The 109,959-nt window shown below is 35.9% G+C and overlaps 5 protein-coding genes and 4 long non-coding RNA genes across 23 annotated transcripts; 3 read left to right on the top strand and 6 right to left on the bottom strand.

The window, feature by feature from the left end:
* The first annotated feature begins 18,067 nt into the window (after window positions 1–18,067).
* Window positions 18,068–21,949, top strand: LOC108994667 (zinc finger CCCH domain-containing protein 46-like). Of its 5 annotated transcripts, XM_018969972.2 has the most exons (9): window positions 18,069–19,352; window positions 19,657–19,845; window positions 19,951–20,130; window positions 20,224–20,321; window positions 20,413–20,676; window positions 20,766–20,931; window positions 21,187–21,386; window positions 21,472–21,544; window positions 21,661–21,949. In XM_018969972.2, exons 1-8 carry the CDS (start codon window positions 18,424–18,426, stop codon window positions 21,498–21,500), a joined length of 2,055 nt encoding a protein of 684 aa, XP_018825517.1. In that variant the 5' UTR covers window positions 18,069–18,423; the 3' UTR covers window positions 21,501–21,544; window positions 21,661–21,949. The 5 variants fall into 5 exon arrangements, with proteins under 5 accessions (XP_018825521.1, XP_018825517.1, XP_018825520.1 ...); XM_018969975.2 differs by having other exon boundaries at window positions 20,413–20,652; window positions 21,472–21,949; XM_018969971.2 differs by having other exon boundaries at window positions 21,472–21,949.
* A 7,203-nt stretch (window positions 21,950–29,152) lies between these two features.
* LOC108994620 (zinc finger CCCH domain-containing protein 55-like) lies at window positions 29,153–35,486 on the top strand. Of its 2 annotated transcripts, XR_001996728.2 has the most exons (9): window positions 29,153–30,477; window positions 30,706–30,894; window positions 33,266–33,445; window positions 33,530–33,621; window positions 33,803–34,060; window positions 34,157–34,292; window positions 34,483–34,681; window positions 34,804–34,847; window positions 34,958–35,486. XR_001996728.2 is itself a non-coding variant. In XM_018969899.2 (8 exons), the coding sequence occupies exons 1-7, from the start codon at window positions 29,477–29,479 to the stop codon at window positions 34,664–34,666; spliced, it is 2,040 nt and encodes a 679-aa protein (XP_018825444.1). In that variant the 5' UTR covers window positions 29,192–29,476; the 3' UTR covers window positions 34,667–34,681; window positions 34,906–35,391. The 2 variants fall into 2 exon arrangements, 1 of the variants encoding a protein (XP_018825444.1); XM_018969899.2 differs by lacking the exon at window positions 34,804–34,847 and having other exon boundaries at window positions 29,192–30,477; window positions 34,906–35,391.
* A 4,619-nt stretch (window positions 35,487–40,105) lies between these two features.
* LOC118344487 (putative disease resistance protein RGA4) lies at window positions 40,106–42,015 on the bottom strand. The gene is made up of 2 exons (XM_035685163.1): window positions 41,017–42,015; window positions 40,106–40,762 (listed from the first exon to the last, which is right to left on the bottom strand). Exon 1 carries the CDS (start codon window positions 41,808–41,810, stop codon window positions 41,022–41,024), a length of 789 nt encoding a protein of 262 aa, XP_035541056.1. The 5' UTR covers window positions 41,811–42,015; the 3' UTR covers window positions 40,106–40,762; window positions 41,017–41,021.
* A 1,135-nt stretch (window positions 42,016–43,150) lies between these two features.
* LOC118344488 lies at window positions 43,151–44,753 on the bottom strand. Of its 2 annotated transcripts, XR_004798293.1 has the most exons (4): window positions 44,454–44,753; window positions 44,227–44,314; window positions 44,063–44,103; window positions 43,151–43,433 (listed from the first exon to the last, which is right to left on the bottom strand). It is a non-coding gene; the product is annotated as an uncharacterized LOC118344488 (long non-coding RNA). The 2 variants fall into 2 exon arrangements; XR_004798292.1 differs by having other exon boundaries at window positions 44,227–44,753.
* A 6-nt stretch (window positions 44,754–44,759) lies between these two features.
* Window positions 44,760–46,978, bottom strand: LOC108994627. The gene is made up of 3 exons (XR_001996737.2): window positions 46,803–46,978; window positions 45,286–45,431; window positions 44,760–44,838 (listed from the first exon to the last, which is right to left on the bottom strand). It is a non-coding gene; the product is annotated as an uncharacterized LOC108994627 (long non-coding RNA).
* A 14,517-nt stretch (window positions 46,979–61,495) lies between these two features.
* On the bottom strand, window positions 61,496–77,617 carry LOC108994617 (putative disease resistance protein RGA3). 7 transcript variants are annotated; one of them, XR_004798289.1, is made up of 4 exons: window positions 74,587–77,617; window positions 62,136–63,023; window positions 61,981–62,060; window positions 61,497–61,882 (listed from the first exon to the last, which is right to left on the bottom strand). XR_004798289.1 is itself a non-coding variant. In XM_035685159.1 (3 exons), the coding sequence occupies exons 1-2, from the start codon at window positions 77,151–77,153 to the stop codon at window positions 62,162–62,164; spliced, it is 3,429 nt and encodes a 1,142-aa protein (XP_035541052.1). In that variant the 5' UTR covers window positions 77,154–77,617; the 3' UTR covers window positions 61,496–62,060; window positions 62,136–62,161. The 7 variants fall into 7 exon arrangements, 4 of the variants coding, with proteins under 4 accessions (XP_035541052.1, XP_035541053.1, XP_035541054.1 ...); XM_035685159.1 differs by having other exon boundaries at window positions 61,496–62,060; XM_035685160.1 differs by having other exon boundaries at window positions 61,496–62,056.
* On the bottom strand, window positions 64,216–65,943 carry LOC108994623 (putative disease resistance protein RGA3). The gene has a single exon (XM_018969905.2). The coding sequence runs from the start codon at window positions 65,588–65,590 to the stop codon at window positions 64,436–64,438; it is 1,155 nt and encodes a 384-aa protein (XP_018825450.1). The 5' UTR covers window positions 65,591–65,943; the 3' UTR covers window positions 64,216–64,435.
* On the top strand, window positions 68,465–70,875 carry LOC108994629. Of its 2 annotated transcripts, none has more exons than XR_004798294.1 (3): window positions 68,465–68,579; window positions 68,804–69,881; window positions 70,656–70,871. It is a non-coding gene; the product is annotated as an uncharacterized LOC108994629 (long non-coding RNA). The 2 variants fall into 2 exon arrangements; XR_001996739.2 differs by having other exon boundaries at window positions 68,496–68,579; window positions 68,702–69,881; window positions 70,656–70,875.
* Window positions 77,618–80,941: 3,324 nt separating the features above from the next.
* LOC108994630 lies at window positions 80,942–83,158 on the bottom strand. 2 transcript variants are annotated; one of them, XR_004798295.1, is made up of 4 exons: window positions 82,989–83,158; window positions 82,798–82,892; window positions 82,631–82,681; window positions 80,942–82,163 (listed from the first exon to the last, which is right to left on the bottom strand). It is a non-coding gene; the product is annotated as an uncharacterized LOC108994630 (long non-coding RNA). The 2 variants fall into 2 exon arrangements; XR_001996740.2 differs by lacking the exon at window positions 80,942–82,163 and having other exon boundaries at window positions 82,337–82,681; window positions 82,989–83,149.
* Window positions 83,159–109,959: the final 26,801 nt, after the last annotated feature.

Here is a 109,959-nt window from a genome sequence, read left to right as displayed (position 1 = left end):
CGCTTTTCTTCTTTTGGGATTCTTAAATTTCCTTTTCCATGCTTTTCGACACCGTATGGTAAGTTTAATGCTATCAGATCTGTCCGGTGCCTTTCTCGTCTGTACAAACTGACTAGTTGCCGAGAAAACTCAAGTAAAGAAAAAGTAATAATACTTGAGATTTCTCGTTCTGTTGCAACGAAGTTTGATGGTGGAACAATGCTTTTAATTAGTAAAGGTGTTTGTTAACTTCAGTGTGGAACAAAAATAAGTTTGAGATTCGATTTCCGTTATTTTCTTTCTTTCTTCTATTTCTCCCATTTTTCTCGACAATCACTCGGGATAATATTAGATAGTTGGGAGTGATATTTTCTCTAAATATCTGATTACTACCATGAGATCATCAGGAAAAACGAAGAAGCTAAGTTAGGAGCGAAGTATAAATCAAAGGGGATGAATATGAGATGGGAGTGTGAAGTATAAATCAAGTTTTATGGGCAACAATCTGAGTTTCTTCCAGACCAGACGCGATACTTATTCTGAAAGTAAAGGATAGGAGTTCTGAAATCTGACCCAACATCACAGACCCAACATTTCAAAATCACGACTTTCTTGTTCTAAAATCTGACTTTCTTAAAGCCACGTCAGCTGATTCCTCCACGGTTTCGCACGCCGGTTGTCCCTAGCATTGTTGTTCTTTCTTTTCCTTTTTTTTTCCTAAGCGACCTTATTTCATTATTGAAGGTTGCGTTATTTCCATGGTTAACTTGTACTAAAATTAAAACTAAGGATAGGTTTGGAGTAAAATGAGAATTTTATATTTTATTTTAAAGTTTAAAATATTATATTTTAATATTATTATTGTTTTAGAATTTGAAAAATGTGTATTGGGATTTGAAAAAATTGAATTATTTATTATATTTTGTATGAGAATTTGAAAAACATGTAATGATGAGATGAGATGAAATGAAAATTTTATATTTTGTCTTGAGTACCAAACATGCCCTAAGTAAAAATATTGCTCTAAAATATGTTAGAATTATTTTTTTTCGTTAAGTGTGTATAGTAAGATTTATATGCTAGCGTGATTAAATGTAATATATTATATCTATTTTATAATAAAAATAATCTTACAATTTGATGGATCACATAAAATAACGTAAACTGTTTTATATAAGATTTATGTATAGACCGAACATTTATGTTGTTTAAACCCATTTGAATCTATTTAATTTTTGGAAAATATTCTATAATAAATATCATGTTAATATACTTATCGGTTTTAGAAAGTATCCAACAGCTGCAGAAGTTTTATCTGTCAGTGATACGTTAAAAATCATAAAATTTAAATTATAATTTTTTTAAAAAAATTGATAAAAATGTTGTAAATAAAGTTATAAGTATATGTAACGCTACTCTTCATTCATATCATTCATTTATATAAATCTAATTATGTGTTTCTCCCTCTGCTTTCTATTATAGTATAATTATGCAGTGGTGATTGGTTTTCTGCACAAATCTTAGATTTCTGTAACAGTGCTAATTCTCAAATTCGAGTTTCGATTGATAACTCAGCTCTTGCTTCAATAGCCTTCATAGAAATTTGAAAATTGTTCAGCATCTTCACTCCACCCCTTCAGGTAATAAAAGTGTTCCGTTTGATCTTATTTTATCTCATTTTATCTTATTATTATAATTTTTTAAATTTTCATATAAAATATAATAAACAATTCAATTTTTTCAAATCTCTAAATAATAATAATATTAAAAAATAATATTTTATTCAATTTTTAATTTTCATTTCAACTCATCTCATCTCAACTCAATATCCAAACAGCATCCAATTGATTTTGTGTCTTAACGCGCTTGGCCATGACTCTCAAACATAACGTCCGTCTCGAGTTGTAGATAAGGCCTGGTTTGAACAGTGATATAAAATGAGATAAGATATTCTATAAATTGTAATGAAATAATTTGTGAAATGTAGTAAAAAGTTTGAATCTTAATGTTCTATGGAGTTTTGAAAAATGAGAGAAAAAAAAAAGTTGAATAAAAATATTATAAAATTAAAATATTGTTAGAATATAATTTTTATTTTAAAATTTAAAAATTTTGAGTTATTTTTAGATTTTGTTTATAAATTTTAAAAAATTATAATGATTAGGTAATAATTAAATAAAAATATTAAAAATTAAAAAATATTTATATTTAAAATAGTTAAATATTAAGACAAGATAAAAGAGCCCGAGTCTCCCCATGCATGTAGACCCGTGTATGGGCCAGACTATTCTCTAAACTATTGACAGAAGATAATTTGATTTGAAAAGAATGTTTAACTTTCATCCTATGAAAAAGAAATATTCTACTTATTATTTTTCTTATTTTTTATATCACACGTTACTATATGATTTATTATTTTTATTTAAATATATATATATTAATGTGTAAATACGTGTATTTAAATAAAATGATAAATTATATATTAATATATGATGTGGGAATGATAAACAGTAAAATTTTTTTTTATAAAAAATAGCTATAATGTGGACTGTATGGGCCAGACTGCTTGGTTGAATATGAGGCAAGGTGCTCAATGCCGTATACTACAGTGACAGTATAGATATTGCTATACCTATGTGTTGTTGTTGGGGTGTAAGTATGGTCTAATCCATTGAGGTAGGTGGAGGAGACAAGCAATTGAGCAGCAGCATTTTAATTTTTTAATGTTTCCACATGTGCTGTTCTCTAGATATGGACATGTTTCTTTCACCATATAAAATCCAGTATTGTATATTATATATATATACAAATCTTAAATGTAAAAGTCTCATATTTTATAAAATAAAAATCCACGTCATTATGAAAAATATGTAAATTTTAATTTTTCTGGATCCAATTTTTTTGAAAAAGAAAACACTACTTTATCTCTTATTTTAATGCTCAAAGTGACCACCTGACTTTTTTTTATTATTATTTAATGATTATGGAATAGATTTTAAGTGTATTAGTATATTTTATATTTTTTAAAAATATTTAAATATATTAAAAAAAATAACTAAACAATATGCTAACAGTAAAGACGGGCGGCAGAGTAGCCCACCCTTTTGAAAAAGGCCTGTGCATGACCTGTATATTTAAGAATTGTCTATGGCATTTATCTATTCTTATTATTATATGGAAGTACCACGTAAGTGGATTGGATAAAAGTTGTCTCTGTTCCATGGTACAAGAAGGAAGATTTTGTGTGGTTTTGTCAATGTTTTAAATATCGTATCGGAAGTCGTATCGATCAAGATATTGAAATGAAATATTTCGATATCGATATCATTTCGTGTACCGTTTCAGAATAGTCGATATATGAATAAATTATATATATAAATTATATTTCAAAATAATAGTCTATATATGAATAAATTATATATAAATACATATATATAAATTATAAATAGCCTAGTCTGAATTAGAGATAAAAAAATAAGCTTGCAGTTTGAAAAAAATAAAAAATAAAATTGAAAACCAAAATATCGATCGGTACCGACCGAAATATAGGCCGGTACATGCCAAAATTGAGGTCGGTACGGCTGGTATTTGGGCCACTACGAAACGTATACGGTACATGTACCGGCCCAATCGTCAGTACGGTACGAAATTGAAAATAGTGAGTTTTGTACGTGTTTAATATGTTGTAATTGTAGCAGCAACATTTTACCACTCTATTGCTTCAAGCATGCTTAAAATTAAGAGTTAACAATTTTGAGCTAGTTTACCCTTTTTGTGGTACCTCGTATTTGTGATCTATCTAGTCCATTACGGCAGAACCCATCTTCATAATTTATGTATGGATTTTAAGAAATCTTGAATAACCAGTTTGGATTGAGACTCAACTCAACTCATCTCACTATTATTCATTATTATTCACAAATCATCTCAATTCATCTTATCTCATATATCAATCCAAACGGACCTGAAGAATATAGGCATATCAAGTAGTGCTCATAATATTTATACTTATAAGGATAAATCTATTAAATAATTAAAAATTCAGTTTATAAATTCATATATTTTTATTTTAAATATTTAAATTTTAGAAATACTACTATGCCGCCTGTGAGGAGGTTACCCCCCCTAGCGGACCGAGACACAAGGGCCTGGCTCACAGCAGGACCTCAAGACTCTCGATCACCCATAGGGTAGAGATGGGCCTTAGGGCAGCCCAGCAATAGGAGAATCGGGATAAAGGACAGAATTAGTCGGGCTCGAGAGATGGGCCTGGCTCGAGAGGCCCAGGGGCAAACCACAAATTTATAAACACAAAGCGTGGGAGCTTTGAGCAAGAGGGCTTGGCTCATTTAATGGTCGGCAAACCTTGCACGCAATGTTAGAAACGACTATTACCACCTCTAGATGATTGATGGTAGGAGGGATACAGGAGGGCGCGTCAGGACAGGGGCACATCACATTCAATGATCAGTAAAGTTAACATGTCACGACAAGAATGGGTACAAGTTAGTCTGAATGACCACGATTGGGCATGACCCGCCTGTCGTCTGGCAGAAATCGGGAGGACAACAGTGCAATCCGAGTACAAAGTAGCACGATTGTAATCAACAAGATAGAAGATTACTCGCTGCCAGGGCCATGTCCAGTACGCTACAACTGACAGGTACCTAAGATCACACCACCAAGTATATATATTCTTTCCCAATGGTAGAAAACTCTTGTCACGAACATTCAGATTCATCTCCATCAAAAACAAAGAATCTGACTTGGGCATCGAATGTATCTCATACCATCCAGGCCTCATTTCTGTTGAACATTGCAGGTGTAGCTTAGTCGCGGCGTGCAGTTGCTTGGGATACGAAACACAACATCAACATCACCCCAGTTATACCGTTCACTTTGCTCCCATAGACCTGACACTACTATGTGGTGCCATGTGGTTTATTAAAAAAATTAAAAACACAAACATAAAAGATAGTAGAAGAAGCCTCATTTGGTTACACATTTCAGACGAGATGAGATGCGATATTTTATTGAAAATGAATAAAATATTGTTATAATATTATTTTTTAATATTATTTTTATTTTTTGAAAGAGTTGAATTATTTATTATATTTTGTATGTGAGTTTGAAAAAGTTGTAATGATTATATGAGATGAGATGAGATAACTTGGTTTTGTGTAACCAAACCAGCCATAAGATTTTAATTTTTATCTTTTTGTATTTTCATATATCATTTCATTTTAAATATATTTTTTTAATAAGTGACGTTATACCACATCAATTAAACTAACTTGCAACATAATTGGATGCATAGTAGCAATACTTTTTAAATTTGTGTCATGCGGTTAAATTTTTTAGTCAAAGCCCAGTCCACTTGCTTGAGAAGATTATTGAAATTTCAACCTAATTACAGAACTATGATCAGGGGCTGCTTTCAAGCCTCAGTGGTTCTGATCCACATGGCCCCATAGGTGAAAAGTACAAGCCAGATTAAATATTTTATTTTAATAAGAAAAGTCATTTCTTTAATTAATTAGAACAAGAATGGAAGCTTCTCCCACCCACCCTCCCTCCCACTGAGGGCCCACACTCCTTTTCCCAAAACTTCTATTTCCCTGCAAGTCTCTTCTCCTCCCAACTTTCTCTGCAAATCTTCTCTCCCACTTTTATCAGTCAACTCCTCATACAACCTTTGCATCTTCACTAAAGATCACTTTCTGTCCCCTCCAATGGACCCCTCACTTGACGTTGGAACCCTTATCTCACTCACAAAAGCTTTATCATGGGAGAATATTCAGCTGGACCCAGCATCAGAAGCAGCGAGACACACTTCACAACACACGTGGTTGGACGCCTGGTCTCCTCTCGCCCACTTGACAGGTATTCCTTTCATCCTATAATCAAGGTCATTTGGAACTTTGCAAAGAGTTTATCTATAGAGGACATTGATAGTAATACTTTCTTCTTCACCTTTCCCATCTCCTCCAATAAAGACCGAATCCTCTCCCAAAGCCCTTGGAGCTTTCATAGCCTTCATATGGTTTTGCAACAATGGAATCCAGACCTTAGTCTAGCTGAAATTGATTTGGACCATACTAATTTTTGGCTTCAAGTTCATGGTCTATCCCTTGAGCTAATGACTTCTCTGAATGTTGAAAAAATAGGTAGGATCCTTGGGTCCTTGATGGAAATCAACTACTCCACCTGTGTGGATTATACATCTTCTATAGGAGCCCTCCCAAAAACATTTCTTAGGCTGAAGATTAAGGTCAATATCTTCGACCCCTTGCAAGAAGGTTTTTTATTCCCCTATAAAAATCTCCTTCCAGGGAAAATCTCATTCCAATACGAGAGACTTTCGGACTTCTGCTATCTGTGTGGTTGTCTAGGTCATACGCATCAACAGTGTTCCCTTTCCCTCTAATCAATCCACCATCTACCCCTTTGGCCTTTGCGAGCTGATTTTCAATCCTCTCAAAAAATTGACCCTCATTCTCAGAGAACCCCACCATACTCAGAGTCAACCATAGCTCCTCAAAACTCTTCAATTTAAGGTAACCCTCATTGCACCCTGCTGTCTCGACCCCCTTCTCTCCCCTTGCTAGACCCTTGGACTCACATCTAGGAAAGAAAAAGAGATCGTGGATCATCTCTTCAATCCTCAAACCTCCATGTGCCTGGCAACCCACATGAAGGCTCTTCCTTTGAAGATAACCTCCCCTTAGACATTGTAGCTTCCCCCCACCCCCCATGCATGCACAAACAATCTCTAGCCAACACCTTCGCTCCACGTGGTCAACTAACGTCATAATCCTCAAATCAAACACAAGCATTTAACATAAGTCAGCTTGTCCCTCGATATCCCAACTCACCTTCCCTATGACCCACATATAGGAACATCTTGTCTCTTTCAAATGAGGTCTGTCCAAATACCCTCATACACCCTGACCAAAAAAATCCTCTTAAGTCACCTTGTAGGATCCACAAATCCTCTCTGACCCTGCCCATAGATCTCCTAAATAGTCCAGTATAAACTAACGAAACAAACACCCCTTATCACCTCATAGATCAAACTCAATCAGGGTCTTCCATCTTCCAATCCATTATCTCCCAATTCGATCATCTTCTCAACCCATCTGACCTCACAAACTCCAACCACAAGGTCTCAATCCTTCTAAGCCCAACTGGAAAGGTCATTCTCTCCCTTAGCCCACTATCTGATTCCCCATCCCTTCACTCAGGCCCACCCTCACCCCAACACTCGTCCACTGGCCCAAACCCCCTTGGCATCTTGTCCTCTCCAACTTCTCAGAATAAATCAGGCCCACTATTGGTCTCACCCGAGTTGTATATGTCCATCTCTAGCAAATCCCCAAACCTGAAGAAGAGATCCTTCCACATCACCAGAGAGGCACCAGTTCATTGTAATTCCCTCTCTGAGCTCATCACCATCAAAGAACCTGAAGGCAACCTCCAGAAATCTCAACCTCTCCTAACCACAGACAAGGTTGAACTCCTTGAAAAGGAAGTCACTTTATATGTTTTTCTCTCCACACAAAAGAACAAGCAGAATCTCAAGTTGCGCACCTCATCAAAGAGAACCAGGTTCAATCCATGTCCTAACATGGAAAAATCTTAGCTAAAATTGGCTCATCCTGCTCAACACTCTAGTTCTTCCCTACCAGTCCAGAAGTCAAAGTGGCAGGCCAGAAGTTGCCAGCGCCACAGTCATGAAGCTCTTGTCCTGGAATTGCAAGGGTATTGCCCAACCCCGTGCAATGAGAAGCTTGAGGGCTACCATTAGAGCTCATTATTCTGATGGTGTGTTTCTTGCTGAAACTCTTTTGAAAGCTGCAAAGAACCTTGATGTTGTTCATAGACGAGGCTATCCTTAGTATGTGTATATTCCCCTCGTAGATAGATGGGATGGTCTTTTTTTCATGTGGAAAGAAGAACTAGATGTGGAAGATGTAAAAATTACTAGTAATGTTATTGCTCTTCTTGTGTATTCAGACCCCGTGCATCACCCTTGGTTACTGACTTTTATATACTGCCTTGCCCAACACAAGCATAAACAAGTCTTTTGGGACTTGCTAAACTCGATAATCACTTCATTTATTGGTCCTTGGCTAGGCTTAGGGGATTTTAACTCCATTATCGACCAATCTAAAAAATGTAGTGGCTTACCCTTCACCTGCTCTTCTAACCCTCGGGTTTGTCCTCATTGATAAACTCGAATGGCCTCATTGATCTGGATGCCTCTGGCCCACCCTTTACATGGTCTAATAGGAGGCATGGTTGTGCTAATATAAGGGAGAGAATTGATAGAGGCCTAGTTAACAGTAAATGGAGAACTTTGTTCCTTGATAACTGTATTCTAAATCTCCAAATGACCTCTTCAGATCATGCCCCTTTAATCTTGTCCACCACTAGTAACAACAATATGAAAAAGCCTTTTAAATTTGAAGAGTTTTGGACAAGAGACCCCTCTAGTCTAGGAGTTGTGAGTAGGGCTTGGACTCAAATCTTCTCGGGTACCCTTCTCTTTCATAGTTTGCAAAAAATTGAGACCGCAAAACAAGTTTTAAGGGTATGGAACAAAGAGTCCTTTGGTCATATTCATTCGGGTATTTCCACCCTCAATGAATTCCTCCCAAGCCTGCAATCATCCACATCAGGCCATTTTGATAGAACCTTTGAAGAACAACTTCAAGAAAACCTGAATGGGCTTCTGAAAAGGGAGGAACAACTATGGAAACAAAAATCTAGATTGATTGGGCTCACTACCAATGACCTCAATACAAAATTCTTCCACCTCTCAAAAATCATCAGAAGGAGAAGCAACTCCATTGACAGCATCAAAATAGACCAAGGTACGTGGACTTCTGACCCAAATATTATTCAAGACACTTTCATAGATCATTTCAAGTCTATATTCACCACTTCCAGCCTTATTTTATGTTGAACTTGACTCTTTATTTCCAAATAGACTAACTCAATCTCAAAATGACATCCTAGTCTCCATCCTAAATAATTTAGAAATCACAAAGGCCACCCAAAACACCCCTGCTTCTAAAGCTCTTGGGCCAGATGGTTTCATTGGCCTGTTCTTTAAGTTTTATTTGGAAGTGGTCCATCTCGATATGACAAAAGCCATTAGGGATTTCTTTCTAAAAAGCAAGTTGCTCAAAGAAAAGAACTACATTCATATTGCCTTAATCCCTAAAACCAAATCCCTAAGCTTTGTCCATCACTTTAGACACATTAGTTTAGCTAATTATTGTTACAAAATAATCTCCAAAATCCTTGTAAACAGGCTCAAACTAATCCTTCCCTCCTTTATCTTTCCATTCCAATCAGTTTTTGTCCCTGGGCACATAATTCAAGAAAACACTGTGATAGCCCAGGAAATATTTTCCATTATGAAAAAAAGAAAGGTAGGACTGGCCTCATGACCATCAAATTGACATTGAGAAAGCATTTGATTCAATGGAATGGCCTTTCATTTTATATGTACTCAAAAGCATGGGTTTTACTCAACAATGGATCAATTGGATCTCATAGTACATCTCCTTGGTTTTTTACTCAATCCTCATAAATGGATCTCCTCATGGCCTCATCAAACCCACGATAGGACTTAGACAAGGTGACCTCCTCTCTCATTCCTTTTCATTCTTGGAAGTGAAGTTCTCTCCAAAATGATTACTAGAAGTATCAACTCACAACTCATTGAAGGAATCAGAGTCAATAGAGAGGGTCCCATTATCTCCCACTTGATTTTAGCTGATGATCTCATCATCTTTAGTAAAGCTACCCCTCAATCAACTCAGGCCATCCTCCATTGCCTCAATTCCTATTCAAATTGGTCAGGTCAGAAAATCCACAACAGAAAATCTACCATTCACTTCAGTGGAAATACTATTCATTCTCTTAAGGCTGAAATAAAAGCTTTGCTCCCATTCAGAGCCTCTTCAAATACCTTGAAACACCTGGACCTCCCTCTCAAAACAGGGAGATCAAAGGTCCCTTTGGCTGCATATATTATGGAAATGACCTAATCTAGATCGTTTGTTTTCAGAGATAAGATGAGATAAGTTGAGATTAAAGTTAAAATTTTGAATAAAATATTGTTAGAATATATTTTTTAATATTATTTTTATTTTAAAATTTGAAAAATTTGAATTGTTTATTTTATTTTGTGTGAGAATTTGATAAAGTTATAATGATGAGACGAGAGGTTTTCAAAATTTTGGGTTTTAGTTTTGAAAGCAAACTAGACAGTTCAAAGCTCTTTTCCCAAGTTGGTCGCACAACTTTGATAAAATCCATAGTTGGTTCAATTCCTTCCTACTACATGTCCTCTGCCATTATTCCCTCATCTGTCTGCAGAAAGATTGACTCTCGGGTTAAAAATTCTGGTGGAGTTTCAACCCAAACAAAAGGTACAACTATACACCAAAAGGTTGGAAGGATATCTTCCAACCAAAGTACTCAGGAGGTTTGGGAATCAGAATAACCTCGGATTTTAATCTTGCTCTCATTTCTAAAATTGGTTAGAACCTGGCCACAAAAAATCCAAGCCTCTGCAACCAATTTCTTTCATCAAAGTATTTGAAATATTCAAGCTTCCTAGAAGTCCCTCCTAAACCCACTAATTCTTGGTTTTGGAAATGTGTCTTAAAGTCGAAACCTCTCATTGCTGCAAACTTGTGCTATCGAATTGTGAATGGTGCTAATACAAGAGTTTGGTATGATCCTTGGATCCCCACCTTATCATCCTTCAAGCCTATCCCAAAGGACCACAGCACACCAATTGAGTCAGACCTCTCAGTCTCGGCCCTTATGCTTGAACAACCCAAGGAATGGAATGACATCCTCCTTCAAGCCCTCTTTGTTCTAAACATAGTGAAAGAAATCCAAAAAATCCACCTCCCTCAATTAGTCTCGGTTAGAGCAAAGGATAAACCAATCTGGTTCAATCACAGCTCAAGGAAATTCTCTATGAAGTCCTCTTATGCTTTCATCCTCTTACAACAACAACAACAACAATCCCCCTATTCCCCCTATTCCCCCTATCCTTTTTCTAAATCAGATTAGAAGAAATTGTGATGCATTAAAATTCAAGAAAATTCAAGATAGATTGAAGTTTTTTCTTTGAAAGGTCTTTTCTAATATCCTCCCAACCAAATCAAAACTTCAATCCCCTCTATCCCTCTCTAGTGAGGATATCTTGTGCCCACTTTGTAAATCTGAAGAAGAATCCATTGACCATCTCTTCTTAAAGTGTCCCCACACCCAAATTCTATGGCGACTTTCCCCATAGCCTTTGAATATTACCAGTTTTGGTGATAAACCTCTCAAAGAATGGCTAAAAGTGATCTTGGAACTTTCATGGCTAAAAGTGATCTTGGAACTTTCAAAATTTCTAAATATAGACCCAGATGAATCCCATAGCTTTCAACTCTTCTCTGTTATAGCCATGGATTCAGTTTGGTTCCTTCGGAACCAAGTATTGCACCATGCCCAAAGTCAACATCCTCTCACTTTCTCAAAATCAGTTCTCAAGATTTTCAATGAACACAAGCTGCTGGGGCACACTAAGAGACAGGAAAAAGTCATCCTTCTCGAATGGATTCCCCCACCAGTTGATCATTTCTCCACATCATATGATATAGCAGTTAGGAATCTGTCCTCCATTGATGTTGCAATCTGCAAGTCCTTCTCTAGGAAATTGATCTTCACAACCACTAGACTTATAAACTCCACCAATCTAGTGTTTGGGGAGGCCATGGCTGCCAAACTGACCATAGAGGAGGCTCTTCACAGAAGATTTCATAATATAGTTATAGAAGGAGATTGCCAAGTGGTGGCCAAAGCTCTCAGCAACCCCTCCTTTCCCCTAAATGGTCCATCTTCAGCATAATTTCATATTGCTCATCCCTTCTAAAGGCTTTTTAGAATTGGACATCTCAGAAAATTCATCGACATCAAAATCGATGGGCACATAACTTAGCACAATGGGCCGCATCAAATTAACAATGTGTTTGGTAGCATACCCCTTATTAAATTACATCCTTGTCTCCTAGATTTTCACAGTGGAAAAGATCCACCTCGGCACTGATCTGCTTAGTGTAGTTAGTGTAGTGCACTGTTTATTGGTTTTGTAAGCTCATAACTATGCTTTTGTTTAATTTGATTTCTTCAATGATTAAGCTTGCTTAGAAAAAAAAATTAGAACAAGAATGAAATTACGAAATATCTCTCTATAAATATAGAATTATATTATATACAATTATAAGTTATATAAATGGTGCACATTCACTTTTAAAAGAGTGAATTTTATTATTAAGAAATTAATTTTTTTAATAGATCTCATATTTATTTATTTTTTTTAAAATAAATGCACAGCGTTTGCACATGCCATAATTGCTAATATCATTTCTCATAAATATAGCAATGCTTTCCTGCTTCCTTAATAAAAAGTAGGGTTTTGCTACACAGTTTCTAGGGGTGTAAACTCAAACCAGAAAATCGGAAAACTGGACCGAACCGGATTGGTTTTACCGGTTTTTAAAATGTAAAAACCGGCCGGTTCCAGTCCAGTTCCGGTTCTGGAATTTTTTGGCCCGGACCGGACCGGTTGATTAAAAAAAATAAAAAATAATATTTTTATATATAAGTTTTATACAAAATATTTTATATATATTAAATATTAATATCTATAAGTTTTATATATAATGTATAATTATAAATTTTTATGTGAAATTTTATATATAATATATATTCATATATGAAATAACTTCTTATTATAATTTATAAATTATTACATAAAATGTTAATACTAAATCACTAAAAATTTATAACTAATACTAATATATAACTTATAAATATACCAATAGTCTAATATTAATACTATTATATAGTCCAATATATTAATAAAAGTATAAAACAGTTTTTTTTTAAATCAAAATTTTTTTTTATAAACAAATTTTTAATGACAAATTGTGAAACTTACATTTTAAAAAAACTGAAAAACCGGACCGGACCGAACCGGAAGTACCGGTTTAGTAGAGTAACCGGTGCGTAATCGGTTTTGAAAAATACAAAACCGGTACATACCGGTTCGGTTCTAGATTTTATCCAAAACCGGACCGGACCGGTTACACCCCTAACAGTTTCTTACACCACACATCACATATGTTTTATTTTTTAATATTTTAAATCTTTTTTTATTAAATTAATTAAATTATTCTACTTATTATTTATATACCATACATTTGATTAAAAAAATAAAATAAATCATATATAATGTGAATAACGAATAGAATTTTTCTAAAAAGGCAAGGACAAAAAAAAAATAAAAATTTGGGACACTAACCCAAAAGGTTGAGATTTGAAATTTCTCTGGGAAAACATGAACCTATTCTATTGATCTACATTTTTTTTTTAATCTTTTGTTGATTCTATTTAAAATTTAATCTCATCATAAAATATTAATATTTTTTACATTTTTATTATTTCTTATCTAATTTCTTTTCACCATATTTTACGGACCTATTAGTTATAATATATTTTTTAATCAAATAAAATAGATTTTATCTTAATTATCATAATTTATAACACACACTTTTTAATAGTTTCATATTTAATAACATAATGGTTAATTCATTTATTATGTATATCCTCAATTATATTCTTTTTAAATCTAAGTAATATCTAAGATTCTATGATTGTACTCATTTAAAATTTGGTCTAAATGCTTTAACTTGCCCGACCTTCTTGCATCCAACAGAATATCTATGTTTTTCATCTATCTTTTTATGTCAGAATTTTTTCAATCCAACAATCATATTAGAATAAGAATGAAATATTAAAATGACTTCACTAAATCAAATAAAAAGTAAAAAAGAAAAATAAATTGACGGAAATGGTTTTGTTGTGCTATTCGAATTTCGGTTCGGTCGGTGTTAAATAAGAATAAGAGAATATGATGACTTTGCGAGCTCACATTTGTTGTATCATTTTGAGTCTATGTAGCTAAACATGGGTGATGGGTTTCTGAAAAAAAATAAATAACAGAAACAAAGATATGGCTAAATTATTGCATGAATAGTAATGAAAAGTAGTAAAAAATAATAATAAAATAATAAATAATAGTGAGGTAACTTTAGTACCCAAACTAGGCCTTAATAAAATAATAAAACACTATAACTCATAACTAAATCTAGACTATAATGCCTAATAAAACTTGTTAAATTTTACCTAGTACTAGCTTGTGTTCTTAGGGCATGTTTAGATATTTGGAGTATTTTAGAATTTTGTAAATAGTCGTGAAATGTTTGAGTGAATATATTTTATTGGATTTTGATAAGACAGAGAGAAAAAATTGAATAAAAATGTTATAAAATTGAAAAAAAATTAATATAATTTTATTTTGAAATTTATAAAAGTTGTATTAATTTTTGTATTTTATTTGAAAATTTATAAAATTTATATCATTTTTTATATTTAAATAATGACTGGAAGAAAAAGTTTAAAATCTAAACTTAAAAATATTTTATATTTTATATTTTTATATTGACATTACTTGCAAAGCAGAGTTTGAGATTTGTACAAAATCCACAGGCACTGGTTGCTAGAGTCTTTATAGCAAAATACTTCAGAAATTCTCGAGGCAAATCTAGAGAAACATTCTGCTTTGATTTGGAGGAGTATATGGATGGCTATAGATTTGATGAAAGAATGATTGATTTGGAGAATAGGAAATGGTAAAGAAGAAGAAAGATTTTAAACTCTGAAGCACATGTGAGTGAGTTGATTGAAGAATAAACAAAGGCTTGGAATGAGAAATTGATTGCAGAAGTTTTTGAGAGAGAAGAAGCTCAAATTATCATATCTTTGCCAATCAGTAAAAGAGAATGGGAGTATAGAATGATATGGATTCACAGCAAAGATGGAAAATTTAGGCACCATTTGGATGTTGAACTGAGTTGAAATTGGTTGAATTTTTTTATGAATAATAGTGAGTTGAGCTGGTAGAGTGAATTTTGTGAGACCCACTTAAGATAAGTTTAGATGTGTTGGATGTTAAGATGAGTCTAGATATATTTATGAGAAGTTGGAAAAGGTTGTGGGTCCCACATATAAAGAAGTGTTGAATTGAAAAAAGTTTTGGGTCTCAAGTGTAAAGAGATTTTGAATTGATATGAGTTTAGTGATATAAGAGTTGAGTGTTTGGATGTCGTCAGACTCAGTTTAAAATTAGATTGATCTAAGTTCTAAATGGGGCCTTAGTGTCAAAACTGCTTACCATTTGGCTAAGAGTCATGGGAGATTTCAAACAGGCTCAAGATTGTCAGATGGAGCAACAATAGAGAGTAAATACAACTAATGCAGTTCATTAGTGAAAAGCTCCACCAGAGTGTTGTAATACAGAGGATGGGTAACACAACTTGTGGTGGATTGAAGGGGATGGATGCATTATCAGTAATTAAAGCAGTACAAAGTGTGGAGATTCAAATTTGACATGGCATGGGCAGACTCTGGAAGATGTCAAACCGAGTGGTCTCTGCATTTTGTCCATAATATAGTAAGTAGCTCACCACTAAATTTACATCCTCAATTCATGGTCTTGTATGTTTCGTATTAATGAAAAGCTTTGAGTTTCCTTTGCCCCGTTTGGATTAAGAGTTAGATATCAACTCATTTTATCTTATCTCATTTAATCATTATAATTTTCTTAAATTTTTAAATAAAATATAATAAACAATTCAACTTTTTCAAATTTCAAAACAATAATAATATTAAAAATAAATATTCTAACAATATTTTATTAAACTTTCAGATTGCATTTGGATGTTGAGTTGAGTTCAGCTGAATTAATTTCTTTATGAATAGTAGTGAGTTGAGCAGTGGATGGAGTTATGTGGGACCTATCTAAACTGAATTTAAAATATATTTAAATGTTAAGATGAATTTAATATTTTTTATAAAAAATTGAAAAAGGTTGTGGATATCACGTAAAAAAATATTTTAAGTTGAAAAATATTGTAGATCCCACGTGTAAGATGATTTTGAATTGGGATAAATTTAATAATTTGAAAGTTGAGTATTTAGATGTTAGACTTAACTTAAAGTTAGACTGAACTCAGTGGAGACTAAGCTTAGTCTCAGCTGAGTTTGAAAATCAAATACAACCTCAACTTTTATCTCAATTTATTTTATCTCAACTCAATTCAATTCACTGTTTAAACCACAGCTAAAATAAATATATAAATTACAAACTTTGGAAGCACCAAAAATATTGGGTGCGGCTACTATGCCGCCCCAACTTGACCTCTGGGCATACTGCTTAGCGTAAAAAAATTTTTTTATTTATATTTTTTTAATATATTTAAATATATTTAAAAAATAAAAAAAATATATCAATATATTTAAAATTATTTCCTTAATTACTAAATAAAAAAAAATTAATTTTGACAGTGCCAAATTAGAGAGGCAAATTAGACTTTCTCAAAAATATTACTGCATGTAAATCAAACTGTAAATTAACTTCACTGATTAGAGACGGTACGAAGGAAGAAGTCTGTCAGAATGATGGCTAGTGAACCTGCACTATTTAAGCCCCCTCCATCTTACTAACACGCGCCCCCATTGCTCGTGCTAACCAGATTCTCAAATTTATTTCATTCTTAATTTCTTTCTTATAATATCCCTTACTTACCAACTCCACACATATTTTTTTAATTTTATTTTTTTAAATTAATTAAAAATTTTCTACTCATCATCCATATATTATATATTTAATTAAAAAAAATCTATATATAATATATAGTGTGATGATAATGGATAAAATTTTACTTATTAAATATTTATATTATTTTAAAAAATCATAATATTATAATAAATATTATTTCTCTTACACAAAAATATTTTTGATCTTATATTTTGAATAAGATATAATTTAAGTAGATGTCTATTTAAGTGCTAGATTTAAAGAAATTCTTTAAAATATATCAATGTGACAAAAATCTAAAATAACGAGTATAAATACTTATTTTATTATAGACATTAAAGCAAACAAGAATTTTAGAGTTATTACAAGAGAAACAGTATAGTTATAAAGGAATTTTATAAAAATAAACTTATAAATTAATGTAATTTCATATGATTAAAATATTATAATTTAAAGTAAAATAATTCAAAAATTCCGTCACTTCAAATATATTTAAATGCGATATACTGGATCAAATAAAATTATAAAAATTATAAAACATATAAATAATGAATAATAAGTTGTAACTAAGGTTTTTAAAAATATCAATTAAAATTTTATTCAATATATCCAAATACAAATACTAATATGATATGAGTAGCATGTGCTAAATATTTCTAAAAGTCCGTGAGCCTCACCTTCCCCTGTCTTACTGTGTTTTCTTTTTGGTCATCACCGAACACCGTACTGCAGCAGGAGCTGCTCTTTTATGAGGGTAGGGCCTGGACTGTAGTTAGAAAATCATATTGAATCAATGAAACCCCACCAAATATTAAAAAGCAGTGACTGGATGGGTGCTTAAACATTAGGGTGATTGATGATACTATTTCTTAGGACAAAATCCTAAAAAAATAAGATCCCGTATAGATTTATAGGTTATTTTAATAAAATATTATTTTTAATATTATAATTATTTTAGTATTTAAAAAAATTAAATTATTTATTATATTTTATATAAAAATATAATAATAAAATCAGATGAATACAAGCATGATCATTTCTTTCTTTTCTTGTTTTTTTGTAATTTTGAAAAGAGTAATGCTACGTACAATTGTGAAATGTACAAACATCGTATAGTCACTTTAAAAAAAGGTGGTATCTATTATTAAAAAATTAATTTTTTTATATAAATTTCTTATTTATTTACTTTTTTTAAAATAATATTACAAATATCATTTCTTTTCTAGAATACAAGCATCAGCATAGCACGGATGAGAGTTTACTCTCCCTAGGCTGCCGCTGTAGTAGCTATGTACTGACACCAAAAGTTGTGGGCCTGTGGCTGTAAGTTTTGAGTGAGAGAGAGAGAGAGAGAGAACTAAAGAAGTAGTAGCAGCAGCAAAACACCTAAGTACTTTCGAATCCATACTCTCTCAGTTCTCACTTCCCTCTTGTCTTCCGCCATCTTCACTTCAACCTCAAAGTTCTATCCCTACTAGTCTACTTACTACTCTTCGGTTTCATGGTCGTCACGACAGAGAAAGACCCACCCATTCTTCCTTGTACATTTTGCTTCTCACTTTCATACACCACCATCGTTATAATACTAAGATAACAATCCACCCATTATTGCTCTCTTTCAAGAAAAGACCATTAATAAATTTATTGTTCTTACTGTTTCTCCAGCGCCTCTAAGGTAGTTTTCAAGGAGTTGTGTTTTTGCTGCCATGGATACTTATGAAGCTACTAAGGTAGTTTTCTCCAGAATCCAAACCTTGGACCATGAAAATGCCTCGAAAATCATGGGCTACCTTCTCTTGCAAGATTACGGTGAGAAAGAGATGATACGCTTGGCCTTTGGACCAGACATCAATCTTAAGAATCTTATCCTTAAAGCCAAAACCCATTTGGGACTGCCCTCAAACTCCATAGCCTCTTCACCCTCTACACTTTCCTCACCTTCTACCTTCAAACACATCTCAAGGCCCAACCCTTTGTCCCTCTCCACCACCTCCGCGTCCAGAAACACAGCTAATGGCATTGACGTCTCAAAACCATCTTCCCCTTCTCCAAACCCTTGGCCTCGTACTGGCTTTTCCAGTACTACTCCTTCTCTCTCTTACGCCAGTGTTGTTAAAGAAACCAGTGATATTGGTCCCGGCTCATTTTTATCTTCTGCATTGCCCTATAACTCTAGTGACCTCATTGATGACTACCCACTTCAAGATCATCTTGCTTTTCTCAATGACTCTAAGATCGATGACTTGCTCGACCCGCGGCTGGATTTGACCGTGAAGCCGAGATCTTATGCTGAATCCCCGTTCCACACCCGAAGCTATTTGGCTCCTGCAGGTGTGTCTTCGGGGTTGGAAGACGCAAGCTCTGGGCTTGGATGGAAACCATGCCTGTATTTCGCCAGAGGGTTTTGTAAAAATGGCAGCAGTTGCCGTTTTCTTCACACTGATTCCTTGGATACTGCTGCTATTGTTGGTTCGCCTAGCAAACTCAACGAATTAGAACAGTGCCAAGAGTTTCTTAGATCAAAGGCTGCCCACCAGCAAAAGCTAACCACGGCGTCGCAGTTCATGGTCGGAGCTTCTTACCCTTACGACAAGTGCCTGAGTCTTCTGTTGCAACAACAAAATGATACCCAGAGGTAAGTACTATTCAGATATGACTTGAATTGCCATTTAGTTGAAGTTGTTGATTTCGGATGAGGTTTAATTGGGGTATTTTGATCATGAAGTTCATGCCCGTTAACTGTTTACCATATGCTATTACCTTACGCACAGCGCAAGTACGCATTTTGAAGGATCTCATGGAATTTATTTTAACTCAACATACTGTAATGCCATAAAGTGTAAATTGCTGACTCTGATCAGTGGATCTTGCTTATGGGTTTTTTGCTTTTGGATTAATGATGATTTCTTTTACTTTGTGGTGGGATTGTGACGATGCAGCAGATCGGCAGCAGGAGCAGCGTTGATGATAGGGGATGAACTTCACAAGTTTGCGCGCTACCGGTCTGAAAGGAATGATTTTTCGTCCATGGGTTTGGGAGGAATGGTGAATCCAGGCTCCAGACAGATTTACTTGACATTCCCAGCTGACAGCACTTTCAGAGAAGAAGATGTTTCCAACTACTTCAGGTAATTCATTTTAGTTAATTTGTTCGGATTTTGGCAACTCGAATTTCGAATGGAGGAATTGTAGTTATAAACAGGCTTTATTGGTTTGATCTCATGGTTTTAAAGCATTTACGGACCTGTGCAAGATGTGAGGATTCCATACCAGCAAAAGCGAATGTTTGGATTTGTTACGTTCGTTTACCCGGAGACAGTGAAGATTATTTTAGCGAAAGGGAACCCTCATTTTGTTTGTGATTCCCGTGTGCTTGTTAAGCCTTACAAGGAGAAGGGAAAGATACCTGACAAGTATGAGCATATTCTCTATATTGGGACTTTGTTTTGTATGCTGCTTGCTTCCTATCATTGATGTTTTGTTGTCAATCTATACTCTAATTTTAGGAAGCAACAACAGCAGCATCAGTTGGAGAGGGGAGAGTATTCACTGTGTTCAAGTCCATCGGGGCTTGATTCTAGAGAGCCACTTGACCTCCACTTTGGCAAGCAAATCAACAACCAATAATGTTTCTTTTTTAATTTTCAGTATAAAATTCTATTGCTCTTTCTTAAGGTGTGTTGGTCTGAACACAGGAGCAAGAATGTTTTATGATACTCAAGAAATGTTGGGAAGGAAACTGGAGGAACAGGCTGATCTGCAGCAAGCCATTGAACTACAAGGGAGAAGGCTGAAGAATCTGCAACTTTTGGACTTGAAGAATCATTGTTATCATCCTCATCAATATCATCACAATTTATCTCTTGGGTCCCCCATTCCCTCGCCAACTCTAACTCAGGCTCCTAACAGTCAAGCCCTCGTTCTTCCAACTGTTGGTATAGATCAAATAGTCCCAACAGGTTATAATTCATCAATCGATGTTGTTGAAATGGCATTCATACTGGAGAAATGATGCAAGCTTTATTATTTATTTCCACTTTTGATGCAGAGAAAAACGATGATCTAGGCGCAGGCACTTCTCAAACTGTTGCCGTTGATGCTCGTCGGCAGCTGCAGCAGGAAGTGAATCCGGCTAGTAGTAATGGCAATGCTGATAGCAATAGCATGAGCAAGGAGGAGAAATCGTATCCTAAAGAAAGTGACCTCCCTGAAAGGTATGAAATTAAAATTTTGGGTGTCAAGAAAGTTTGCCAACAATGGCGATGAATCAGAATTTTTCTCAGAATACATCAATTCCTGCCTTTACTGCTTTGGATCATCTAGGGTGCTTTTCTTTTCTTTACTTTTTTCAATCAATTTTGACTTTAGTACACTTCTTGTCAGTCCGTTCACATAATTGTTTCAGGCCCTTTTTATGACATTTATTTTTTAAAATATCTATTTGTTTTCTCCTTTTGTGTTGTGAGCAGCCTAGAGCACAGCCTCCCTGATAGCCTCTTTGTTTGTCCTAAAAAATCAGCTGGTGACCAATTCACTGCCCTTTCCTTTGCTTCCGCTAAAGCCGATGAGACCACAATTGCTTCGTCTTCTTCTAATAACAACTCAATGCTGCCCACCACTTCCCCACTCGCCATGGCTTCTCTGAAAACTGTTTTCTCCAAATGCCCAGGTACTGCCACACACTGCAATTTATTGTTTTGATCCTGAATAAGAAACTTCATTGTTTAAGTTTTATTGTTATTATTATGTTTCAGGTTTCCTTTTGGGCATGGAATGTAGTTGACAGGGCCTGAGCATGGCCTGCAAGGTTGTGTTTTGACTATGCTAGTAAGAGATCATCCGCCTTTTGGACCTTGGATCCTAGGAATCCAAGCATATAATTTACTGAATTTATAGTCAGATGGGTCTTTTATTCTGTTTGGCTCATATGTTTGTATATGCAGAAAGGTTTTAGGAGCCCAAACTAAGGAAGAAAAATCCTCTAGCAGCCAAAAGTCATTACCTACGTCAAAGAAACTTGTAGACAAAGATCTCAGGATATCACCATCCTCGTTTCATTATCATCATCAAGCAATATTAGTCATACTACTTACAATTAATACATAAGGCATACGCAGAAGGACAGATGCGAACTGATTTATGGGAGTGGGGTCTTTCTCTTTCCTTACTTTATACACTCTCTACAGGTGCTTGCTGGACCACAGCATTAATAGAAGAAAGGATAGTTTGTAACTTGCAAGAATTAGTATTATATTGCTTTATTTACTCGTGTGTTTTCTTTCTTTAACCGCCCTTGAATTTCTGTGTTACAAAACGAAAACCTGGAGAGAAATGGAGTCTGTAATTTGCAGAAGCTTAACAACTATACTGATTTGGAGCCTGGAAACGGAAAAGAAGTGGCATGAAAGCTGTGCCTCTGTCACTTTTTTCAATTTTTATTGCCCTCTGTTACTGCAGCATCTGTCATCCACTAGATTATGAAACAGGCACAGGAGAAAACTTCAAGGAAATATTAGTGGGAAAAAAAAAAAATGCAAAGAAAAGTTTGTTCTTTCATGTGATTAAAGGTCACATTAGGGGACTCTTTTTGTCTCATTTTTTGTTTTCTTTAGGTGGACATGAAGGGGTAAGGGCCACATTGTCACATGGGTTCTGACACTAAATATGAATGGTATTTGGGTACCACGCACTCCTATCCCTTTCAGTAGTTAAATCTCATTCAAATAACAAGACTTGGTTTTTTTTTGTTTTTTGTTTTTTGTTTTTTTATGGGTGTTGGTGCCTGTCTCATGGTATGGTAGTAAGGGTTATGCTACTTCTATATCTTTTGTAAAAGAAAAAAAAAACATGTAGTGTGGTTGTGGAGATAATTTCTATAACCATTTATGGGCAGAAAATCTTCTTTCTTATTGGTTTTTGTAATCATCATAGCTTTATTTTAGCAGAAAAGTTTTGCAGATCGTTGAGTAATGGGTCGTTTAGTGGTAGGAGCTTCATTCGATTATCATTAGAGGATTCGATCAAGAAGCATTGGACTAGAATCAGCAAGAAAATCTCAGTGGTGGAAAACTTGATAGATACAGATTGAGATAGATTTTTATTTGAAATAACACTACCCTCTGATGAGGTTAAGATGTCTGCATCCACTCCTATTTTCTGTGATATAGTTGGCCACCTCAATGCAATTAGGATGACCTTTTTGCTCCAGGTTTGATTTGTTTGAGGATTAAACTACTTAGATTGTAATATGTCAAAAGTGGTGTGACGTCCAGATCAGCCTAATGGGAGGAAGCTTAAGAATCTTTTGAAGCTGTTAGTGACATATCTATCTACCTTTGTTTGAGATACTGAACAATCTAAAAAATGGTCATGACATCATCTTGTCATTACCTTAAAGAAATTGCCTTTCATCTGAACCAATATTATCTTTAGATGTAAGTTGAGTCTTGCATCAATTTCTTCTTGTGGTTTATCTGGTTTACTATTGATTGCTGACTTACTAATTGCTGGACTTAAACTGCCGCACTGATTCGGCAGCTTGATTTGGCCATTCCTACCACCACGGTCTGCCATTCGAAAGTCGGTGACGGTGACGAGCAAGAAAATAAGAGAAGAATTTGAAAGATCAGATCCGGTTTTGGTTTTCTTATTATCAAGAGTGATTTGGTTTCACATACCTAATGAAATTGAAAAACTTAATGGAGGCATGTCATTAATTAATTAAGGTATGAAATGAGTTCTAATATAATTTGAGCAATTTGATTCCCCCACCCAACCTTGCTTTGGTGTAAAGAGGGAAACAAATGTCTCAGAATAAAGCTACCATGATGATTGTTGCACTAAACTTTATAATTAACAAAGTTTAGATCTAAATTAACTTCTTTAGTTTAATATAGCACAAGAAAAAGGTGCAAAAGTTACAATAAAAGAAAACAGTTGTTGTACAATAATGGCTTGGATTCTTAATTAAGCCATGATCTCTTCTTTATAGAAGAGGCCCATTCCATTATCATGGCAAGTTCAATACTAAAACAAATCAAACATTATGATTAAAGAAGAAAAAAAGTTAAGGGAAGTGGTTGATGAAAGCAAAGAGGCATATAAAGACTTGGAGGTAGCATTTGCTAGTTGAATAAGCACAAAGGTTAACACATATATATAGTTTTGGTAGGAGCAATATTCTTTATGTGGTAATCTCTTAGGTTTGCATAGTGACTAGAGATTAAAGTTAAAGTTAATATTATTATTGTTTTGAGATTTGAAATTTTGAATTGTTTATTATATTTTATGTAAAAATTTATAAAAATTATAAGGATTAGATTAAATGGATTGAGATTAACTCTCAATCCAAACGGAGAAGTTTGGGTGTGTTTGGATGTTGAAGTGAGTTGAGTTGAGTTGAGCTTAGATGATAAAATATTGTTAAAATATTATTTTTTAATATTATTATTATTTTGAAATTTGAAAAAATTGAATTGTTTATTATATTTTGTATTGAGATTTGAAAAAATTGTAATGATGAGTTGAGATGAGTTTAAGATCTAAACTCATCCTAGCCTTTCAGATCTTTTCACTATTGGGATTTGTCATATGTGATATGTTGGGATTTATATTTCAAAATACTTTAAGATTTTTTATCAGTTATATATCATTTATAATAAGATGTTGAGTTGAAGAACAAAATCGAGTTTAGTACCTCTAAAGTTTTTTTGTTCCAACTCTTGTCTCTTGGTTTAAATTGAAAAAAAGAAAAGCAATACTTAATTGGTGGCTGCCCATTTGACTACGTTATGCACACGAAATTGGTACGATCATATGGGCTCCGTTGAAAGTAGTGTCGCTTAATGTTAAGACTATATATTACAAATAATTAAATCAATATCCTTTTATTAGTTTAAATTTGTTAGATAAATGATGATTTCACATAATACAAGAGTAGAAGTCTTGAGTTACAATTCTAACTCTAGACTATATTTTATTTAATTAAATATTTCACATATTAAACTTACTAATTGAGGAAGAATTGCCCCACTCAATATATGACAACCCTTACTTCCATCACACTTGACTCATTTGGGCATCAATGAGCAATCCACATACACAGAAATGTGTGGATGTTTATATTTTACAGTTCTTTTATATACAGTCGGTAGATAGAAGTAGCGTGCAGTCGTCCATGACACGTCAGATTAAAAATGAATTTTTCCTCTCACATCAGTTCGGTCTTTCTCTCTCATTAGCTCGAGCAGCTCGTCTCTCCCTCTCCTCAGTTCTCTCTCATCAGCTCGGTCTCTCTCTCATCAAGTGTCTCAACGTCAGCCACATTTACACACCATCTACACTAGGCACTTGCAATAAACGTTTTCCTTATACTTGGCCACTATCATTCTCTCCAAAGTGCTTATGCTCAAGCTACCTAACTAGACAGGAGATATTTGGATTCAAAACCCACCTCAACCCATTTTAACTCATCTCATATCATCATTACAATTTTTTCAAATTCTCACATAAAATATAATAAACAATTCAACTTTTTCAAATCTCAAAACAAATTTCTCAAATTCCCACATCAAATATAATAAATAATTTATTTTTTATTCTACTATTCATAAACCATCTCAACTCATCTCTAAATCCAAACATCTCCTAATTACTTCGCTTGTTTAAAAAAAAAAAAAAACCATACAAAAGATGGAAAAATACAGAAATTCTTTGGGGTTCAAACTTGTCAGAAACAGTGCAGGCTGCAGTACTCTCTGAATGGGAAACAGATATTACATCACATGGTGGGTGGGGGGCGGGGGAAGAACTTTCTCAATAGGAAAATGCTATAGAGTGAGGAGAACGTGCAGTATTGAAAGCTGAAAAGGAGCTTCAAAGGTCACTGATTCATCACACGCTCTGTTTCCCAAAGTTACAATATTTACTGATTCTGACACCATTACAGCTTCTCTTCCCATCTCTCTCTTTTTTTAACATAAAGGTGAGTTCCTGAATTTTATTTTGCCTAAATTCTGGTAAAAGATGGGGAGGGAGGCTTGCACTTGCATATTCACTTCAAACTCTCTGCTCTTTCTCTCTTCTTTTCTCTCTTTTCTATGCCAATATGTCTGAATTCGAATCCGAACATAGATTCAGTCTTTAGTCTTTTAGAGTAAAATATGCATCGAAACTTTGCGTTGGTGACAAAAAGAGAATCAAGCACTTTTGTTTTTTGTTTTATATAGATATCTTCATCTTGTATGCTTTGCTGCGTGTATTATAAATGATGGAAATGATTTTCAATTACAATCAACTATCATCCACCTTTGAATTTATCCCTTTTCTTAATGGGTAGATGCTGTCACATCAATTTAATAAAATAAAAGTATAGTATATAATATAAGTTATAGAGAAATTCTTCTCATAAGTTATTATTTATTATCTCACACTTTACGCTTTATAAAAAATACTCATACATCCTATGAAAACACTACACACCTTATAAAAAAAATACAAGTGTGTAATGTGAAAGTGAATAAGAACATATACATAGCATTGCTCTAAGTTATATATATGTTCGAGACAAACAACACATGTATACGAAAATTGTAGACCATAACATTGATGCGAAAGGCAAAGACCACAATCCAAAGCATTGGGGCAGTCTGATTGTTGGTTGTTGTAGGGAACGACAATAATCGGCTTGTAGCAAGCAATCTCCCGTAGAGTTGGCAGAGAAGAGATGGAACAAAGGTAGACTTGACCATGGTAGTATAATCGGATGAGTTCAAGGTAGGCTTGGCCCTTGGCTATCATAAAGCTACAATATGAAACAGATCTATGGGGCCACATGCTGCTACCTTGCTTACGAAAAGGTTGTATACTGGGTGATGATGAGCTGAAATGAATTGCTTCAAAAGGGTTGAAATGATGATAAGTGACTGATTGGAAAAATAACATTTTTTAGGTATTTTAGTACAATTTTGTTAAAATATAAAATAAATGATAAAATTTATATTTTTTCATCGGTTTAACTTTTTAGAATAAGTGATAATTTCACATGGTATTTTACATCAAACTCAATCTCTATACTTTATTTCATTTAATTAAATATTTCACGTGTTGAGCCACATATTAAGAATGAGTCTAACCCACACGTGATAAAGAGTGTTAATATTTAAAATAAATAATAAAATATATCTCTTCTTATTAGTTTAAATTTTTAAGATAAATGATAATTTTACATATTTTATTATTATTTATAAATTATTCATTATTATTCATTTATATTTTGAGATACTCTTGATATCTAAACGAGCTCTAATCTCGTAAAAGGAAGATCCCATTAGGGTGCTATCGAATGGGTAGCACATAACTCTCATGTGTAGATGTTATGGCTTGTGGGCCACATAATTTGGCCGAAGATCTTCTTTGGTGCCAAGGAAGGGTTGGTCGATTGATTGGCTCAACAAAAAGAATCCATCATCATGATTGTAAACGAGAAATAATGACAAATGGAGGGTTAAAAAGAGAGAAAATGGGTAAAAAAACAAATAAAGATTTAGCTTTTTATTGATTATCATGTGATCAAGCATTGCATTAAGACTTCCTTTATTTTTAAAGTTGAATTGAGATTAAAATTAAAAATTAAATAAAATATTATTAAAATTTATTTTTTAATATTATTTTTATTTTAAAATTTGAAAAAGTTAAGTTATTTATTTTATTTTATGTAAAAATTTAAAAAAATTATAATGATTAAATGAGATGAGATGAATTGAATTAAGATGAGTTATTAGAGCTCAACGAGGCTTTTTTTATTTTAATCAGTTCAAACCTTTAATATTTACAAATTATATACATTTTTAAGGTTTGGGTTTTGTCTACTAATTATGACTAGTCTATTGTTAAATCTGTAAAGCCACATTTTACAAATAGCATTGACTGAGAATCTTTGATTCTAGTCAAAGTAAGAATCAATTTCATCAAATGACAATGCCATGTAAGACTCGTATGATAACAAAATTTATAATAATTATATTTGAAAGTTTTTACACAATAAATTATTTACGTGACATAATTTAATTTAAAAAATAAATTTTAAAATTTAAATTTTACAAATCAAATTATGATACGTGGATATGTGTGGTATAAAAGTCTTCAAAATAATATTATTTAATTTCAAAAATAAATTATTATGATATGAAACAACCAAAACAGAGATTATATATCCATCATTACGTCAATAATAAAGATGTATGCCCTCCTAATTGTGAAATTAAGGGTTTAGAAATTTAAAAAAGGAAAAAAAATTATAAATTGCAAGATTTTATTTGGCAAAGAGGTGGAAAAAGCGAAATAAAACAATGGATAATACTAACTAAAAATAGTCAAATTAAGAACATGAACATCTTAATCATTCTTAATGATATGAACTTTTGCAATCTTTTCTCTTTTGGACGTTTGTTGTTCTGAATCTCACTGTCCTTTTCACCAACTTTGAATTTTTAATGTTGTGCATTTTATTTTTTTTAAGATGAATGCTATGCATCAGTCACTATTCAATCATACATTTCATATTTATAAATTTTTTTTCATAAGATATGTATGTATTTTTTATAGAATATGGGATAATAAATAATAGCTGATGAGAAGAATTTTTATTTCTTTGGATACAGCTGTTATCATAAATAGACAAATTAAGAATGTTTTAGTTATATGTCTTTCTCTTAATTGTGAGTTATGATTTCAACCAATTTGTTTACTCGTTGCATCAATATAAATCATTTTTGAAGGTTTTTTGGTTAATTATTATTTTATTGTTATTAAAATAAATAAATAAAGTATTTGAAAAATTATAAGAAATCTTATTTTATAATACCTTCAATATGTTAGTGATATTATTTAAGATCTCTGATCTTCTAAAGTTTTATTCAAATTTTAAAGTTAAGAGTAAAATAGTGATAAATACATAAAACTCATAATCATTAAATATTTAAAATTGAGAAATAATACTTGTAATCGTGAGTGTGCAAGTGTCGTGTAGTCACTTTGAAAAAAGTGAATAAATATGAGATCCACATGAAAAGAAATTAATTTTTTAATAGTGGACCCTACTCTTTTTACAAAACGAGTGCTCAGTATTTACGCATTTTACGACTGTATGTAGTATTGCTGTTTAAAATTACCCAAATGCATCTTCATTTAAAATCTTTTTAAGTTAAAAAAAAAAAAGAAAAACAAAGTGACCTTACACAACCCAATGAAAAATTATCAAATAAATGGAGGGAAAAGTGCAAAAAAAAAAAAAAAAAAAAAGGAGGGGCCCACGTTTAGCTAGGGTTTCATGTTCTTGTGGAAAACAATTTAAAAAAAAAAAATCTATATGGTACAGAATGATAAATTGATAATATTATATACTGTGTAATTCATATGGCTTATACAAAATAACAAAAACACATGAATATGTATTGTATGTATTATGTGCTGCTCGTGCTTACAGATCTGAACTCTTACCACTCTCTGCCTCCTCAAGAGAGATTGCAGATACAGAAACCAAGAGAGGGAGAGGGGGAGAGGCAGTCTGTGAGAGTAAAGAGTGAATAGTGAGAGAGTGCTGTTAGCAGTACTCAGTACCGCCTTTGCAAGCCCGCTTGTTATATTTCAAACCCAACTGATTCCAAGCGAGAGAGAGAAGGGGTACCTCAAACCTTCACAATCCTTTGTTTCTTGCTTGCTTCTGTTTTTTCTCTCCTAGAAGTAAAAACCCAAGAAGCAATGGATCCTTTTGAAGCCACAAACGTAGTATTCTCAAAGATAAAATTTTTGGAGCCAGAGAATGCGTCAAAGATCATGGGGTACCTTCTGATACAGGACCTTGGAGAGAACGATTTGATACGCTTGGCACTTGGGTCAGAGACATATCTGCAGGCACTCATCTTCAAAGCCAAAACCCAGTTGGGTCTTCCCTCGAATATTATTTCTACACCCCTTACACCTTCCTCCCCTTCGCCTCTCAATCCCATAGCCAGACCAACCAACGCCAACCCTTTTTCACGCTCCTCACCTAGACTCCCCAATGGCTTTGACTTTCATAAAAACCCATCTACTGCCTCCTCAAATTCTTGGCTACTCTCTGGGTTCCCAAACAAGCCCATTAGCCCAAAGTCAAGTCCTTTGCTAACCTACGATAATATCCGCGCCGGGTCGCTTGCTTCACGTTCATTCCCATATAGCAAGAATGGCTTTGAGAACGGTAGTGGCACTAACACTGACCTCATTGACGAGCACCACCTCAACGAGTACCTCTCCTTCCTCAACGACTCTTCATCTTCATCCAGGACCGAAGATTTGCTCGATCCAGGATTCGAATTTGGTCATGAAGTACACAATTGGGCACATTCTGCCAATCATGGAGAAACCCATCTTCACAGAAGGAGCTATTCGGCTAGCGAAGCGTGTTTTGCGTCAGAAGAACCTGGCTTGGAATCTGGGTACAAACCCTGCCTTTACTTTGCCAGAGGGTTTTGCAAAAATGGCAGCAATTGCAAGTTTGTGCACGGCGGGTTTGTTGATTCGGTTGATATTCCTTCGGGTCCCATTGTGGGTTGCCCGAGTAAGTTCGAGGAGTTGGAACTGCAGGAGGAGATGATGAGATTGAAGGCTGCGCAGCAGCAAAGATTGGCTGCGCAGCAGTTCATGGCTGGAGTATCACCGTCACAGTCAGCGTACAACAAGTACATGAATTTTCTCTTGCAGCAGCAGACCGAACCCCAGAGGTATACTGGAGATGACCCATTTTTCGCTTTAACCTACTCTCATGTTTATCACATGTAAAGGTTACTGATTTCGAGTTTTTTCTGTTTTTGATGACACATTGCAGATTGCCCATTTTGTTTTCAACTTTGTCTGTGTGTTTGACTAAAAGGGTTATTGATCTTTAGTTTATTTTGGCTTTGGGTTCGTTCATGATATTTTCTTTGGGCTGCATTGCTGATGCATTGTAGAGCGGTGGCAGCTCCGACAGCATTTATGATGGGGGAAGATTTTTTCAAGTTTGGCCGCTGCCGGCCAGAGAGGAATGACTTTTTGGCAATGGCATCTACAGAAAAGTTGAATTCGGCTTCGAGGCAGATCTACTTGACCTTTCCAGCGGACAGCACTTTTAAAGACGAAGATGTTTCCGAGTACTTCAGGTAATATACCAACCTTTCGCTTTTCGATTATTCCATTGTCTTAAGGACTAAATCGCCTCTACTTCAGAATCACCCATTAGGTTGCCATGTACGGTATTCGTTGTTATGCATTGTGTAACAATGTTTTCTGCACCAAATTATGAATATGGAGCATTAGCATTAGTTTCTCTACATGCATCTTCAAAATCACATTTTTTAAAGATTGATTTTGCATATCAACAAAAATTCTCACATTGGATTATGTATCTTTGAACCAAATAATAAGGAAATATTATTATTTTTAATTTTTTTCTTAAAATTATTATTTTTATATATTTTACAATTAGCACCATGTTCTCAAAAATACAAATTTCATATATCTAAATATTACCAATTTCATATATCAAAATGACAAATTTTATGAATAAATATTAATATGTGCTAAAAAACACTTTGTATCATCAACTTAATACACATTTCATATATCAAAATCATCTTAATACAAATTCCACAAAATTGATTTTAATGGGTAGGAGAGAGAAAAAACATTAAAAATAATGTTTGGAGAGTGAATAGTGCTTCTTCAAGTTTGAAGAAGCACCATTCATAGCTATGTAAAAATTTAGAGATGCAGAAGTCAGTGTAGATGAATTTAAAGACATATTATGCAAATATGAAGATGAAGATAAAGATGAATAAGCCATTGCTAGAGCAGCCGTTATGGTAGCAATATTCATCGTTGGACTTTTGAGGCTTTGTTTGTTTTCACAACACATCTCATCATTACAACTTTTCTAAATCTCCACACAAAATAAAATAAACAATTTAACTTTTTCAAATCCCAAAATAATAATAATATTAAAAAAATATATTCTAACAATGTTTTATTCAATTTTCAATTTTTATCTCAACTCTTCTCATCTTATATGTGAAAACAAACCAGGCCTAAGCAAGCATGTCTTTTAAGTTCTGTTCATTATGTCCTATGCATTCGTGCTCTTTTATTTTTTGGTGAATTGTTTTTGGTGTTCAGGGATGAAATTTGTATCCCATCTTGTGATTTCTCTTTCATAATGGAATTATGATGTTGTGGCTTGCACCTGCCTGGAAAAGACTACCTGCTTTAGCTTCTCTTTACTGTTTATGAATAAAATTTTATCATACCTATAAAAAAGGACCGCATGCTTTACAGCATTGTATCCACTTCTAGTTTGTTTGCGGAGTTCATTGCTTTAGCCTTAAATGTCTTCTCAATAAACTTTTGTACCCGTGTACTTGGCTTCGCCTATTTTAATAAAATTCTTATTTACTGATATAAAAAAAATAAAACTTTTGTACCCATTTTGCTCCTTTATACCTTCCACAATGTTATGGAAGAACTTCTGTGGCTTGGGTAGCCATTGTGCAGCATCCTTGGGATTCCTATTTTTCAAGAGCCATTCGGTCTGTTATTGATAGAAGTTCACGTGGAGTTAGGGAGGGAGGGAGGCCTATAGTATCTTGCTCAAAAGCTGCAATACCTGATACATTCAATCCAATGTTCATCTTATCAAAAAAAAAAAAAAAAAACATTCAATCCAATGTTCATATCTGATATATTAAATGTTTCTTTAAATTTGTATATTTGATATCTGCACTGTTCCTTGGGATTAGCTAAAGCGGTATTGCTAGATATAATGTGTAGATGGAGGATCCAAGTGGACAGTTTCTAGGAAGTTGCATTCTTGTCATATTATTTACAAGAGATTGATCACTTGGTTTGTTTGACTCCTCAATCAAGTGCAAGTGCAAGTGCTTGAAGAACCTACTGCAAAATTGAGCTTGATATTGTTATTTGAAATGTTTTACGATTGAATTTAACTTGTTTTCGAGCAATATGTGGTCAATGAAGATGTAGAAATCCATCTTTTGGGGAGGAAAATTTGATAGGTATGCAAATTTTACCCGTGATTTTAGATTACAGAATGCAGCTATGATTGCAGGTTCTGTCCTAGATCATGGAGGCCATAGTTTGTTGGTTGAGATGCTGGAGTGTTTAAATGTTTTTCTCTTAGTGGTGGGCTTGTGTTTGAGTAGAATTACTTCTTTAGATGACCGTACATGTTGGTCAGCCCTTTTTCACTTGAAGGTGTCCTCTGTGTTTATGCTGTTCTTGGAGAATGATAGGAATGCAAATTATTTACTATCTTTACTTAAAAAAAATTCTGAAGTATTTTTTCCAGCCTCCTTATGAACGGGATCCATTCTTGAGTAGCAGAAAGCATGATCTTGAGTGGCTAACAAAACAAGTTTTGTATATCATGTTATTAAGTTATATTCATCAGTGTGTGCATTTGTTAGTGTTTAAAAGTCAAACTCTGGAATATAATTAAAATTTATTATCTCTCTGAAGCAATTTTGGACCAGTCCAAGATGTGAGGATTCCATACCAGCAGAAGCGAATGTTTGGGTTTGTTACATTTATCTACTCAGAAACTGTGAAACTCATTTTGGCCAAAGGGAATCCTCATTTTATATGTGATTCACGTGTGCTTGTCAAGCCCTACAAGGAGAAGGGAAAATTTCCGGACAAGTATGGAAATCTTTACTCTTGTGCCATCTAGATTTTGTCTCGTCCACTTGCTGTTTTTATACTTTTGTTTTTGATTGATTGCAGAAGGCAACAACAGCAACTGGAGAGGGGAGAGTTTTCACCTTGTTCAAGTCCCTCTGGGCTCGACTCTAGAGAATCCTATGATCTACCCCATGGTAAGCTTACAAGCATGCATGCTTCTTCCTGCTTCTTTCCTTCGAATTTTCCCTTTCATTCTTGGTGAGCATGCTACAAAGCCAATAAAAAACTTTTAAGCTGATTCTTTTCAGTTCGTTATGCATTCTAAACTTTTGTGTTTAAATCATTTACCTCACTGAATCTCAAATCTCCTTACAGCACCTAGAATGTTTTATAATACGCAAGAAATGATATTGAGTAGAAAATTAGAGGAGCAGACTGAACTACAGCAAGCAATTGAACTTCAAGGAAGAAGACTGATAAATTTGCAGCTTCCGGACTTGGATGAACGTATACACCACCACCAGCGCAGTCTGTCTGTTGGTTCTCCTGTTCTCTTAACTGCTCAGCTTCATGCTAATGTCAATCAAAGTGTCATCCTCCCATCTGTTGGAACCAAACAAGATGTTGCACAAGGTCAGCCATATGATGGCAGCCATCAGATATGGCTTTGGTTTTATATCTCTGGAAGATGTAGGCTGGTAGCGATTAATATGTATTCTGTTGGTGCAGGTCACAGTGACAATTCTGCTGCAGCTGCTGAACATCTGCTTTTGCAGGAAGCGAATCCAGCTTGTATTCACAATAATCACAATGCCAACAGCAAGGAGGACATCTTCCATGCTGAAGAGTTTGATCTCCAGAAAAGGTATGGAGCTTGATAATCATATAAGAATGAAGGCCAGCCATGATAGCAAGCATCACTCTCTACTTTATTTGAGTTGTATGCTCCGCCCTCACTCCTCTGTGTTCGTGTGTCTATCTGTAATTTCTAATTCTTCTCAATTGCTGATTATGTTCTCTTGCTCATTTCCCCTCTATGTTGACCATGAGGGCAGTGTAGAGCAGGTACTTCCCGATAGCCTTTTGCCTTCTCCTACCAAATCAGTAGGGGATAATCTCTGTGTCATTTCTGCTGCTGTGTTGGAGGTTAATGAGAGCTCCGCATTCTCCACTACTCTGTATTCTTCTGGAAAAGATTTATCACTCAGCAATTCAACTAATGACAAAGCTTCCAAATAATATCGAAATGCCAAGGTGCATCCCTCAAGAAACTCTCTTGCTATACTGATAAGAGAATAGATAGTGGATTCAACTTTAGATATATTTATTTTTTAATTCCTTGAGTTTTCTATTGGCATGAAACTTTTGCAATGCAGCCTTTGTAATAAACGTGAGCATGGCTAAACGGACTGACTTTCGGGTAACAGATATTCTTTTGTTTCTTGAATTATGCTAAAAATTAAAACTACAATTTGCAGATATTTGGTCAAGGCTTCTTGGTGATTAGAGTACTCATGTTTATATTGGCAGAAATCATAGAGAAGCTTATAAAAGGGCGAAAAATCCTTCAAAAAATATAGGAGATTATACCTACATCAAAGAGTAGATCCATAGAGAAGATATGAACGAGTACATCACCATCATCGGCAATACATACTACTACTAACAGCAAATACATATTCCATACATCAGGACAGATGATTCTGAGTAGAGAAGGGTGTTTCTCTTCTACCGCCGTAACGACGCTGTATGTGTTTCTGGACCACACTGACTGGAGCAGTACAAAGGATTGTAACTTCTATCACACTGTCAGCTACACATTTTCTTTCTTTTTACCCTATTTATGTTGGGAGATGTGGTTCAGTAGAATTGGACTTTATGCCAGAGGATTAGACAAGACAAATATGTACAGGCTACTGTGTTAGCAAACAAAGGAAGTTTAGAGGAAAATGACTTCCCATCCACGCTTATATTTTTTTAATTTTCCCTTTCTGAGCAGTAGATAATCAAACTAGTAGAACACGACAAATAAGAGTAAAAATTCCCTTCATTGTTATCACCACTCGAGTGCAGGTTCATTTTATAATGTTAGTTTGGTTTGGACTTGTTCACTCTAGGGAACTCTTGTCTTCTCTCTTACTTTAGGCCCACATGTTGGGGAAAGGTCGCTTTTGGCACATGGGTGCTGACACTATACGGGTTGGGGTATATAGGTATTACTCTCCTTTCCCTTTCAGCTTATTGAAATGTTTTTATTTGGATCTATAAGTTTTGTGGAAGCCAGATCCTTTGTGTGCTGACAGATTTAGCTTTTGCTCTTCTGCATGGCGCCCAATTGCTGCTTTCCTAAACAGGAATTGTCTAAAACTGACCCTCTTAACATGTTGTGTTAATGCTTATAAATATTGAAGAAACATAACTTGGATATGATATGATTGCAACAATCCTGACAATCAGCCTAAAGATTGATGGAGTCTCTCCTATGCAAGTTGCTTTTGTTGCTTACATAAAGGCCCTCGCTCATAAAGGTTTCCATGCAATCTGGGGTGGGTGGAAGGGAGGGAAAGTCTGGAGATGTAAAAGTGGAATGATTTTTCTCACTCCGAAGTCCTAAAGCGTATCGGTTTTGCTAATCAGTTTATGAGACATCCTTAATTATTTCCTTAAACATGAAAGGGGATCAAGATATAGCTGGAATTACTCATGGTGTTAAAAATTAGCTACTGAGCACCCCCCCCAAATCCCACGTCCTTTGGTGCTAAAAATCAGTCTTGAACCAGTCTTAAATCATTGTCTTTTTTTTTTTTTAAGGGATGATTTCAGATTGCCTTTGTGTTCATATCTGAGAATTGATTTACCTGGGAAGACACATTAGACTCCAAAGTGTCATTCCAAAGGCCAAAAGAAGAGTGTTCAAACGGCAAGTTGGAAGAATAGTATTCATCAAAACAGTTTTTATGGCTGACTATCTGATTATAAAGACTGCATCGGCTGTTAATAGGATGATGTAAACCTTTTGGTAGGGTTTTACAATTGAAAAGAACCTTAATTTCATCCTCAAGGCCTGTCTTCCCTTTGCTTGCCTAAAGTAGATGACTCTTGACTTTCGCCCAATGACCCTTTTAATGCTGCATTAGATGGCCCCAAAAGCTACGTGGGCCATCCACTCAAAAAATGTAACATTATGGATTGAGCTTTGTTAGGTATAAGCGGTTAGGTACACCAAACCGCGTACCGACGTTGGCATAGCTTTTTTTTATTGAAAATAAAAATAAAAGAAGGTTCCCTATCTCACGAAAATCATTTCACTTTCAATTCGTACCGTTTTATTAAACAGATACCTTACATGTCAGCATCGGTGCATGGTTTAGTATGCAAACTTGTTTGCAAGAAGACTTTTCCTTATTGGATTACAGTCATTTGAGGCAGCTACGACCAAAGCTACCGACGCTAGGGGATTGAAGTGTGCTAAAAGTGAATGACCTAATTAGATGGGTAAATGCATCCGATTAGTGTTAGATTTATACACACAATTAAAAAGAACTATTTTTAACAACGGACAAGTTTGATATGATAACGTCATATTTGCTATAGAGTTTGATGAATTTTACAATATAGTATTAATTCATCAAGCGATAGTTTGTAAGGTAGGTTTTTTGTAACTCTTCTTGTGGATCTAGTAGTATATTCCCCAAGGGAAATGCTTTTTGTACCCATTTTTTTAAAAATTTCTTTTCTTAATAGTTAAATAAGTGAATATTATTAAATTTATGTATTTTTTAAATGCTCAAAGATATTAAATTTCTGTTTTGATTCAACCCATTTCCTGTGAATGCGACCAACACCCACATACTCTTATAATTTCAGTGAATCATGAAAACTGAAATGGGAAAAGTGGCATCTGAAACAATTTTCAGATGATGTCTCAATTCCAGTAAGTGGGTTCAGTCTAAAATGATCAAAGGGCTATGGTAAATCCCCATAGAAAGAAAAGGAAAAAGTTGGGGTCTCTGATAATTCATGGCATGGTCCGTGGCAATCCAAGCTATATTGCATTACATATTTGGTTTTGTGACAAAAAATATTACACTCTAGCCTTCATAGACTTAATTCTATCTTTCTCACTAGAAGTTCTCAACTTTGTTTCCATGAACCGATGATTTGGATTATTGGATTCTATTATGTATTTAATTGGATTGCGTTTCTAAGTCCACGAATTTCTAATTCCAAAGGCTCAGTAAGTACATGGCCTAGCAAGGTCTACTACCTCTTCAGTTTTGGCACTTTCTTTGCCCATATGAAACAAATGTCTCTAGAAAACATGCATATATATTTTGATTCCCAGGTTGTGTGCGTGTGTGCGTGTGTGTGTGAGAGAGAGAGAGAGAGAGAGAGAGAATTCACAAGAGAGGCCAGCAAATCAATGTACCCAAATTTACAATGGATATCTATATTTCCAGAGAGAGAGAGAGAGAGATGCTCTACATCATGGCATTTTTGTCTTGGGCTAGCTTAGCTAGTAGGTACATCATGTACATGCAATTGCCACCAGGCATTATTCAGCTCATTTCATGTATTGAATCCTGAAATACAGACATGAATACAGACATGAATCATGACCATACTTAACAGTGCAGGGCCCCCCAGAGAGGGTATGGAAGGGAGTGGTGTGCTTGGAGAGCAAAGTAATTGAAAGAACGCCTGATGAATAATAATTTTCTATTTAGAATGTGAAACAACAATATCTGGGACCAGAAAAGAAAGAAAACAAAATGAAAGCCTAGAATATAGATGATGGACATAAGCAGTAACACTAAGTGCAGCAACAGCGTATTGAATTGTCAACCCCACTTAGCTAACTCAAGTTTTGGATGATTCACTCAAGCTCCGTTTGCCACTAATTAAGTAAGGCAGGTTAAAAGCATGGCTCCCTATGCTAGGACTACTCGACGATTTTACTGAAAAATGAGACAGAAATTGAAGACAATACAGAGAATTTCTTAAATTGTTTCCTATATTAATGTTGGTTGTCTCAGAAAATTTCCAATTAATAAACGGAAATGTGCAGTTTTCTTCTGTTTGAAGGCCAATCGAGTGTGTAGTTCAGTTATTTCCTGTCCTGTCTTATCTGGCTTCAGTCTATACAATGAGGAATAAACTTTTGATTGCATCTATTTTTCTGCCACTTCTGCTGTCATGTAGCCTACAACATATGGGCGCAGATGGTAATGTAGAGATATCTGTGCTGAGCAATAGAGCTGGTTTCCTGGGTTTCTCATTTGCTTTTCCCATGGTTGGTTTACTCAAACCAAAAGATAGCAATGCTCTTATGGCTCCCATACTCCTTAAGTTTTCTGATATCGAGCCTAGAATTAATTAATAGGTCTACTCTCTCTCTCTGAATTTATAGTGCATGCACATTTCATAGTCTTTTCTTTGGAAACACTGTCTTGGTTTTGAGATGTGATGATCGAAAAAATCTTTAAACTCTATGGTATTTTCCAGTGAGTTCGGCCATTCACATTAAGTCCCCAATGACTCATTTGATAAGTAATTCTAGGCCTGTTGAACTCAAAATTTGAGATCAAGACAAATTTAATTATGTATACATGTAAGTCTCTTACCAAGCATAGCGCGCCACCCCAGTAGTCATGAATTTGGCTTACAATTTGCAGCAAAATTAATGGAGTATAAAATCCTCATTACTCAGAATTATTAGGAAAGGAAACATAGGGGAAGGATATCACTGATGGCACTGAAAAATGCCCTGTATGGAAACTATCACACGTAAGCCCTCTTTTATACTATTTCATACATGATGCAGATGCAGTAGAAGGCAACTTGACCTTAAACCACTCTTATTTATAATAGTGGTAGTGGCTTTGCATGTGGATGTTTATATCTAAAGATTTCCACACAAAACAACATAAAAACTATGAATTGGGAAGATCAGCAAAATTTGCATATGTCAAGGATTATCTTTCAATAAATTTGCTCAATCTGGGATTGGAATTATACAATCTCTCCATCAAGTTCACAGTACAGCTCCTCCATCTTGGCCTGTTTTGTGTGAAGTAAAAAGCATAAATCATATGACATTTGCAGGTTATTTGAAACTGGCTCAACTAATTTTGGACTATTTTTATATCGGAAATAACCAATAATTCTTCAAATGATGTGATCAAATCTCATTCCAACTCATCTCATCTCATCTAATCATTACGACTTTTCCAAACTTCTATACAAAATACAATAAATAATTCAATTTTTTTAAAATTTTAAAACAAAAATAATATTTTAACAATATTTTATTCAACTTTCAAATTTTATCTCATCTCAACTTCTTATTCCAAACCTCCCATAAAGCTTGCAAATTTTAGCTAAAGGTTTAGCAGTCGAACACAAGTGAACCATGCATTTAGAGCTTTACGGGCTTGCCCTTTTGTTTTGCATTTCTCCAATTGAAATAAACTTTTCCAAGCAGGTTTTGGATGTGTGATTTTGTACGCTTCACAAATATTTGGTGTCAATGTAACTGCTGGCCAAGTTAACATGTATCATGTATGTATGGCATGAAAAATGCAATTGGAAAGGAGATTCTAGAAGAATTGGAAGGACGTTGCCATTAGAAGAATTGGAAGGACGTTGCTGTGCTTGGAAAATTCTGAAACAGAGTGGTTGTCTTTCAAGAACAATAAAATCTCAAAAATAAAACAAATGATCTACTTCCCTCACATTTGAAGCAATGCTTTGCTTATTGTAATTGATTTTCAAAACATTACATGATTAATAAATCCCTTCTCTTTAATCTTTGGATAGCATCAACAAAATTCTCAATTTATCCCATTTCTCACTATCCTCATTCCACACATCATCCAACACTAGTAACTACTTCTTTCCTTCAAATTTTTTCCGAATACGAGAGGCCAATGCCTCCATTGCAGCAACTTCTTGTTTCTCGTTTGTTACAGATTCTAAGATTTTTTCTACAATTTTTTGAACATCAAAGATATGTTTGGATCGTCTGGTCATTGAAAATGAATTGAGCTAGTGTGGTATATAATCGGAAGGATTCCTACATTCTCTTTAACATTGGAATCAGAAAGAAGTATATCTATGATCTTCATCTTGTCATCCTTCCTACCAATAACTTCTGCCTCAGGTACGAAAGAATGATCAGTATCATCCCAAGTTCAGCAAAAATAAAATTACTATCACTTTCGATGCTAAGAAACATGCAGGCCCTGTTCAAATTGTTGTCGTGAAATTACACAGCCTCAACCTTGCGGCCTCCTATATTTCTTCCCTTTGCTCTTCTTCCTCCTTACTATTCTCCTGGATGTGAAGAATCATGCATATGGTGATATTTCTTATTTGAATAGAGAAGAAAAAAGCAATAAAGAAAGCGAGGTAATCATAACTAACTTATTTACTTGTAGAAGATGCAGTGCATTAGATTTGTTTTACAAACTCTCAATCCCTCTGCCCTGTTTCTTCTTTACTCAAAGTCGGTTTTGCAAATAGAATTTTATAAGTTGAAGGTGAAGAAGGTGGATGCGGCGATAAAGATAAAATTGGAAGAAAAATACCTAGATCAGTTGTATTCCAGTTGAGGATCAAAGTACTCCAGCTTTGGGATGTGAGCAATCTTGGGCCAATCCTCACCTCCGTCTTGTTCGCATCTTTGTAATAAGATGGGGCAATCATGAATTGTCAACACTTTCAAAGAGGTTAGCCTACTCATTGCTTCAGGCAGTGATGTTAAACCAGAGCATCTAGAAATCGTGAACCGCTCAAGTGATGCCCAATTGCATATCCACTCTGGCATAGTCATCAAGCTTGAACAATCTGAGATTCGGAGCTCTTGTAGAGTGGTAACATGTTGAAGCCCCAATGGTAGAGACACCAATTTCGGAATACTTTGAAAGTTCAAAGAGATGAGGCTTTTAAGCCCTTTCCATTGCATAACGTGCTCATCGTTGCCTAGATCAAGCATAGGACAATCAAAAAGCTCCAGGTTTTGAAGTGCAGTGAGATATTGTACACCTTGGGGGATAGACTTAAATTTAGGGCAGCGCTTTATCTTCAAATACTGGAGAGATACGAGGTTTTGCAACCCATCCTCTGGCAGTGTTTCTAGATCCTTAATTTCTCGTAAGAATATATACCTCAATTTGGAGAGAGGAGGAGATGAAAAGGCAATGGGTGTAGAGGAAGCGGAGGAGGAGGCATTCGTTATTGTTTGTTGCACTACCTTCCACCTGGCATTCAATAGGAGTAACTCTTCTTTCAGATGTGGAAACATTGGAAATGAAGTCAACAGAGGGCAATACCATATTTCTAATTTTGAAAGACGAGGGAATAGTAAAGCATTCCTCATCATTGATGAAGGTGTTTCAAAGGAATTTTGATGATCAGTCGTTGTATTGACATCCACATTATAAGAATCACTCCTCCTCCTCCACCAACCCTTCAGATTAGGATAGTAAAAGAGGAAAATACTCTCAAGAGATGGAAAGAATTCTGATGAAGAAAAAGAAGATAAAGATAACTCATTGTTGTCACTACAATCTGATAAGTACTCTATTTCTTCAAGGAACTCCATAGAAATACTCTTTAGAAAGGGTAGTCCACTCAATGGTGGCAAATATTTCAATTTACTACGAAACCATAATCTCAAATCAATCTTTAGGGTGCATTTGGTAAATACACTTGGTAGTCTCCCTTGTAGAGATATGCAGAGGCACTCAAGTGGCTGCGGGATCAGTAAGATATAAGAATCTATCTTTCGAACTTATTCAGTTTTATTGCGAGAGTAGATTAATTTTTGGTCTTTCTGGCTTGCTTGCAGTAGATTGCAAAGACTTCTCTGCTTATTCTACGTACAGCAAGTTGTCTTTAATTCTCAGTTTCTAACTTTCTGTAATTTTTTTCTAAGGAAGTTTTTGCATTTCCCTCTTATTTTTCCCTCGCATCATGCTGTCACAAGTAATATTGCTGAACCTTGGCCTAAATTTCTATTTGTGCCTGATTTACACCCATACCAGTTTTAAAAGTTGCTTTGTGGATCTTAAAACTGGCGTGATATAATGAATTTATTGGCTGTACTTACATATCTCTTGGCTGTTATTATATGTTGATTCGTCCGTTAATGTGGGGGTGGGTAATTATCCAGTATCCTAACAATTATATTGTTTTCCAGGTCTTAAAACAGTGAAATTGTATTCAAATAAGGAGAACATGGGCTTTGGGTATAGTTTGGGTCGCTAGGAAATATGTCTTGTAACGCAGAGTGGAGACAACAGACCTTGAAGAAGATTGAAGATCACTGACCCTGAAAAGAGAAGATAATACAAGTGGATGCATAGATGCATTTGGGTCGCTAGGAAGCATGTTTAGGCTTCTCATTCTTTTTCCTTTTGCAAAATTTTTTGATTAAATTTACAACATAGAACTGCATCAAGAATGAGAACTTTTATGATTATCTGTGTCAACTCGTCTCGACTTCTGGCATACCCTTTGTCTGTGTGGTTGTGGCAATTTGATGGATTCTTGCATTTGAGAAAATAAAATAGCTCTGTAGAAAATATTTTTGCAAAAGCCATAGCAGTAACAATTCATTCAAACAGTGCCAAAATTAATTAAAATCTTCAAAATGGAAGAATACATTATCATTGCATAACAACATGCACTAAAAATTAGAATAGATTCATGAACATTAAGTTGGAAACTTTGAATTGATGACAAAAACCAAGACGAAAGCTCTTCAAAGATACATTCTAAACAACACCAAATTAAACACATTCTTTACATAAATTGAACAATATACAAAATCACTATTCCATTGGCACGCTCTTATCGTGAGAATTGCACATCCAAAATCACCAAATTTATAAACATCATTCTTTACATAAATATTACAATGTCTCACATCTAGGTAAGCAATTCCTCTTTCATGTATAAACTGCAACGATTTTTTAGTGTTGTCCCGTGCAATCTTCATGACCTATACATATGAAGAGCATCACACAAAAAACTCATAAAGAGCAAAAAGAATCCATCTTGATATGAAAATGAAAAAATGTCATATAAAAAATAAAAAACTTACTAAAAAACCGAAAAAAAAAATTGCAATCTCAGGTCTACAACCTACCCACCAAAAGTTGCATTAATGATATCATACCAATGTTTCATTAAGTTATAAATTCATAATATTCGGCAGTTTGGTGGAAATATATATTTAGAGTTTATGTTGGTGTTTCATTGACAGGGGTGATGGACAAAATGTTGAATCTCTTATATCGTTGCTGTTGAAATAGATATGGTAAATGATCCTACATGACGAGGATGCATCCTTCTGATACCATTAAGTGCCTCGGAGAAGAAAAAACCATGTGTAATCTAGTAACATATGAGTTATCCAATCATTTTGTCAGCCCCCTAGGCATATCCTATAATCATGAGATCTTTTGAAATTGAAAATATTTACAATAGAACACTTGTAGCAAAATGCAAACAAAGGGCATCAGATTACTCTTTATATACATGCATGCAATTGTTATGCATGTGGTGCAATGTGTTAGGGGGGGTGAGAGAGAGAGACAGCAGCAAGAAGGAGATTATCATGTAAAGTACCTTTCTTCTACAAACTCCATACCGTTATCAGAAGGTGATCCCTAAGTGTTTCAACAAAAAGCCCAGAGAGGGAGAGGGTGAGTCAGAAAATGTACCATTAACAAGGGATTATTTTCTTTCAGGAACATGTATCCATTAAACCTATGTCTAAAAAGGTTACTTACTATGATCATGTCCCCACATGGCCATAGGAAACAGAAATCATGTTGCAGAAGCAATAGTTATGACATGGAGCCGTCTTTTAAGTTGATTCTGAAGTCAGAAAATGGTTAGAATCTGATATTGTCGTGGATATCAGGGAGCTTACATCAATTATGAAAGGGGGAAAATGTATTTGAAATAAATGGGTGAATAGAGAATGCACAATATGCATTTAGCTGAAGATCAGCACCTCGAGAGACACGCTGTGCAGTCACCCTTCTGAGTGCTGATAAGATTCCAGCAAAAAGGGGAACTATCATTTCTTTCATACCCAACACTTGCTCTGTCAGAACCTCAGTTTCAGGGCCATCTTTTGATGGTAATTCCAGGTTAAGCTCACAATAAAACAGAGTGGCAAATAAAGTTGCAAATATGCTTAGTTTCACAATGAAAAAGTACAGCATTGAAAGACATGGGGAAACTATAAAGAAAATAGACAAAAAAATTAGCTAGAAACAATTTAAGATTAAGAGAAGTTTGATGTGAAAGAGGATATAGAATGGAGAATATGTTGCCATGGCCCACCCCTGAGATAGTAAGTAGAAGGATGCCAACATTGCAATAAGACCACCTACCTGGTAAAAGATGAGGAAGCATCTGAGTATTGAGAGAAAAGAATAGATTTGTTAACAAACTCTCAATCCCTCTCCCCTTTTTCTTCTTTACTCAAAGTCGTTTCTGCAATATGTACAGCTTTTTAAGATATGGGTGAGGTTCAAAGCCTTCCAATGCCATTTCATCACCTGCATTAATAACATTTTCTTCCCTCCATGGTTGACACTAAGAATGGTTGACACTCTAATCATGCAAGACATGTTTTTTCACAGGATAGACTAGAAAGGTCTGATTGTAAGTGCTTGAAAAGTGAAGATGGTTTTAAGAGACAAGAATATAAGCGGCAGAACACCTAACTAGGATAGGAAAAGAGACAAGAATATTATGAAGTTCTGCCCATTTAAATCCATAGAGGCTGTCCAAGAGCCAATTCACTTAAACATTGGTACTAGTTAATGGAAACCTACATATACCGGAGATTGCTAAATACTGCCATATAGACACCATAAGCAGCGCTTGTGGATAGTATGGGCACTGTTTCCACTTCAACCGGAGAAGACTTATCAACAGCTTTCCTTGCATTGATCAATGCATTCATAACTGCTGTCCCAACCTTAATTAAGCAAAACACATTAAATTCCAGCATTTTGCATTAAACTTGCATAACATTTTCTGAAGAAAAATAATGATAAAAAACCTTTGCAACAAAAGTAAGAGAGAGTGATCCATATTAGTCAAATCTGAAAAGGAAGTGCATGCTTTAGTAATCCATATACATTATTTCCCCCGCTATTTTATTGAGATCATGTAGAATCCTATCAAAAACTTCTAGAACTAGAGTTAATCCTTTCTTTTAGTGTACCTCAATCGGTCAAGTTTTCAGTCAAGGATTGGGGGCAGCTTTGGGTTATATCTCAGATGGAAAACCATTTTATTTTAGCAAACTATAGACAACATAAAGAGCAAAACTACAATGGGGAAACATGACTAAGCACACTGAAAACTATGAAGATAACCACTCCGCGAGTCATAATAAATGAATTATCTTGCCATAGCTTGAGGTTAGGTCCAACACTTAGAAATCAAGATAGGAATGGTCAGGCAATCCTTTCATGGGTAATCATTCATTCCTTGTTAACATTTTCGTTTCAATTCACTCTTTAATAGTTTAGTTCTTGAATACGAAACAATCTGAAACAAATGAAACCACTCAACCAATCTAGGTTGTGAAAGGCCAAAAAAAAACTTTTATAAGCAAGAAACCTTTATTAAAAAGCGTAAAAGGTGAACCCAAATATAGAATGTATACAAGAGAGAACTCCACTAGAAGGATAAACAGATACAAGAAAACTATGGAAGTTAAGCCCATTAAAGTCTTTTGAAGCTGTCTAAAGGAGGAGAATACTGAAAAATAATGGTTTGAGCTCAACTTCACAGTCTTCAAACATTCTATCATTCATTTATTTGAAAATACATCATATGAGACAAATTGAAACCATTTTCCACACTGATGCAACTTGCGTACTGCCACTTAACCCTCTCAAGAATAAAAGAGCCTACAATTCTATGGATATACTAGAGCCAAACCAACCTATCTAAAGAAGTCACTCCACACAAGCAATCTCACAAAAGAGTAAAAGATGATCAATGGGCTCACCACTCCCCTTACACATGCAGCACCAATCAATTGAAACGATGGCAAAGCTCTTATAAAAGACAATCTAAGCAGATGAGGCATCTCAGTAGGGAATCGTATGTTTTACACCAAATGGTGCAACTATATATTAAACCATTTTTATGGATCTAATCACATTTATGATAAAAGATAGGAATCTGAACGAACATATTGCATATTCTTTCAATGTAATAAAAACCACATGTAAATACTAAATCCTTCCTCATTTAGCTGAAATTTTGAATCAATTTCCGATGAATTAGAAAAAAGTTTGTTCATATATCACCCACCAAAAATAAAATTAATTACCTAAAACCCTTCCATCATTCTTTTTCCCAAATATCCATGGTTTCAATTTCGGAGCTTGATTCTCGTGGCTACATATACACCGGGCAAGCTGTGTTGAAATTACCAGAAGAATTCCCTCAGGGCCCAAGTCCCTCCGGTTCCTCCAGACAAGTATTCGATAGTGCAGTAAAGGAATATTTTTCTGTTTTAAGAGTTGTTGCAATGAGCTGTAAATATATTTTCTTTATTCGTTATTTTCATTCCATTATTTGTTGTCTATAAGTAACAAAGCATATATATATATATATATAAATATATTTTTTGATAAGTAAGAGATAAATATTATTGATATGAATGAAGTAGGCATAGCCCATGTATACATGAAGTATACAAAAAAACAACTAAATGCATTCTAAGAACGATAAATTAAGAACAAGAAATTATGAACATTGTCCTCATTTAGTACAATAGCGAAAAACCAAAGGAGTAAAGTGTGGATGAAAAAATTCTTCAACTCCGCCATTGTGCGTTCCTTGTCTTCAAAACATCGCGTATTCCTTTCCGACCAAATACACCACATGATGCACAACGGGATCATCTTCCACACGGCTGCCACTTGATGACAACCTTGCATTTTCCTCCAACAACCCAACAAATTCACCACTCTCAAAGGCATAACTCAAGCAATATCAACCATTTGGAAGATCTCATTCCACAACATCCTTGTTACCTCACAATACAGTAAGATATGATCAACAAATTCTCCATTCTTTTTACATATATAACACCAATCCATCACGATACATCCCCTCTTCCTCAGATTGTCCGTGGTCAGGATCTTCTCAAGAGTAACATTCCATACAAAAAAAGGCTACTTTAGAAGATACACGAGACCTCCAAATATTCTTCCAAGGAAACAGAGTAAGATCATGTGTTGACAAGATTTTATAATACGCCTTAACCGTACATTTCTTGTGATCATTAGACATCCACTTCAAACAATTACGTTGTGCCGTAGGAGTCCCCATGGAGAATAGTAGACTGAAAAAATCGAATACACTAGATAATTTCCAGTCATGAAAGTCCCTATTAAAGACTATATTCCACTGATGAGCACCATGGGAAAATAGCTGCATATCCGCCACTGAAGCCTCCCTATTGGCTGCAATACAATAGAGAGCCGGAAAAGCCCTTTCCAATGCATGTTCTCCACACCACACATCCCGCCAGAAACTGACTCGATTGCCCTCTCCAACTACAAACCGAATGTGTTTTTCAAAACAAGGCCACCCCCTCCTTATAAACGTCCATAAACCCACACCATACCCCATCGCACTTCGTTGGAGCACCAACCACCCCAAGCAGCTCCATATCTAGCGTCAATAATTTCTTTCCATTATGATCCCCCTTTGAATGATATCTCCATAACCATTTTCCCAGTAGAACTTTATTAAAAGTTCTCAAGTTACACACTCACAACCCCCCATACACAATTGGAGCACAAATTGTCTTCCATCTAACCAGGTGAAATTTCTTCTCCTCCCCCATGCCCCCCATAAAAACGCCCTAAAGAATTTCTCAATCTTGTTCATCACCCCTGCAGGCATAGGAAAGAGAGATAAAAAAATATGTGGGGAGATTAGTAAGGGTGCTCTTAATAAGGGTGAGGCGACCCCCTTTCGATAAATACATTCGTTTCCAACCAGCCAACATTATCTCTATCTTCTCCACCACTCCATCCCATATAGCTCTAGCCTTGAAAGATGTTCCCAAAGGAAGACCTAGGTATTTCATTGGCAAAGAGGACACCTTACAATCCAGAAGGCTTGCTAGACTGAGAATATTTGAGATTGCACCCACCGAAACCATCTCAGACTTGCCAAGATTCACCTTGAGCCCCGATACTGCTTCGAAACAAAGTAACAGTGCTCGTAGAGTTTGGATCTGGCTACTATCCGCTTCACAAAGCAGAAGAGTATCATCTGCAAATAAAAGGTGTGAGATGATGATTGAACCACCATTGCCATTACCCACCTAGAAACCAGATAAGAAACCTCCACCAACAGCGGCCAGTACCATCCGGCTATTGCCGCAAGCCCCGAGAACTATAAAAAAAACCAGCAGGTGTACCGTTAACTAGAACTGAGAACCAGGCAGTAGAAATACAATGACGCATCCAGGAAATTCACCTATCACCAAAGCCACACCTCCCATGCAGGTATAAGAGGAAATCCTAGTTCACGTGATCATAGGCCTTCTCCATATCAAGCTTGCAAAGAATACCTAAGCCTCCCTCCATCAATCTATGATCCAAACATTCATTTGCAATAAGCACCGAGTCAAGAATTTGTCTCCCACGAATGAAAGCATTCTGAGGCTTGGAAATGATATGTTCCAACACAGGGCTTAATCGGTTAGCAAGAACCTCTGAAATAATCTTGTATACACTACTAACCAAGCTTATAAGGAAAAAATCCTCAATAATCGAAGCCCCATGCTTCTTGGGGATGAGAGTAATAAACGTCGCATTAAAAGATTTTTCAAACTTTTGAAAGAGTGAAATTCACTAAAGACCTACAAAACATCGTCTTTCACTATGTCCCAACAAGTTTGAAAAAAACCCATTGAAAAACTATCCAGGCCCAGCGCTTTATCTTTAGCCATACCAAAGGTAACCTTGTAGATCTCATCTTCATCAAAAGGTCTTTCCAATACACTCGCACACTGAGAATCAATTGCCTCAAAGGACAAGGCATCAAGCTTCGGCCTCCAACTAGCCGATTCTGTGAGAAGGGTCTCATAATAATGCACAATATGATTTTTTAGCTCAGGAGGAGAAGATAGCACCTGAGTACCTGAATGTAGTGACTCAATAGCGTTACTACGTCAATGTGAATTAGCCACCTTGTGAAAGTACTTCGTACACTTATCACCTTCTTTCAGCCAAAGTGCCTTGGATTTTTTACGCCATGAAGTCTCCTCTGATAACAAAACCCTCTCCAAATTTGCCATAACCATGGTCTTCCTCAATATCACCTCCTTCGAAGTATCACCCAATAATTTCTTACCCTCTAACTCCTGCAATTCCTCCAGAAGAGTAGACTTCTGGTTGTCAATGTGACAAAAAACTTCCAAATTCCACTTCTTCAGGTCTTGCTTCAAAGCCTTTAACTTACTTGCAAGAATAAAGCTTGGAGTGCCTATAAACTTATATGAAGACCACCAGGCACCCACTATCTCTACGAACCCATCCGCTGTAAGCCACATGTTTTCAAACTTGAAAGACTGGCGACCCCTGTGAACACCCCCACAATCTAGAGTTATAAGAAAATGATTTGAATTGACTCGAGCTAGCCGTTTCTGGCATACCTTCGGAAAGTGGGCTTCCCACGAAGGGGAGACAAGGAATCTAACTAATTTTAACCAAACCCGACCATTTGACCAAGTGTACTCAAGAAGAGCTTCCAGAGATTAGTATATTGTGAGTGTTGTTTGTTTGGCAAACAACGAAGAGTCTCGTTTAATTTCTCTACGAAGAGAAGATCAGAGTTGTAGAGTCTGGTACACTTTGATGTATGCGGTCTCATAGGGGTGCAAAGCTTTTGCACACGTATCCAAGGAGCTGAGACAAAAGCTTAATGTCAAGTCAACTCCATGTATCTTTGTCGGATATGGAGATGAAGAATTCGGATACAAGTTATGGGATCCAGAGACAATGAGAATTATCAGAAGTAGGGACGTTGTGTTCTATGAAAACCAGCACATAGGAACTGAAGCTTCCTCAACATTAGGAGAGCTTGGTTCCTATATTACAGATTCTGCACCAATTTGCCACAGATAATGAGGATATGCAGGATCGAGATCCAGAAGCAGAAGAAGAAGCTTAGGGTGTCGAGTAGGGGGAGCAAGAACTCTCTCCACCAGAAGCTGGTGTACCACTATAAGGGTTAGATGGTGAGGAACCTCTTTTAGTTGATGAAGCTCAACCAAGAAGATCGGCAAGAGGCCGCTTATTGATTCCGTCGAGGAGATATCCGGAATCAGACTATATTATGCTTACTGATGAGGGGGAGCCAGAGAGCTTCCAAGAAGTTCAAACACATGCTAATAGAAGCCTATCGGAGCAGACCATGCAAAAAGAGATTAGTTCTTTACAGAAGAATTAGACTTATGAGTTGGTGAAATTTCCTAAAGAAAAGAAAGCCCTGAAGAATAGATGAGTGTTCAAGCTAAAAAAATATGGCCAAGAAAAGCTGATGAAGCACAATGCCAGATTAGTTGTCAAAGGATTCCAGTAGAAGAAGGGAATCGACTTTGACAAGATATTTTCACCAATGGTGAAGATGATGTAAATTTGAGTCATACTCTGATTAGTAGCTGGCTTGGATTTGGAACTCAAACAGATGGATGTGAAGACATCCTTTCTCCATGGAGATCTAGATGAGGAAATCTATATGGAGCAGCTAAAAGGGTATGAAGCTTCAGGGAAATATCACTTAGTCTACAAGCTGAAGAAGAGTCTCTACGGCCTCAAGCAAACACCGAGACAATGATACAAGAAGTTCGACTCATTCATGGTGAGTCATGGTTACAAGAGACTTGTTGCAGATCAGTGTGTCTATGTTCGAAGGTTCCAGGATGACAAGTTTGTCATACTCCTTCTTTATGTTGATGATATGTTAATCAGTGGTGAGGATAGGTCCATGATTAACAAATTAAAGAAGGAACTATCCAAGTCCTTTGACATGAATGACTTTGGCCTAGCGCAGCAAATTTTGAGCATGCAGATTGTTCGTGATAGGAAAGCCAAAAAGATGTGACTATCACAACAAAAATATGTTGAATGGGTAATTAGACGTTTCAACATGGGAGATGATAAGCCAGTCAATACTCCACTTGCTAACCACTTCAAGTTGAGTAAGAGCTCGTGTCCTTCTTCAAAGAAAGAGATTGAAGAAATGGAATCAGTTCCCTACTCTTCAGTAGTAGGTAGCCTGATGTATGCAATGATTTGTATCAGACCAGATATTGCTCATGCTGTAGGCATGGTGAGCAGATTTCTTTCAAATCCAGGAAATGATCATTGGGAAGCAGTTAAGTGGATTCTCAGACTGCTTCCCAGGTGCCTAAAAGGTACGTCAAAGATGTGCTTGTGTTTTGGAGGAGTTAAACCAGTTTTGGAAGGCTATATAGATTCAAATATGGCAGGAGATCTGGATGGTAGGAAATCTACTTTGGGATTTCTCTTCACCTTTGCAGGAGGAGTTGTCTCTTGGCAGTCCAAATTGCAGAAGTATATTGCTTTATCTACTACAGATGTAGAGTACATTGCCGCAGCGAAAGCTGTGAAAGAGTTGTTATGGATGAAGCGTTTTCTCCAAGAATTGGAGGTTAATCAAGAAGACTACAAGGTACATTGTGACAATTAAAGTGCTCTAGACTTGAGCTAAAATTCAATGTACCATTTTCGCACCAAGCACATTAATATCCGCTATCATTGGAAGTGAGAATCCAGCGGACATGCTGACGAAGGTGGTTACAAGTGACAAGCTTGAGCTATGCAGAGACATAGCTGGGATGGACAACATCTAGGTAGATGGGCATGGAGGGGGAGAATTGATGGGTCCCATGCCCACTTGCCCACTAGTTTGAAGCAGCACATGGGCTGCTGCCCACTTGCCCAAAAGGGCTGCTCCCTACTGAAGTTAGGCAGCCGCAATTGCGGCTGCAAATTGTGAGTGCTCACACAGGCAGTGAGGATGTGTGATTCACCTATAAATAGAGGACTCCAACGAGAGCCTCAGATGTACATCAGTTGAGTATCAACGAAGAGAAAGAAAATAGAGAGAGTTAGGAGAACTCTGAGAGAAAAATAAGAGAGTTGAGTTGAGTAGAGTGTGATCCTCCTCATCTGTAATATTTTTCTGTGTTCCACTATTATTAGTGAAGTCCGCTGTGCTTGTTTTTCCCAACAATATCGATATTGAGAGGGGAGGCTTTCTTTTTTTTTTTGTTGAATGCCAATTAACCCCTTTTTTTCCATAAAGCTCTTAGATGGAATTTCAAACAATATAGACAGATAGCCATGTCCTCAAGTCTTTAAAATCCCATTACAGAAGAAGAGAGATCCACGAGATCTCCATCAGGTCGACGTTCTTACGTTGAACTTGTTTCGACGGTTCCGCAACCTCTACCTAAAATGTTTGTGCCCCATCATGGGCCAAAGTATGTGGACGGGGAAATTTGTTTTCAGTTTACTAAGGAGGAAATTGCGCGATCTACCGAACCTTTTCATTATTCCATTGTTCTGAAGTTCCTAAGGGAGAGGCCCTCGTTGGACGCAATTTGGTCGTTTATTCATCTCCGTTGGGGATTATCATGCATGCCGGTGGTTTCAACTATGAAAAGACCAAGAAACGCTTTCATCCAAATGTCAAATGAACAGGATTTCTTGAAAGCTCTCTCTCGTGAAACTTGTGAGGTCAATGGGGTTCACTATCGGGCTTTTCATTGGAAACCAGATTTCAATGAAGATGAAGAACCATCGCTGGTTCCAGTCTGGATAGTGCTACCAGGTCTTTGACCAAATTTTTATCATGAATCTTTTCTAAAGATTTTTACTGCTCCGATTGGCCGGTACATTGGAAGAGATAACCCAACAAAATGTGCTACTCGCATGGATGAGGCACGTTTATGCTTGGAGATGGATGCAGCAAAAGAACCGATTTTTTTTTTCTGGATTGGGATGCCAGGGTCGGGACGAAAACAGGAAGTGATTTATGAGACTTTCCCATCATTCTGTTCAAGATGTAAGGTACAAGGGCACAACGTACGTACGTGTAGATTGAAGGCTCGGATAGATGGAGAAAATGTTTGGGTACATAAAAATACAAAGGACATAGAAGCTGCGAAACCAGATCAACAAGTTGTTCCAAACGATGATATAGATAAAGGCAAGGGATTGATGATGATGGGATCAGGAATGAAACAAGGAAATACGAGTGAAAATATGGCTACGCAAATAGAGAAGCCTCCGGATCAATTCTTAATGCAATAGGAAGATGGTACAAAGGAGGGACAGTTTCAAGCAACACTGGAGAGAAACAGAACTGATGTTCGGTCGAGTGAAGAAAATATTTTATCAGAAAAGGAGTATCATGTAGAGGAAATAGAAGAAGAGGAAATAGAGGGAACTGGAATAAATGGTACTGTAAGTCTGGAAGTTAAGGGGATGCCGGAGGTGAAGGTTGATGAGAACGTTAATAGGGGCGACTATGATTCTGAAATGGAGAGGGATTTGAACATTGAAAATGTAGCAGACCAGAGAGATTATGACTCGGAACTGGAGACTATACCTGATGAGAATGCTGAGAAGAACACTTATATGGAGGACTTTGTTTCTGAACCGGATATGGAATTAAATGTTGAAAATTTTTTAAAGCATAGAGATTATGCCACAAAAAATGAGGGAGCATATACAAAGAAAAAAGGAGCTCGGAAAACGTTTGAAAAGGTTTGTAGTTCGAACCGGGTGATAGCCCGGCCAAATAAATTTTCCCTATGTTTGGTTTGATTTTATCATGGAATATTAGAGGTCTTGGCACCTGTAGAGGTAGATTAAAAAAATTGGTTACGAAATTAAAACCGAAAATTGTTGCTTTAATGGAACCTTTTGCCTCGTCTGATAAGGTGCTGGATGTATTAAACTTATTACACATGGATAAGTTTATTACTAATGAAGGGGAGGCTGGTAAAATTTGGGTGCTTTGGCAGAATGATATTTCACTTCAGCTGGTTTTGTGTAAAGAACAATTTATTTTAACTCGTGTTGGAGATGGAGTTACAAATGTACTTTGCTGCTTTGTATATGCCAAATCTAATATGGTGGAAAGGAGAGATTTATGGGAGTCTCTAAATGGTCAGGTTTTAGGAAATGAACCCTGTATTATTACAGGTGATTTCAATATTATAAGGGATGATTCGGAACGTCGGGGCGGCAGAACTCGTCCGAGAATGGCAATGGAGGATTTTAATTCTTGGATTGATAATTGTGGATTAATGGAAATGAAGTCTTTGGGAAGAAGGTTCTCTTGGCGTAACGGGCAGAGAGGTCTATCAAGAAGTTGGGCTAAAATGGATAGATGTTTATTGAATGCTAGTTGCTTGACAAGATTTCCTAATGTGAGTAACTGATATTTACCGAGATCAACCTCAGATCATTCGCCAATGTTCATGGAATTTCAATCAGACCCTTTCTCATATGGACCTTTTCCTTTTTGGTTTCAACAAATGTGGACAGAACATCCAGAATTTCATGATTTTGTGGGGAAAATCTGGGAGGAGGAAGTGGGGGGAATGGATCTTTTGAAATTGGCTATCAAGCTGAAAAAATTAAGAGGGGCTCTGCGAGAGTGGAATAAGAGATTTTTTGGAAGAACTGAAGCACATATTCAGGGGTTAGAAACTCAAATTGAGGGCTTAAAATCAGCGTTACAACTTGAATGGGATCCGGGGATCGAACAGGAACTTGTGTTGAAACATATGGAATTAGCTAATTGGAGACACTGGGAAGAAACTAGATTGGCTCAAATGGTGAAAGTTAAATGTTGTGCGGAAGGGGATCAAAATTCACATTTCTTTCATGCGTATTTATCTTACAAAAGAAAAAAGAGAGTCACGAAAATGAGGCTCCAAGATGGCACGTATTTGAGATCACCCGAGGAAATTCGTTTAAGAGCAGTAAATTATTTCTCAAATTTTCTGCAAAAGGAGAATCAGGAAAGTTTGCCAGATTTATCTCAGATTATATCGCCTGTTATAACATTGGAGGAGAGTGAGGCAATTAGTGCAATTCCTTTGATTAATGAAGTGAAAAATGCTTTAGATTCCATACTTTCTAATAGTGCTCCGGGTCCAGATGGTTTTGGATCAGGTTTTTTTAAAAGCGTTTGGGATATCATTAAGATGGATATCATGGCAGCAGTGGAAGAATTTTTTAGAGGAGGTAAATGGCCGAGATTTTATACTTCTTCTTATGTGGTATTAATTCCGAAAATGGATACGCCAACGGGGTTTGATAAATTTAGACCTATAAGTTTTTGTTCGGTGTTTTATAAAATTTGTTCAAAGGTGATTGTGAATCATTTGGCAATTCTACTTCAAAAAATGATTTCTTTTGAACAAGGCGCGTTTATTCCTGGAAGAAGTATTTTTGAAAATATCAGTCTGACTCAGGAAATGGTTCGTTCTATTAATAAGAAAATGCATGGGGGAAATGTGGTGTTGAAGCTTGACATGGCCAAAGCATATGACTGTGTTGATTGGGAGTTCCTCATGAAGGTGCTTCGATCCTTTGGGTTTTCTATCACAGTTTGTGGCATGATTAGAGAGTGTATCACCACGTCTTGGTACTCTATACTGATGAATGGTACTATGAAAGGCTTTTTCAAGGGTGGTCGAGGATTGAGACAAGGGGATCCATTGTCCCCTTATTTGTTTATTATTTTATAGGAAATCTTATCTCGTCTAATAAAACAAAGTGTGGAGGAGAAAAGTTTTGGCCAATTCACACAAGCCCGAGGTACTACTTTGGTCTCTCATCTAATGTATGCGGACGATGTGGTCATCTTCACTAATGGAGGCCGTAGATCAATTCGATGCATTCTAAATATCTTGGCTACATATGAGAAGTGCTCTGGTCAATTGATAAATAAAGAGAAAACTGCTATGTTTTTCTCTAAAAAAATTCCTATAGCTAGAAGAAGAAATCTCAAAAGATTGACGGGTTTTTCGGAAGGTAAATTCCCTTTTAAATATTTGGGAGTTCCTATTGTTTCCGGAAGATTGAAAATTGGGGATTTGGAGGAGTTGGCGAGTAAGGTCAAAAAAAAAATAAGCAGATGGAAAATGAGACTGCTATCGGTGGGGGGAAGAGTGATTTTATTGAGACACGTCCTTGCTAGCATGGCGTTACATCTACTGGCAGTTTTGCAAGTTCCCAAACTGATTATCTCTTCTTTAAATCGGTTAATGAGCTACTTTTTTTGGGGAGAAAGTGATGGAAGGGGAAAGAAAAAATGGTGCTTTCAAAACTGTTTCTAAAACTTCAATTGAAATTTGTCTTTTATTAATTTGATTCTACCTGCATATTTTTGCATCAATATCTTTCCACTATTTACAATGTCTTCTCAAACTTCTCTTAACTTGAGCACCATTCAACAAACTCAACAGGCCACGACGATGTAAAACTCGTTGCAATTAAAGGTTTTTTGCGGCGATTTTATTTCCAACAAACACAAAATTGCCACAAAAGGCCCTATTTCTTGTAGTAAAGATGGGATGGGAGTAGCAGCGCTAGCTGGTTCTTAAACATTAGTACCACACGTGTTCGACTTTGGAAATCATGTTGTTTCTCACATTAATTATCTTCCCAACTAAGAGGGTGACAAGAGCCACGACCTCCACCAAATCTCTCGTTGCTATATATAGTTAGCGTAATTGTTTTATGCAATTATTTTAAATTTCTATAGGGTTGGTGGTAATGGGTGAAAACAACTCTAAGAGTTTTTACGTACTCGAAGTTTCCCCCCATTGTAGACAAGGAATCAAAATCCAGACTAGTAAGAGAGTGTGTATGATCACGTACCCACGTTTTTATACACCACACAATATTGCAACTTTTTTTTTTTTTTAATTTTAAAAAAACTAACTACAACTAGCAGAAGAATAAATTTAGTCAATATTTAATATTTTTCCTAACCAAGTTTCCTATAACGGCGTAAAAAATTTGTTGTAAAATTTTAAATGTAAAATTTTAAATATACTTGCAAGTGGATGAACCATATTAAAGTATAGTTTAGCAAAAATAGGGTTGAATCTACAAGGACTTGTGACCTTTTTCGTAGTTGTGCAGGAGGCTGCACTATTTATAGACTTTGAAAACACATTTCCTTTTTCGTTTACCGCCTCCTTCTTTTTTTTTTTTTTTTTTTTAACTTCCTTCATTTTTTTTTTCTTCGCACTTCCTTCATTTTTAATTGCACGTACGTTGGCTTATTTCCTTTTTTTCGTATCCAACTCCTCTTTCCTTTCACGTTAGCTTTTCTGTGAATGTCCCAGCCTTGTTTTGCTTTTTTTTTTTTTTTCGTCATCTCTTCCTTTTACGTTCATATCTAAAACTTTTTTTTTTTACTAGTCCGATAGAAAAAATAAATATTTCAAAATTAATAAAAATATAAAAAATTAACACTACATAATTGTGTTAATGCTTTATTAAAAATAATAAAATTATGCACAATTAAGCTATTGCCAGGTAAAAAATCAACAACTAAAAATCAAGCCCAATGATAAGGCCAAACATAAGCACAGAGATAAAGCAAATTGACTCATTCATGTACACGTAAAGAGCTTGATAAGCAAAGTAGTTGGTGCTTTCAAAACTGTTTCTAAAACTTCAATTGAAATTTGTCTTTTATTAATTTGATTCTACCTGCATATTTTTGCATCAATATCTTTCCACTATTTACAATGTCTTCTCAAACTTCTCTTAACTTGAGCACCATTCAATAAACTCAACAGGCCATGGCGATGTAAAACTCGTTGCAATTAAAGGCTTTTTGCGGCGATTTTATTTCCAACAAATACAAAATTGCCACAAAAGACCCTATTTCTTGTAGTGAAGATGGGATGGGAGTAGCAGTGCTAGCTGGTTCTTAAACATTAGTACCACACGTGTTTGACTTTGAAAATCATGTTGTTTCTCACATTAATTATCTTCCCAACTAAGAGGGTGACAAGAGCCACGACCTCCACCAAATCTCTCATTGCTATATATAGTTGGCGTAATTGTTTTATGCAATTATTTTAAATTTCTATAGGTTAAAGAATAAAGCATATATTAGAATTCCAGGAAAATCATGAAGGCGTCCATGATTTTTCTATAGTTGGCATTGATGCAGAGGACATTTGAGCAGAGACCTCAGGTGTTGGATGATGTATGGAATGAGGATATTGAAAAATGGGAAAGCTTAAAAGAACTATTGATAGTTGGTTCAAGAGGCAGTAGAATATTAGCGTCCACACGCAATAAAACGGTGGCAAATCTTTCATGTATTGTAGAACCATATTTCTTAAAAGTTTTAGATGAACACGAGTCATGGTCCTTATTTAAGCGACTAAAGTTTAGGGATGGACGAGATCCGAGGTATTCAAGAATCATGGCAAGTGTGTAGGTGTCCCACCAGCCATACGAATAATTGGAAGGACGTTGTTGTGCTTGGAAAACTCAGAAACAGCGTGGATGTCTTTCAAGAACAACAAACTCTCAAAAATAAAAGAAAATAACATCTTAACAACATGATCATCAACAGATTTTTCAATATATCCCATTTCTCACTATCCTCATTCCACACATCATCCAACACTAGTAACTACTTCTTTCCTTCAAATTTTTTACCGAATACGAGAGGCCAATGCCTCCATTGCAGCAACTTCTTGTTTCTGGTTTGTTACAGATTCTAAGATTTTTTCTACAATTTTTTGAACATCAAAGATATCAGATACACAAACCCACATTTTCAACTGAAAATATGTTTGGATCGTTTGGTCATTGTAAATGAATTGAGCTTGTGGCGCCCCCAATCCCCCTTATATAAAAACTCGGGGATCGAGACGCCAGGATGGTGACAACACGGTCACACATCCCAACGAAGTGCCAGTGTGTGTACATGCAATGGTGTACAAAAAAATATCGCAGCGGATAGTCAACTAAGTACCAGAATTTATTTACAATCAAAACATCAGTAAAATTTAAGTAGTAGTTATACAGTCATCTATAAAAAAATATAATACAATAATTTCAGATAACTAAGCGAGTGATCCCAGATCACTCCTCGGGCGAAGCCGTCTCCTCAGGCTTGCCCTCCTCCTCCTCATCTGCATCAAAATCTGCGTTACCACAAAATGGTATCGCAGGTAAGTATAACCCAAAATAACCACGTAATAAAAATGCATTAAATGCAACTAACATGCATGCACATGAAGAAATATGCATTTTTTCTCAACACATCATTTTTCCCGAAAATGATTATTATCAACACACGCCAAAATCCCATTTGGCCCAAAATATCCGTAAAATATTTTCCCAGAAAATGGTTTACACAAAATCCAATGCACACTATTTTCCCAGAAAATAGTTCATTAATTCCATATGCACCATGGTCTCCTCTATGGACCATCCGCACATCCTGGCTTCGTAGCGGTGCTCAGTTCCGTGCCCAGCGCGTACATGGCCAAGCATCCACACTACGCAACGAGCAAAGCCCAGTTCCGCGCCCAGCGCGTACGTGGCCAGACATCCTCTAGTCCCCGCCAATAGAAGGACCACGGAGTCGGCACGAGACCATCTCGTCCGATCCCATTGTCGCCCGGCGACAATCCAGGGGACGTTACTCAGTATATTCCGCTCCCGAGTAACCAGAGGAGTTCCACCGAGATAATACCCCATCTCGGCTTGGGGTCGTGATACACACGCACCCACAATCCATTTTCACATGAAATCACAATTTTCTAAATCATGCATGAACATGAATGCAATATACGAAAACCCAGTTTCCTTTACAAACATGAACATGCATGAAATAATGATATGTACATGCACCAACGCTAATCCACAACCATCAATAACCAATAACCAATCCAGTCAATCCAACCAAACAACTCCAATCACAAATCCATCCGACCCCCGAACTCCTTGGACTTAGTCCGGCATGTTCAACCAAATACAGTGAAATGAGTTAGTGCAAAAATACATTTAAATTACGAAAGTTCTTTGGGGAAATACTTACAGTGCAATATAGTAATTTCCGAAGGATCACGAAGCTGCAAGAGGTGACGTCTGAGCAACGCAACAGTGTAAAATATGGCTGTGGGTCACAAATACCAACTTTCAAACAGAGGTAAACGAAGACCCAAGATTGATAGGGTAGGGCCTAGGGAGGTCGGTGAAGCTAGTGGTGGTGGTGGTTGGCCGTGGGTGGCGGCGTGGGCGGCGGTAGAAGACCAAAAAGCCCAAAACGGAAAAGTGGATGGTGGAGCTTCACCGGTGGCGGATCGGAGCTGGGGTTGGGTCCATTAGGTTGCTAAGGGGTCTGGTGGCCGATGGTGAAGCGACGGCGGTGCGCAAGCGAAATGTGTGCCGCGGCTTCATGCCGTGCGTGGAGGCTCAAAGCGCGTCGTGGGGCTCTGGAATTGAAGGGGGAGGGTCGCCGGCGGCAGGGGAACCGAATGGGATGGGCGGTGACGAATCATGATGGCGCGACGGCGGGGGTTGGGTATGGGCGACGGACTGGAGAGAGAGAGACGAGAGAGAGAGAGAGAGAGAGAGAGACGTCACATGGGAGAAAGAAAAAAATAGGGAGGAAAAAGAAAGAATAGAAAAAGAGGAAAAGAAAAATAGGGGAAAAGAAATAAGGTCCAATCCTCATAACTTGGGTCCCAAAAATGATCCAACGGAAACGTTTTCGAAACCACAAGATAAATAAAATAATTCAAACGCAATGGTAAAGATAAATTAAAATAATTAAATCCAACAATAGTTAATTTAAAATAAAGAGATTTTAAACGCATGACAATAATTAATAATAAGAAAGCACTTCAAAAATTATTTTCATAAACTAAAAATCACAAAAATAACTCAAATAAAATTTAACAACTATAAAACAAGAGAATAAATTTTTGAATAAATAGAAAAATCCTTCAGTAAAAATACACTAAAATTCAGGGTGTTACAGAGCTAGTGTGGTCTTTCCTAATCCTCTGATGCCAGTAATCGGAAGGATTCCTACATTCTCTTTAACATTGGAATCAAACAGAAGTATATCTCTGATCTTCTGCTTGTTATCCTTTCTACCAATAACTTCTGCCTCGGGTACAAAATAATGATCAGTATCATCCCAAGTTCAGCAAAACTCAAATTACCATCACTTTCCATGCTAAAGAACATGCAGCCTTGTTGAAATTGTTGTCGTGAAATTACATAGCCTCAACATTGCTGCCTCCTATATTTCTTCCTTTTGCTCTTCTTCCTCCTCCCTACAATTCTCCTGGATGTGAAGAATCATGCATATGGTGATATTTCTTATTTGAATAGGGAAGAATAAAACAATAAAGAAAGCGAGATAATCATAACTGATTTATTTACTTGTAGAAGTCGCAATGAATTAGATTTTTTAACAAACTCTGAATCCCTCTCCCCTGTTTCTTCTTTACTCAAAGACCTTTCTGCAAATAGAATTTTATAAGTTGAAGATGAAGAAGGTGGATGCGGGAATAAAGATAAAATTAGTGGAAAAATACCTGGATGAACGTATTCCAGTTGAGAATCAGGATAAGTCCCGCTCTGGGATGTGAGCAATCTTGGGCCAATCCTCACCTTTTTCTTGTTCGCATCTTCGTAATAAGATGGGGCAATCATGAATTGACAACACTTTCAAAGAGGTTAGCCTACTTATTGCTTCAGGCAGTGATGTTAAACCAGAGCATGTAGAAATTGTGAACCGCTCAAGTGATGCCCAAATGCAGATCCACTCTGGTATAGTCATCAAGCTTGAACAATTTGAGATTTGGAGCACTCGTAGATTGGTAACATGTTGAAGCCCCAATGGTAGAGACACCAATTTCGGAATACCGCAGAACCCCAAAGAGATGAGGCTTTTAAGCCCTTTCCATTGCATACCGTGCTCATCGTTGCCTAGATCAAGCATAGGACAATCAATAAGCCCCAGGTTTTGAAGTGCAGTGAGATATTGTACACCATGGGAGAGAGACTTTAATTTAGGGCAGCGCATTATCCTCAAACGCTGGAGAGATATGAGGTTTTGCACTGGCAGTGTTTCTAGATCCTCAATTTCTTGTAAGCATATATTCTTCAATTTGGAGAGAGGAGGAGATGAAAAGGCAATGGGTGTAGAGGAAGCGGAGGAGGCATTCATACTTATTGTTTGTTGCACTGCCTTCCACCTGGCATTCCTTAGGTGTAACCCTTCTTCAAGATGTGGAAACATTGGCAATGAAGTCAACATAGGGCAATACCATATCGATAGTTTTGAAAGACGAGGAGGAAATGAAGGGAATAGTAAAGCATGCCCCGTACTCCTCGTCATTGATGAAGGTGTTTCAAAGGAATTTTGATGATCAGTAGTAGTATTGACATCCACATTATAAGAATCACTCCTCCTCCTCCACCAACCCTTCAGATTACCACAGCAAGCGAGGATCATCCTCTCAAGAGATGGAAAGAATTCTGATGAAGAAAAAGAAGATAAAGATAACTCATTGTTGTCACTAAAATCTGATACGTACTCTATTTCATCAAGGTACTCCAGAGAAATACTCTTAAGAAAGGGTAGTCGACTCAATGATGGCAAATATTTCAATCTCCTACATTCCCATAAAGTCAAGTCAACAAGATTTTTGAGTGACAAAAGCCACATCGGAACCCTCACACCCCCATATTCATATATGTTCAGCTTTTTAAGATTTGGGTGAGGTTCAAAGCCTTCCAATGCCATTTCATCATCTGCATTAACGTTTCCTCTTCTCCAACATAAAGTCAAAACTTGAAGATGTTCTTTCTCCTTTAGATTTGCACCCTTATAGTCTAATGCGACGTCTTCCTCCCGACTTCTCAAACCCCAAATCTCTAATTCTCCTCTTAAGCTATTTAGTCTATTTAGCTCGCTTAACCAGCCACTATCCTCTGGGGCCCAATTAGAGTGGACAACAAACTTCGATAATGTTTGGATATTTGTCAATTGCCCCAATCCACGTGGCATATAAGTCAAACTCCAACATCCATCATTGTACAAATGCCTAAGGTTGACTAATTTCGCAATTCCTCTAGGCAATTCTTTAAGACTTTTGCAATAAGAGAGTCTTAGTGTATACAAATTTTGCAACCTAGTTATGGAATCGGGCAGCTTCTCGATTTTATCATTCCAAGAAAGATCAAGATCTCTTAAATGCTTCAACTTACATATGGAACTCGGTACTACATCAAGATGTCTTCCAAGTAAATCCAGCACTCGCAAGAACTTCAAACTTGAAAAGATTGCTTCACATGAAGTGCTTGACTCTTGCAAATTCTTCCATTCACCAAGCGAAAGAAGTGTTCGAATCCTACTGGCTTTAGACGAGGAAGTTGGAATTACAAAGGAACATTCTATGTTGTTGATAACTGATACGTGTCGAGTTTTCTGATCACTAATAATTTTTTCCTTAGATTCTAATTTGGTGATCAATGATCCTGCCACTGACATTGCGAGATCATGCATGAGGTCATGCATTTTACTCGTAATCACGTTTCCCAAATCATCCATTTCAGCTTCTTGAAAGAACGATCTCCAAAGTAAATCCATGAAATACTCATGACCAACATCTTCAAGACATTCATTTTGATTGGATTGCTTGATAAACCCCTATGCTATCCATAGATTTATCAATTTTGATTTCTTCAACACGTAATCCTTCGGAAATATACTACAATAAGCAAAGCATTGTTTCAAATGTGATGGAAGTTGATCATAACTTAGCTTAAGAGTTGGTATGATTTTATCTTCTTTTATTTTTTGCAATTTATTGTTGTTAAAAGAAACCCACTATGCTTCAGAATTTTCCAAGGACAGTAACCTTCCAATTGTTTTGATGACAAGTGGGACACCAGAACACTTTTCTACAATCTCCATTCCAACTTCCACTTTTCCAGAATTCATTGGCTCTTCTCCGTTCTCGAATGCCACTTTCTTAAATAAACACCATGACTTCTGGCTGTCTAAACCCTGTAAGAAATATGGTCCAATTGTTTGGGTAATTTGTGCAACTTTTGGACTTCGTGTAGTTATTAATATTCTACTACCACTTGCACCACCCATCAACAATTTTTTCAATTTATCCCATTTCTCACTTTCCTCGTTCCAAACATCATCCAACACAAGTAAGTACTTCTTTCCAACAATTTCTTTTCGAAGACCATGCACCAATGTATCCATTTGAACAGTAATGTCTGGTTTCTGTTTTATTGCCGATTCTAGCATTTTTTCAACAACTTTTCTAACATCAAAAGTATCAGAGACACACACCCACATTTTTAGCTGAAAATGTTTATCTACTTTCAGATCATTAAAAATGAATTGAGCTAGTGTGGTCTTTCCTAATCCTCCGATGCCAGTAATCGGAAGGATTCCTACATTCTCTTTAACATTGGAATAAGAAAGAAGTATATCTATGATCTCCTTCTTGGCATCCTCTCTACCAATAACTTCTGCCTCGGGTACAAAGGAATGACTATCATCCCTAGCCCTGACTTCTATCTCTACAGGGCGTTCCTTGAAGTGGAATTTCGTCCTGTCATCTGCGATGTCATCTAACTTCTTTCTAATCGCTTTAATCTTAGGGCCCATTTTCAGATCATAGACAAGCTGGTTTGATTTGGAGAAGAAGATTTGTACCTTTTTTGCCATCTTATCCCGAGTCATCATCTCTCGCAACAGACATTCAGTGGAGAAACCATCCAGCAAGTCGTCTGCTTCATAAACGACATCCTTAAGCCTTTCATGCCATTCAATAACTTGATGGTTGTTCACTGCCCGTTGCTCCTCAGCATCAAGAAGCACAGCTTGGATTGTCGAAACGGTGTTCTTGAGCTTCTTGAGCTCATCTGTTACACCCGAAAGCAGTCCAATCTCTTTGAGAGCCTGGGATCCCAAGCTCTCAATGATTCGTGCAGCAATGTCAAAGAGAATGCCTTCAGCCATTTGTTGATGGTTGGTGAAGGAATGGTAAAAACGGCTCCTGAGGAATCACTAAGGGATAGAAGGAAGATATGTTTGCTTTGAATGTGTACAGAGGACAAGGCGGGACCAACATTTTATATGGCCTTGCATGGGAAAGTTCCTATTGGAGAGTACTGACGCGTTAAAGAAATTAGTGTTGAAGAACGCGTTAAAGAAACTAGTTTGATACAAAGTATGATAGAGAGGGTGTTGGCAGAGACCAATTCAACCAGCAATTTCTTTGAAGTGTAAGCTTGCTTGACGCGTCAAAGAAATTATTGAGGGACCTGCAACGAAAGTTCCTCTTGATGCTCTGCATGTTGTAAGCTTGCTTGACGAGTTAAAGAAATTATTGATCAATGTTAATCAACTTTGAAAAGGAAGTGATGGCTATTTTATTGAGATCATGTAGATATTTTATAAATTGAGATCATCTCACCACTAAAGGGATAGAAGGAAGATATGTTTGCTTTGAGTTTGAATACAGAGGACAAGGCGGGACCGACATTGCATAAGGACTTGTCATCGTCTACTTTCCAAGGACAATTCCATCCACACGTCTAATACCAGTTATCCAGTGCACTGTCATTATTGTTAAAGATTCATTTTCATCCATGTAATTTGGTACCCTTGAGGTTACTTTTATTGTTTCAACTGAATTTCATGCTAGACAATGATATCTATTTCTTTCAGATTCTTTTGCTTTCAGACTGTACTTGGCAATTATTATCAACTGATTTTTAGGCAGCATCCATGTTCAAAGGACCAGTTCCTCCCATCGTCCCATTTTCTTTAGGGTCTCTTGGCTTTCCGAATCCTCCTCCTTGTTTAAAGCGGTTGTTTCTCTTACAATTTGATAATTCTTCAGACTCTGAAAATTACAGAGAATGCCTTGACTCTGTTTTTAAGGTTCCAATTAGTATCACATTACGACACCGTTTGACTACCAACTTGAAGCCAAACCCAAAAAGAAAAATGAATCTAAGTAATACGAGGAGAGGGGAAAAATGTTATGTAGTATGACCGTTATTTGAATGAATCCTGGCACAAATGTTCCAAGCTGTGGAGTATAAACAGCAAACTGTTTAATAAAAACTTATATTACTTAAGACCGACTAAATATCTCTAACGAATTAATACTTAATGAGACATAAATTTATAAATCATGTGACATTTGCAGGTTTTTCAAAACTGGCTCAACTAATTTTGGACTATTTTTATATTGGAAAATAACCAATAATTCTTCAAATAATGTGATCAAATCCCATCACATTCTAACTCATTTGATCTCATCTAATCATTACAATTTTTTTAAACTTTCATAGAAAATACGATAAATAATTTAATTTTTTTAAATTATAAAATAAAAATAATATTCTAATAATATTTTATTCAACTTTCAACTTTATCTTATCTCAACTCAACAGTCAATGCAAGTGAACCTTTTGTTTTGTATTTCTCCAATTGAAATAAATCTTTCCAAGCAGGTTTTGGCTGTGTGATTTTGTACGCTAGTTTCATAAATATTTGGTGTCAATGTAACTGCTGGCCAAGCTAACATGTATCATGTTTGTATGACATGAAAAATGCAAGAAGTTTAGGGATGGACAAGAGCCGAGGAATTCAAGAATCGTGGCAATTGGAAAGGAGATTCTAGAAAAGTGTGTACTTTTGTTTTGGAATGCATAATTTTATTCTGATATCTGTTAGTCTAGTTATTATTTATTAGAAAAATGCTAGTATGCTGTCTGAATTTGTCCCCTCACTTTAACCGCTCATATATTTAATTTTTTTTTAATTTTTTTTATTTAATGATTAAGAAAGTGTCTTTATTGTTTTGATTTTTAAAAAAAAAAAAATAGTTCAATATGTTAAAAAAATATGAAAAAAAAAAGAAAAAAAAATAAAAAGCCAAATTTGTGCTAGGCGGCACACTCTATTATTTATTACTATTTCTCAATGTGCCTTAAGCTCTACAGACTCTGTGGAGAATGTTTAACCTACTCTAGTTTTTCATTGTGGTAATAATATTTATGTTTTTGTTCTTATTTTATTAGACTTAATTTAGTTATTCATTTTCTCTCCCTTGTTCCATGGTCATATACATGTAAAAATTATTTGATAGTAATCAACAATATTGCAACACAACTAACGCCTCCAATCTCAGGATTGAACCATAATATAATTATGTTTATGAGACAGGCTTCATCATTTAAACTTTCATGGTGCTGCAAAGGTGAATAAAGTGATCAGCACAAACATGAAATTGTCTCTTTCGAAAGAGGGAATATAACAACTGCAGAAAGAAGCAGTAAACAGGTACACAACTATTCTCTATGTAAGAGGCTGTGGTTCTGCCACTAATTTAACATGTCAAAGCAGTGGCATTTGCCACTGATCCATCTATTTGCTCGCAGGCTTTTGCCACTGGTGTATCTATTTGCTCACCTTTACACCTCTTTTCTCAACTCTGCTAGCACTCTTTGAGTGACTGTTAGAATAGTTCATTGGTGTCTTCATAGAAGTGGGAATAGTGCTTGGCATGGCCAGGTCAAAAGATCCCTTCCCTGTGAAGTTGAACCATGCCTATTGCTGCCTTATTTCTGCTTGGGGATAACAAGGGTCCTGCAATTTCTTTATGCAATACTTTTTGAGTTGTATGCTCTGCCCTCGCTCCTCTGTGTTCGTGTGTCTATCTGTAATTTGTAGTTCTTCTCAATTGCTGATTATGTTCTCTTGCTCATTTCGCCTCTATGTTGACCATGAGGGCAGTGTAGAGCAGGTACTTTCCGATAGCCTTTTGCCTACTCCTACCAAATCAGTAGGGGATAATCTGTGTGTCATTTCTGCTGCTGTGTCGGAGGTTAATGAGAGCTCCGCATTGTCCACTACTCTGTATTCTTCTGGAAAAGATTTATCACTCAGCAATTCAACTAATGACAAAGCTTCCAAATAATATCTAAATGCCAAGGTGCATCCCTCAAGAAACTTTCTTGCTATACTGATAAGAGAATAGATGGTGGATTCAACTTTAGATATATTTATTTTTTAATTCCTTGAGTTTTCTATTGGCATGAAACTTTTGCAATGCAGCCTTTGTAATACACGTGAGCATGGCTAAACGGACTGACTTTCGGGTAACAGATATTCTTTTGTTTCTTGAATTATGCTAAAAATTAAAACTACAATTTGCAGATATCTGGTCAAGGCTTCTTGGTGATTAGAGTACTCATGTTTATCTTGGCAGAAATCATAGAGAAGATTATAAAAGGGTGAAAAATCCTTAAAAAAGTATAGGAGATTATACTTACAGCAAAGAGTAGATCCATAGAGAAGATATGAACGAGTACATCACCATCATCAGCGATACATACTACTACTACTAACAGCAAATACATATTCCATACATCAGGACAGATGATTCTGAGTAGAGAAGGGTGTTTCTCTTCTACCCGACGTAACGTCGCTGTATGTGTTTCTGGACCACAATGACTGGAGCAGTACAAAGGATTGTAACTTCTTTCACACTGTCAGCTACACATTTTCTTTCTTTTTACCATATTTATGTTGGGAGATGTTGTGCAGTTGAATTGGACTTTATGCCAGAGGATTAGACAAGACAAATATGTACAGGCTACTTTGTTAGCAAACAAAGGAAGTTTAGAGGAAAATGACTTCCCATCCACGCTTATATTTTTTTAATTTTCCCTTTCTGAGCAGCAGATAATCAAACTAGTAGAAAACGACAAATAAGAGTGAAAATTCCCTTCATTGTTATCACCACTCGAGTGCAGGTTCATTTTATAATGTTAGTTTGGTCTGGTCTTGTTCACTCTAGGGAACTCTTGTCTTCTCTCTTATTTTAGGCCCACATGTTGGGGAAAGGTCGCTTTTGGCACATGGGTGCTGACACTATACGGGTTGGGGTATAAGGGTATTACTCTCCTTTCCCTTTCAGCTTATTGAAATGTTTTTATTTGGATCTATAAGTTTTGTGGAAGCCAGGTCCCTTGTGTGCTGACAGATTTAGCTTTTGCTCCTGCATGGAGCCCAATTGCTGCTTTCCTAAACAGGAATTGTCTAAAACTGACCCTCCACAACGTCTCCCAACATAAATATGATATGATTGCAACAATCCTGACAATCAGGCTAAAGATTGATGGAGTCTCTTCTATGCAAGTTGCTTTTGTTGCTGGATGTAAATATACAGAAATGCCATCGCTCATAAAGGTTTCCATGCAATGTGGGGTGGAAGGAAGGGAAAGTCATGGAAGTGAGTTCTTTATATTCTCATGATTTTTAACCAGAACATTGATTTTTTGTAGTTCACTTCAATAATATGGGAAATCTTGCCTTCTACTTTGATCACTTTTTTTTTTTTTTTTTTTTTTTAAAAAAATAAAAACTTCATTAAAAATATCCCTCACTGGGGCAGAGGAAAACCTTGAAAACAAACCAACCCACAATAACCCAAGTCGCCAAAACAAATAAATAATAAACAAATATAATGCTAAAAGAAAAGCCCTCCCCACCTACCAACGAATATACGGCAAACCCAATCTCTCCAACCTCAATAGTCAATATTCCTTTCAACTCTTTGTGGAGCAAGTCATAATCTTCAAACAAAACGCTACAACCACGCTCACCACTTCTGGCCAAAAAATCAGCTACCATATTTCATTGATGAGAAATAGAGAAAGAGATCCCATTAGAAGCCGCAAGAAACTCTTCCCAAAAATCCCACAAATACCAAACTGTACATTATCGAGATCTAACCCAATCAACCACAATTTTAGAATCACTTTCAATATCAACATGGAGAAAACCCAAAGTTTTACATAACTTCACCCCTTCTGTAAGAGCCCTAAGCTCGGCTTCATTATTGGTACCATAACCAAAATGTTTAGAGAAAGCATACCTGAACCTGCCATGATTGATCACTTAAGGTCTCGTGGATTTTGAGAAGTAATTATTGTGAAATACATAATGATTGTTAAAAAATATTGATCTGGTTCAATGATAATTGCAATTCCTTTTTCTTTCACAGGTTGGAGGAAGAGACTGTTGTGACATTCTATACACGGCTACTAAAAATGTTACAGAAGTGAAATATAGGCCTTGCGGGAAGGATAAAGTAATTGCCTAACTTCAACATCAAATTACTCAGCTTCTTGTATTTTTTTTAATAAGATTGTTTTAGTAATGTGCATTTTATTTTCAAATTTTACATGGCAACATGCATGTTTTTCTGTTGTCTTAAAAGTTCAAAATGAAAGTTGAGGGTAGAACCCAAAGAGAGAAGAAAGATATCGAAGATTAGTATTTCTTATTCTAATCATAATGCTACTGTCCTTGAACTGGCAGAGAGGTAGAAAATTACAGGTTCTAATCAAATACAAATTGTAATCATAAGAAGAATTCGATATGTAACAAATGGTATTAGTGGCTTAGCAAGTGGATGTTTATATCTAAAGATTTCCACACAAAACAGCATAAAAACTATGAATTGGGAAGATCAGCAAAATTTGAATATGTCAAGGAATATCTTTCAATAAATTTGCTCGGTCTCGGATTGGAATTATAAAATATCTCCATCAAGTTTAAACAACTCCTCCATCAACCTCATGATTATATCTTGGACCACAATGCCTAAAAGCAACAATCCTTCATCAAATGACGCCTTTCGACCACAATTCCAAGGAGATTTGCTGATATCTGGGAGGACTTTCTTTTTCTTGATGAGTTTTTAGAATTTTGTTTCTTCCATGTTTTCAAAAAAGCCAACCAAGTTAGCTGACGGCCTGGAAAGTCTTGGAGCATCTGGTTTCTCTGTTTGTCTCTCATGTTCAATAACTTTCTTACGCCTTCAATGGATTTTTACTTTGGATAAAATTTGCAAAATGTCAGGTACCGATGACTTTGAAGTGGCCAAAACCTAGGTAGGCAATTGCTGAGAGGTGTCTCCCATTTGAAGAAAACCAGAATATTTTGTTGCCCAATATTTGTCGAAAATCCTCATTTTCTGTGCAAAAGCCAGATACAAGATCATTGATGGTAGAAAATGTTCTTGGAGAGCATACACAAATATAAGGAGTTCAAAGCAATTGGTCGCATCATCCATCATGTAGCTATGATCAACTTCATATACATGTTCTCCAAGATGCAAATGAAATCATCCCTCTAAGTTTAGACATATGAGATAGTCTTGAGAAAAGTTGTATGTGTTGCAGAAGCAGTAATCAAGACTAAAAAAGCACCCAAGTTCAACAAAAATCAAATTACCAACATTTTCCACGCGAAGAAATATGTAGGCCCTGTTGAAATTCTTGTCGTGAAATTACACAGCCTTAACAGGCCGCGGCGATGTAAAACTCATTGCAATTAAAGGCTTTTTGCGACGATTTTATTTCCAACAGACACAAAATTGCCGCAAAAGGCCTTATTTCTTGTAGTGTATATAGATGAGATGCGAGTAGCAGTGCTAACTGGTTCTTAAACATTAGTGCCACACGTGTTTGACTTTGGAAATCATGTTGTTTCTCACATTAATCATCTTCCCAACTAAGAGGGTGACAAGAGCCACGACCTCCACCAAATCTCTCATTGCTATATATAGTTGGCATAATTGTTTTATGCAATTATTTTAAATTTCTATAGGTTAAAGAATAAAGCATATATAAGCAATCATGATTTTTCTATAGTTGGCATTGATGCAGAGGACATGTGAGCAGAGTCATCAGGTGTTGGATGATGTATGGAATGAGGATATTGAAAAATGGGATAGCTTAAAAGAATTATTGATGGCTGGTTCAAGAGCCAGTGACAAATATTAGCGTCCACTCTGTTTCTGAGTTTTCTAAGCACAGCAACGCCCTTCCAATTGTTGTGCTACAAACTTGCCACGATTCTTGAATTCCTCAATCGGATCTTGTCCATCCCTAAACGTCAATCGCTTAAATAAGGACCATGACTCGTGTTCATTTAAGAACAAATCCGTGCTTGCTAATCTTTGGATAGCACAAGGATTTATTAAGTTATCAAAACAAGATGTAGGTAATGAGTATTTCTTGGATTTATATTGGAGATCATTCTTTCAAGAATGCCATCATAATTTACTTAACGGATGGGTTGGGCAGGCCAACATAATTTACTTTAAAATGCCATCACCAGATTCACCATAGTAGATTATGATAAGAAAATTATTGTTGAGAAAACTTGTTTCTGGTTTGTTACAGATTCTAAGATTTTTTCTACAATTTTTTTAACATCAAAGATATCAGATACACAAAACCACATTTTTAACTAAAAATATTTTTGGATCGTCTGCTCATTGAAAATGAATTGAGCTAGTTTGACATTTCCTAATCCTCCGATGCCAGTAATCGGAAGGATTCCTACATTCTCTTTAACATTGAAATAAAAAAGAAGTATATCTATCATCTTCTTCTTATCAACCTTTCTACCAATAACTTCTGCCTCAGGTTCAGTATCATCCCAAGTTCAGCAAAAATCAAATTACCATCACTTTCCATGCTAAGAAACATGCAGGCCTTGTTGAAATTGTTGTCGTGAAATTACATTGCCTCAACATTGCGGCCTCCTATATTTCTTCTGTTTTCTCTTCTTCCTCCTTACTATTCCCCTGGATGTGAAGAATCATGCATATGGTGATATTTCTTATTTGAATAGGGAAGAATAAAACAATAAAGAAATCGAGGTAATCATAACTAACTTATTTACTTGTAGAAGTCGCAGTGCATTAGATTTGTTAACAAACTCTCAATCCCTCTCCCCTGTTTCTTCTTTCCTCAAAGTCGTTTCTGCAAATAGAATTTTATAAGTTGAAGGTGAAGAAGGTGGATGCGGCGATAAAGATAAAATTGGTAGAAAAATACCTGGATGAACGTATTTTACTCAAGGATGAACGTATTCTAGTTGAGGATCAGTATAAGTGCCGCTCTGGGATGTGAGCAATCTTGGGCCAATCCTCACCTGTGTCTTGTTCGCATCTTTGGAATAAGATGGGGCAATCATGAATTGTCAACATTTTCAAAGAGGTTAGCCTACTCATTGCTTCAGGCAGTGACGTTAAACCAGGGCATGTAGAAATTGTGAACTGCTCAAGTGATGCCCAATTGCAGATCCACTCTGGTATAGTCATCAAGCTTGAACAATTTGAGATTTGGAGCTCTCGTAGAGTGGTAACATGTTGAAGCCCCAATGGGAGAGACACCAATTTCGGAATACTGACAAACTTCAACCAGATGAGGCTATTAAGCCCTTTCCATTGCATACCGTGCTCATCGTTGCCTAGATCAAGCATAGGACACTCACTAAGCGTCAGGTTTTGAAGTGCAGTGAGATATTGTACACCTTGGGAGAGAGACTTTAATTTAGGGCAGAGCCTTATCAACAAATGCGTAAGTGATGCCCAATTGCAGATCCACTCTGGTATAGTCATCAAGCTTGAACAATATGAGATTTGGAGCTCTCGTAGAGTGGTAACATGTTGAAGCCCCAATGGGAGAGACACCAGTTTCGGAATATTTTTAAACTTCAAAGAGATGAGGCTTTTAAGCTCTTTCCATTGCATACCGTGCTCATCGTTGCCTAGATCAAGCACGGGACAATTAATAAGCTTCAGGTCGTGAAGTGCAGTGAGATAAGGCAATGGCAGTGTTTCTAGATCCTCAATTTCTCTCAAGTATATATTCTTCAATTTGGAGAGAGGAGGAGATGAAAAGGCAATGGGTGTAGAGGAAGCGGAGGAGGAGGCATTCGTACTTATTGTTTGTTGCACTGCCTTCCACCTGGCATTCCATAGGAGTAACTCTTCTTTCAGATGTGGAAACATTGGCAATGAAGTCAACATAGGGCAACACCATATTTTTAATTCTGAAAGACGAGGGAATAGTAAAGCATTTTGATGATCAGTAGTATTGACATCCACATTATAAGAATCACTCCTCCTCCTCCACCAACCCTTCAGATTCCAACACGAAGAGAGCCAAATAATCTCAAGAGATGGAAAGAATTCTGATGAAGAAAAAGAAGATAAAGATAACTCATTGTTGTCACTACAATCTGATACGTACTCTATTTCTTCAAGTCCTCTCAGTTCAATACTCTTAAGAAAGGGTAGTCCACTCAATGGTGGCAAATATTTCAATTTCCTACAAAAGCATAATTCCAAATCAACAAGATTTGTGAGTGACAAAAGCCACATCGGAACCCTCACACCCCCATAAAAACATATTCTCAGCTTTTTAAGATTTGGGTGAGGTTCAAAGCCTTCCAATGCCATTTCATCATCTGTATTAACATTTTCTCCGCTCCAACTTAAAGCCAAAACCTGAAGATGTTTTTTCTCCTTTAGATTTGCACCCTTATAGTCTAATGCCACGTCTTCCTCCCGACTTCTCAAACCCCTAATCTCTAATTTTCCTCTTAAGCTATTTAGTTTATTTAGCTCGCTTAACTGACAACTATACTTTGAGGCTGAATCTGAATGGACAACAAACTCAGATAATGTTTGGAGATTTTTCAATTCCCCCAATCCACGCGGCATATAAGTCAAACTCCTACATCCATCATTGTAAAGATGCCTGAGGTTGACTAATTTCGTAATTCCTCTAGGCAATTCTTTCAGTTTTTCGCAATTAGAGAGTCTTAGTGTATACAAATTTTGCAACCTAGTTATGGAATCGGGCAGCTTCTCGATTTTATCATTCCAAGAAAGATCAAGATCTCTTAAATGCTTCAACTTACATATGGAACTCGGTACTACATCAAGATGTCTTCCATTTAAATCCAGCACTCGCAAGAACTTCAAATTTGAAAAGATTGCTTCACATGAAGTACTTGACTCTCGCAAATAACTGAATTCACCAACCGAAAGAAGTGTTCGAATCCTACTGGCTTTAGACGAGGAAGTTGGAATTACAAAGGAAAATTCTATATTGTCGACAACTGATACGTGCCGAGTTTTCTGATCACCAATGGTTTTCACCTGAGAATCTATTGTGGTGATCAATGATCCTGCCATTGACATTGCAAGATCATGCATAAGGTCATGCATTTTACTCTTAATCACGTTTCCCAAATCATCCATTTTAGCTTCTTGAAAGAACGATCTCCAAAGTAAATGCATGAAATACTTATCACCAACATCTTCAAGACATTCAATTTGATTGGATAGCTTGATAAACCCCTGTGCTATCCAGAGATTTATCAATTTTGATTTTTCCATCACGTAATCCTTTGGAAATATACTACAATAAGCAAAACATTGTTTCAAATGTGATGGAAGTTGATCATAACTCAGCTTAAGAGTGGGTAAGATGTCATTTTCTTTTATTTCTGGCATTTTGTCTTTTCCGAAAGAAACCCACCCTGCTTCAGAATTTTCCAAGGACAGTAACCTTCCAATTGTTTTGATGACAAGAGGGACACCCGAACACTTTTCTACAATCTCCTTTCCAACTTCCACTTTTCTAGAATTCACTGGCTCTTCTCCGTTATCAAATGCCACTTGCTTGAATAAACACCATGACTCCCGTTCGTCTAAACACTGTAAGGAATATTCTGCAATTGTTTGGGTAATTTGTGCAACTTTTTTACTTCGTGTAGTTATTAATATTCTACTGCCACTTGCACCAACCTCCAACAGTACTTTCAAATCATCCCATTTTTTAACGTCCTCATTCCAAACATCATCCAACACAAGTAAGTATTTCTTTCCACCAATTTCATTTTGAAGATTATGCACCAATGTATCCAATCCCACAATCTCTGGTTTCTTTTTTGTTGTCGATTCTAGGATTTTTTCAACAACTTCTTGAACATCAAAACTCTCAGAGACACAAGCCCACATTTTTAGTTGAAAATGTTTATCTATTTCCTCGTCATTAAAGATGAATTGAGCTAGTGTGGTCTTTCCTAATCCTCCGATGCCAGTAATCGGAAGGATTCCTACATTCTCTTTAATGTCGGAATCAGAAAGAAGTCTTTTTATGATCTCCTTCTTGTCGTCTTCTCTACCAGTAACTTTTGCCTCAGGTACATAGGAATGAGTATCATCCCTCTTCCTAGCCCTGTCTCCCTTCTCCACAGGGCGTTCCTCCAAGTGGAATTTCCTATTATTTGCGATGGCATCCAACTTCTGTCTAATCGCTTTAATCTCACGGCCCATTTTCAGATCATAAACAAGCGGGTTTGATTTGGAGAAAAAGATTCGTACCTTTTTTGCCATCTTATCCCGAGTCATCATCTCTCGCAACAGACATTCAGTGGAGAAACCGTCCAGCAAGTCCTCTGCATCATAAACGACATACTTAAGCCTTTCAAGCCATTCAATAACTTGATTGTTGTTCACTGCCCGTTGCTCCTCAGCATCAAGAAGCACATTTTTTATTGTCGAAACAGTATCCTTGAGCTTGTCAAGTTCATCTCTGGCACCCCAAAGCAGTCCGATCTCTCTGAGAGCCTGGGATCCCAAGCTCTCAATGATTCGTGCAGCAATGTCGAAAAGAATGCCTTCAGCCATTTGTTGATGGTTGGTGAAGGAATGGTAAAAAGGGCTCTTGAGGAATCACTAAGGTATAGAAGGAAGGATATGTTTGCTTTGAATGCGTACAGAAGACAAGGCGGGACCAACATTTTATAAGGCCTTGCATGGGATGGACCTACAAGGAAAGTTCCTACTGTTGAAGGACGCGTTAAAGAAATTAGTTTAATACAAAGTATGATAGAGAGGGTGTTGCTCTGAAGTGTCCTCTTGATGCTCTGCATGTTGTCAGCTTTCTTGACGCGTTAAAGAAATTATTGATGGACCTACACTACTGCCAACACCCTCTATCATTTTGCATAATGATGCTCTAACTTGCGTAACATTTTCTTAAGAACCCTTAGCAAGAAAATAAAGTAGAGAGAAAAGAGTGATCAATGTTAATCAACTCTGAAAAGGAAGTGCATGTTTTAGTAATCCATATACGTTATTTTCCTGGCTATTTTATTGAGATCGTGTAGATATTTTATATATTGAGATCATCTCACTACTAAAGGGATAGAAGGAAGATATGTTTGCTTTGAGTTTGAATACAGAGGACAAGGCGGGACCGACATTGAATTAGGCCTTGTCATCGTCTACTTTCCAAGGACAATTCCATCCACACGTCTAGTACCAGTTATCCATTGCACTGTCATTATTGATAAAGATTTTTTAACATACGTAATCCCTTACATCACTTCGGTGTAAAAAACCATTTAGTCCGATTCATTTTCATCCATGTAATTTGGTACCCTTGAGGTTACTTTTATTGTTGCATCTGCGACTAAAATGAAGTTTATTGTTTCATCTGGTAGCTAAATCGATGGATACACTCCTTTAAATTTACATAAACTCAAACTTTTTCTCTTTGTTTTTGTTTTGATGGTAGTTGTTAAGCCTGTTTTGTAATGACATACTGAAGAGAGAGAATGAGTCATTCTTGGCTCATAGTAACTATTTATGCCTCGATCGGTCTGGGTTTGGGCGCACAATGGCGGTCTGGAGTGGCAATACAGTGCCCATACAGATGTTAGTTGCAGCGAATAGGAGATAAGCACAACAAACATAAATGGTGAATAAGATGCACAGATTTACATGATTCGGTACTGGGCCTATGTCTGCGAATCGTTTAGTTCTTTTTCTTTTTCTTTTTTGTTGTAGAGGATTAGGTTATAAATTACTTTTTAGTTTTTTGACAGATTGGTTTTTCAATGTTGTAGTAATTACTTTAGCAATGCTGATCAAGAGAACCACTTCCTCCATTTCTTGATTGATGGTTCTATAAGTTAATCTTGCATGCCTGTGCATGCAGCTGCCTGTTACACGAGAAATGTCTTGTTACTGTTGAAGATGCTTTGCCTCCCAATTTTTCTTTACCTTCTTTTTAGAAATTCGTTCAAGTAATCTTTATCACTTTTCAAGATTTTTGCATCGTCGTCTTCCTTTTTCTTTTTCTTGTGTCGGCCATAAATCATGCCAAGAATTAATAGTAGCAATTACACCGAATTGGAAATTCATCAAGTTCTCTTTATCACTTTTCAAGATGTTTTGCATCGTAGTCTTCCTTTCCTTTCTTTTCTTTTCTTTCTTTTTAAAAAAAAATTTATTTATTTCTGGAATTGAGTAATATTAGGTATATAGTTATATATAGTTATAGATTGTGTAAGCACCATATTTTATTTAAAAAAATAATAATTTATTATCAAAAAATTAATTTTTATATAAATTTCATATTTATTTATTTCAAAAGATATGCACAATACATGTGAACTCCCAAATATTATTAATGTATCACCTTTGCTTTTAAAGGAGAAGGAAAGAAATTTATGTATATTTATTTCTTAGGTGCCGTTTGGATAGATAGTTAATTGAGATGAGATGAGATGAATTGAGATAAAATTTAAAAGTTGAATAAAATATTATTATAATATTATTTTTTAATATTATTATTAGTTTAAGATTTAAAAATTATGAATTATTTATTATATTTTATTTAAAAATTTAAAAAAAATATAGTAATGAGATAAAATGAAATATTTTTACAGAGCTTATTTAAACTACAGCTGTTGTGTGGCTACTGATTTATAAGGTGGAAGCCAATTAACCAAAATCCCATATATACATTGTAAAATTAATATAGTAATGGTATCAAACTTTTTCTCTTTGTTTTTGTTTTGATCGTAGTTGTTAAGACCTATTTTGTAATGACATACTGAAGAGGGAGAATGAGTCATTCTCGGCTCACAGTGACTATTTGAGTCTTGATCGGTCTGAATTTGGGCACACAATGGCGGTCTAAAATGGCAATACAGTGCCCGTATAGACATCAGTTGCAGCGAATAGGAGATAAGCACAACAAGCATAAATGGTGAATAAGATGCATAGATTTACATGATTCAACACTGGACCTATGTTTGCGAATCGTTTAGTTCTTTTTTTTTTTTTTTTTGTAGAGGATTAGGTTATAAATTACTTTTTAGTTTTTTGACAGATTGGTTTTTCAATGTTGTAGTAATTACTTCAGCAATGTACGTTGATCAAGAGAACCACTTCCTCCATTTCTTGATCGATGGTTCTATAAGTTAATCTTGCATGCCTGTGCATGCAGCTGCCTGTTACACTAGAAATGTCTTGTTACTGTTGAAGATGCTTTGCCTCCTGCTTTTTCTTTACCTTCTTTTTAGAAATTCATTCAACTAATCTTTATCACTTTTCAAGATTTTTGCATCGTTGTCTTCCTTTTTCTTTTTCTTGTGTCGGCCACAAATCATGCCAAGAATTAATAGTAGCAATTACACCGAACTAGAAATTCATGATCAAGTTGTCTTTATCACTTTTCAAGATGTTTGCACCGTACGTAGTCTTCCTTTTTTGTTTTTTTACCCCTTGTGTCGGCCACAAATGATCATGCGAAGAATAGTGGCAACTACACCGAACTTCTAGCTAGCTTTCCGTCTTATTACCACTTAAAATTTGAAAAATTTGAATTGAGATTTGAAAAAGTTAAATTATTTATTATATTTTGTATGAAAAATTAAGAAAGTTGTAATGATGAGATGAAACACTTTCCGAATCTAAACGGATCCTTAGCCTACTAATATTCCCTTTTAATTCTAAATCATCTATCTAACGTTTTAGCTTTACCATTTATCTTCACGGTAGACAGATGAACTTAGTGCCACATTGCAAACAAACAAATTCACTTTGGGACCATTCTAATTTATGTAACATGCTTAATTAATTAACTCCATTGTAATATAATAGGCTAAGAATTTTTTATTTACATGTAATAATGAATATCGTACTTATATATAATACTAATGTTTATAATTCAAGAAAAAAAAATATGTTATTCATATATCTATCGATTTAGGGATGGATATATGGCGCACACCACAAAGCACAAGCCGAACCAACTCCATTTTTTCACTCCCCAAAGCATTAGCAATCTTGCAATGGTATAAAAGATAATTAAAGAACTTCCCACTCCAGTTCAATAAAAGTTTTGAGAGAACTAAAGGAAAATAAAAAAAACCATGTGTAGCAATCAAAAAAGAGCGGTACTACTCTGCCACCTGAGTAGCACCACTAAAGGAAAATGATCTAAAAGCCAAATTGGCCTTTTCATTTTCTTTTCAATTTTTTTATTCATTTTTTTTATCATTTTAAAACATTTTAAAAAATATATATATATAAAAAAAATATCAATACACTAATAGTCACTTCCTTAACTATTAAGTAAAGAAAAAAATTTAAAAAATAAAATAAAATACATGAGGTGTCAAAATAAGGGAGCAAACTAAGTGGACAAAGTAACATTTTTCATCAAAGAACAGCTAACTGCTACTGCAAGAATTAAGTCTAGTGCTGCTGAGATGTTGATCTCTGCAGCTTGGAACATAATCAAACTTCCAAGTGAGTTGTAAAATGAATAGGAGTGAAAAGATCACTTAGCTCTTAATGGGCCAAATCAGATTTTAGCCAAACCGTAGCTGGTGTTGTTTGATGATTGGTGAATTGTGAAGAATTATTTTTTGATCGGTAAATAAGATTTTATTAATCATAGAAATATGCAAATGCGCAAGTACACGGGTCATATGCAAGAGCAATGCCTAGGAGTGATGTTCTAGTGATACAAGAAATTCATGAATGGTCATGCCATGAAATCAATTACAATCGACCATTAGAATGCTGGAATTATTCATAAAATGCTGGAAAAGGCATTCCCATTTAATGATCTTTACAGCAATTTTCAATGAGCGTTATAATTAAATTTCCAGCGACTAATTGGCGCTGCAAAATAGTATTTGCGGCGACTAAAGCTTATATGCGTAAAAATTTATTTCCGGCAAATTTTACTCTTCGGAAATGATGTTTCAGAAAATAAAAAAAGAATGCACAAAACAGAATAAATAAAAATTATAATACACATCCAAATTATATATAAATTGCAATTTAGTATTTATATCAAACATGTTTCATTTAAATACCACTGCAACCATTTGATCCATTTAATACTACTGCAACCATTTGATCTAATTTAATACCACTGCCATAGACATGCAAACATCAATCTACCAATTGTTAAGGTCCCTATGAATGGAAATTAAAAGTGAGTTTCTGTATCCCAAGTCCTCTCCATAGATAATGCTTCCAGTTCGCATCAATAAATTAACCAGTCATTTGGCATGACATGCACAAAAAGCAGACTTCGTACATGCAGCATGCCTAGCATAGGACCACGAAAGTAAATGAAAAACATATGCTCTCAAATGAAATGAGATAGTGAAATGGCATAAATTTTCTTCAAGTGTAGAATGAACTCATAGTCGTGCAATCTCAAGATCTCAGTAAAGTCCAGTATCAAATTGTTTAAACAAGCACAATCATGCATGTCAACCCCACGCCCTCAGCCTTTTGTCTCAAAGAGAAGAGTGGGAGGAGGAAGCTAAAGAAATGATCAAGAGAATTGCATATTGGTCCACATCACTAACTGAGCTGGTTCACCTGATAAAGGATGAGTCCAAGAAAGGTCTTTAGTCTAAGTACCAGTTTCCAAGAAGTGAAAGTATGAAATAGAAAAATTCCCTTCCTAGGATCAGGACATAGATCCATCCAAAGAAAGAAGGGAGAAAGAAGAAATAATCAGGACGACCACTGGAGAAGTCTTGCACAACATGTAAAAGTGACATCAAATGATACAGTATTAGCTGCCTTTCCCCATTTCTCAAGATTTTAAATGTGCATATCAACCAAAAGCCTAGTTATTTAAGATTGAGACTTTGAAATCTGAACCTATGTTGCTTTTCAAAAAGAAATCTGAACTAACTGTGGAAATACCAGAAACATACAAAGCACTACATTTTTATTGGCATAATCAAAACATTCTCCCACGTTCTCTTGTTGTTCTTCTAATGACTAATCAAAACATTAGTCATGTAAAAATAAATCAGAGTAGTAGGATTAACAACTACCTACAAGAAGCTCCTCAACAAACCCAAATCGAGGAGATGGCCCTCTGTCACCTGAGATTTAAAAAGTTTGATAAGAAACATATCACAAAACAAGCCAAATACAATCAAATATGTTCATTCAATCCAAATAAAGGAGAAATTTCTTTATGAGATTGTGAGAACAGAACTTGGTGTGGAGTGGTGGCTCGGGAGGGAAGGAGAGCTGGTGGCCGTGGGTTAAAATCATTCAATCCAACCAGACAGGATTAACAAAATCATTCATCTGAAAATAAATGTATGTGTAGTCAGCAAAATCAAGAAAAAAGGAGGATGTAGTAGACAAACTCTAGCGAGAATCTATGCTATCTTTAAACCATACCCTATCATATATTTGTATAAGAGACTCCAGTTGAATCATCACACATAGCAAAAACTTCATTAGATAACCAGAAAGCATTTTTACAACATGTAGATAGTCTACACATTATGAACCAAAACCTAGTCAAGCTATAAATAGACACAAGTGCATGTAGAAGATACATATTTATTGTTTTTTAGTTTTGATTGATGTGGTTTTATTTTGGTGCCTTCTTATTTGGTTGCAGGAAAGGGACCCCGCTGCCCACCCCTATGTAAGAGTGGGTTTATTCTTGGAAATGAAGTCTAAAACCCTGGAATCTGCATCAACTGAATTTCATGCTACACAATGATATCTATTTCTTTCAGATTCTTTTGCTTTCAGACTGTACTTAACAATTATTATCAACTGATTTTTAGGCAGCATCCATGTTCAAAGGACAAGTTCCTCCCATCGTCCCATTTTCTTTAGGGTCTCTTGGCTTTCCGAATCCTCCTCCTTGTTTAAAGGCGTTTGTTTCTCTAACAATTTGATAATTCTTCAGACTTTGAAAATTACAGAGAATGCCTTGACTCTGTTTTTAAGGTTCCAATTAGTATCACATTACGACACCGTTTGACTACCAACATGAAGCCAAACCCAAAAAGAAAAATGAAGACTGTAGTATGACCGTTATTTGAATGAATCCTGGCACAAATGTTCCGTAACAGTTTTCGGTTATTTTTATGAATGATATTATTATATAATATCTCCTAAGTTGATATCTGTAGAAAAGTGTGTACGCGTCCTGCTTGCCATAAGAACAATTGGAAGGACATTTCCGTGCTTGGAGAATTCAGAAACAGAGTGGTTGTCTTTCAAGAACAATAAACTCTCAAAAATAAAAGAAAAAGACATCGTACCAACTCTTAAGCTGAGTTATGATCAACTTCCATCACATTTGAAATAATGTTTTGCTTATTAAGTTATCAGACCAAGATGTAGGTAATGAGTATTTCTTGGATTTACAATTGGAGAGTACTGAGGCGTTAAAGAAATTAGTGATGGACCTACACTACTGTTGAAGAAATTAGTATGATAGAGAGGGTGTTGGCAGAGACCAATTCAACCAGCAATTTCTTTGAAGTGTCGTAGTCTTGATGCTCTATCATTTTCCATATCATTTTCTTAAGAAGAATGATGATAAAAACCCTTAGCAAGAAAATTAAGTAGAGAGAAAGAGTGATCAATGTTAATCAACTCTGAAAAGGAAGTGCATGTTTTAGTAATCCATATACGTTATTTTCCTCGCTATTTTATTGAGATCATGTAGATATTTTATATATTGAGATCATCACTGAAGGGATAGAAGGAAGATATGTTTGCTTTGAGTTTGAATACAGAGGACAAGACGGGACCGACATTGAATAAAAGCCTTACATGAGATGGACCTGCAAGGAAAGTGCCTACTAGAGAGAGAGAGAGAGAGTGTAAAAAGAAGATTCTAACCATGCAGGAAAGTAATGGACCTGCACAGTACTGCTTCTGAAACTATGACTTGTCATCTACTTTCCAAGGACAATTCCATCCACACGTCTAATACAAGTTATCCAGTGCCCTTTCATTGTTGATAAAGATTTTTTTGGCACCCTTCGGTGGAAAAACCATTCAGCCCGATTCATTTTCACCCATGTAATTTGGCACCCTTCAGCTTCCTTTTTATTGTTGCACGTGCGACTAAAATGAAATTTATTGTTTCATCTGCTAGCTAAATCGATAGATACACTCCTTTAAATTTACATAAACTCAAACTTTTTCTCTTTGTTTTTGTTTTGATGGTAGTTGTTAAGCCTGTTTTGTAATGACTTATTGAAGAGAGAGAATGAGTCATTCTCGGCTCATAGTGACTATTTGGGCCTCGATCGGTCTGGATTTGGGCGCACAATGGCGGTCTGGAGTGGCAATACAGTGCCTATACAGATGTTAGTTGCAGTGAATAGGAGATAAGCACAACAAACATAAATGGTGAATAAGACGCATAGAAAAGTGTCCCGCTTGCCATAACAACAATTGCAAGGACTTTGCTGTGCTTGGAAAATTCAGAAACAGACTGGTTGTCTTTCAAGATCATTCTTTCAAGAAGCTAAAACGGATGGTTTGGGCAGGACAACATAATTTACTTTAAAATGCATGACCTCATGCAAGATCTTGCGGTATCAGGGACAAGATCATTGATCACCATATTCACTACAGCAGATTATCAGATTCACTATAGAGATTTTAGTTTGTACATGTAGGAAGGATATATTTTTCTTACTACATTTTAAAGCTTGGGTTCGGAGTTTTAATACACCCAAGCTTTCTTATGTAATCACAGTTTTCCTCCGTCATAAGTGAGTGAGGATGAGTAATATAAGTAGAGGTACCGTCCCACTTCTAAAAATGACGTGTTGTGATATTTATGTGTCTATGTAAGCTAAAATTAACACGTCAGAATTTTTTTTACAGAATTGGGAACGATTAGTTTCTATCTAACAAATATTTTTATTTTGACAAAATATTAACACCTCAACATTATTCCTCAAGTTTTTTTTTTAATTCTTTCACCATTTTATTTTATTTAATTTATTTAGTACCCCTCTTCAATGCCATTCATTTGCTTATTTAATGTAAAAAATTCAAAATCTTTCAATATATACCATTTTCAATTATCTATAAAATAATAAAAAAATTAAAACATTGCATTCATTATCCACCAATATTTCCAAAACATGCTATAGTCGGATCAAGCAACCTGAAGCCTTGTGCTACAGGCACTGGATACTTTTTGATGCTCTGATTTTTCCATCACATTTGGGTTAAATTTATAACCTCTCTCCTTATTCAAGGAATTTTCTGGCTTGTGCTACAGAGCATGATAGTGATGTTGATGATGCAAGAATGGGGAACTTGGTCAACTAACCAATGTGGTGCAGTGAAGCAAATGAGCAATTTGGAAAGTACTACGGGTGGAATGGACTTTGCTCGCATGAAGTTCTTGTTGGATTTTGATTCCAAGATGATCAGAAAGGTAGTTTAAGGTAGTTTCTCAGTACTCCCACAGCTAATGAGTCCTAATATGCCGTTTGTTTTGGAATGCATAATTTTATTCTGATATGTGTTAGTCTAGTTATTATTTAGAAAAATGCTAGTATGCTGCCTAAGTTTGCCCCCTCACTTTGACCGCTCATGTATTTAATTTTTTATTATTTAATGATTAAGGAAGTGACTTTATTGTATTGAAGTTTTTTTTTTAAATATTTAAATATGTTAAAAAAATATGAAAAGAAAAGGAAGAAAAAAATAAAAAGCTACATTTGTGGTAATAATATTTATGTTTTTGTTCTTATTTTATTAGACTTAATTTAGTTATTCATTTTCTCTCCCTTATTCCATGGTCATATAGATGTAAAAATTATTTGATAGTAATCAACAATATTGCAACACAACTAATGCCTCCAATCTCAGGATTGAACTATAATATAATTATGTTTATGAGACAGGCTTCATTTAAACTTTCATGATGCTGCAAAGGTGAATAAAGAGAACAGCACAAACATGAAATTGTCTCTTTTGAAAGAGGGAATATAACAACTGCAGAAAGAAGCAGTAAACATGTACACAACTATTCTCTATGTAAGAGGCTGTGGTTCTGCCACTAATTTAACGTGTCAAAGCAGTGGCATTTGCCACTGATCCATCTATTTGCTTGCAGGCTTTTGCCACTGGTGTATCTATTTGCTCACCTTTACACCTCTTTTCTCAACTCTGCTAGCACTCTTTGAGTGACTGTTAGAATAGTTCATTGGTGTCTTCATAGAAGTTGGAATAGCGCTTGGCATGGCCAGGTCTAATGATCCCTTCCCTGTGAAGTTGAACCATGCCTATTGCTGCCTTATTTCTGCTTGGGGATAACAAGGGGTTCCTGTCCACCCACAAACTAATGAACATACTAATGAACAGAATTTTGGGATCGTTCATCTTTTTTCAAATTGAAACTTCATTTTTCTTTCAGATCTCTTTGAGGTGGGAAATCACACCCACAAACTGTGCTTATTTTGACGAAACCGAATTCAATTTCTGTCCAAGTTCTATGTGTAGAAATGGTCAGGTGTGAATACAAAACTATGATCTCATATATATATTTTTTTTCTAAGGGCTATTTTCTGCAATTTCTTTATGCAATACTTTTTGAATAGGTAAATGTAGTAGTAGAGCAATTAGGTTTGAGCTTTGTAAAATGCCTGCAGGCATTATACTTGTTTAGGACTGAGTTTATATTAAACTAGATACCCTTGAATTATTCTAGGTGCACTTCGGAAAACTCCTTGCCGAGAACCTATTCACGTCTAGGATTAGTCGGGACTTTGTTCTCGGACACCCGATGCCATTAAAAAAGAAAAACACCAGATACACTCATCTCACAACTGCTACATGTTCTCTTTTGTAACTGCTAATGTATGCGTTCTGCTCTTTAATCACTAAAATTGCAACTAAAAAGGTAATTTAATGAACTTCGAGGAGACTTGCTATACTATTCATGTTTTAAGAAAAGAAAAAGAAGAGGAAAGAAGTGGGTAAGATTCTACGCATTACATAAGCTCTGAAAGGGACTGACTGAAAATTAGAGAGCGATGAGGACGTTGTCCCCCACTCTCTCTCTCCCTCCAGAAACTATTATTTAAAAACTCCATATATTCTTTGGCAGCAATCATCACTCAGTGATGTTGTAGAATTTTTCTAAGTGTGCTAAACGAGCTCTGACGTGATTAACATCAAGCACACAGGCACTGATTAAAACCTTTTCTCACAGCTCTTATGATTATTGTCATGATTGTCACATCTGTCGATGGAGTACCCAACTTTAAGCGCAATACAATACACACGTACTAATTATTATACATACATAAATGCACCCACCCACATGTATTTATATCTGTGTAAGTTTATATGTTCTTATATATCTGTGAAAGTCTATGTTTAATATTCCTTTTGGTATGTGCATTTACTTTTAACTGTATTGAATGAATTAGAACGTGTTATAGAATTAAAAATGTATTAAATTAGGGTAATTACCTTATGGTGACTCTTCACTGTGATACTTGTTAGTGACTCTGTATGACCCCTTTCCGTATCCTCCTCCTCCTCCTTGTTTAAAGGCATTTGTTTCTCTAAGAATTTGATAATTCAATGACACCACTTTATAATACAATGGCCTCAGCCACCCACACCTTTTTATGACGTCTTTCACATAATTGTTGGCTTTGGAAGTTGCTCTGAAAATTACAGAGAATGCCTTGACTCTGTTTTTAGCTGTATTGAATGAATTAGAACGGGTGATTATGCAAGTGGAAAGCCTATACTGATTGGATGTGAAATGCCTCTTGCTTAGTTGTTTACCGATTGAAAAAAGCCTCTTGCCTAGCAAAATAGTTTAAATTTTGACTGCTAGTAGTGCACACATAATGCTTTTTTCATTGTAATATTATAGATTTTTTTTTTTTTAACTAAAAGACAAGGTCTCTGCCTCTTATTATAAAAACCCTCACTAAGGCAAAGGAACAACCATGAATACAACGTGGATGAAAATAAACTTTACATCAAGTTCGAATATATGAAATCCCCAATTTATCTAGGCGCACTAAACCCCAAAATTTTCCTTTGACATAATCTTCACCGATGAAATCTATAGTCCTTCCTTTTGTCCATTTTTTAGCCAGAAAATCCGCAACCATATTAGCTTCTCTAAAAATATGTCGAAATTGAACCTTAAGCAAACAAACAAGCATTTTTACTTCCTCCCATAAATCCCATAAATACTAATATTTACAAATATCCGAATTAAGCCATCCAACCACTACCGAAGAATAGGACTCCACCAAAAAATCCCTCAAACCAAGCGTACGACGCAGCGGTAACCCATAAAGATTTTTTAACATACATAGTAATCCCTTACATCACTTCGGTGGAAAAAACCATTTAGTCCGATTCATTTTCATCCATGTAATTTGGTACCCTTGAGGTTACTTTTATTGTTGCATGTGCGACTAAAATGAAGTTTATTGTTTCATCTGCTAGCTAAATCGATGGATACACTCCTTTAAATTTACATAAACTCAAACTTTTTCTCTTTGTTTTTGTTTTGATGGTAGTTGTTAAGCCAGTTTTGTAATGACATACTGAAGAGAGAGAATGAGTCATTCTCGGCTCATAGTAACTATTTATGCCTCGATCGGTCTGGGTTTGGGCGCACAATGGCGGTCTGGAGTGGCAATACAGTGCCCATACAGATGTTAGTTGCAGCAAATAGGAGATAAGCACAACAAACATAAATGGTGAATAAGATGCACAGATTTACATAATTCGGTACTGGGCCTATGTCTGCGAATCGTTTAGTTATTATTATTATTTTTTTTTGTTGTAGAGGATTAGGTTATAAATTACTTTTTAGTTTTTTGACAGATTGGTTTTTCAATGTTGTAGTAATTACTTCAGCAATGTACGTTGATCAAGAGAACCACTTCCTCCATTTCTTGATCGATGGTTCTATAAGTTAATCTTGCATGCCTGTGCATGCAGCTGCCTGTTACACGAGAAATGTCTTATTACTGTTGAAGATGCTTTGCCTCCTGCTTTTTCTTTACCTTTCTTTTTAGAAATTCGTTATCTTTATCACTTTTCAAGATGTTTGCATCTTAGTCTTCCTTTTTCTTTTTTTTTTTTTTTTTTTTTTCATTGTGTCGGCCACCAATGATCATGCGAAGAATAGTGGCAATTACACCGAACTTCAAGCTAGCTTTCCGTCTTATTGCCATTTGTAAAGTAGGCTAGCTAGGCAAGCATCCAAGAATAATGGGATTGAGTAATATTAGATATATATAGTTCAGGATTATGCAAATGCACAGTATATTTCATTTGAAAAAAAATAAAGTTTATTATTAAAAAATTAATTTTTTATATAAATTCTATATTTATTTAATTTTCTCAAAAGATATGCACGGTATAAGCGAACTTTATATCGGTAAATATTATTAATGTATCACCTTTGCTTTTAAAGGGGAAGGAAAGAAATTCATGTGTATTTATTTCTTAGGTGCAGTTTGGATAGATAGTTAGTTGAGATGAGATGAATTGAAATAAAAATTAAAAGTTGAATAAAATATTATTATTTTTTTAAAATTTTAAAAAAATTGAATTATTTATTATATTTTATTTAAAAAATTAAAAAAATTATAATAATAAAATACTTTTACGGAGCTTATTCAAATTACAGCTGTCGTGTGGCTACTGATTTATAAGATGGAAGCCAACAAAAATCCCATATAAACATGGTATTAAAAGTATAAGTGAATGCTAGCTAGCTGTATGCGTATTTGATTTGTGGGAGGCAAAGGCATTGTCTTGCATGTGATGGACCTGCAAGGAAAGTGCCTACTAGAGAGAGAGAGAGAGAGAGTGTGTAAAAAGAAGATTCTAACCATGCAGGAAAGTAATGGACCTACAGAGTAATGCTGCTGAAACTATGACTTGTCATCGTTTACTTTCCAAGGACAATTCCATCCACACGTCTAATACAAGTTATCCAGTGCCCTTTCATTGTTGACAAAGATTTTTTTGGCACCCTTCGTTGGAAAAACCATTCAGCCCGATTCATTTTCACCCATGTAATTTGACACCCTTGAGCTTCCTTTTTATTGTTGCACGTGCGACTAAAATGAAATTTATTGTTTCATCTGCTAGCTAAATCGATGGATACACTCCTTTAAATTTACATAAACTCAAACTTTTTCTCTTTATTTTTGTTTTGATGGTAGTTGTTAAGCCTGTTTTGTAATGACATACTGGAGAGAGAGAATGAGGTATTCTCGGCTCATTGTGACTATTTGGGCCTCGATCGGTCTGGATTTGGGCGCACAATGGCGGTCTGGAGTGGCAATACTGTGCCCATACAGATGTTAATTGCAGCGAATAGGAGATAAGCACAACAAACATAAATGGTGAATAAGACGTATAGATTTACATTATTCGGTACTGGGCCTATGTCTGCGAATCATTTAGTTCTTTTTTTTTTTTTTTTTTGTTGTAGAGGATTAGGTTATAAATTACTTTTTAGTTTTTTGACAGATTGGTTTTTCAATGTTGTAGTAATTACTTCAGCAATGTTGATCAAGAGAACCACTTCCTCCATTTCTTGATCGATGGTTCTATAAGCTAATCTTGCATGCCTGTGCATGCAGCTGCCCGTTACACTAGAAATGTCTAGCTTGTTATTGTTGAAGATGCTTTGCCTCCTGCTTTTTCTTTACCTTCTTTTTAGAAATTCGTTCAAGTAATCTTTATCACTTTTCAAGATTTTTGCATCGTTGTCTTCCTTTTTCTTTTTCTTGTGTCGGCCACAAATCATGCCAAGAATTAATAGTAGCAATTACACCGAACTAGAAATTCATCAAGTTGTCTTTATCACTTTTCAAGATGTTTGCATCGTACGTAGTCTTCCTTCTTCTTTTTTTTCCCCTTGTGTCGGCCACAAATGATCATGCGAAGAATAGTGGCAACTACACCGAACTTCTAGCTAGCTTTCCGTCTTATTGCCATTTGTAAAGTAGGCTAGGCAAGCATCCAAGAATAATGGGATTGCGTACTATTAAAATAGCATTATTGGCTTTTATTCGTAAACTGTTGATTTGTTGGAATTGGGCCTTGAGCCATTAGAGTGTTGGGATTTAATTGTAGTTGGTGTTGATGTTGGGCCTTGAGTCGGATTTGAAAGATGGGATTACACGTGTAGTTGTGAAAGTATATATTTGTAAATGGTTGAGATTTTATTGAAATGTGATATTTAATGTCATCCAATAAATTGTTGTCATGCACATTTATCATCTTAAATAAAATTGTGCTATGAAGTCATGTTATCTATTTGGAATTAAGACTGAATATGTGGGAGTGTGTGTATCACGACCCCAAGCTGAGATGGGGTATTATCTCGGTGGAGTTCCTCTGGTCACTCGGGAGCATAACAGACTGACATGATGTCCCCTGAGTTGTCGTAGGACGACGATGGGAACGGACGAGACGGTAACGCTCTCGTACCGATTCCATGACCTCTTGGCTGGCGAGGTTAGAGGATGATTGACCATGTACGCGCTGGGTGCAGAACTGGGCATCACTCGTTACGAAGTCTCATGCATGAATATTACCTATAGTGTGACGATGAGAGCAAGGGTGTGCGAACGGTCCATAGGGGAGACTGTGGTGCATGCATAATTTTATAATAATGATTATGATTGGGCCAAAAATGGAATTTTTGGCATAAGTAATTAAAAGTGCATTTTTGGAAAAAATGAATGTGGTTTTGTTTTCTGCATATTTGTCCGTATGGGGATGTGTGATTACATTAATGTGTTTTAAATCTCTCTGTAACACCCCGTATTTTAGTGTATTTTTTACTGAAGGATTATTTTTTTTATTCAAAAAAAAATTTATTCTCTTGTTTTAAAATTGTTAGATTTTTAGTTGGGTTATTTTTATGATTTTTAATTTTGCGAAAATTATTTTTGAAGTACTTTCTTAAAATTAATTATTGTTATGCATTTAAATTTATTCTCAAATTATATTAACTTATTGTTGGGTTTAATTATTTATTTTTATTTTAATCACTACGTTTGAATTATTTTATTTCGCTTGCTATTTTAAAACCGTTTCCGATGAATCATTTTTGTGACCCAAGATGTAGGGATTGTATCTCATTTCTTTCCCTCCATTTTCTCTTTCCTCTCTTTTTCTTTTCTTCTTTTCTTTTCTTTTTCTTCTTTTTTCTTCTCCCTCTGCTTCTCACCAGCGCGACGCCCCCTCCCTCTCTCTTCCCGTGCGTTCTCCTTCCTCCCCCAGCCCGCCGCCGTGAGCCGCCCGTGATCGATGCCGCCCACCGCCACAAGTTCCCCTCCCGCCGACCATCATCCCCCACCAATCTCAGCCCCTAACTCGTCGACGTTCTCCTCCAAGCACGGCTTGAAGCCGTGGCGTTCCTTGTGCTTGCGCGCCGCCGTCGCGCCACCTCTGGCCACAATTTCTTCACCACTTCATCCTCGACCTTCTAGCAACCCAATGCACCCATCTTCATCTCCGATTTGTCATCGGTGAAGCCCCACCATCAATATTTCCGTTTTGGGTATTTTAGCCTTCGACTGCCCTCTACGCTGCCACCCACGGCCAACCACCACCACCACTAGCTTCATCGACATCCCTAAGCCCTACCCTATCAATCTCGGGTCTTCGTTTACACCCGTTCAAAAGTGGGTTTTGAGACCCACGACCACAGTGCATTTGACATTGTTTTGTTGCTGCGTTGCCGCTTCTACCACCTCCGTGATCTTTCAAAAATTATATTATAATATTATAAGTATTTTCCCAAAGAACTTTTGAGATTTAAATGTATTTCTGGGCTAATTCATATTTTCTGTGAATTGGTTGGTTGTGCCGGACTGAGTCTAATGAGTAAGGGGGTCGGTTGGATTGGATGATGGAGTTGTGTGTGTGATTGGTTTATGCTATGAAATTTGTTGGCTATTTCGGGTTTAAATATTTGTGTTTTGAGTTTGACGTTAGTCATGGTGGATATTGGTGATTTTTAGGAAATGATGATATATTTTGGGATTATGAGGGTTTTAAGTTTTGAGAAATTAAAATAGATTATTTTAGAAGTTTAGGCTTAAATATCGAAATCCGTGTTTGATTGAAAATTTACAGAAATTATGTGATTATTTTATAGGTGACGATTTATATTCGACTCGACATTTTTGAGAAAAATTTTGAAAAACTAAGTTGTCCAAGTAAGCAGGATTCCTATGCTAGGCTTTACACGAATTATTGAGACTGAGGTTGATTTTCTGAAAACTTTGCATATTTTGTGATGAAATGAGAACTTGGGAAAAACAAAACCAACCTCAGTCGTTTATTTGCATACTCATAAAATCTGTGTGGAAAAGGAAATTTATTTTCTGACATGTATTGTGTAGACATGAGCTAAATTTTGTTATGATGTCTCTGAAATCTGAAAAAGAGCGATATTTGAGAATTCTGAAAAATTGTGCATTTATTTATAAAGATGCTCCGACTTTTGTTTTCAGTATGTAAGAATGACTTGATTATGTTCTGGTATTATGTTCTGTTTTGGATATAACATCTGAAAACCTTTGGCATGGTGTACTAATTTTGTATATGATTCTGTCTCTACTCTGCTCTGTTATGCTCTGCTATGTTTGGGTTGGTACCAACTTCTCTGTCTCTGAGTACACCCACTTTGGAAACAAAGTGGTTTTATTGTGGTCTTTCATGTGTGCACACTCAGGGCTTCGAGAAGAATAAGGGAAAGATTTCACCTCTGTTTCTGTCCGGTTTGGCCACCGGGGATAGCACAACCCTACCACGGGGGTGAAACATGGTCTCTGCTCTGTAAGATGCTCTGTTTTGATTTGATGATGATGCTCAGTTTATGTTATGCCAAAGTACTATGGGCTTTTACTTGTCTTAAAACTATCATTCTGTTACTTTTGAAAATATGTTCTGTTCTGTTCTGCATGATAACTCTGGAAAATATTTTGTTCTGCATGCTATACTTTGTAAATGCTCATGTTTGCACGCTAGCATATGTCATCTGCTTAATGAGTTGTTGATAGCTCACCCCCTATCTTCATAATATTTTTCAGATGATGTGGAGAGTCCAACTGAGTACTTGGATTAGATTGGTGAGCATGATTAAGCGGAGGAGAGGATGTTAGGAGAAGAAATTCTGATGTCCTTTAGTTTTAATGTCTTTTAGATTTAATTATATCTCGGTCTTGGGTTTAGTAAGACTTATGAAATTATTAGTTTGGTTTGTTATGACTACCGGGAGATTGTGGACTCCTTAATTTATTTAGCTGCAGTAATGACTTTGTAGAGTTTTCAATGTGGTTATTTAGAATACATGAGATTGAGTTTTGCTAATAAAGTTTTGGAGTTTTATTTTAGTTGTGTTGGGAAACATGTTCTTAAGTGACAGGTAGTAATTCTCCAGGCCAACCGGGTTTGGGGCGTTACACTCTCGGATGTTGTTTTGGTTAATTACTTGCTGAGATGTCATAATCTCATTGTGGTGTTTTATCCTACGGTTTCGTCTTATGGTAGCGTAGAGTCTGACGTAGAGCCCGAGTATGAAACCGAGGGATCAGCTCTGTCGGAGATTTGAGTTGCTAATATGTTGACCAACATTATGAGATTTGTTTCCCTTATGTTATTTCTTGTCGTTAATTTATGTTATTTCCCTTATGCCAACACCCTCTCTATCATACTTTGTATTAAACTAATTTCTTCAACAGTAGTGTAGGTCCATCACTAATTTCTTTAACGCATCAGTACTCTCCAATTGTAACTTTCCTTGCAGGTCCTTCCCATGCAAGGCCTTATAAAATGTTGGTCCTGCCTTGTCCTCTGTACGCATTCAGAGCAAACATATCTTCCTTCTATCCCTATAGTGATTCATCAATAGCCCTTTTTACAATTCCTTCACCGACCATCAACAAATGGCAGAAGGCATTCTCTTCGACATTGCTGCACGAATCATTGAGAGCTTGGCATTGACATTCTGATGTGCATGCGTTGCATGTACCTGGCTGCTAGTAAATCTAAAACCAACATGAAATACGGTATCTCCTAGCTGTCCCTTTTACTGATTTTGAAAGCCCATAAGAATTTTAAGTTGGAAGTGTGTGTTTGACATGTAGAAGTGCAAAGAATAAATATATAAATAATAAAATAATAAAAAAGCGACAACGTGATTCACCATTACCCGGTTGACCACAATCTTCCACAAAACTAGAGGGTTTTGGCTTGATTACCGGAGAGTGTTACTGTGTAAGCTCAATATATAAGTTTATAAATGTTAGGTACGGAGGCTAAGGGGAGTGAAAAATAAGGGTTTTCCTAGAGCCATGCCTGCCCCAAACATTAAATGGATCTCATGTTTTGGCGGAGTTATTTTGTTGGGTGCATTCTTAAGTTGAAAGTTATTCATTTAGATTTGCACAGGTTTGTGTTTTGTAGAGAAATTCTGTAAGACGATCCTGTCTTTCATTAGCTAGGATTGGAAGTCATTCCAAGAGATCACAAAGTTAAGTTTTAACATCCTATTCTTGATTCTTGACTCTTGAAGCATCTCAACAATTGTAGGTCCCTGGTATCCTATTCACACCAATCTGTCCACATTCCTTGTCCTTCTAGCCTCTGATATTACCTGAGCATGTGACGCTACGGGTGCAAGTTCCTTTCAATAGCTGAAGCCATGCATGGGCATCATTCGATGGTAAGGATAGGAAACTGCTAACTGTAGGAGATGCTCTTGTGTGCAGCATGGCGCCTTGGCCTGTGCCCACAGCGTGTCTGGTTGATTCCACAAGTGACTTCTTAAGCAACATCCATGAGGACCTCCACTGGAATCTACGAAAGACCCAGTCTTTTGATGGTCCTCCAGATTCATAATTTCCTTTCTCACCATTAGTTTATTACAGATGAAAGAAAGAAATTGTAGATAGTATTTACTTATTTTCTGAGACGCACTGCATAGCGTCATCGTAGAAGGGGCATTGGGGGATAAAGTTAAAAAGTTGAATAAAAAAATATTGTTAGAATATATTTTTTAATATTATTTTTGTTTTGAGATTTGAAAAAATTGAATTGTTTATTTTATTTTGTGTCGGGATTTGGGAAAGTTGTAATGATGAGATGAGATGAGATGAGATGTTTCCTGAAAACAAACGAGGCCGGTTCAAGCCAACTACAACCATTTTAAATTCAATTTTTTTATTATTAAATCTTCACTGGTTGCATATTGCCTTAGGGCTGGTTTGTATTCAAAGATGAGATGATTTTAGATGAAAGATGAAAGTTAAAAAAAATATTGTTAGAATATTATTTTTTAATATTATTATTGTTTTGAAATTTGAAAAAGTTGAATTGAGATTTGAAAATGTTAAATTGTTTATTATATTTTGTATAGAAATTTGAGAAAGTTATAATGATGAGATGAAATATTTTCCGAATCCAAACGGGTGCTTAGCCTGCTAATATTCCCTTTTAATTCTAAATCATCTATCTAATGTTTTAGCTTTACCATTTATCTTCACGGTAGACTGATGAACTTAGTGCCATATTGCAAACAAACAAATTCACTTTGGGACCATTCTAATTTCTGTAACATGCTTAATTAACTCCATTGTAATATAATAGGCTAAGAATTTTTTATATACATGTAATAATGAATATCGTGCTTATATATAATACTAATGCTTATAATTCAAGATAACAAAATATGTTATTCATATATCTATTGATTTAGGGATGGATATATGGCGCACACCACAAAGCACAAGCCGAACCAACTCCATTTTTTCACTCCCCAAAGCATTAGCAATCTTGCAACGGGATAAAAGATAATTAAAGAACTTCCCAATCCAGTTCAATAAAAGTTTTGAGAGAACTAAAGGAAAATGAAAAAATCCATGTGTAGCAATAAAAAAAAGAGCGGTACTACTCTGCCGCTTGAGTAGCACCACTAAAGGAAAATGAGCTAAAGGCCAAATTGGCCTTTTCATTTTGTTTTCAATTTTTCTATTCATATTTTTTTTATTCAATTTTTTTTATCATTTTTAAACATTTTAAAAAATATATATAAAAAAAAAGTATCAATACACTAATAGTCACTTCCTTAACTATTAAATAAGGAAAAAAATTTAAAAAAAATTAAAATACATGAGGTGTCAAAATAAGGGAGAAAATTGAGTGGGCAAAGTAACATTTTTCATCAATGAACAGCTAACTGCTACTGCAAGAATTAAGTCTAGTGTTGCTGAGATGTTGATCTCTGCAGCTTGGAACATAATCAAACTTCCTAGTGAGTTGTAGAATGAATAGGAGTGAAAAGATCACTTAGCTCTTAATGGGCCAAATCAGATTTTAGCGGAACCGTAGCTGGTGTTGTTTGATGATTGGTGAGTTGTGAGGAATTATTTTTTGATCGGTAAATAAGATTTTACTGATCATAGAAATATGCAAAGGCCCAAGTACACATGTCATATACAAGAGCAATGCCTAAAAGTGATGTTCTAGTGATATAAGAAATTCATGAATGGTCATGCCATGAAATCAATTACAATCGACCATTAGAATGCTGGAATTATTCATAAAATCCGGGAAAATGCATTCCCATTTAATGATCTTTCCAGCAATTTTCAATGGTCGTTACAATTAAAATTTTCTAGCGACTAATTGGCACTGTTGCGGCGATATTTAGTCGTCGCAAATAAGCTTATATGCGTAAAAATTTATTTCCGACGAATTTTATTCCCTGGAAATGATGTTTCAGAAAATAAAAAAAGAACGCACAAAACAGAATAAATAAAAAATATAATACACATCCAAATTATATATAAATTGCAATTTAGTATTTATATCAAACATGTTTGATATAAATACCACTGCAACCATTTGATCCATTTAATACTACTGCAACCATTTGATTCAATTTAATACCACTGCCATAGACATGCAAACATCAATCTACTAATTGTATATAAAATGCATCAGTATACACAATAAAATTCTTACTTAGAAAATAAAATTTTTAGTTGCTCTAACATCCACTTACAATCCTAAAAAATTAAATAAAGTAAAGAGTACATAAATTTACAATTGCTTGGTCTTGGGAAATCTAAAGTTTTGAATTTTGACATGCACCTGGTTAAAATGTAAAATTTTTTGTGCAAAATTTCATGTCATTAGAAGTGCAATTCATACTTTCATGGAATGTTCGACAAACCATAGTTTCTAATTCAGCTCTTCCCTAAATTAATCTTGAAATAACATAGCAATTTTGAAATGTTTATTTTTTCACATCTATAGTCAAAGTTCAAACCAATTACCAGATTAACATGCAATTTTGAATTTTTTTTTGTATTACATTTTGCATGTCTGGAATATACACACACAAATGTCTATATGTATATATATGTGAGGAATATATAAGACAAACCAGAATAATTAGTATCTAATTCACGAAGAAATTACACATAATATAAACATATATTTTGAAGAGCCAAAACTCTATGAATTTGAGGATCATTGTGGATTTATTTAATATTCAAGTACTGAGCAATGCATTTACCTCAGAATACTTGAGACCAAGAGGCATTAAGCTTTTATACTATCTTTCCTTATAATCTGCTCGACTAATTATAACATCATGCAAAGGGTTAAGGTCCCTATGAGTGGAATTAAAAGTGAGTTTCTGTATCCCAAGTCCTCTACATATATAATGCTTCCAGCTCGCATCAATAAATTAACCAGTCATTTGGCATGACATGGACAAAAAGCAGACTTCGTACATGCAGCATGCCTAGCATAGGACCATGAAAGTAAATGAAAAACATATGCTCTCAAATGAAATGAGATAGTGAAATGGCATAAATTTTCTTCAAGTGTAGAATGAACTCATAGTCGTGCAATCTCAAGATCTCAGTAAAGTCCAGTATCAAATTGTTTAAACAAGCACAATCATGCATGTCAACCCCACGCCCTCAGCCTTTTGTCTCAAAGAGAAGAGTGGGAGGAGGAAGCTAAAGAAATCAAGAGAATTGCATATTGGTCCACATCACTAACTAAGCTGGTTCACCTGATAAAGGATGAGTCCAAGAAAGGTCTTTAGTCTAAGTACCAGTTTCCAAGAAGTGAAAGTATGAAATAGAAAAATTCCCTTCCTAGGATCAGGACATAGATCCATCCAAAGAAAGAAGGGAGAAAGAAGAAATAATCAGGACGACCACTGGAGAAGTCTTGCAAAACATGTAAAAGTGACATCAAATGATACAGTATTAGCTGCCTTTCCACATTTCTCAAGATTTTAAATGTACATATCAACCAAATTAAAGCCTAGTTATTTAAGATTGAGACTTTGAAATCTGAACCTATGTTGCTTTTCAAAAAGAAATCTGAACAAACTGTGGAAATACCAGAAACATACAAAGCACTACATTTTTATTGGCATAATCAAAACATTAGTCATGTAAAAATAAATCAGAGCATAGAACAGAGTAGTAGGATTAACAACTACCTACAAGAAGCTCCTCAACAAACCCTAATCGAGGAGATGGCCCTCTGTCACCTAAGATTTAAAAAGTTTGATAAGAAACATATCACAAAACAAGCCAAATACAATCAAATATGTTCATTCAATCCAAATAAAGGAGAAATTTCTTTATGAGATTGTGAGAACAAAACTTGGTGTGGAGTGGTGGCTCGTGAGGGAGGGAGAGCTGGTGGCCGTGGGTTAAAATCATTCAATCCAACCAGACACTATTAACAAAATCATTCATCTGAAAATAAATGTATGTGTAGTCAGCAAAATCAAGAAAAAAGGAGGATGTAGTAGACAAACTCTAGCTTGAATCTATGCTATCTTTAAACCATACCCTATCATATATTTATATAAGAGACTCAAGTTGAATCATCACACATAGCAAAAACTTCATTAGATAACCAGAAAGCATTTTTACAACATGTAGATAGTCTACACATTAATACATTATGAACCAAAACCTAGTCAAGCTATAAATAGACATAAGTGCATGTAGAAGATACATATTCATTGTTTTTTAGTTTTGATTGATGTGGTTTTATTTTGGTGCCTTCTTATTTGGTTGCAGGAAAGGGACCCCACTGCCCACCCCTATGTAAGAGTGGGTTTATTCTTGGAAATGAAGTCTAAAACCCTGGAATCTGCATCAACTGAATTTCATGCTACACAACGATATCTATTTCTTTCAGATTCTTATGTTTCCAAACTTTTCTCCACTTTTTTTTTTTTTTTTTTTTGAGTTGGGGGAGGGGGTTTCGAACTCCAGACCTCCATTTTGGAGCTTGGGGATTATGACAATCAGGCCACAGGCCTTTGGCAGACTTTTCTCCACTTGCTAAGAAAGAAACAGCTAACTTCATAATTCTCCCTCTTTCTGTATAAAACAAAGAATACTTACTACTTAATAATATATAAGGGTGTAAATGCAAACTGGAAAACCGGAAAACCGGGCCGGACCGGACCGGACCGGACCGGACCGAACCGGTTTTACTGGTTTTGGACCGGTCCGGTCCCGGAACCGGTTTTTAAAATCTAAAAACCGGCCGGTTCCAGTTTCGGGATTTTTTGGACCAGACCGAACCGGACCGGACCGGTTGATTAAAAAAAATAAAAAATAATATTTTTATATATAAGTTTTATACAAAATATTTTATATATATTAAATATTAATATATTTAAGTTTTATATATAATGTATAATTATAAATTTTTATGTGAAATTTTTATATAGAATATATATATTCATATATGAAATAATTTCTTGTTATAATTTATAAATTATTACATAAAATGTTAATATTAAATCACTAAAAATTTATAACTAATACTAATATATAACTTATAACTATACCAATAGTCTAATATTAATACTATTATATAGTCTAATATATTAACAAAAGTATAAAACAGTTTTTTTTAAATCAGTTTTTTTTTTTTTTTATAAACAAATTTTTAATGACAAATTGTGAAATTTACATTTTAAAAAAACCGGAAAACCGGACCGGACCGGACCGGAAACCGGTAAAACCGGTGCGTAATCGGTTTTGAAAAATATAAAACCGGTACATACCGGTTCGGTCTTAGATTTTATCCAAAACCGGACCGAACCGGACCGGTTACACCCCTAATAATATATATATACTTTTTTTTTTCATTTTTGATAAGTAAGAAATTACTTAATCATATATGCTTTTGATATTCTATTGTATATGTTTTCAATCTCATTGGATGCAAACGATCTCTAGGGGCAATCGGATTGTAGATTTTCTCTTTGAATTATCCGATGTGTACTTGCGAAAAACTCACTTTGCACTCCTAGGATTAGTCAGGACGTTATTCCCGAAACCAGATGCCAATAAAAAAAATTATTCTATTATATATCACAAACAGGAAAGAGAACTGAGGGTACAGCAGATGATCACCTTCCCTCTGCACATAATTTTTGAACATTGAGTAGCAGAAATTCTCTGTTGGCATTGAGATTCTGATGTGCTGCATTGCATGTACCTAGCTGCTAGTAATCTAAAACCAACATGTATTTGGTGTCAATGTAACTGCTGGCCAAGCTAACATGTATCATGTTTGTATGACAAGAAAAATGCAAGAAGTTTAGGGATGGACAAGAGCCGAGGAATTCAAGAATCGTGGCAATTGGAAAGGAGATTCTAGAAAAGTGTGTACGTGTCCTGCTTGCCATAAGAACAATTGGATGGGGCATAAGTTAATCGTAGAAGGGGCATTGGGGGATAAAGTTAAAAAGTTGAATAAAATATTGTTAGAATATATTTTTTAATATTATTTTTGTTTTAAGATTTGAAAAAGTTGAATTGTTTATTTTATTTTGTGTCGGGATTTGGGAAAGTTGTAATGATGAGGTGAGATGAGATGAGATGTTTCCTGAAAACAAACGAGGCAGGTTCTAGCCAACTACAACCATTTTAAATTCTATTTTTTTTATTATTAAATCTTCACTGGTTGCATATTGCCTTAGGGCTAGTTTGTATTCAAAGATGAGATGATTTTAGATGAAAGATAAAAGTTAAAAAAAATATTGTTAGAATATTATTTTTTAATATTATTATTGTTTTGAAATTTGAAAAAGTTGAATTGAGATTTGAAAAAGTTAAAATTTTTATTATATTTTGTATAGAAATTTGAGAAAGTTGTAATGATGAGATGAAATATTTTCCGAATCCAAACGGGTCCTTAGCCTACTAATATTCCCTTTTAATTCTAAATCATCTATCTACTGTTTTAGCTTTACCATTTATCTTCACGGTAGACTGATGAACTTAGTGCCACGTTGCAAACAAACAAATTCACTTTGGGACCATTCTAATTTCTGTAACATGCTTAATTAACTCCATTGTAATATAATAGGCTAAGAACTTTTTATATACATGCAATAATGAATATCGTGCTTGTATATAATACTAATGCTTATAATTCAAGAAAACAAAATATGTTATTCATATATCTATTGATTTAGGGATGGATATATGGCGCACACCACAAAGCACAAGCCGAACCAACTCCATTTTTTCACTCCCCAAAGCATTAGCAATCTTGCAATGGGATAAAAGATAATTAAAGAACTTCCCAATGCAGTTCAATAAAAGTTTTGAGAGAACTAAAGGAAAATGAAAAAAACCATGTGTAGCAATAAAAAAAGAGCGGTACTACCCTACCGCCTGAGTAGAACCACTAAATGAAAATGAGCTAAAGGCCAAATTGGCATTTTCATTTTTTTTTTCATATTTTTTTTATCATTTTAAAACATTTTAAAAAAATATATAAAAAAAAGTATCAATACACTAATAGTTACTTCCTTAACTATTAAGTAAAGAAAACAATTAAAAAAAAATTAAAATACATGAGGTATCAAAATAAAGAGCGAATTGAGTGGGCAAAATAGTATTTTTCATCAAAGAACGGCTAACTGCTACTGCAAGAATTAAGACTAGTGTTGCTGAGATGTTGATCTCAGCAGCTAAACATCTAAGTAGCTTGGAACATAATCAAACTTCCAATTGAGTTGTAGAATGAATAGGAGTGGAAAGATCACTTAGCTCTTAATGGGCCAAATCAGATTTTAGCCAAACCGTAGCTGGTGTTGTTTGATGATTGGTGAGTTGTGAGGAATTATTTTTTGATCGGTAAATAAGATTTTATTGATCATAGAAATATGCAAATGCCCAAGTACACGGGTCATATACAAGAGCAACGCCTAGGAGTGATGTTCTAGTGATACAAGAAATTAATGAATGGTCATGCCATGAAATCAATTATAATCGACCATTAGAACAAGGTGTTAAAAAATAAAGTTCTAAGTTCATCTAATGACTACTCCCAATCTTGGAAGCTTCGCTCGTTCTTATCCCTCCAAAGACATCAACATAGGCAGATGGAATAAACTAGCTGGCTGATGTGGCACTAGGTTTTTTTCTCTGGCATAGGGCGACTAGGTTACGCATGGCTACCACCGTTGGCCCCCAGGCCAATTCGGTGACCGCCCCTCGTCAAAGAACCTTCGCTGATATGATTCTAGACTCCCCGCAGCCTCTTCCTGAGATTGCAGTGCCTTTTTGTGCTCATAAAACGGATGAGGGAGAGGTTTATGTGGTTTTTTCAAAGGATGAAATTGATTGGTCTGCATTGCCATTCCAATTCTCTTTGGTATTGAAATTCCTACATCAAAGGCCTTCATTGGATTCCATTCGATCATTTATCAAAACAAGATGGGGGCTGTTTAAACAACCGATTGTTTCTTCGATGAGTAGGCCGAGAAATGTGTTTATTCGCTTGACTTCAAAAAAGGGTTTCATGAAGGCTTTCACTCTGGAAAATTGTGAGATTAATGGTATACAGTAAAAAGTGTTCCATTGGACTATAGATTTTCAAGAGGATCAAGAACCTGTGCGTGTTCCGGTGTGGATCACGTTGTCAGGATTGCTGCCTAATTTCTATCATGAATCTTTTTTGCATAGTATCACTGCTCCGATAGGTAGGTTCCTTAAGAGGGACAACCTTACAAGATGTGCTACACGCACGGATGGTGCGAGAGTTTGTGTGGAGATGGACGTAACGAAGGATTCTTTGCAAGCATTATGGATAGGTACTCCAAGGAATCCCCAGAGTTTTTATCAAGTGATCAAGTTTGAAACGTTGCCGGCATACTACATGCGATGCCTTGTGCAAGGTCATAATGTTAGGATGTGTAAGTGGGAAAGAAAGAAACGGGAGGTGGACCAGTCCACGAGGAAACAAAATGGGAAGGGAGATCAGACCTGGGTTTCGAATGAGAAAGAATTTGAACAACCTGGTGATGGCTGTAAAAAAGGAGAGAGTAGTAAAATGGGAGAGATGAAGTTGAAGGAATGTGAAAAACCTTTCGATGAAGACATATCGCAGAACAAGTGGGTCAATAGTCTGGTTGAAATGGAATAAGAACAACCTATGATTAGTGTAGATGCGGGAAAAGTTCAATGTAATGAAGGAATGTTGGGAGATGACATGAATGTTTTGATGGCAAAGGAGGTCGTTGCTATCGTGATGTATGACTGCTGTGAGATCAACAACCAGACGAAGAGGGTCGGATAGAAGGTATGGATTTTGATAGAAGAGAAATACCAGAGATTCAGGTTTGCTCGGATACCGAATAAGAGGGGGTGTTGGATCATTAGCAAAAGAGAAGAACACGATTTTTGATTCTGATGTGCAACAAGGTACAGAAGTGAAGGAAAAAGGCTCAAAGTTAAGGGGCTCAGCGAGGGTTATAAGCAGACTAGCGAGACTTAATCTATGAGGACATATTTTTTGTTCTGGAATGCCTGGGGTCTAGATACTTCGAGTAGGCATCTTAAGAAGTTGGTATTAGAATTTAGGCCTAAAATTCTTTCGATTGCTGAATCGATGGTTAACATTTCAAGACTATGGTTATGGAGGGATAGACTGAGGTTTGACAACTGTGGCTCTAATGTTGATGTAGGGGGTAAGTTATGGCTTTTTTGGTCACAGGATTCTAAGATTGTACTGGAGTCTATGGGGGACCAGTTTGTGACAGTCCGGATAAAGGAAAATTTGAAGGAAGTCCTTGTTACATTTGTTTATGCTAAATGCTATTATACAGATCATAGAAGACTTTGAAGTACGTTGAAAGATGCCAGCAATCACAATATTCCATGGGTGGTGACTGGTGACTTTAACATTATTCAGTGTGATGAGGAAAGGCGAGGGGGTAGACCAAGACTTGCGAAGGCCCTGGAGGAATTTAATTGTTGGGTGGATGATTGCGGTCTACTTGAAATGCAGTCTGGTGGGCAGTGTTTCTCTTGGTGTAATGGGCATGATGGTCTTTCTAGAAGCTGGGCACGTTTGGAACATAGCTTTCTCAATGTTGCTGCCTTTGATATTTTCCCTGATGCTCACATGAATTATTTGCCACGGACTTCCTCAAATCATTCACCTATGCAGATTATGTTGTAGAAGAAGATGGAGCTTTATGTCTTCCCTTCCTTCAAATTTCAGCAAATGTGGGTGTCCCATGCAAATTTTTTTGATTGTCTCACAGGCTTGGATTGGCAACGAGATAAGGGGCTGAAGGTTGTCCAGTCTGGTGATGAAACTTAAATGTCTAAAAGTGGCACTAAGAGCATGGAATAAGCAGGTGTTCAGACGGACTGAGACTAATATTGCGGTGTTTGAAACTCGTATAAAAAGATTGGAGGAGAGTTTACAAGTTAATTACTCGGAGGATGTGGAGATTGATTTAACGGTCTCTCAAGCCGAGCTCTTTGTTTGGCTTGATAGGGAAGAGTAGTGGTTAGCACAGCGGGCGAAACAAGGTTGGTTAAAAAAAGGAGAAGCAAGTTCTACTTTTTTCCGTGCGATGTGCCGTCGAAACTAGAAGGAAGTTACGAAAATGAAGCTTGATGATGGTTCCATTCTTTCTTTGCCTAAGCAAATTCATGATGGGGCCATCAGATATTTTAATAAAATTTTTGAAGATGGTGACAGAGGAGTAGAACCGAATTTGCAAGGTTTGATTCAAGAGGTGATCCAATAGGATATAGTGCCCTTACGAACATCGGTTGCTGCGAATAGGAGATAAGTACAGCAAGCATAAATGGAAAATATGACACATATTTATGTTGTTCGGCACAGGGCCTACGTCCATGAGTCGTTTAGGATGTAGATCCACTATAAATAAGAGATTTTACAGTCTTTCATAACCTCTCTTAGCTCACTATACAAATGGTGCAGTTGTGATTTTTGTCTAGAGGTTGAAAAAGCTCTCCCTTTCTCGGTCACCCAAGAGTCGTGCGGGAGAAGCCTTGAAGTCCCCTGGGTCCTCTTTCTTCCCGCTAGGCCTACACACCGTCCAACTAGCACTATTTTTGGACCCGACCTGACTTTAGTTGGGTCAACTTGTTTGCTAGTTGGAACTTAAAAGTCGAAACTGATCTCCCCATTTCTTTTCCAGGCCCTAAACATTCCTTCCTCCCATCTCAGCCCCATTTCTTCTACACTGTAAAAACAATCTCCTTTCCCTTTAGCTGCTGCTGCTGCGCTTTGAATGGTGAAGTGAATTTATGGGGCTTACTATGAAGGACTTCTTGAACGAGTGCCAGCAGTCCACGTTGATGCCCGCATCTTCCTCTCCCTTCTCCAAAATTGCTTCGCCTCTTCCCCTTCCAAACTCTCTGTCGATCAGTTCTTTCACTCTTTCCATTTTCGTATCGATGACATTCTCCTCGATGGGGATGAGTTGGGTCGCGTGTTGTTTTTCTTCGGGCTACCAAAATGTTTTAGCTAAGGTGAGCTTTGTTGATTAATCGGCCAGCTTGTGATGAATTTCTGGTTGCTTGGTGGATGAGGGCTACGTTATTGGGTCGTGGGGAAGTGAATGTGATTGTATTGTTTAAGTCAGAATGGCTATGTGATTTTCCTTATTTTCCCTCTATTTGAGGTTGTGCTTGTTGCTTCTTGGAGTCGACAGGGAAGACAAATGGAGTTGACAATGATGACGAACGGAGTTGAAGGCTATGACGGTGATGACAGAGATAAATGGGGAGGAATGGCAGCTAGGGTTTGAGATTTGGGGAGGGATGGTAGACGGTTTGAGATTTGGAGAGTTTTAGTCGGATCAAAATCGACAATTAGCGAGTTTGACCTACAAGTTAGTTCAACCCGCTTTTATCGGTCGATTTGTACGAATGGTGCGGGTTGACGACTTTTCTGCACAGCCCTACTTCCTGCCTCCTTAGTTTTCTTTTTCCTCTACTTTATGTCACCTCCACCCTCTTTATGTCACATCCGCTGACACCACATCACATCTCCAGCATTTGTCCCCCCTTATCCCTTCTCTCTCTCTCCCTTACTTTCTAACATGAGGACTTTGAGAATGTGCTCGTGTTGTAGGACACTTCTACCCTTCTTTTCAATTATCGTGTGGCTATTAAGGTTGTTTTGCTCCAAAAGAGAACTTTGAGAATCTCTAAATCAAGCTATCTGCAAAATGTTGGCAAATGGTATATTGGTAGTAACCCGCGCTTTGAGTGGTCAAGGAGCCTGTCGACCACCTAGATCCATCTTAAGTGATTGTCGAGCCTGTTGACTCATTCCCAAAGGCAACCCGCTAGAGGTAGTTGTTGAGCCCGGACGCTCGTTCCCGGAGGTAACCTGCCGGCAGCGATTGTGGTGTGAGTGCAAGCACCCGGTGTTTGCTAGAAGAGATGTTGATGCCGAGGCGCGTGTATGGATCATCGTCCTAAAGAACCAGGCAGGACCCGAAATTGACCGAGCTGGGTGGTGAGGAGAGATTGTGACACTTAGGAGAGGTGTTCCCTCCCTTGACCGTCGAGATGCGAGAGCAGAGCATCTACCTAAAAAACCAAGCGGGAATTGAAATTGTCCGCGCTGGACGGTGAGGAGGGGCTGGGAGATATAAAAAGTAAGAGCGATTATTGGATGCAAGCTAATCACCACTCGTCTCCTCCACGATCTCCACATAGTCTACCACATCCAGAATATGAATTGGCTTCCGTTTAATTCAATTTTGAGTACAAATCAATGCCCCTACAATGGTAAGATACAATGAACTTCGGAATGGATCCAATATATATCCCCAGTGATAAAGGCCGACTCTAAGGCTATGGTGATCATATGGATAACCAAAATACTACGGGCTATGTCTCCAAAGATGAGATACTTGACGACATTGACCTTCCATCAAGACAAAATATCAAACACCTGCGTAAATGGGTGCATCTCTGCTGCCAAGTATCTATTCAACTCCGATTGTGTGTCTGAAGGTTGATGATGCTCGAAAATCTGGATCATCCTCTCACCCCACCCTAACTGCAATATGTTTAATTTTGTATTTATTTTTTTAAGTTGAGGCCTTTTTTTATATTTTAAATTAATAAATGTTTTAATGAAAAAAGTAAAATAGATTGAGATGAATAACGTTTATGTTCGGGAAGAAATTAGGAAGAAGTATCTTCTATAGATAAAAAATAACTCTACTATAGATCAATATAATCTCTATCCAAATGTGGGTTAAAAGCATTAGTATTGGATTATACAAATGCAAAGTCATAATTAGGATAATATGTCATATTTTGCCTTTTGCCTATTCCATTCAAAAGAGATTCCCACATTGGATTATCCATCCATTAGCCAAAATAAAAATAAAATATTATTAATTTAATCATAATATTTTTTTCGATTAATGTTTTTCATATATTGCAATTCTATCAATCACATGTTAATTAATAATCAAATTATAATTAACTTACGATTGGTAGACAAACTATTGCTTGGGCCTTTGTACAATGAAGACACCCAAATATAATTAATTAACAAATAAATATAATTGAAGAGCCAAATATAGAAAACATATATTTATTAACTAAATTATTGCTTTTGCCTTTGTGCAGTGAAGATCAAAATATGACCATGGGATAGTTCCTACTGTGACTAGGCCTCGTTTGTTTTGGGAAAACATCTCATCTCATCTAACCATTACAATTTTTTCAACTTCCAATATAAAATAAAATAAACAATTTAACTTTTTCAAATTCTAAAATAAAAATAATATTAAAAAATATACTCTAACAATATTTTATTCAACTTTTTAACTTTCATCTCATCACCGAAAACAAACGAGGCCTTAAAATTCATATAACTTTGCATTAATTTGGATAATCTAATACAGGCAACTTTATGTAAAATGAGTTAAAAGTCATACAGAAGTAACTAGTTGCTATTTGTTCAGGGTTAAATGTCGAAATTAATAATTTAATGAGAT

This window comes from Juglans regia, chromosome 14 (genome assembly GCF_001411555.2).
Source record: "Juglans regia cultivar Chandler chromosome 14, Walnut 2.0, whole genome shotgun sequence".
Lineage (NCBI taxonomy): Eukaryota > Viridiplantae > Streptophyta > Magnoliopsida > Fagales > Juglandaceae > Juglans > Juglans regia.
The sequence above is the reverse complement of the archived record's forward strand: the minus strand, read 5'-3'. Positions and strand labels throughout refer to the sequence as shown.

Excerpts from the sequence above, each read along its gene's own strand:
- LOC108994667 (XM_018969972.2), top strand. The coding sequence starts at position 18,424 with ATGGATACTTATGAAGCTACTAAGGTAGTTTTCTCCAGAATCCAAACC. Across the intron at positions 19,353-19,656 it reads CAACAAAATGATACCCAGAG|CAGATCGGCAGCAGGAGCAG; the intron begins GTAAGTACTATT and ends GTGACGATGCAG. Across the intron at positions 19,846-19,950 it reads GATGTTTCCAACTACTTCAG|CATTTACGGACCTGTGCAAG; the intron begins GTAATTCATTTT and ends ATGGTTTTAAAG.
- LOC108994620 (XM_018969899.2), top strand. The coding sequence starts at position 29,477 with ATGGATCCTTTTGAAGCCACAAACGTAGTATTCTCAAAGATAAAATTT. Across the intron at positions 33,446-33,529 it reads AAGGGAAAATTTCCGGACAA|AAGGCAACAACAGCAACTGG; the intron begins GTATGGAAATCT and ends GATTGATTGCAG. Across the intron at positions 34,061-34,156 it reads CAAACAAGATGTTGCACAAG|GTCACAGTGACAATTCTGCT; the intron begins GTCAGCCATATG and ends CTGTTGGTGCAG.
- LOC118344487 (XM_035685163.1), bottom strand. The coding sequence starts at position 41,810 with ATGATGAGGAATGCTTTACTATTCCCTCGTCTTTCAAAATTAGAAATA.
- LOC108994623 (XM_018969905.2), bottom strand. The coding sequence starts at position 65,590 with ATGGCTGAAGGCATTCTCTTTGACATTGCTGCACGAATCATTGAGAGC.
- LOC108994617 (XM_035685158.1), bottom strand. The coding sequence starts at position 77,153 with ATGGCTGAAGGCATTCTTTTCGACATTGCTGCACGAATCATTGAGAGC.